Source organism: Chelon labrosus (assembly GCF_963514085.1).
Source record: "Chelon labrosus genome assembly, chromosome: 13".
NCBI lineage: Eukaryota > Metazoa > Chordata > Actinopteri > Mugiliformes > Mugilidae > Chelon > Chelon labrosus.
In genome coordinates this window covers 7,143,974-7,265,869 of record NC_140346.1, presented here as the reverse complement: position 1 = coordinate 7,265,869, position 121,896 = coordinate 7,143,974, and the positions used below count along the sequence as shown (strand labels likewise).

At 42.3% G+C, this 121,896-nt stretch overlaps 3 protein-coding genes and 1 pseudogene across 9 annotated transcripts in view; 2 read left to right on the top strand and 2 right to left on the bottom strand.

Annotated features, from left to right (window-relative positions):
* Positions 1-354: 354 nt before the first annotated feature.
* blmh (bleomycin hydrolase) lies at positions 355-21,184 on the bottom strand. The gene is made up of 12 exons (XM_084558885.1): positions 20,899-21,184; positions 18,746-18,943; positions 17,594-17,703; positions 16,756-16,897; positions 16,511-16,599; positions 16,298-16,390; positions 8,441-8,596; positions 8,187-8,345; positions 7,973-8,040; positions 6,939-7,056; positions 6,560-6,626; positions 355-655 (listed from the first exon to the last, which is right to left on the bottom strand). The coding sequence occupies exons 1-12, from the start codon at positions 20,906-20,908 to the stop codon at positions 507-509; spliced, it is 1,359 nt and encodes a 452-aa protein (XP_084415011.1). The 5' UTR covers positions 20,909-21,184; the 3' UTR covers positions 355-506.
* Positions 21,185-22,155: 971 nt separating this feature from the next.
* On the top strand, positions 22,156-25,870 carry LOC311498151 (uncharacterized protein). Its single transcript, XM_084558603.1, has 5 exons — positions 22,156-22,444; positions 24,070-24,411; positions 24,507-24,713; positions 24,825-24,853; positions 25,441-25,870. Exons 1-5 carry the CDS (start codon positions 22,399-22,401, stop codon positions 25,537-25,539), a joined length of 723 nt encoding a protein of 240 aa, XP_084414729.1. The 5' UTR covers positions 22,156-22,398; the 3' UTR covers positions 25,540-25,870.
* Positions 25,871-25,963: 93 nt separating this feature from the next.
* rap1gap2a (RAP1 GTPase activating protein 2a) lies at positions 25,964-97,617 on the bottom strand. 6 transcript variants are annotated; one of them, XM_084558596.1, is made up of 23 exons: positions 97,399-97,617; positions 94,030-94,065; positions 48,531-48,615; positions 41,824-41,859; positions 38,798-38,830; positions 38,381-38,605; positions 38,171-38,274; positions 37,067-37,145; positions 35,601-35,654; positions 34,787-34,870; positions 34,561-34,661; positions 33,907-34,036; positions 33,427-33,582; positions 33,076-33,147; positions 31,918-32,004; positions 31,650-31,790; positions 30,377-30,526; positions 29,919-30,031; positions 29,675-29,773; positions 29,404-29,524; positions 28,575-28,677; positions 28,389-28,462; positions 25,964-28,079 (listed from the first exon to the last, which is right to left on the bottom strand). In XM_084558596.1, the coding sequence occupies exons 1-23, from the start codon at positions 97,440-97,442 to the stop codon at positions 28,071-28,073; spliced, it is 2,136 nt and encodes a 711-aa protein (XP_084414722.1). In that variant the 5' UTR covers positions 97,443-97,617; the 3' UTR covers positions 25,964-28,070. The 6 variants fall into 6 exon arrangements, with proteins under 6 accessions (XP_084414722.1, XP_084414723.1, XP_084414724.1 ...); XM_084558597.1 differs by lacking the exons at positions 48,531-48,615; positions 94,030-94,065; positions 97,399-97,617 and adding exons at positions 42,286-42,511; positions 42,689-43,756; XM_084558598.1 differs by lacking the exons at positions 48,531-48,615; positions 94,030-94,065; positions 97,399-97,617 and adding exons at positions 42,471-42,511; positions 42,689-43,755.
* Positions 97,618-120,264: 22,647 nt separating this feature from the next.
* Positions 120,265-121,896, top strand: part of LOC311497780 (von Willebrand factor A domain-containing protein 5A-like) — a 9,594-nt pseudogene continuing 7,962 nt past the window's right edge. The window contains exons 1-3 of the transcript XR_014699978.1: positions 120,265-120,268; positions 120,932-121,155; positions 121,254-121,476. The product of XR_014699978.1 is annotated as a von Willebrand factor A domain-containing protein 5A-like (transcript). The remainder of the gene's footprint in view (positions 120,269-120,931; positions 121,156-121,253; positions 121,477-121,896) is intronic.

The following is a 121,896-nucleotide window of genomic DNA, read 5'->3' as shown; positions in this document are numbered from 1 at the left end:
GTTGATTGCAAAGAGAGGAAGTTATGAGAAGATTGCGTGTTACTGGAAAGCCTTAAAGTGTTATTCTAAGAAGAGTAAATGCCTCCTGTTTTGTCTGTGTACGAGATCTTGGCCTGGTGGAAGACATGCACGCAGAAGTGAAAAACATTTACTTAAGTCTAATCTAAAAATATTAAATAGCAGCGCTGAATGACTTTGCAATATTTGTGAGAATACAGTGTTCACAGCTCAGATTACAATTACACATCCTCTGCAATGCTGCCTTGCGTATGGACTTACAAAATGAGTTAACCTGTGTAAACCTCCAGTAACTATAAAATAAATAAAGACACACAAACGACACAGGCAGTCCAGTAAAAAAGAAAAAAAAATCTTTATTATTTTTCTAGAAGAACAGGCTGTTTTGGAAGGAGGTGTCAGGGTAATATTGGAGAGGTAAAAGCAGCCGAAGATTAGGGCGGAGTCAAATAGACCAGAGGCTAGGGCTAAAACCTGGATTTCTGTAGTTATGCCAGGGCTCCCATCGGGTCCCAGGCAGGAAGTACGACAGGATCCTGTTGCATCACTTCCAGGACTTCAGAGGTGAGGAACTTCTTGTCTACCACCACCTCGTACACATACTCAGAGAACCAGTCATCCGTCATGATCAGGTAGCCTACAGAGACACACAGGAAGACAACCGATCAGTTGTCGAAGACTGAAACATATTTTTCCCCATATAAATAACACTGTTGCAAATCAAATATAAACGTAATACGCACAAATTACAACGACACTTAACAATGTTAACTATATTTCTAAACTAATGCGTTTCAGGTTGTAGCCTTCATTAGTGTCACCCCCAAAAAAACATCAGTATGGTTTTTATTTTGGGTTTAAGTTGTTTCCTACACTAGCAAATGTTGCTTAAGTATATACAGACATATAGCTTGGAAGTGTAGTTGTGCCAGAAACCTCTGCTCTACTGAGATTACAGATGTTGCTTTTATTACTGAAAATACAAATTCACTAGAAGACGGGAAATCTTCTCAGACACTTATTAACCGGGGAAAAAAACAATGTTAGTAAGACACATGGAAATAAATGGAAACACTACATAGGCTATAGTACAACTGCGAAATGTACGATCTCCTACCATCTACTAAGTTTATACTGTTCCTGTACAAGTTGTGACTTAAATGTCCAAGTTTGGCAACACTGGAGCCTTGAAAGAATATGGTACTATGATAATAAGTGATCAACATCATGGTTGTGTGATCCTACCTTACCCATTCTCTCTTTAAGGATTCTTTTTTACAAGCTCAGCTGATTGAGCATGGGTGTACTATAAGAACAGTCTGCAACACTTCCTGAGGAGAAAGATTCCCCGTCTCATATTCTTCCCTAAAATGCAACCTTCCAATATTGTTCCTCTAAAATGTATTCTGGGGCGTTTGGCTGGTTTATTGCCTTTATAAATGTAATGAGCATCAGCTGAGTCTGTGTGGACAGGTCTTAATCAGGCTTGCACATCTGGACACGGCTATGTTACTCCATTATTCTTTGTAAAGCTGTTGGGTTGCACGGGGATTGGACATGAACAGCCCTTTGAGGACCAGCCACAAATTCTTTATTGGATTGAAGTCTGAGTGTTGACTCAGACACTTGTTGACTTTAAACTAGGTCTGTGTAGATTTCGCTGTATGCTTTGGGTCATTGCCTTGCTGTAAAATTAAAATGAGTCATATTGTCTGCAAGGATTTCCATCTATTTTGCTACAATCACTTTTTCCTCTACCTTGACAAGACGTCCATGGCCTACTGTTTTTGGTGTTTGGTGTCCAGCAAGCATAGTGTCTAGTCTGATGGAAAAAAGCTTCGCTCTGGTCTAATCAGACCAAAGAATCGTTTTCTTTGTGACCTTTGAGTCTCCCACATGACTTTAGGTGAACTCCAGTCAAGATTTAATATCGCTTTGCCATTCTCCCTTAAAGCTTTGACTGGTAAAGAACAATTACTGTGTACAGTCTCTCCCATCTCATCTGCTGAAGCTTTAACTCCTTCAGAGTAGTCACAGGTGTCTTGGTGGCCTCCCTCACTAGTCTCCTTCTTGCACAGTCACTCAGTTTGTGAGGACGGCTTCTCGAGGCAGACTTACACATGTGTAATGCTCCTTCCATTTCTTCATGATGGATTTAACTGAACTCCATTCACTGACTTTTTGTATCAATCACTTGACTTATACTCTTCATATAACCTTTTCTCGGAATTTGCTTGGAGTGTTCCTAAATTTGCTGTCTTCATGGTATACTGAATAACCAGTGACTGGACCTTCCAGAAACAGATGTCTCCATGCTAGAGCCACTTAAGACACATTCACTGCACTCGCGTGATTTCCATTTCACTGCTCGGACCTCTGTTGAATTAAAGGGGTAAATACTCAAATATTTTACATTGCACATTAATTAATTTACATTATTTTATAGGAACCCGTTTTCACTTTTTTGTTGTAAATTCTTGTTAAAAAGACCAAATTATATTGACGATGATTCCATTCACACTGATCAGGCATAACATTATGACCTAATATTGTGTAGGTCTAACTTGTGCCTCCAAAACAGTTGTGACTCATCAGAGAATGGACATGGACCTTCTGAGGGTGTCCTGTGGTGTCTGACAACAGAATGTTGTTAGTGGGGACCTTTGGGTCCTATGGGTTGAGGGGAGGAGCCTCTGTGGATCATCCAACAGATACTTGATCACTTTGGGATCTAGTGAATTTGGAGGCCAGGTCAACACCTTGTGCTGTTCTTCATGTTTTTTTGAGTTGTTCCCTCAGTGTTTTTGTGTGTGTGTCTGTGGCAGGCTGCATCCTGCTGGGGATGGCTGCTGTCGTCAAGGAGTGTCATTGCCATGGGGTGGGGGGCGGTCTGGTCTGGTCTCGGTGGGTGGTACACATCCAAGTAACATCCACACATATCCCAGGACCAAAAGTTTCCCAGCAGAACATTGTATTGTCACAAGATGGTCAATGTTATTTACTTCTCCTGTCAGTGGTTTTAATGTTATGCCTGAGCGGTGTATAAAAACAATAAAAGAAGAAAATATTTTTATAGGCACTGTCGTTCCTACAATAGTGGGATTTGAAGAAAAAGACCAAAGCCAGTTTATTATTTCGCAGAAGTCACAACACAAGTATTTATTTAAGAACACATTATGTCTCAAATTAAACTGATTAATGTTTCTCCTTTTTCACTAAAAGGGAGGAGTGGAAAGGAAGAACAATTCAACAGAACAGTCAAACATACACTGTTGATGCACGCAATTTCTATTAAGTTCCCTTTACCACTAAACTCTATTGTTTGAACAGGCAGAAGGGTGTTGGACCAGACGGACCTCCGCCGCTTAAGGTTCAAATTGCCTCACCCTACAGTGCAGTATGCATTCAACACTTCGCCTATCAACTGTGCACGCCCACCCTGATGAAAACTAAACAATGTCCGTCTTATTCTCTCTCTCTCTCTCTCTCTCTCTCTCTCTCTTTGAGTATGTAGTCATACAAGGCCAACATGACCAAGTCTGTGGTGGTTATGAAAGTGTACCTTGAACTTACATTGACTCGAGGAATGTTAGGATAACCGGATCTCTTTTTGGAAGAGGATGAAGCCCCATACTGAAATGATTAATTAAATGAAAAATGTCTGTCTGTGTGTGTATGTATGTGTGTGTGTGTCTTCCGCATAAATAATGACGACTGAAACCAGAGCAGCTCAAATCCAGCTCTAAGCTGACCATATGGGAAGAGAACCACATAGTACATTGAAGTTATTCTATTCAACTCTTCTTGTTCCTAGATAACACCTTTCCCTCCAGCTATTCTTTTCATACGCTCAGAGTTGAGCAAACAAGAGCATCCCTCCCACTGTAAAGCTGACTTATCAAAGACGACAGGGCAACCGCAAGAACGTGCCACAGTTCAAAACAACGTATTGGGATGGCGTGGGTACTGTGTATCTGTGTTCTTCCAAGTACGCAAATCTTAGATGGCATGTTGCCTGGTTCTCGCTGCGGTATCCCGGTGTGTGTTGATGTGAGCTTCCTGGAACCAGCGTGTTGGGTGGCATGGTGTATGTGTGTGTGTGAATGTTGGGTGTTATTTGTTTTTAGGGATAGGCTGACTGTCCTGTCTCAGACAGACGGATGCAGCGGCAGACAGAGGACTTTGAAACAGCAATCTTGTACTTCAACTGAATCAGCAATCCACAGCACGGAGCTATCACAGGCCAAGACAAATCCCAATCTTCATTAAATATTGTCAAAATAAGGGAAGTGACAAGGATTTTGACATAAAGTACCAAGTTTGGATAAAGTTTTATACATATTGGATGCGTACACAGGTCAGCAACTGGACCAAAATCCTTCTTATCAGAGATTCCAACTTAATAGGAGATGATGTTAGTTAATATCTCTTCTCATGTTTACTGAACACTATAATCACAACAACAGGAAACTGCCCTCTCTCCCTGTCAGATTTATTCAGGCCTTAAGCACATAAGTCATAACTAGAGTTAAGGAGTCAACCTCAGGCTAATGTCTGAAAATAAAACCTCAGAGTGTGTTGCCAAACATTTGTCTTAATTGGTGTAAAAATATGAATTGTGGCAAGACCGGAGCCGCAACAGCGGCTGTGCGAGTGCTTAAAGACGGTGGAAACAGAAAGTTAAACCTCACATGAGGGACTCCTTCAGGGTTAGGCAGAAAATTAAAAAGCCTAAAGGGAGACATAAAGTCTTTAGAAACCTTATAAACACAGTCAACTTTCTCTCTCTGCTCCCTACATCAGCCAATTTTGCGTCTGTCACTTTTCCAAAATCATCTGAACATCTACTTGTCCTTGTTTTTACATCTTTTGAAGTGTTTCTACCTGTACTACTTCTCCTTTTCAGCTTCATTGCTCTGCTTTCTCATGGTTGCTCTCCATTCCCGCTCTCTGCTTGTGCCTCTTTTTCCCCCCCTTCAGCTTTTGTCAAACAAACAAAGCCACCGGATTCCCAAGCGAACTCCTCTCCTCAAACTTTTGTTCTCAAAACTTTATTAATTTGGCTGCAGACAGGCTGGGGGCCCTGGCCTTCCCCCATCTGCTGGTGTTTATGGAATAAGATATGCGTGAAATACATTTGATGTGACTGAGGGGTTTTCACATGTTTTCCCAATAGTAACTAAGGTTTGCGGGTTCAAGCAAATATTGTGAGTATGTGTGTGTATATATATCCTGTACTGAATGTGTGTGTTGCCAGACAGTGCACAACTGACCTGAAATACTCTCCTATAATTTGCCATGGAATGTTGAGCTCAGAGATGGAGAGGAGCGGGTCGGAGGAAGATGAGAAACAATGATGAAAGGGAAGAGGGAATAATAACGGTAGTCTGGGTCAGTGGTGGGGAGTACCTGCTGTGTTGTCAGGGATGTTGCATAAAGGCAAACCAACCATCCTTACTTCATTTTTCCCTGATGGATAAAAATGTCTTGATAGTTTAGCCAAGACTGACTTAGGCTGTTAGATTAATTTTGTTTTTGTGGTTCAAAAAAAAACAAAACACTAAAATTAAACTGTCAGGTTCAAAAGTTCCAAGCCTTCACTGGTTTCCATTATGTTAGACAATAGAGTTTACAGCCGTCTATAAATCTCTCAAGCAGAGCTTAAGAACAAAATACACGAGACTGTATTTGACCACATGAACCATCAGCCTCTCAATGTTCAGTATGTATGACTCTGCTCTTAACGGTTCGTGTTTTTTTTAGGATTTTAATGTTTTTTTTTTTTAAAACTTCCCCTAATCCCTTATGTATAAAAATGTCCTATGCGATATATTTACCTTGCCTAGTCTGTGTTTTATCATCAGTCTTCACTAGTCTAAAAGTCAGGACAAACCAACTAAAATACAAGGCTAAATCTAATCATTCAGAGCTGTTTCTATTAGATGATACGCTTGAAGGAGCAAAATAAATCCAAGCAAATATTTCCCATCAAGTTTAATTCCGATGATGTTGCACTCATAGATTTACAGCAACCATCTTGGCATTGCTGACTTTTGAGTAAGATACCACTGTTCTTTATTATCAATGCTGCTCCATCCAATTTTATTTACCTCTGCCAAAATATAAACTGCTAAACACAATAACAATTGTTTGCAGACGGTAGAAATTAATCTTTTCAATAAACTCGATCTGTGACTTTTCTGGTCTTAAGAATGAACTCATTCAATAACTACATCTGGACCCAGAGGCACCGAGTAAAAACACAGTAAGGTCAGCTGTTCCTGTGTGTCTGCAAGTCTTTATGAAACAGGACACAGACAATTACAAGTTCATAAGGCAGCAACACAGGGCAACTTCTCTGTGTAATCTGGTCTTAATTCAATAGACACAAACAGGAAGATTTTGGTTTATCACCAGACCAAAGAAGTTTTGGAAATGCATGTCAGTAATTTTACTATTCGACTATTTTGGAGGGAATCAGCAAATAGTCACATTAAAAGGAACTTTCCTACACTTTTGCAGGAATAGTGTTGTGCGTTACCTTTGTTCCCACGGTCATCGCCCCAGGAGTTTTCTACCCTCCACTTCTCATAGCCTTCTTTTCCATCCTGAGAGACGGCGAACAAGAGACAGATGATGGGGAGATAAGAGTGAGAACCACATTTGAGAGCAAAGAAAGTATCCTCACAGCTGGGGTTACTTACAAGGGGGGAAATTGACAGCATTATGAAAAACTGCAGCGGATTAAAGAAGTGTAAACACACAGCAAGACTTTGATGCAATAAACCTTGTGAAACTCTGAATGTGTGTGTGTGTGTGTGTGTGTGTATCCCTGTTGGCCCGTTTGTATATGTGATGTACGTATGCACGAGTTTACAAAGAACCTGCATACTTGCCGTGTCATGTTTGTGTGAGCGTACCTTGTCTGTGACAGCAGTGAGGATCATAGCGTGGGTCATGAGGGAGTCGCCATATATCAGTCTCTCTGCCTTTGAAAGATTCTTCACTGAAACTCCAAACACCAGCTCATGGTTGAACCTGCATGCACACACAAGATCAGATTATCCTCCCTCATCTGGGGATAAGAAGTTTAAACTCTGTCCCCGATTTCACCTTCAGTACATTCATGCTGAGAGAAACGGCAAGGTTTGGCTAAATCCACAGGTAGCCTGTATTGTATTCCAGCAACTCTAAAATCTATTTTTGGTGGGGCAGGGGAAGAGACGTGGTGACCATAAAAAGCCAAAAGCTCTGCTTTCATAAGTCTGGGATTTTGCATGAGCTAAAAGACAGCTCACCTTTTAATTTCCATCTCAAGCATGACTAGAAATCAGGCTATGTTAAGCCTGAGCCTCATTCCAATTATAATCTACAGGCACAAAAAGAGATCTGTCTGAAAGATGAGCTTCAGCAGAGATGATACCAGACATTCGGCACCATGCTGGTTTGGTTCAATTGGAAAATTTAAGCCTGGCGCCAGCAACTCAGACGCAGATGCAGCTGCACTTGAAGGGCAAAGACAAGCCACTTTTCCTCACCTCATAAAGTCTGGGTCAGTCATGTGAAGATGTGGCACAGATGAAATTGGGATACAGAAAGAAGTTAACCAGTTCGCTGGCAAAATCGATTAAAAAAAAAAAACAAGTAAAAAAAAAACAAGTAAAAAAAAACAACATAAAAACAGGTTTGGCTTGCCATAATCATCCCCTTTATTCCTCCCTGATGCACTTCCAGTGTAGTGATGAAGAACAAAATCCATGTACTCACGCGGTCAAACAACATTTCACAAAGTTTAACTCAACCTAATACATGGCTTCAACACTCTGAGTTATAGAAAAATGTGTACATTTAACACTGTTAACAGTCTTTTTAGTTTCCTTTTTAATTCCCTGTTTTATAATCAAATCCTTTCAATTATTTGACTGCACAGCAGATATCTCTGAATTATACTCACACATTCATGTCGTTAATGCCTAGCTTGCTGTGGAAATGTTTCCCGACGTCACAACCAAACCACACAGCCTTGGAGGGGTGGAGAGAGAGAGAGAGAGAGAGAAAAAAAAAAAAAAAAGAGTAGTTGTGATTTGTCAAGTTCACACATGCAATCACGCAAAGTGCCCAGACACACACACTTGTGTCTACAGTCAAGCGGGTTTGTCCCAGCATACCTCTCCGTCTTTGATGGACTCAGCCGCAGCCTTTTTAAGCAGCTGGATGGGCTGGTTGTTGTACAGCGTGCTGCGACCTCCAACCATGTTACCCAAGAACTCGACGCTGTACAGCTTCCCATAGGGGTTCTGGGGTCGAGGGTCATTTACAAGGCAGACCTGAGGATAGGGAGTTGCATACAAGCTCAGAGAGAGTACAGCTTCACATAATGCGGTTTACAAGGTCTATCTGTTGTGTCTAAGGAGTCACTTACTTTGTCCTGAATGTTGTATAAGGGTTTGACGTGCTCCCTGTAGAACTCCTGGGGAGTCAGAGGTCCCATGCGATGGAAGTTCTTATCCTTGTCCCTGTACTCCCAACAGATGGTTTCAGGAGGACTGCCTAGACAAACACTGGCCACCCGGAACACCTGCACAACACACAGGTTCAAACATTACAAAGCTGGCTATGAGACACCATCAACCCATCAGCCAACATATTTCAGAGTGATGAACAATCCATATAATCTCTGTTTTATAAAAATCCAGCTGTGATTTAAATGTGTATATGTGAGCAAGGTCAGCATAGAGAAGGAAACCGCTGGGAGCCAAACTGAGCAGTTACATTTGAACTTTATATTTATTGTCATATGTGCACTCATATAACCCCTTCACCTCCTCATCAGTCCCTGCATACCCTCATCCATCAGTATCTGGACCTCTCTCAAGTTTCCCTACATTTTCCCCTCTATAGTGCTTCCCACCCCTCTGTCTTTTCATATCCCTCCATTTGCCCACACCCTTTTCCCCTCCACCATGTGTGTCTTCCTGCAGCGCGGAGGTTCAGACCAAGTTCCTGTGGGCTAAATCGGGTTGTTTGGACTGGGCCGTCTGTCAATCTGGCCCTTCTAACCTCTGATACAGTTATCTCTGGAATTTCCCCCTTTTGCTTTTCACCTCTTTCATCCACTGTTCTCCTTTCCAAGGACTCGGCGCGTACTTTTCCTTTCAAACGCGATTAAGAAGGCACTGAGAAATTAAGATGCAGCGCGGACAATTGTTGGTGGAAGATAAAAGAATTACGACTAGACAGTGATACATTAGTTTGACAAAAAACAGATGCACATGTACAGCGGGTCTACAGCACAGAGGGCACTACGCACACACAGTGTTGTCCTGATTGTGTCGATGAATAGTGATTCATCAGTCTCTCCAACTATGGATGTCAGAAAGGACAAATTTATACACTTTTGTGCAGAAGTTGTATTGCCTAGTTCCACTGATATTCAGAGGAATCAACCTTCTTTCTAGATGAATATAGAGTTGAAACAATGACTATGTTTGACCTGGCGTGGAGCAATGTAGCAGCCTCAGGAGCAGTTTCCCATGCTTCGTGAACACACAGTAAATACCCCATACATAAAGATGACATTCTTGCCTTCGGTTAAATAGACAGAGAGTCCAGAGTGAGTAGTGCTCGTACAGAGACAAACACACAAAAATGCATAAACTCAAGTCTGGCTTACTCAAACAATCAACCCACTTCTTCATTACAGAAATGCGTGAAGTCGCAAAAGTACAGACACACATAAATACACATATGCGCTGAGTCAACAAAGGCATCTGTTCAAACTACCTTGTTCCCAAGTCAACTACTTTGTTTAGACTGCCCTGCGGCCAAGACGACATGCCAAAGTGTCCATCCCCTCGTCTGGTCTTTGTTTGCCCAGATGCCCTCTGTACCTTTACAAGACACCTCCGCCATCCCTCGATCCACACCCCTTTCTCTTCATTCCTCCTTTCTGTCTCTTTCTTCCAATAACAACTCTTCCTGGTAACGTTAAACCTTTCCACTTTGTTCACAATGTTTCTTTTATTTGCCCTGTACGTCTCCCCTTTAATGCCAGGTCAGCAGCCTTGTGCCCACTCGTCACACCTGACATGGCAAATAAAGTAGGTGTGAGGGAAACGCTGGGCTGACAGAGAGACCTCAGTCAGAGAATAAACAGCCAGTGACATCAGAGCAGGACCAATATTGAAACACCTGCCGCCTCAGTGACAGATACACCTGACTGACAGGTAAAGAGAGAGAGAGAAAAAAGGGTGAGGACACATACAGAGAGGTGGAAACAACAGGGAGGCGGAAATATCAGTTATAATAACACCTTTGTACACTTGATATATTGTTTTCTTTGTGCTAGTTATATTTGCTAGTGTTTCAGATCCAACACATTTAATTTGCATGACTCTAGGTTTTAATCCCTAATTCAGTACTCAAAGCCTATGCCTATTTGTACTGGCACCAGGAGTTAAGACTAACACACACAGACAATTTTCATTTTCATTTTCAGAACCAGTTGTCCAGCCTGTGTGTATGTTCCAAAATGCATGAGAATTTTACTTACTCCAGTAGAAACAAACACATTTTAGATACCACCCAGCATTTTCTAAACCTGATTTATGCAGGAATGAGAGAAATAATAATTTGTTAGAGTTGTCGTTGCATTATTAATTCATTTGTCGGAGTGAAACTCCAATTCCATCCCATCTTATTTCACTGTATATTAAATTATGACTTCTACCTGATCAGTTCAGTTAATGAGTATAGTACCAATCTATTATATTTGGCACATTAGGTGTATACAGTAACTGCTGAGATTCAAAGCGAGCATCAGAATGGGAAAGAAAGGTGATTTAAGGAAGTTTGATGGTTGTGCATGCCAGACGGGCGGCTATGAGGATTTCGGAAACGGCTGTTCTACTGGGATTGTTACACACAACCACCTCTAGGGTTTTCAGAGGAAACAGAAAGTATCCTTGTTGATACAAGAGGTTCGAGAAATGCCCAGACAGATCGGAGCCAAGAGAAAGACTACACCAACTCAAATAACCACTTGTTTCAATCAATGCAGAAGACCATCTCTAAAAGCACAACATGTCTGACTTTGAAGAAGAAGCACAGCAGCCGAAGACTGAAAACAAGAAGGGGTCCAACCCGGCACTAGCAAGGTGTTGTCTAATGAACTGGTAGGTGATGTGTATACATTTTATAGTAATGAAATTGGTGTACATGTTTAATACAATTAATTTTCACCTTGAAAAAATATGTAGCTTTCAAAATAAATACCATGACAATAATACAAATGTAATATGCAGCCAAGATATTTAAGACACACAGCAATTACAGGTTGAAAATGGTTCTATCTTGCTGAATCCAAATTGAGTAAAAACATGCACCTCATGGTAAATTTATAACTATTGTCTAGAAGCTGGACTTGTGAGTGTAAGCAAATGACACCATGCAAACAGTTTGGATAAAAATGAGTGAGGTTTTGATTAAACTTCCATGTTTTGTAAACATGCAACACATGTGGCCATTGTTAAATTCTTACAATTGTGCAAAAAAATTCTAGAAATGCGAGTGGATCATTCAGAACTGCGCCGTTACAAGACTATTCCTTACAATGAGACGCACGCAGGAACCCACCCACATTGAACGTCAAATCAACAGAGCCAACAGCTTGCAGCACCGGGCCTCTGAGCCACAGCAAGAAGGTTCTCCTGTGAATTGATGGCCATCTCATAAATTAGACTTGTCTTAAGAATCACTCTCTCTGTGTTCAAAGCCAAGACCAGAACCGCACATGGTGTTACTGATTCCATGACGCAATGGAGCATGGAAAGGCTGCAGTCGTGGCGTGAGGGATACCATCTGTGTATGTTTCATGTGTGTGAGATACTGCATGTGCATGAACAGCCCCCAGTGATTGCGCACATTGTGTGCGTTTATGTTTGTGTATATGTGAGGAGTCTAATTGTCCATATAAGTGATAGAAGAGGAGCACATCCGATACAGCATGAAAGAGAACGACTGGCTTTGTAACTAATTTGCTCTTCCTCATCCAAGCAGAGTATGGATATTGTCATCCTAGCAACGTCTATAAATACAAACCGTCACGGTACACAGCTGTGGTTTGCCTACCGATACCACAGGTGCACGTTGAAGTGGGTTAAACATCCTTTGCCAAGTTTCTTAGATAAATGTTATGAGTTTGATATGAGCTTGTAAATGCACCTGACCAGTGTTAACAAAAAGAATAGATTCTTGACACGCAAAGCGATTCATTTAAATTCAGTGCACCCTGGGTACAGTAAGTGGAAGCAGAGATGTTGACCCCGGTTGCCTGTCACAGGAGTGTGTGTGGGGCTGGTGTGATGAAGACCAGGGCACAATCACAGCTGCCACGTAGGGCGGGTGGACAGCATCACTTCCACACACACCAAAGTAGGACTGACACGGCACTTTGATCCTGAGAAACACGTGTACACACGTAGATGAAAGTGCATGTGAAAATGTAGAGGAAACACTAGTTTACCAATTGTGGGAAAACCAACGTGCGTAAGCCAAGAAATATACATAAGATGTATTTCATGATCTGTGAAATCAACAGTTAATTGTAAACCCAATCTACATAAACAACTCCTAAATGTGCTCTGCTAAACAAAAAAAGCCCTGCAACACCACAATACTAATATAAACTGAAATCGGATGCAACACTTGACAGACAAGCTCTGCCTGTTCTGCGTGAGCTCTTGATGGCCAGCGCTGTTAATGGGCTGCATAGCCTCTAACGAGATGTCAGTCATCTGAAGTTAGAGAGCTAATATGCAACAGAGCAGTTGAGGCTGTTAAAGGCAGAGGAAAATCTAAATGTAGACCAGAACAGCCAGTGTACTGGTGTAAGTCAAATAAAAAAAATATGTAATTTCACAATAACTGCGGCACAAATGTGTTCTTACTTACACCGATCAGCCATAACATTATGACCATCTTCCTAATATTGTGTAGGTCTCCCTTGTGCCTCCTAAACAGTTGTGACTCATCAGAGAATGGACATGGACCTTCTGAGGGTGTCCTGTGGTTGTCTGGCAACAGAATATTGTTAGTGGGGGCCTTTGGGTCCTATGGGTTGAGGGGAGGAGCCTCTGTGGATCATCCCACAGATACTTGATCAGTTTAGGATCGAGTGAATTTGGAGGCCAGGTCAACACCTTGTGCTGTTCTTCATGTTTTTTGATTTGTTCCTGGACCGTTTTAGTGTGTGTGTCTGTGTCAGGCTGCATCCTGCTGGGGATGGCTGCAGCTGGTGTGTTGTCTTTCTGTACCAATTCAAAGTTAACTTTTGTTTTTAAGAATTGTTCATGCTTGAGATCAAGGCTCGGTTGGTGACGGTGACGTTGGTGACAGTGTATACAAGTAGTAACCTTTGGACGTGAAAAATGAAGAGTGCAGTTCCTCAAATGGCCACTTGATGAAGGCTCCAAATGCAAGTCAGTTAACAGAACTCTATGTAAAAACTTTTACAGCCTGGCAGAAAAATGGTTTTGGTTTCTATAGCTACTTTACCCATTTGTGCATCAGCAGTCTGCTTCAGCTCCAATCAAACTCTATCCTGCTCCATTTTTGAATCAGCTGGAAGTTAGGCGTGAATCCTCCACACGAATACCTGATACACTGATAATAATTTGTGCTTTTGGTGCCAAATATTTAGTAGCTGGACCTTCTGCAATGCTGTGAGTGACGGTTATTAGAATGATGCAGGTAAAATACACTCTCTACAATATCCGTTAACAATGTGGCTCTCTTTGCGCTGGCTGCTCTTTTCACATGACCAAATCCTCCATCACCACCGGCCGTGACAGAGTGGTGTTTCACAAAACAAACCACTTCCAGGTGGACAAACAAACATGCCGACAACTCTCCGCCTCCCACCACACTGTCGTGCGGTGCTGCGGGAGCAGTCTTTACTGTTGCACAACATATGTTTGTGTATGTACAATTCTGTGTGTGTGTGTGTGTGTGTGTGGTGAGAGCCGGGCATCCACTGACACAAGCGACTGTTTAAACAAGCAACCAGCACAATACAACCAAACAGCTGACAACAAAGGCTGCTTAACCAGACCCCTGTGCTGTGTGCAATTGTCTCAATGGGAGGTTGATTGACTGGCCCCTCACATACACACACAGGAAGCATGAATACAGCTTGACACCTACATGGGCAAACTGCCCAGGCTTAAAACAAACAAACAAACAAAAAAAACATTACTATTTCATTGAATGATGACAGTAACTGCACATAATGAGTTATACTTGTTATGTTGTACACAAGGTGACCATTTTGTTTACATGGTCACCTTTTCCATTAGAGCCAGTTACGCTGTAATTTTGTTTTGGATGCAAATACTGTCCAGCATCACTCATGTGACCGTTCCATAAACAAGATCTCTATCTTCCACTTCGTCACATCTAGGGTGGGGTGCAGGTGATTTGTCTTTTAAACACTTTGTATACCAGACATTATGAGTGCCTGTTTCACACCCAAATTATACAAAGTATACTCAAAGTATACTACACTGTCTGCGTTGTCAACAGCATACCATGCTGTACATGTTTCATTAGGAAACTTGAATATGTTTGGCGCCTAAAAGATGAAAAAAAAAAAAGAAACAAAATAACATTCACAAAACATAAATGTTACCATGCATCTGCAAGCAGCACATGCAGGTATTTTGCAAGTACTGTTTAAGCTAGACAGTGTCCCCCATTAATTAAACCTGTAAGCTGTGTAAACAAATGTTTGCTCCATTTTCCTTATAAACAAGATAGTTTTCTCTCAGCAACACATGTGAAAGCACTTGAGGGTCTACAGTGTTACTTATTAGCATGTCTCTGAACTGTTTATCCATTGATATAAAATGACAAGTTACACCATCTGAATTAAGGATTTCTATATATATTTTAGTGATAAAGAAAATTTATTTCATCATCCAGTCTAAATGCTTTACACGAGACACTTAAAATCAAACGAGTATTACTGTATTATTTGTTTCATCCCTTTAAATGTTAGTAATAGTTATTACCTTAACATTAAGCCTTTCACCCGTTCACCGGACATTGAATACATGCAGACTGCTTTTAGAAGGCATCATTTCTGAGTCGACATTGTTCGTCTCAGTTATGTATTATTTGACAGCTCCCTCTTCTGGTTAAAAACGGAACAATGTAACAAACTGTCAAGATTTTCAGCATGTCAACAGTACATTGTGATAATTACATCATATAACTAACGGAACAGACCACTATATATTATATTGTGTTCGCAAAACAGAGGGAGTCATTTTGGATCTCTTATTTCTTACCAACCAACCTGCTTCACAAAACTATGGACCCGCATGAATGGAAGTGGAAACCTTTACTCTATTTTACACACATCTATGTGCATTTCCATTACCACTGAAAAATCTAACCAAACTCCACCCTTCATCCAACACCCATCCGTAAATCTTTTTAGTTATTGTATTTTGGATGAGGTGCCCCGAACATTATGAAACAATTGAGCTAACAAATGAAGCTTAATTTCTATTAGCCTAGTCAAGAAGCAGACAAAAACATAGCTGCTTTTGAAAGTCAGCAAACATTGCTAGAAATGTCAATCCGTTGTCCTTTGATACCAGGGTCAATCAATGCTTCCTCTATTTGTGAATAAAGCAGTAATCGGCAAAATTCACAAACCCATAGACAGATTAAAGTTCTGGGAGAGGATTCTCTTTTGCTTTTTGAAATGGAGATATTGTCAATATTTTCATTTCATTTCAACATAGCTGAGGGATGAGTGTCAAAGACAGGGGCAACACATAAGTGTGAACACAAACAGAAACTGTGCCTGAAAGTTACAGCGTTCAGTTAACAGTGGTCAACTGTGTGTCAGCATCTCCACAACAGAGGCTTTAGCATTCACAATCACTGATCACACATTTCAGATCCAAAACCCGTTTCATTTTGGAGGTGGAGGGGTGCTAAAGTTGACAGGGCTGGAGTATTCTATCTGCCCCGGTGCTCACACTTGGTAAAGGACAATCAGCCCTGCAAAGTCTGCCGTGATAGCTGCTATACTTTTGGACTGGGAATAGTTACATTTTGTTAAAGGGACTCTATCTAGTCTACTTCCTCTGTTCAAATACGAATTATGTTCCCAAGTTCCTCAAATTGTTTGTGGTGTCCTGGGAAACTTCCTGTACTGAGATTGTCCAACATGAACAGAAAACAACTACAAGTGTACTTTCAGTCTTACCTCTTCTATCATGGTGTCCATAGCATCAGACAGTTCAGCTTTGGTAGCGTCACTGGCCACCATGTTCCTCAGTCTTAGGCAGTATTCTCTCAGCTGTAACACACCATGAGACACAAACAACAGTCAGCACCACTGCTTCACTGATTGCATGACGTCCTGATGGCTTCCCTGTGTGAGCTTTGAGTTTGAACAGAAAGAAATGGGGAAACGTACCTTATGGTTGAGGATGTCATTCATTCTGCGTGAGGCCTCTGAGCTGTGCGACTCTGGAAAGCATTTCTTTGGAATGACGCCATACTTTTCTGAAGACAGGATCACATAATATTTTGAATCCAGTACAGTTCAGCACAGTTAGATTTCCTACGTATAACATTAAACACATTAAGAACACACACGTTACACAATCACTCCTTATAATCATTGAGCTACTGTGATTATAAGTCATGACGTGAACTCACCAATGAGGTTGACCAGCATGTCCCACTGTCCTCCGTCATTGGTTGGATTGGAAAGAAGGAACTGGACCAGGCGTCCGTCCACTGGCTCCTTCCTCTGCGCTGTGTCCACACAGGCCTGGAGGAAGTAGTAGCAGCGTTCAATCTGTAGAAAAGAGAGCAAACACAACAGGGGGATGTGGTAAATAAACAGATAAGTGCAATGGAGACTTTTAGATTTGAGTAAGGCTTAGTAAGACTGCAACCTCTAAAAGCTGTGATGGACATGTTACTTGAAACCAGAAACCAAAAGTATAACATTTTTTAATTTAAAATTAATTACACAGACAAGACAAGACAATGTAGGAACACATGGGGTTATTTAAATGGTTAACATTCAGAGGAATGTAAGGTGTGTAATTTGCTCATGAACACACTGCGACCCAAACGACTTACAACTCCCCACCTCTAATGTAATGTAATGTAATAACTGACTGGCTAAGAGCAGGATATTCTTAGTGGTCGACATTTACTGTTTCCTTGTTTAGAACTAGTCCTACTCCCGGGCACAAAGGCGTATTAATGGCAGAACGACCATCTACCTAAACACGCAAGCGGACAAAGACACAAAGCGATATAAACATTTAGCGAGGTGTGACGTCAGTCCTGCAAGAGCTCTGACCACAGACACAAAAGAGGGGTTTAAGTGGACAATGACTGTATAGTAATAGAGCTGCATAATAGTGCTGCACACTAACACTGCATCAGTGCACACGTGCAGTGTCCCGCCTGCAAAACAGATAGCAAACGATAACAAAAAAAAAAAAAAAAACAGCGGTGAAGAGATGACTGCGTGTCTTACCTTGTCCCAGAAAAACAGATACGACTGACTAAACTCAAACTCCTCTATGTTGAACTTCTTCATGAAGGGAAGCCGCATGACGTTGAGGCACGAGAAGATCCAACATCTCCCTGGTGACGGAAAGAGGACAGATTCCAAAAAATATACTGATTAGTAACGACTTAATGTGTGACTGCACAAGCAACAGTAGTGCATCTTAGTGCAGACATGTATCTTTACATACTTAGCTTCACACATAAAGCTGGAGCGCACTTGTTTATTAGAGACCTTAAATGGTGGTTTAATAATCCCTATGCAGTTATGGCAACAAGGTTAACAAATGTGGATGTCCATCAAACCTCATTGTTTTCAGTTTGATGTAGGAGCTGGATGACTTTAAGTTTATTACATCGGATTCTGAGATAAATGTGCGTCAATGGCCATCAGAGGGGGAGGATAAATGCATTTGTCAGTTTCCTACCTAGAGTCTGCCTTGGAATGCCGCTAACACAGACTGTCTTCAAGATGCTTAAAGCACATCCGTCACTAGACTGTTCTGAGACATTTAATCTACTTTGAGGCTAGATTATCTTTTGTAGCCCGCACTACACCCAGCAACACATAAGTCATTCCTCCACCACCACCACCACCACTTGTCGACGTAGGGAGGCAGTGGAATCCATGTCCCAAAACAAGATTTTTGTCAAACCATGAACATGTCAGGAGTCGTCAGTGCAAGAGTTCAGTGTGAGCTACAAAAACAGCACTGGGGGAATGGAAAAGTGTAATTTTTTAACTCTAGTACAAAAATCCTAGATGACAGCCAAAGTGACAAGGGAGGTAGGTTTAAAGAGAGCAGTAATCACAAAAAAATGCTTTATGAAATGTGTATCAACTTCCATGAAAGGTATATTTCATTCTTCTAACATATTAAAAAATAAAATAAAAGGTGTTAACTGGATGTCAACAGTCACATTCTGTCTTGAAATGACACATTCCTGTCAAGACATATTTTTAGACCCATTTACTTCAAAATAACTTCACTCACCTGTGTGAAGTAATGGGCAATTATTTGTACCATACAATGTAGCTGATGGGACCAATATGCTGATGACCAGACTGTAGTATTTCAGTGTGGAAGTTATGGTTACAATCATGAGTGTAGCCGCCTACCTGAGTTTTTCTGGTTGGTGACGGGCTTGCCCTCTGTGGGGATAGAGTGCTGGAAGATGTGCACAGTATCCTGGACAGTCTGCCGGTGCAGACACACCTCCAACGGGTCGATGCAGGTTGACACATTCTGGGCCAAGAGGTAGCGTGGCTCGGCCCGCAGCCGCTTAATAAAAGCGGAAACCTTCTCCTGACTCAAACCTTTAGAAACAAGAAGGGGATGGCAAAAAGAACACGGCTGAATGGATGGAGGAATGGCAAGCACATTTAAAGTTAATCGCATAAAGGCAATAGTCGGAGAGTCAGATGTCCACGCCTAAGATCAGGAATTTCCTACTACTCCAATTCCCATGACTCATCCATCCACTTTAGGCACACACTTCCTACTTAAGATGTGACTTACGAGCACTCATGCACTCAGATGTTGCAATAATGCCTGGAAAATTCCAAATCAATAGTCATAAACCAACAGCACATTATTTATTGAATACTCCAGCTGTCTGGTGCTTCCTTTTTTCTGCCATCAATATATACATTACATTGACTCACAGCCTATCAAGGAGATTGAAACCAATTAGTATCAGCGGTCTGATAAAGAACATATAGGGAAAACAGAAAGAGTAGGAATAAACAGGGGCTAAATCGAGAATGCTTTCGTGGTACTTATAAGTGATCCGAGGGAGCTGCAGGCTGACCGGAGCTGGCTGCCATCACTCATCTGGCTCCATCCGTGAGAGGAACACACTGGAATGCTTGTCTAGCCCAACTTTGACAGAATCAACCTGGCACTGGTGTGTAGTTTGTAATTCCATCAAATAATAGTGCAGCGCAATTAAAGGTTGAGAGGAACATTGCCTATTCATGCATGCTCTGCCTGGAGTCCGACCTCTCCGTCTCACCCTCTCTCAGCTGCATTCTGTTATTTTCCATCTAGACAAAGCTGAAACGCAGCCACAGATCAGGACGGTGTCGAACTTCGTCAACTGTCATATGCTCCTATTATAAGAAATAAAGCTGTGGCAAGCCTGCGGCCGGGAATATTTTGAGAGCGGGTCTGCAATGGGGTCTCATGTCAGTGTACCGCTGTTTTCCTTATGGCGCAACAGCTGAACGTTTTGACACTAATGACTATGGAAGTGGAAATTTTAAGCCACCAGTCTGAAACTGAGTATCCGCAGTCAGCTTTAAACTGACACCAACTTATTCAAGCATGCATATCTAGTGTGTTGGGGCAAAAAGGGTCAGTTAGCTAGATAGTCGGACTGTTCAACAAGTGAATAGTGAGCGCAGACATCACAGTGGTTTTCTATCAAGAGGCCAAGCACAGGCAGCCAGGGTGACTGGCACATTTAGACATAAATCTGGCTTTACATTAGCTAAGAACTTCATGATGCTCATCATTGCTCCATGTACAGGAAGTAATGAAGTGCAACAGTGGAGGGCTGTTTGGAGTCCTCAGTCCAAATCACGTTATAACTATCTAGATCCACATTATAATTCAGAGTTTTAAAATGAAGGGACGGTCTTTGCTGTCTGGGTGAGAACAGTTAGTTAAAACAGGTCTCAGATAAAAGTGCAAAGCCGAGACCTTTGCCTCCCTACATAAAAATGAGTTATAAAACCCGAAGTAGGAAGCAATCCCGCACAACTGGTTTTGGCCGGCTCAATGCTAACTTAGACAGCACGGGTCACTGTTAAAACATGTTAAAAGAGTTACGAAACTATTTACTTTTGGGGTAGACAGTGTGCTTCTTGAACAAAACACCGCTAAAACGAACCTCTATCACTTTAAATAGTTTGACAGGTTGGCATATTTCCCAGTTCAATCTGGATGAGCTAGCTACATAGGCTAACACTCCCAGTTCCTGAAGCTGGCAAGAGATTTTGACAAACTCGTTGAGGCGTGTTAGCGTCTTATATCTTCGCCTTGGGCATCAATGCCATGCGGACAGGGTGTTGGCTTCAACTGTCAACCTGGCGGAGAAAACGACGGTAAAAGTCGCGTTAGCAGGCTGGCATGCTAACGCAGTGAATGCTAACTTAGCCCGCTATCACCCTCGGCTATCATCTTCCAGCTGCCAAATACAGACAGCGCTCCGTCCGCCGGCGACACCGCACAGCGCGACTAAAATAGTAGAGAGCTGCACTCGGCCTACCAGTGTCCATGTTCCCGAGGAGTTTGAGGAGCGTTGTCTGTTTTCCTGAAAAGTCGCCGGCTCTTTGTTTATCTCATTCACCCGAGAGTCAGTCAGTGTGATCACTGGGTGCGCTCGTTTATGGACTCCCGGTCAGTGACTGACGTGGAGCCCGCTAGGCGGGGTTTGCGAACCGTCATTCCCACCCAGCATGTGTCCCAGCAGGAGATGAGACCCCTGACAAATTGGTCAAAGACAGATTAATTGAATCAAAGCTGCACGCAAGAAAACATCAGCTAACTTTCCTTCTGTATTAATAAATACATTTATATTTTAAATTTTTAATAAAAGCACTCCACTGAGTACAAACATGATGCTACCAAAGCTGGCGGACAATGAAAATTTTTAATACCAACTGACTATGTTTTTTATTATTATTATTTATCTTAAGACTGCAAAAGGAAATAAAGTTTTGCTAAAAAACAAACAAACAAAAAAAACTCATTAATACTTATTTACGGTTTATTTTTCCAGCCTCCCAATGTAATAATGATCTCTGCTGTGTATGTGTAAATCGACTAAAACTGGGACAGTTACACTCATTTCTCAAAAAAGACTTCTCACTTTCCACCTAAGCATTTGGACACCACTGTTCTTACTTCCCCTGTTACTCCTGCAAATCAGTGTGAGTGGGGTAGCCACGGAGCACCATGAAACGAGCGCCCACAAAGTCAAAGTAGACAGATTAATTGCGTCTGGGTGTTCCGGTTTACAAAACAAAATCAAACAATGCTGTTCAAATCTAATATGACACAGTGAAAAAAATAAAAGAGGCTTTTATTTAAAAGAAAGTTAAAGATGCATATTTAATAAGTAAAACGTGTACTTGCTTGACATTTCTTTTTTAACCTCCCAATTTAACAAAGGCTTTTATTTTGAAGGTTAGCGGAAGCTTTCTGCTGAGAATCAGCTTGTTGTTTGTGGCTGAGGATGATCACAGGGTGAAAACTCGAAACCTGTGCTGTAATAGCGATGCAGCGAAGAACTTAGTTCTTTAATTAAAGATTAGTCACCAAGGCCGTTGCCTGCTTCATTTCCTTGAAATCGAGCCCTTTCCTGTTGGGAAATTTTGATCTGGACTCATGAAGTTATTGCTTTCCTGTAGCTTGGTACATCTAGTGTTTGTGATAGAGAGAGAGAGAGAGAGAGAGAGAGAGAGAGAGAGGGAGGGAGAAAGAGAGAGAGAGAAAGAGAGAGAGAGAGAGCGTTTGTGTGGAATAATGGGTCATTTCCTTCCTTTTCCTGAAACAGCGGCTACAAACTAAAGGAAAGCCTCCTCATTTATTGAGAATAAGAAAAGGAAAGTGGCAGAAAGAGCTCATGGACGAATAGTCTAGAGTTTGAACAATCCGCGACCCTCTCCAGTCAGACTTTTTTTTTTTTTTCAAGTCACAACACGAAGGCTTAACCTGGGGAAGTAAAATCAACATTTTTTACCTTTGAGATCAGACGAGATCCGTGATGTATCTCCTCATCTCCGCCAGCTGTGTCTGCATATTCTTTGCTGGTAAGTGACATGTTTTTGACTAATGCTCATAATCAAATGTTGAATTATATTCTGTTTGAGCTTGGCTGATAATACTTTACACTTTACAGTGAAGCAGCTCCATTTTAGACAGCTTGTGGTTTTCTAAAATAAATCATGCTTTGAAAGTTTGTTATTTTATTTTTGGCAGGCTCTACTCTAGCGGTTCTATTATAACACAGGCATATATGCCTGTGTATATATATGTGTATGCCTTAAGTGCATATCTGAAATGTTTTTCAAACTCTATGTGTCGTAGTATTTCTCTCCTGTTTTAATTTGATCCTTTTATTTATTTATTTATTTTTACATTTAATCTCAACTCCCACAGAGATAAAATACACTGCCTGGCCAGGTATGAGCCTCTTATTGTATAATTACTGCAAGGGTGAATATCTTTCAGCTGACAGCAAGTTATTTAACCCCAACTGATGCAATGAGTAGCTTCTCATTTCTTAAACAACCATGTCGACAGACACATCTCGTGATCGTGGAAAAGATGTTAGTCTGTTTGAGAAGGGTCAAATCATTGGCATTCATCAAGCAGAGAAAACATTTAAGGAGATTGTAGAAACTACTAAAATTGTGTTAAAAACTGTCCAACGTATTATTAAAAACTGGAAGGATAGTGGTGAACCATCGTCTTCCAGGAAGAAATGTGATCAGAAAAAAATCCTGATTGACCGTGAACGGCGATCACTTAAACTTTTGGTGAAATCAAATCCAAGAAAAACAATAGTGGAACTCAGGACTGTGTTTAATAAATCACCACTAATCAGTGAGGCTAACCAGAAAAAAGGCTTCAATTTGCTAGGGAGCATAAAGATTGGACTCTGGAGCAATGGAAGAAGGTCATGTAGTCTGATGAGTCCAGATTTACCCTGTTCCAGAGTGATGGGGGCATCAGGGTAAGAAGAGAGGCAGATGAAGTGATGCACCCATCATGCCTAGTGCCTACTGTACAAGCCTGTGGGGGCAGTGCTATGATCTGGGGTTGCTGCAGCTGGTCAGGTCTAGGTTCAGCAACATTACGTGTCCAAAGAATGAGGTCAGCTGACTACATGAATATACTGAATGACCAGGTTATTCCATCAATGGGTTTTTTCTTCCCTGATGTTCACGGGCATATTCCAAGATGACAATGTCAGGATTCATGGGGCTCAAATTGGTAAAGAGTGGTTCAGGGAGCATGAGACATCATTTTCACACATGGATTGGCCCCCACAGAGTCCAGACCTTAACCCCATTGAGAATCTTTGGGATGTGCTGGAGAAGGCTTTGTGCAGTGGTCAGACTCTCCCATCATCAATACAAGATCTTGGTGATAAATTAATGCAACACTGGATGGAAATGAATCTTGTGACATTGCAGAAGCTTATTGAAACAATGCCACAGAGAATGAGTGCTGTAATCAAAGCTAAAGGCGGTCCAACGAAATGGGTGACCTTTTTTGTTTGGTGGAGGCATTTTTTATTTTTATTTTTTTGGCCAGGCAGTGCATGTGTTATTTAATATAATTACACATATTTGAAAAACACTTTATAACGGTTATAATGACTCAAATGCAATAACCAGTCATGACTTGTTTGACTTGTTCTTTCTTTAAGGTATTTGTGCAGAAGAATGCAACAAGGGTGTTGAGGCAAGACGTGAAACGTTTCATGTCCCAGAAGGAAACAGTCTGTCTTTGTCTTGTGTGGTCGAGCACTGTGGGGCGTCTTGGGACGGCTTCTGGGTCAGGACAAATTCAACGGAAAAAGAGCTCATCCCTGTGAAAAACACTGCAAGGCACCATCTGACCAGTGTGACTGTCTCAGCAAATAAAACCCAACTAGTTTTGAAAATTCTTTCAGTCGACCGATTAGATGAAGGGGACTATCGATGTACTGTTAAGTGGGACGGAGGTGTGACTGACCAGGGTCACTGGAAGATTGTGAACGTCACCACAGGTAAATAGATTATATATGTGGTAGTTAAATGTACATGTGCAGTATCCACCTGTATTTGAGCGCATTGTTTTTGTGTATATCCTTCTTCCACACAGCTGTCCCCTCTCAGAGGAAATTCTTGCACAGAGTTTATGTCTGGATCGGTGCTTTTCTATGCCTTCCCATCATCCTGGGACTGGCTCGCTGTCTGAGTTCACAAGTTGAGCCCCGGCCACCTCCCTCTGCACAGTACATTTATGCAGTTCCACAGCCTCCCCCTCGACGCCCTGTACCACAGAAACGTAACGCTTCCTCTCTAAAAGGTACCTTGTTTCTTTCCTTGTTCCAGTATGTGGTGTTGCACTAATAAAAATGCACTGCGGCGTTGCCACAAATACACTTTTAATTGTACTGTCTCTTTCTAAATTTTACAGCTCCCCCCAAATCCGTGCAGAAGAATGAGGTGGGTGACAGCCTACTTTATATATGTACCCTCGTTCTTTTGACATTGTTAATAGTCCATTCTTAAGAGACTATCATTACTGACAGTTTTCTGCCTCAGTGCTCTTGTTTATCCTCCCAAGAGTAACTTAGTGAGCACACTGTATACACACTAAGTTGTTTTATTGTCAATATGCTTTCTATCCATTATTAATCTCCCATATACCATGCATCATCTAGTATCATGTCCTCGTGTTTATATCCTGCATGCATTCTTTGTCCAGATGCATGTATGAATTCATCTGCTTCTTTCTGCTGCTCTCTTCTCCTTCTCTCCTCACTTTCTCCTCTCGCTCTTTTTCTGTCGCTCCACCCGGTCGGCCTCAACCAGATGGGAACTTCCAATATGAATTGGGTTCTGCTCAAAGTTTCTACATGTTAAAAGATCATTTTGGCCGGCCACCATCACTTTAGCACTCGCTCAGAGAGTTTCAGGCTCTGGGTTCCACAGAGCGCCCAGAGACAATTGATGTTGGCACTATATAAAAACAATGGAATTTTGCTGAAATGCATTTAACTTGCGTTATCTTATAATTCGCAATGTTACAGGTTGTCTATGCAGACATTTCCCAAGATGCACTAAGGAAACAGGGAGCGACGAGAGAGCCTGCGGAGACCACCGTCTACTCAGATGTCAGATTTACATGACTGCAAATGAAAGCAGAGAAGAATGGTCCGCTGAGAATGAACTGATCCTTGACGTCTCATTGAAACATCAGATGCAGGAGCCAAAGACTGTGACATTCTTGAGCTCCCGACCTTCTGCGCATACTATGAAAAGTTTCTAAAGCAGAAGACGCATTTGTCCATGTCTAGGGATGACTCACTGGAAACACTGACTTTTTTCAAACACGAAACTGAGAGAAGAACCAAAAAAAATCACTTCATGACACTGCATGCACGACCATTGACCATTTAGTTTTGCGACATTAACTGCACTGTGACCAGTTTTAAAGTGAAAAAAGAGAAACAAACTTTGGCTGTGACGTCTGTATCAGTTTCCCTGATGTGTTCATGTACATAAAATAAAAGTAGAAGTGGGAGTATGGACTAAAAAACACTGACACACAAATGACACAAAATACAACATTTTATTTTAGAATAAATTCTCAATGGCACATTACATAACCAAATATACATATACAGGTTTAGACATCTTTTAAATTAATATATATATATATATATATCCTTTAATCATTTTACTTTTATTAATTAGCGTACTCTGCCGTGACAGTTTTTTTAACATGACATCAATGCAAAAGAAGTTTCAATAAATTAAGCATATTAACAGAGAAAAGGCTGCAGGGCGTTTTAGGCGATACCTGCTACGAACTAAATGACATCTGAACTTCCTGCTTGCTTCCAGAGGATTTCAGTCCTTGCCTCCATTACTCGAGGTAATCACTGCACTAACTGAGAACAGCGTGCATAATTTGAAGCATCTATACTTAGTCCCAGTTTATCAGAAAGATGAGTACAGCTTTCTTGAAAGTTAAACGATCCCCTGAATTACAGGCATTTGTGATTTGGATGAGCCAAGCCTTTAAACCTTCCCACGCTATTAAACCATCCGCAACTGAACCTACACCTTAAGATTACATAGGTATTCATCCAAAGAGCTACCGGTTTGGTTGTTTGGTCACACTGGAAACACATCTGCCTGCTTTTAAGCTGCTTCTTCATCAACTCCAGTTTGTGAAGGCCCAGGCTAATGTATAGTTGAGGATTAGAGCAGACCCACGCTCCTGTTGTGCTAGTGAGCGACTGACTTCGCAAGCTAAGCTCCTAAGAGACTTTGTAATGACAACTAACAAGGCGTGAAATACAAAGTACGAAAATAAAAAGCAATGAAGAGAAATGAGGGAGCTCGAAGTTCACATTCAGAGAGTTCTGCCAAAAGTGCTTCAAAGGTTCATTATAACCTGAAGCATCTTTTTCAAGTCATGTTTACAAGCTCACGCTGAGAAACTTCAAATCCCCAGAGAGATCCCCGTTCAAATGAACCTCCGAACATGCGGCACACACCGAGCTAGCAAGCCTCAATGGGAGGTATCAGAAGGTGAAATGTTTTCAGTAAGTGCAACGTTTATTTTCAGCAAATGTGGGAGTTGATCGGCCAACCAAAACTATGCTGTAACCAGATCCACGAGAGGCTCATCCTCTCACATGGTGAGAGACACAGAAACAGGCAGAGAGAGAGAGAGGGAGAGAGAGAAAGCACAGCAGTGGTGAAAAGGGCTTTTGAAAGATTGTAAGGCGCAGCTTTGGCTAAAATAAGCTTGTGGCAAAAAATGTGTTGGCGGTGTCTCCTGCTGTGAGCTAATTTTCACTAAACAAGCACTTGGGTTCATGGGGCTTTGAAGTCGCCCTTGCAGATACAGAAGCGCCGTCGTAGCAGGAGACGTGTCGTGTTTATAGTGCAGCCAACACAATGCAGCAGCGGGCAAGGTTACAAAAGCATCCCCCAAAATCAACAACGTCCCTTAGAAAAGCAACTACATATGCAAAGAGCAAGTTCAGCTCCTACAGACTCCCAGTGTTGTCACCTCGAAAGGCTTTGCTACTGTACATTAAGTTTCTGTGCATGTGTGTGTGTTTGTGTGTCGCTTCGTACTTTTTTTTTAGGCAAAGGAGGAACTGTTACCAGACGTACCATTCGAGGGCAAAGGTAATAAAAAAAAAAAGGAACATCCTCGTGTCTAACTATTCCTTCCAGTGGATCGCTCAACAGTCGACTACATAAAGAGTAACAGTTCAGCCATAAACACGTGTTACTGTTCTTCTAGACCCTTATGTCTCTCTCTATTAAACAAGACGCTTGAGGAAAAAGCTGAGGCGGAGTCTAGCTCAGCCTACGCTCACAGTTTTACAGCCACGGCAAGACCCTCGTGTGAGGTGAACAATTAACAGACTGCAGCAAGTGTTGGCTTATTTCTGAAGCTAAAGGTTGGTCGAAAATAACATGTCAGCTGCATCTCCTCACTGTACACTCACAGTATTGTCAGTTAGTTTATAGTGAGAGGGGACTCTGGTGCTATCCGTAACCTTGTCAGATTATCCTTGGCTTGGGAAGTGGTTCTACAGTGATTATGTGGTTGATGTGATTTGTATTTATTTTTTATTTTTTTATTTTCGCGTTGTCCCTTCGTTGTGCAAGTCTGTTCTTCCGTTCCATCAAGCTACTCGGACTGAAAGAAAGAAGAATGGACAGGGAGGCCAGTCAGAGGAGGGTGCATCTTTCAGTCTCGGCTTATTACATAACACCAGTTTGACCGTTTCAGTGACACTACAGTCATCCAGAGATAATGAGATGTCTGTAACATTGACACAGATCATCAAAAACACACCGGGGGCTGGACACTTTCTGTCAGTACTCCCAGCATGTTGTGATAGTCCTCTTTATTCAAATGTCACACGTTTCTGCACTCTCTGTCTTTAAAAAGTTGATGCTATTGTACTAGGACTAACAAGACAACGTATCATGTGTTGAAACTTACATTTGTGGATGAGTGGCTCATTTTGTCAAAACGAAACTTCAAGTTTGACCTCGGTGACGTCTTAGTCTTCCCGTCTACAGAATATAAAGGAAGGAAAAGCTCATTAGGAAACTAACTCCTCGCAAACTCTGGAACGTCACTCAAAGTGAAGGGCGCTCAAACTGGGTCAGATCTAATCGGGTTTACCTGTCGGGCTGCGGCACATGATGACAGGGGTAACGGATCCCTGGCTGTCCACGCTGAGACCAGGGCTGAAGGCAGAGGAAGAAGCTATGGATGGATGGCTGGCCTGAGGGAGAGAGATGGCAGGAAAAGTTTTATGTGGAGGAAGGGGTGGAGGAGGGAAGTAACAAAAGAGGGTCAGAGGCATAAGGAAACTGTGTTTGGCTGGAGGTGACTTAAACTTTCCTGTTAGCAAAGTGAAAGTCACTGGATTTTCGGCAGGAAACAGCTGGATGGAAAAGAGCACTAGTATGGAAAAGCCATAGTGCCATGATATACTTTTCTGTAGCATTTTTATGACATAAATCATATTTTTAGGCCTTGTAACACTGTGAAGAAAAATGTTGTTGGCTTATGACTTGAAGCAGGAGAGAATCGCTAGCCTGACCGTGTCCAGAAGTTCAAAAACTTGCTATCTACCTTTCTATCTTTGGACAAAGAATGAAATGAAATCATCTGTGTCGTTGTTTTTTTTTTTAATGGATGGAAGATGAATGGTGGGATTCGGAAAGACTTGATATCATTTCTCATTTGGGATAAAATAACACCCCCACGCACTGTGATCTGATACCGGCGACTGAGAAGACCTGCATTCATTATATTCAGTGTGCTGATATTCAGTGCTCTCCACTGGACACGGATTTGTAATTGCAGAATATTATTCAAAGCTTTGGTCCTACCCCCCCGACTGTGTTAAGATTATGTTTCTACACTTCTAATCAAGCACCCGAGCTCAGAAAAAAACAAAACGTTTTAAGTTGAACATCTTTTACAGAGTGAATTTTGTTCTCACAGTGTCCAGTTCTTCCAGAGCCTCCGTTTCTCCCGTGGTGCTGCTGAAGCTGCTGGTGCTGGATGAGGAGCGAGAGATATTCTGCCTGCCGCTGCTGCACTCCTTCAGCTTGATAAATGGCCTGGTGAGGAAAGCGCAGAAGAACAGTGGATGTAAAGAAGGTGAAAATGACATGCTTATGAATCTGTGCTGGCCTCAAAAGACCGAGTTTAATGCGATTTTGCCTTTAGAGTCGCACGCTGTTTTCCAGGAAAACCGGTTTCGGCCTCACCTCTCTTTGTTGGGGCAGATCTCGGGTGAGCTGGGGTTGGAGGACGTCTCTGACCTCACTTCCTGGGACAGAGGGCAGATCTCTGCAGACTTTTGGTCGCTGCGGAAAATGAAATGACACTGACGTTATTGACAATATGAGCGTTTAAGACTCACACTTCCTGCATGTATAGCAACACAGACAAAATGGCATCTGTGGTGGAAGTCAATCATAACACTGACCAGGTAACTTTTAAAACACCTACCTGCGTGTGTGTTTGTCTGAGGGCGTTTCTGTGCTGGAGTGGAGACGCGGGAAGAGGCCTGAGCGCCGTTTCACCGGGCTCTTCAGAGGAGATTTGGCTGACAGCACGGGAGGCTGAAGAGTCCAGATTATAGACTTAGGTTTTTCTTAGTATTTACAGTACATTAACGTTCTGTTTTAAAAGCACGCTGAATACCCATGATGAGATTAACAGCAAATCAAAATTTCAGTTTAGCAAAAACATCCAAACAGATAAAACTGGTTCCATCCTAACTGTATGGGTGTGGTTTTGTGCTAGTAACAACAACTTTTTACTGTGACCTTTAAGGTAACAAGCTGTATTATAGAACAATTATGCATTTACATAATATCAGTGTGGATGGTCAAGAAGGGCATAATGTACTGACTCATCTCTCCTTTCTTTCCATCCTGATATGACATCTCTTCTGTTTTACTCACTGTGAAGGTGCTTTTTGTGCATTCACTGGTGCTCTGCGGGAGTCCCCCACCGCTCAGGCTGGCCGGGACCCCACCTCCTACACCAGGGCTCCTGTGACGATGAGACCCCACCATGGTCTCCATGGAGTGACTCCTGACACGCATGGCTCTCTGAGGGATGGAGAAGAAAACAGAGAATGAGTAGACGAGCGAAAGTAGGAGGGAAGGGAAATGGAAAGGAGCACATGAGTAAATAAAAAGTCAGAGCGAAAGGCGGAATGAGGGAACGGAAAGTAAATTCAGGAAGAAGGGTAAAGAAGAGAGTTTTGTAAAGCTTAAAGTCAAAAAATACTTGAGGAATTAGAACCATCATAGACGTAGTGCAGAGTGTAACCACCAGAGGGCGCCGTTCTCCAAGGAAACAAGCCAAACGACTTGGAGCAGCTTGAGAATGCAATGTGTTATATATTCATATTGTTTGGTTCATTAATAATAAGAGTCAAACTAATTATTCACTTCATTTAATTACGAAACTCAGTCAACTGTATTCAAATTCAGCATTTTCATCACTTTTGTGATGCACAAGATGTAGGATGAGCTCAGATTCTTGGAAAACATAACACAAACAATATAAAACAATACAAAAATGTGTTTATTATTATGCGACAATCCTCTCTTGGGTATACAGTGATACAGAAAGGTAATACACGGCAACTGCTACGACACCAATGAGAACAGCGCCCCCTGGGACTGACTGCAGATAGTGCAAAGTAGCTGCCGACAATTCCTGCGAAGAATAGGGAGAGCCAAATTGTCACATTAGTCACACATCGTCATCTCTCACACACACAGAGAGATGGAAACACTAATGATCTCATTAACATCAATTAGCTTTCAGTAGTGGACAAAAGCGGGACAGTGAGTGATGAGAAAGGAATTAAACAGCTAATGAGAAGAAACGGAAGAAAATAAGAAAAATCTACAATAAGAAAGTGACACATATCTGAGCACTGCAGTGTTTTGCATCCATTGTGCACACACTCACATGGATCCACATACCTATACACCCACACTCACCTAACATAAGGTCACATTTTTGAGCATAGAAAATAGAAGCAGCAAACCGTGATAACAATGGTTTAGCACCTTAAGCCATCTTGCAGACCTGTGACATTTACCTGACCTACGCAGACAGAAAATTTCACTCTTTTGCGCTATAATGATGGTGATTAAATAAATGTCACAGAGCTGAAAGGAGATCTCATGATGTACTTTTGTCTAGGTTCATGTTCACCTTGAAGGACTCCAGCAGACCCCCGTGTCCCCCGTTCTCCAGCTTGTCCTCCTCTCCCACCTGGCCCAGGCCCAGCACGGCCTGACTCTGTCTGTGCAGCTCGTCGTGGAGATTATCCAGCAGAGCGGCTCGTGTTCGTCCCTAGAATCGGTTCACACACATAAAGCCCATGTGGAAAAGCACTGGCAAGGCGATAATCGACGAAACCTAACGGTGATTGAAGGCACGCTGCGGTGTGTTTGAGTGTGGACGTGTGAGCGTGTGTCACCTCGAGTTTGGCAAATTTGTCAGATTTGTAGCAGGCGTTTTCGGCATTGATCAGCTTTGTCAGCAGGAAGTCTCGGAACTCGGGGCCCTGGAGAGAGGAAGACAGTGAGAGGGAGAAAAGGAGCGGAGTTGGATGATGAGCGAGAAGGGTGGGTGGCGAGGCAGCAATGAGGAAAGGTGACCTTTATCAGCGCCATACAGATGAGCGTGTCGCAGCACACTGTGTCTGATCACGAGTACAAACCTCACTGATTTAAATTCCCTTCTGCCTCAAATTCTCTCTCTTCATCCTCATATTCAATCTTTTTCCCCCCAATGCAGTGTCACCTTTGTAAGAAAAGCCTGAAATAAGCCAGCTCACTTTGACTAATGTCCACATGAGAGATGAGGAAGTGTTGTCATGGCAACAGGTGGTAACATTTACCATAACCAAATATATATTATATAAGTCATTACACTGAAATAAATAACTACTATACATAGTAACTGACTGACAGAAAGTTTCTTAGTTGCTTTCGGACAGATATTTAGATTAAAACATCAGATTTGAACATAAGGCCATAGCCAGCAGTGAGTTAGCTTACATTAGCACGGAGAGAGAGTGAAAATAGTAGTATAATGCTAGTAAAATCCATTCAACAACACCACTAAAGCTTACCAAACACCTTATTTAATAGAAAAAAACAACAACAATTGTTCCTTTTCTTGACTGGGAGCTGTTGCCAGGCAACCAACCTGTTACCGTTGGCCAAGGAGAGCTAGTTGTTCCCCCTTTCTTGTGAGCTAAGCTAAGCTGCCCAGCTGCAGCCTGCAGACAGAGACATAGATGACTGTAGACACTAGACTGATGTCAGCCTTCTAACTCTCAACTACAAAGCTAAAATGTTTCTGAACCAAATGTTTCCCGTCTTGTGATCATGTTTTCTTAAAGGCAGCATAAACCATGTGATAGTCCAAGTTCAGTAACTGGCTGCCAACTGATGGTTTTAACTTTGTTTTAGTGCATTGTTTTTAATCTTTGTGATGCCAAGTCACCAGACATTGTGGTAAAAAAAAAAAGGGATATAAGTTTTTAAAAGTCAAGCCATCTGATTCACGAGTTCAGTCCAGACTGACTGGAGTTGCTGCTCACATTCAGAGGCTGCACTATGTGCCTTACCTTCTTGAAGACCGGTGGGTTTGGGAGAGGGGGTCCAAAACAAGGTACATCTTCCCTCGCTGTAACAGATACCTGTTGACATGAAACAAATGATATTTGCACGTTGAAAGTGTGTATACCTGATGGGAGCTCGGGTTTCACGTTGGCAGAAACTAGGTAACACATTGTTATGAGCGATGAGTGATTCATTGTTTTTTTTACACTTGAATAATTTTGTTTTCTTCCCAATAACCACTTGACTAAGCCCACTGGCAGTTGCAACAGTCTACAGCCTCTTGGACCCCCACCGACATGCTTATGGTTATTACAGGGCATGGAAAGCAAAAGTAGCATCATTTCAACATGGCATACCTTGTATGTCGTGTGCTCTGTACACGGGTTCTCAACCTGCACCAGCACGTAAGCATGCAGGAAGTTGGAGGCGATCATGTCTGGAACAAACGGTGTGGCCTCTTCCTGGAAGACTGCGGCCACGATGTCGTTTCCGACATGCCTTTTCCTTTGGAGCTGAGGAGAAAAGATTAATCGGATTTCATTTTGTGGAGTTTACTGTATGTCTTCTACTTCAAATCACTGAATGCAATAAAGCTTTATTTGTTTCTTGGGAGATTTTAGTAGCTCCACAGCAAATATCCTGCGTGTATTTGATTTAACATTTAGCCAGAGCTTACATAATAATAATTTAGATTTTATTAGAACAGTGGAAAACATTGTCAATAACCAAACCTGAGCTTCTTAATAATATTTTTGGGCTTAGACATCCTTGCTTTGCATCTAAATCCGTTGTGAAATCAATGTAGCAATAATAAAGCCGGTATTAAAGCCTGGTACCTGCTGAACGTCGCCCTCTGTGAAGGGAAGCTTAGTTGACACATGAAACATTATCTCTCTCTGTCTGAAGACGGTGTAGACGGATTCAGATCCTGTCTGTCCATGGGACACGTCCAGCCCACCACGGAACCTGTCACATCATCAAAGCACACGTGTCATGTTCTCCGTGTGGTCTCCAGCCTTCTTCACTTACAGTATAAGAATTTTTCATATTAGGTTCATCACAGATCTCGCCTGGCTACCTCAAATGGTATCCAAAAGCGTTTTTGCTGTCATGTGTCCAATTTAAAACGTCCCTGTCAGTACAAGTAACAAGTGCAACACTGTAGAAAAAGCCCGCGGCACAATAAACAGGGCATGCGGGGCTCTGATTACCTGTCCATGTGGCACTTTCTTTTCTGGGATCAGTTTCACTAAGCAGTTTATCCAGGCTACATGCTGAGTCTGAAACTGCAGGACAAATTGCTCCACGGCTGCAGTAATTAAACACTGCCACCTTCTTCTACTGCAAAACACTCATATATCCTTCTTTGTGGCCCCTTTCTTTTTCTATTTATGTTGATTTTATTGAATTCTACCTTCTTCTTTCCTTTTTATTGCTCTCCACTCTGCTCGTTTCCACCCCATTCAGTCCCATTGTCCCCCGACTCTTACCCTTTAAAATCCTGAAGTTCAATGTTGTCTCCCAAGAGACTGAGAAACTCCTTGAAAGCCGGCGTCTCCTCATTGTTCCCAAATAACTCTTCTTCCGACGTCTGAAAGGAAAACAAACACAAAAAAGGAGAAAAGACAGGGGCTGAGATGAAGAGAGATGAAGAGCGGGTGGTATATCTTAGGCAAAGAGGAGTACCCAGATAAATAAACCAATAAAACCACTCACCTGTCCAAACTTCTGGTAGATGACGCCAAATTTGAACGTGTTGTTCACCTCGTGTTCATCATAAGCCACTATCAGCTGGGATCCCTGTGCGTAAAACAAAAACAGTTTGGTGTCTTCCTACGGTTTCTACTCGAATTGTTCCACACTTCCTGCAGCAGTTAGGAAATGTGTTTTCCTCTTCTCCAATGTGTCCCCTGGGCAGGTTTATAGAGCCCTTGTTATGTAAGCCTGAGAAACTGTTGCGGGCCCCTAACGAGGGCAGCGATCCTGTTGCCGTTGCTTACATACAGGGACACAGATGGTTTTTTTTTCCTTCCCCGAGGCACAGGCTGAAAGCATGCTCCATCACACTCCTCTGCCAGGCTCACATGAGGACGAGCCGATCCTTCAAAAGTTGGGCCATTAATCTTCTCTTGAATAATGTGCTTACCATCCTCAACATTGCAGAAGTTGGAGAGGTAGGGGGCTTATGAGGGGCAAAATGTCATAAATAGTGCGCTACTTTTCTGGTTAAGAGTCAGAAAGGGTTGAAAAATGAATAAAGTTAAATGTTTTGGGGAAAATGGACGATGCTAGCAAAAATAACCGCACCCCATGCCTTATGTAAATGCCTCGGTGAAGTGCTACTAATGTTGTGGAAGATATTGTTAAATGCAGCATTTGCACTTTCAACTCTACTCTGCCCTTTTGTCTCTCGGCGTAAGCCCAAACAGTAAAAGATAAATCATGTCAACTTGAATAAACATGTTTAGAGCTGGCTGGGTGGGCTGAGGTCACCATGAGGCTGCGGTGTGGGAGCTGAGGATGCACTCACCCGAGGATACAGGACAGGGTTGAACTTCAGCCCTGTGGCATCGTCACACAGGAGCTGGAAAAATAGAGAAGGATTTTTAATATCATATGACAGGAAAGTGTACCCAAGTGTAAGACTGAAACGAGTGAAGCTAAAAGTGAAAGAGTAAACAGACAACATTAAAATAGAAATCCTAATATTTTAATAACCTGCTGCTGCAAATTCTCAATTTATCTTTTGCTTAAAGAAAGATATTGACATTTCCACTCCTGGCTGTATCATTGAATACCCCCCAAAATTGTCATGTGCAAAAGCTCACTGATGATATTTAAAGTAGGAAGCTCAAAGATGAAGCAGGTACTTTTCTTTACTAACTGCGGGAAAGTCCATCTTTGCCTCTTGAGTTTCCATAAACCAAAGCCATTCAGTCAGATGGGTTTAGAGACAGGTCTCTGGGTATATCATAACAATAATCTGAAATTGGAGTGGCAGGCTTTATTGGGTGAGTCAGACAAAGTTTGAAATATAATTTTCTTCCTTTAAAGTATGTAAATAAATAAAAGGTAGTGAATATCCCTATTTAGTTTTTTTATTCTTTCTATTACCTCAACTTTTAAATGAAAGTAATATTTTGTGGTGAAATTTAAATTAAATAAAGTCATAAAGTGCCGTTGTGAACTGATGAAAGCACAGGCACACCGAACAAGTCCCCAGCCACCAGACACTGAAGCATTTGCTACCGGGCCTCAAGGAACTATTACGATTCTTATATGATTATATGATGATTATGAAATCATAATGGCTGCAATAAAACTGAACTTGGCATGGTCTGTCAGTGCTGAACCTTCCCCTCACTATGGCCACAACAGACACAAACACACGTGAGATGATGTGCATGTGGCCACTAGCAGGCTCTTGCTTTGCCTGAGGAGCCAAGAAATTAAAAAGAAATGGATCCATGACCCGTTTGCGAATGACCTGCCTTAATTGCTCATGTTCGTGCAGGAAGATCAACTCCTTGAGCCTGCAAATGACGGCGGGCTAAAAAGCGTGTTTGTCATAATATATCTGCTGGATCAATACTCTAGATCAAAGCCGAGGCTGAATATCCTAAGAGGCACAAAAGCACAGAAAATGTTACTTCAATTTTCAACATCAGAGCTCTGGGTTTTCTGCAATGAATACAATGAAAATTGCGGAATAGAGTTGACACAGGCTTTGTGCGTTGCTGATTTGCTGTGTTGCAAGGTTTTTGTATGTTCATGTAAAATCTAAACATCAGCCATAAGGTTTGGGACCCCTGCATTAAACAGTTTTCTTCTCACTCCATTACACTCCTGCTTTCAGTTTACAGAAAGCCTGACGCCATTTATCAAATTTAGTACTTCCAGCAAACATTACTGCTGTTGTTTGTATCCATGGAGAGTGTGGAAAATTCCTGGCCAGTCCACGTTTTTAAATCTTTGTCGTATCAAGCACTATCTTACCTTGGCAATCTGAGGTACACTGGGCAGCTGGTTGATGCCTGCTAAAGAGATTCTGTCATGAACTGTTTTGGTCCTTGACCTGCAAGAACAAAGAGAGCGGTTCGTTTAGATGTTTGTTCCAACAGAGAGATCTGTTCTGATGTTTTAGGCAACGACTAGTTGATATGCAGTCCGCTGTCTGACTGAAATTACAGCAAAAAAAAAATGCAAGAAGTCCCGACAGAGAGTGGGCTGATTGATACCAAACGGGTATTATCAGTGGCAGCTGTCCAAGAAGAGACTAGCAATCACATGGCTATGGTCCTCTCTGCAATGCCCACAACGGCTAAGTAAAAACAGAGCATTATGCTATTGTTTTCTCGCCTGTTGATGAAAATGTCACCAGCTGTGATAATGTCAGTAAAGGCTGTCTGCTACAGAGCCATAAATCTGAGCTAATATGAAAAAGAACACAGAGCTGCAGCAGCGGAGTAAAGAGGAGGAAGAACTTAATCAATTCTAAGTATAGAGGTAGTATCCAGGTAGGCAGGGGCAATATCAGGACAGGCAAACAAAGCAAGTGTCATAGACTCCATGAGAAAAAAAGACAACAAACGAAACAGGGCCCCCAGATGGCTACCTTTTGTTTGGCATATTTTGCAATGACAAGCATAGACCCGTTAAAGCATTGAAGGCCCTACAGTGCACTGACAATACTCCACAACCCAGGCCCTAGGATCGCCACTGCAGGTAGGCCTGCTTTATTATTATGTTTAGTCTTGCAAGCAGAGCAACTTTATGTCATGGACATATATTCAAGGTCCCAATATCTATCTATCTATCTATCTATATATATATATATATATATATATATTTATATACCTGAAAAACAAAATTCCCATCAGCCATGACATGTGCATTTCAGTCTTTAGTCTTGTCATTGCTGATGCTGTGACAGACTAGACTACAAACAAAACAAAACTGATATGTCCCATCAGCAACAGGAGCAAGAAGAGAAAAGTCAGACAACTGGCTGACAGACTAGGAGACCAGAGTTAATCTTGAGAAAAATGTGGATAAAATACTTCAGTTTAAGATACTAACAATGTATGTGCCACATTGTACCTGAGCATGATGCGCAGGAACTCCTGTGCCTCAGCCTCCTCGTGTTTCAAAGACATGATGAGGTTGCCTATGCTGCTGCCGGTGCAGTAGTAGTTCATGTGCTCCTGGAAAGAATAAGAGCAGAAAGGAGCGTAGGAGAGGTCAATTTTAGTTCAAAGACAGTAACAGAGAAGAACTTCCACTAACTGGCACTAACCCACACACACTGACCTTGCCTAGGAAGTGTTTGCGGTAGGCACGGGCTGTGCTGTTACACTCCAGGCGGTAGGTATGCCCCCCGCCAGGGCTCATTCCCTCTCCTCCGTCCTCCTCCTCCTCACAGAAGCTCGACTCTGAGGAGGAAGGCGTTCCTGCCGGTGCCTCCACATCCTCAATCCAGTAACCCCCGAACTGGGGCAGGATTACCTGCGGGTATGGACCACCCTTCTCCAGGACCTGGGATGTGAGGGCAGAAAGAATTGACGCAGGTGGAAAAAAGCCATAAAAAAAATAAATAAATAAATTGCTGAAATACACCTTAATACACACAAGTGCCAGAGGGTATTTATGATCCCTTTAGCTTTAAATGGGAGACACACAAGGGAAAGGTGTGCTTTAAATGTGTTATGTGAGCGAGAAATGACTCACATCTTCTATCCGTGGGTAGGGGATATAGTCATCCTGTAAAATAGAGGACACACCATTAAAAAAAGACAGATTTTAATGTAAGTGAACTTAACTGACTTTGCTACAATAATAATGTATCAAGCAAAGAACAAACACAGACACAAGGGGGTAATACAACTTATAATGCCAAAGGGAGTTTTAGGAGATGATGCAACAGTCTGAAATGCACAGTCATCAGCAAACACCAGCCGCCACCCCCCCCCACCCCACCCCACCCCACCCTCTACACATACTTTATGATGTCAGAGCTGTTTTGATGCAGTACCCCCCTGTGGGCAGGAGCAGTTATGTATCTTTAGCAGTCTGCTTGTGTAGCTCCAGTGAATGACCTCTAAATACTGCTGAGGCCCGTCTCTGCACCTCCGAGAGCGCAGGGCTACGGACAGCTGGTCATTTACATTCCACAGCAGCAGGATTCAAGATGCTGGCAGGCCGGGGAGGATCAATTGACAGCTGGACTTGATTCAGTTTACAATCAATCAGATCCGAAGGCTATCGATTTGCTACGTTGAAAGGCCTGAGAAAAATCTGAAAAATGTTCACGAGGGTGTTAAGAAACCCTCATAAGCAGAAGCAGGCGAAAAGAAAAACGAGCACGAAGCAAACCAGGAGGCATGATGAAGCAACGATGAGGGACGGCATGCAGAGAAAGGAAGGCTGTATAACGACACAGACTAATGAGATCCACAGAGAAGACACGTGTGCTTCCAGCCACACCTTCCATTTTTTGGTCTCTTCAGGTTTAGGGACCTTATTAGTGTCCGTTCGCAGCATGAGGATGGAAAATCACAAAGGTCAGAAAGCAAGTAGATTTATTTATTTATATTTATGTGCATTTAAAAAAGTGTCCTGAAACATGGCGTTCTTGGTGTGAGTCCTCACTGTCCCAGTTGCCAGATGACAAATGAGTGGGTCATACATGCTAATACAATTTCCTTCACACACTCACACACACATACACACAGGTAATGCAGCAGACACTTAGTCATCCTCTCTCAGGGAGTCCAGTGTCCACACACTAAGTGTTTATTTCTTCATTTGTTTGGGACACAGCAGCACAGAGACGCAGGGAGAAGCCTTTTTCATACAGACTGGACTTAGAAGTGTGCCTGAACTCTTGTGCGCGCGTATATGCAAATGCGAAAAGCCAATTTAGTTCTCATGGAGTAAATTGGCCAATTATGTTGGAGGCCCCTGTGGAAGAGCTCGTCTACATGACTGAGCATAAGAGTGAGGAAATAAGAGCATGTGTGGGGATTCAGAGTTCTCGTATGCACCACTACCATCACTTATAATGCTGCCAATCACACCGAGAGTCAGGCAGCATTCATTAGAATAATGTACAGACACATGGACCCCAACACACACACACACACACGCACACAAGTGTTCGTACACACTTCTAAGTCTAGCCTGTAGTGGTTTGTGTCTGAGTGCTTATTGATGGAGCAGCTGTTATAGTCACGAGGGAGCCATTGTCAACAATATGAGACTGATCACAACGATGCTCTTAAGAGGCTTCAATTTTCAGTCACAGAGACCGAGATGAAGGGAGGTCAGAGGAAGGGAAAGGAGAGGGAGGTGGAACGGCGGTGAAATTAGAAGGAGAAGCCGGCGAAAGGGAGAGACCTTCATCATGACCACCCAGTAACGCGCTTTGAACACTGACTTTCAAATGTTCAGAGCTTAAGCGAGCAGGTCGATGCAAGCTGCGTTTCAGGAGAGATAGACAAGGCGCGCGGTTTCTCTTTGTGCGCAGTGCACGAGACCACGCGAGGCCCTTTGATGGCTTCCACTGGCTTTGGCTTCCACTTTCCGTCATCCACCAGTTACACTTTCACAAATAACTGCACTGATGTCCTCCATGAGTCCTCTCTCTGTTATTGCAATGAAATTCACATTTGCATTTGAAGAGTTATTTGATGCCTTTCTTCCGTGAATAAAGCTCACGCAGCCCCAGACCTTTCCATTTCCATTTCTTTAAAATAACTGACTCAAACACACTGTCTTTACAGGAGTAATCAATAAACCTGGTGATTTTTCAGCAGTGGATCGATGAACGTGTTGAGCTCTACTAAGAATTAAGTGCAGAGGAAAATGCACATGACTCTGTGAGGCGATGTGGTTCACTGAAGGTGTTTTGCAAAGATAAAATAAGACATTCCAGGCTTTGACTGCCTGGGAAATATCTGGTGGTTCAATTCATTGCTTATTTTGGTGCTGCATTTGTGTACGCTGCATAAAAATAGTTTTCTCTTAACTAATTTCTTTCAGCTGCTGGTCACACCTGCTGAAAGTCTCGACTACAAAGTCTGGTTTCTAGATCTGCCTGCTTTACACGTTTCGGCGGTCTAATCACGGACCTGCAAATCATGCATTTGTTCCCTTTTTTGTATTCTTCTGTCATCTGTTTCCCCACCCACCTCCTCTTCCTTCTTATAGTCCCATCTGTCTGACCACTTGAAGCCCATGCCCTTAGGGGCCTGTGGAGGGCACAGAATGGCGGCACACAGAGAGACTTTGTTCACAAGAAAAATAAAAATCAATGTATTCCGCACAGAGAATAAAAAAATAGTCATGCCAGGCCAGATCTCTCCAAAGATATTCTTATCTGCCCCCAGCATGCCCATTATCTTGTCTGTGAAGCACATTGAACCCAGCGGGCTGACCTGCACCAAGTGAATCATCAAAGTCAGTCTCATTCTAGCACATATAAAAAATAAAATAAAAATGATTGTGGTCACAGATATAAAGACAGGACAGACACATCTCTCAGCATGCCCATGTTCTCTTTGAAGTTTCACCCAGTCTAAGAGCCTTCTTATGGCACAAACATGCTGCATGTAGCTGCAAATATGCAATTATCACTCAGTAGTATTAGTCAAACAGCAGGAGAGGAAATGAGGAAACAGGGATGGTGAAATAAGGCAGAGACATAAGTGTAGAGAGACACTGCACTCAGAAGAAGTAACATGAGTATTTCATACCTGCATTCTTTCCAGCATATCGAAGAACTCTGCAGACTGAAACAGAAACAGAAGTAGATGAGGTCGCCTGTAAAACAGGGCGAAACACTGCTAGACTCTGAATGCCAGAGTAGCAACATCTACTGACACCAAACACAAATTTAGTCAGCGCAGCGGTTTTTTTGCCCTTTACTTGGCTCCAATTTACACCTCATACAAGTGTTTCAACACGCAACACAAAACCCAAAATGTCTGCATTTAAAGGTCTTGCACAGATAACATAGGTCCTGACAACAGCTGATCTCGCTTGGAAGCTGGAACTGTGCACGACCCTCCTCCGCACTCTAAACTTGCCTGCGTCAAGTGGGCAGGGAAGGGCACAGCCTCTCACACCCGTTTGCACACTCGCTGATAAGCAACCGCTTCCTCAGAAAGCAGCAAGCAGACACACACACACACACACACACTCGACCGCGTACTCACAAAAACACAAGCGTGCTCTTGTGCATTCACACGTCCTTCTGTGCTTCCACCTTGTCGCATGGACAAGCTGTGAGGGTGCTAATGGCCTACGTGGTCTTTGTGCTCAGATTTTGGCATCCATATAATGTGTAAACACAGTGCGTGCAGACTTTAGGCTGCAAGTATGTGAGTGCACATGCACGCACTCGCTTAGGAGCTGTCAATTCCTGGTGCAGAATCAAACTTCCTGTTAAAAAAAAAAAAAAAAAAAAAGTTGGCTAAAAGGAAGAAATTCGCTAAAGTATTCCTGGACAATAATCAACAACAGCAATGTCATGCTCCCTCTTTACATCGCTTCTACACAGTAGTTGGTCACAATTAAACCAATGGAATACATTTAAAAAAATCAACCACCATAACTTACTTCAATATCCACTGCCACACACTCAAATCACATCAAATGTGTCGGTAATGCTGCGGCTCACTCATCAGCATCATAAACTACAAGGCAACAGGATCCGGGAAATCCATTTCCTACCAATGAACTCCAGCGTTAGAACCAGGAAAGTCTGGAAAGTAGTTTAACAGCCGCTCGAATGGTTGTGTTATAGCTATAAATAACTCTAAATGACTACATTTTGACAGCACTGCTCCCAATAAATTCTAAACCTTAAAGTGGTTACCTGCACTCATGTGAAAAGCTATTAGCCGCCACTCCCAGCGCCGACACACAGCCTCAGCGCTTATCAGGGAGTTAATATTAACCAGCTGAAGGTGTTGTGAGCTAGCACACAGTGCTGTGGCTGGACCTGCACTCAACACCAGACAGCCAGACCAACAATAAAGACTGCCTCCTGTTACTTAGGTTGCCTGTATGCTCTTTCAGCCAACTGCACATGTATACAGTATGTGTTTGCCGTAGTGTAACTGGGGATCATATGAGTGCAATAAAGTGTAATGAAGGAGATTTATTCCAAAAAGTCTTCCTTTTTCCCTTGCCTGCCTCTGCAGACTGTTGACAGCTTTAAAAACACACCGTTGCAGTTCAACCTAGCAGTGTTTGGGTGGGACCTCGGAGTTCAGAGGGTTTATGATTTCTAGCTACATCTCTTGCAGCATTCAGACGAGAGCAAGGACACGAGACTCATGTCTGTCTGCCTGCTGTGCTTTCAATATAAAACAAGCCTTGAATACTTGGATATGTCACTTTTCTTTTCACGCCCTTGCTGTAGTTCTCTGTCCGTTTCATCCCCAGGTCTCATCTTGCTAATTTGTCTTCTATTCTCAGTCTGCTCGGTCATTTCACTTTTCTTTTCTGTCAAATTTCTGTCTCAGTTTTACTTGCCTCGTCTCTCTTTCGTCCAGTCCTTATCACTTTCTCTCTAGCCCAGAAACATCTACATCTCTTATCTCCCATGGCAACCTGCAGAGGCTACCACGGGCCACAGGCAGATTAAACAGGCAGTCTGACTGAATGGCTGACGGACGCGCTGGAGGCTGGAATTCATACATGCCTGTTAAGTCATGAACATGACCACAGAAACAGTGATAGGTCACAGACCGGGACGCCGATCTCTATATCTCAACATGCTGTCTTTGGTATTAAACAAATGTGACAGAATTTAAGTTTTTCAAAAACATGAATTGAGAGATTGTAGAAAGGAATTCATTGTGATCTAGCCTGCACAGCTCTCTCTCTTTCTGCTTAATGTTCTCTTCCGTTTATAGTGAGCAAAATATCCTTAAATCCACAGCACTCCTACTCTTCAAGCTGCGCTCACTTTGCTTCTGTAGTTGTTTAAGAAACAACTTCCCTGGATTAAGAAAAAAGCGAGGCGTGGAGGAAGCAGACAGCCCTGACCTCTCAGCTGTCAGACATGAAGACACAACAAAAATCTTCATGGGCTACTCATAGCACAGCTCTGTCACATACCTGGCACAATGGCTGCTACTTGCACCGACGTACAATAAGACTTTGGCTCGACTCCTGAGTTATTAAATATTGTTATAAAAATGTTATTTATGTGGGAGTAAATATGTAACTGCTGAAAGTGAGAGATGAGGAAACTATTATTGCATCTGTGTAGTTATTTTACCAGCCCTGACTTGGTTATCTGAAGTTTTGTACTGGAACTGACTTCTTGACATTCAAGGCTTTCTTGACATAAAATATTCAATAAATCAAATCAGCAGAGAGTACTGAGTAGTTGGCGGTGTCAAGTCCTTTCCTTAAGGCACATCAGCAGCGGATATAAAGAGGATTCAATTTCAAATTCTTTAACCACTGCTCCACAACTCTCTACTCAATCTTTACATTTCTAAGCTCATAACAGACTAATATTCACTGTAAAAAAAAATCATATCAGAAGCGCTGATAGTGAAGTTTGTTAATGCACCTGACAGCATTTTCAAACTTCACCATTCAATCATTCATTCATTCATTCATCTTCTGTAACCGCTTCTCCTATGAAGGGTCGCGGGGGGAGTTCACCAGAATGCCCAATTTAAACTCAAACTCAAAACTTATTTTCTCTGACTGGAATAAAACAACAACATGAGAAATAACTGAAGCGAAGTGAATCAACCTAATATACAGTAAAAGAAAGCATCGGTGCATACGCCTACTGAAACCGCGACGTCTACTGTGAGCCTTCACAACAAGCTTTTCAAACCAACCTCCTTAAGTCTTGTCACCTATCGTGATAAGATGTCCCCACATTATGATAAGAAATAGAAAACTGAAACTATAATCTATTAACTGCAAACTAAACATTTTTAAGGATATAAACTGAACTGAAACACGCAAACCAGCTCTGGAAACCAAAAATTTCAGACTAAATAAAAAAGCAATCGAAAGATAAAAAACTGCAATAACTCTGGCCTTTATGTTGTATTTACACTGTGACTATCATGCTGCAAGTTGGTTATGTGACACATGAAAATAAGATTTTCAAAAGAAATGAGATAAGATTTCAGTACGTTGACATCTAAAGCAGATAGGTGTAGAAATAATATGCACACAAACGCACAGTCAGGTGCACACGTTGATCTAAAACAGTAGCTCCAAAATAGTTTTGACTTACATAACAGCTGGTAGTTTTTGGAGTGAGTCAACGCAGACTTACCTTAACGACAGCAACTAAAGCATGTTAGGCCTTTGTGTCACTGTTTTTCTCATGCTCTTATCCGCCCCTTTTACCTTTAGAAATGGACATCCCTCCCACTTCACTTTTAATCCTATTTTGCCTTTTAACACCTGACGTTTCAACAGGAAAGTCAAGCCGGGCAAAACGCAATCATTTGTCAAAGCAAAACAGGTCATTCCAGTGTGTATGCATACATGCACGCACACCCATACACCCGCACACACGTTCAGGTTTCTTTTGCTGCCTCAGCACGAGTGTCTTTGAAGACTGTTGACTGTTGACAACGTGTAAAAAACATACAGTTTAATGCCCAGACACACACGTTGTGCGATCTGTTATCAAGGTGGAATTCCAGACAACTGAGAGGTCCTCCTTTTAACGTTTAGTCTTCAGCCCAGTCTACTGTCGTTCACTTGTGCAGCTTCACCACAGGCTGTCAGAAGTAAAAGCCATGTGTTTAAGTCAAAGTACACAACAGCTCACTAATACATCTAAAGAAAACAAATGTAGAAGTACTTAATGCGCTGTGCAATCCAGTTTAAATTAAGTGCTATATTAAATTGACTGTTGTTACTGAGGCATTAAAGTGTATTTCACTTTAATGCCCTTAATGGTTGACTGAAATTAGTTTATGAAAAGCATTGGGGAGTAAATCTCCCCAATGTATCAATGAATTTGTATAACTTAACTTAATAATAATGCATAGTGATTCATGTATTATGAATCATCACTTATTATACTTTATCATTCATAAAATAAATAAAATGTCGTTGAATAGAATGTGCGGTTCACTGCTGTTGTAATAGCGTAGAAGGACCTCCAATTGTACTTAAGCTCAGCACTTGAGTAAACAGAATTTCCACCTTGCTGATGTTTATTCACCTCTGTTATGTAACCTCTAACCTTAAAGCTTAAAGGCAGTGAGAGCACACAGTGGATTTCTTGTCTTAAATCTGTGGACATTTCTCAGTAGTTCTACCTTTTGTTCGTGAACAGCCTGGGCCTGTTTGTGTTCTCCATCCACCGCTTTCTCTTTAGACAGTAATCCTTCCACTGAATCAGAAACTTTTCTCGGATGCTTCCTGGGTTCTGTTTCATTCTTTTTTAAACGAAGAAAGAGTGAAATGAAAGGACAAATTCCTAGAACCTTGGTTACATCCGTAACCTTTGTTTTGTCTTGGGATAATCAGACATTTCTCTTTGACACACACTAGATTTTTCTACCAGAGGCTCAGATTTATTCCTAGTAGCTGTACTGTCGCTTGTTATTTCTCTTTAGCTCTGGCAGACAGTTGTTGATGGTTAATGTAAAACGCATCAGGACTGATGATCCTGTATGGGATGTAGCAATGGATTAAGGTTTACTTGACACCATTTCGGTCAGTCAGCGCTGGGTGAATGGTTGTGTTATTACACAAAAGCCATGAATCCAACGTATACTGTGATTACAGGAAATTGTTTCACAAATTTCCTAGCAGTGTGACATTGATGATGAATATCTTACCATTAAACCACTCTAGCTCACTGCAAATTTGCGGGTTGGCAGTTGATAATTACCAGAAATCAGTCACACATCAAGAGGGAAAACGATGTCTGCTGGTCTGAGTTATGTGTTATGGTCTTTATTTTCCTGTCTGACCACAGTCGTTGATTTGTCACCATTCCTCTCTGCACATCTGTTTGCGATCTCCCTCTGTGTCGTCTTCAGTAATGACAGCTTCATTCAAGGTCGCCATACTGCAAAAAGTGTCTGCCTCTTGCGGAAGCCAACCTATTTCCTGTATATCATTGTGCTAATATTCTTTCCTTTTATCATGCTGAAGGAACAAATGTTCAGCTTTGGTACAGGTGAAGTACTCTGGGAGTAATGAATGCCAGAAAACAAGAAATCATACCCAAAAATCTCATCTGCTTTCTCTAGCACAACCTTTTAAATAGAGGAATCTCTTCAGTCTGATAGATTTAAATTCTATTCACATTCAGTATGACTTTGTTCAGATATATATTATTTTTTTTTTTCCTTTGAAAACACAGTTTGATTGAACTTGGCAATTTGTGACCTGGATGCCATTAGCCCGAGACTAACTCTTCAAAATGTGCCCTGCCGGAGCTCAGCTTGATTCAATCCACTCTGCGGCATTATCCATTGGCGGCTTTATGACACAGCCTTTGACTGGCAACAACAAAACAATAAAAAAGATCTGCGAATAAAAGTTGATGAGGACAAACAAAAAAAAAAACTTAAAAACCAATTTAGGGCCTTCCACACTGACAGTTCCACATGCAAGTCAAGGCAACAAAAGCCACAGCAAGCTGTTGAAGCTACTTAGAAGCAAATAGGAGGGGAGCAGCAGCATGAGTGGAGATATGGGGAGAATTTAAAGTACAAAAAGGGTTTGCTCACTCAAATCAGTACATATTTCCATTTATTTGATGTCTTTAAGAAGACCCTCTTCAAATTCTTGAGTATTCTGAAGTAAAATATAAAGATTTAAAGCACAGCAGCAGCACAGAGCACAGTCCAGTTCCTGCGTAAGCTTTGAATTTGGGGCTCATATTCTCCCTGCCTCCGGAGGTAATTCTTTATCTAATGTCAAGCAGAGACTGAAAAAAAGGAGCACTTTAACACCTGGAGGAGCAGTCACAGCAACACGGGGATGAGCGGATTACAATTTATGCGGTGACGTCAATATCTTTGCGGGCATTACTAGAAATAAATGATGCAGAATCTTACTTGACTTGAGACTTTTCTAACAAGAATTTTGTTAGAAAAGAATTTCGCCCTGACAATGTTTAAGATTATGCTTTTAATCCATTTGTCGCAGTGCTTCTACACCGTAAACTTAGACAGATGGAAACAGTATGTTCATGTGTTTGAGTTTAACAAAAATATAGGCTGTCACAATATAAAGGAAGAAAAATGTGCCTTTGAATATAAGTGATGTGACAGTAAACTCTCGTGATGCAGTTTGTCTCTGACTTGCTTTGCTTATTAAAGGGATTTCTCATTGAGGATCACAAATAGATTTTCTAATAGGCATAAAGGTCCACAGGGAAATAGTCAGTATCTAAAGTGCGTGTACGCGACTGTTTGCGTGAAGGTGCGCGCGTGTGTCATACCTTCATGCTGGGTGGCGCAGTGCGGGGCGGCGAGGGGGGGCATTCTCCCAGGGGGACGTTGGAGATGTTTAGCAGCTCCTGTTTCCTGGAGGGAAGAAGAGGGGGGGGGAACAAGGTTAATTTACCGCTGACCAACGAAATGTTCAGATTTTTATCAAAGGTCACCTGTTCTCATTTCATGAGTGCAGCACAGTTTGATCAGGCCTCATTATTTTAACCGGAATTTGGCGGAAAGTGTCTCTTGATGCTCAAACATGAATTATGTACGATGAGGCTGGTAAAGCAGCTGGATGACTGCTAAAACATAACCTCATGCAACTACTGGCTGAACTGCACACAAATAAAAGCTAAAATTAGACTGGTGAACCCTGATTCTATTCACAATATTGCGTCTAATTTTGGATTTTGCTCAAAATATCAGCAGTATTATGACAACAAGATGGAATCCAATTTTAGCTTCACTCATCAGCAGAGCAGCAACAGGAGTTGTTTTTTTTTTTTGTCCATTTCATTTCCAGTAAATGTGTACTTTAAACCTAAAGCTACTAAACATTACAGCATTGATTTAACTTTAGCTTTAGATGAAGTTTCTTTCAGTGAGACCGTTGGAACTGTGCGATTAAGAAACAAATGGATTGAATATGCTCCGCGGTGTCCCCGTGCGTCTCAAGGTGACTCTAAAAGAGGTCATTGGGGACTGAAAGATTCATCTCCTCTTCATTCTTTTGACCGTAGCCAAAGCGCGAGTGCACATTAACGGTCCTGGATGTGAAAGGTTGAGTGGTCACTGACACAGCTGGACGATTAGCTTGAGCCCGTCCAACCTTCCTGCCTTCTATTCGGATCAAATTTTAAGTGACGACTGCAGCTGTGACGCTTTGTCATGAACACCTCTGATGCTGAATATTTAATCAAGACAGAGACAGTCTCCGCAGATGCACAACCAGTACCAAGCTTCATGAATATAAAATTGTAGTACATCAAAAAAAAGTAGTTTTTATTTTCTGAATTTATTAATGTACCGCGTTTTTCAATGCCTTGAGTAGAATCACTGAATTCCCAGTGAAAGAGACACAGCACGGTCAACACACACGTCTATTCTTTAGTATACCATTTCTAGTGAGCGGAAATATGGGACTGACCACTTCAGTATAAAACGTGCAAGGACAAGATGATGATGTTGTAATTGAGTATTTATGTGAAATTAATATGCCCCTTCTTTTCCTTTCATTCGTTGGATACATAGCTCCTATAGTTCTCCATTCTCTCAAGGATCTGTACAAATGGTTTCAAGTAGCAGGCATTGGCTACATTACAGCAAGACTACAGCAACCACTAATTTCCTCCATTCAGTACAACTGCTCTCTGGCACTAACCGTTGTCTCACAGCTCTTTTGAGGCTCAGACACCCCAAACAAGGATGGAAAATTACGGGCACACCGGAGTCTTCATTTGCTATTTCAGGGCAAGCCCGAAGCTTTTTCAACTTTATTCGTTCCGGAGTGCGAATGAAAACGACACACTGACCAGTTCTCTCCACAGCCTCAGCAGTCACACAATGCACTGCTGTGTCCTCATGTGTACGTAGTGCTGCAGCATGCTGGCTCACAGCAGCCGAGGGTGGACAATGAAAGAGCATCATACGCTGGGACAGACTGGGACAGTTGACAAGACTGAAATTTTATTTTTTTTTTTTCTTTGACGGACATTGTTCATTGTTCTGCCGCCTGCCCACCGGTGGTTTTCCCCCACCGACCTGTGAAAAGGAAAAACTTGTTCACGCCTCTGTCCCTGGGGTGGATCCCTGCTGTGTGTGTCCACAGGGCACAATGACGACCCTATTTCGGGGTCTCACACACTTACGCACACCTGTGGACAGGGATGCTGTTTGCAGAGGGATATTGTGTGAGAGAGGGGAGGGGAATGTGAGGACAAGGAGCTGTTGTCCTTGCAGCCTGGGTTGTCTGTGTGGCGATAAAACTACGAGCTACGTCACCGCGACTGACTCCCACCCAGGAAGGGAGGGAAGGAGGGAGGAAGCACAGAAACAATTTTGGGAGGATAGGTCATGGAGAAAGTGAGTCAGAGGGAAGAAGCGTGCAGAAGTGTTAGATCAGAATAAGTGGCGCTGCACTCTGTGGAAGGTGCTGTGGATAAGAGCATCATAATGTGGCACAATTTTTAGGCCTGACGTTACAACCCAGAATCCATAGGGACTATTTCCATACCCCGTGATGTATATCCAGCCACTAACATACAGTGCCAGTGCAGGGAGTAGTATGTAAGGAGGTGTGGAGGTCAGGGTCAGTGGATGGGTGCATACAGCAACAGCTTGTGCCACTTGTTTATTAACACGGCATCCGAGAGCCACGCGTATATTTTATGAAAAATTCAAAAAGGCCAGGGTCAGACTGTGAACCCAAAGCACCAAGCACGGAGACATCATGACTTAACCTCAACAGATAGACCATATTGTCATGACAGATACTCCACCACAGACTCCCCTTGTATTTTTGATCAAATTTTCTGCTTAAATTAATTTAAGCCGTTTATTGTGAACAAAGCAAAGGAGGATACAGCATCATCTTCTCCAGTTTTACTGGTAAGAGACCTTTTAGCCCAGAGAATAAAACATGAAGGGAACTCGTATCTGGTCAAAGAAACTGCACATAATTTGCCTTAGTCAATCACATTTGTTTATAGTGGATAAACTGATAAGACAAATAGCATCCAGTGACTGAGAAGTGAGGCCTACAAATGATTGCATACAGTAGATGCAGCACATGAGGATGTAAAAGAAGTATTTAAAGCAATCTATACAACTTGCCGATATATTTATAGTGTAAGTGAAAGTGCACATGTCATAAGAAATCTTGCAAAAAGATTTATTTATTCACTAGAAATCGGCTTTAGGGTTAAAAATCTTTTTCTTTCTGTCATGAAGAGTCTTTCAAATTTCTGGCAAACCATTCAGTGAATAGGTATGTTTTGTTAAATGACCTTCTGGGTTTTTGATTCATCTCTCCGAAGCTTATCTTTGTGACTCAGATGCGATGATGAAACAAGAGTGGCAAAATCTGGAGATTGTTGATTCTGTGTGAATAAGAACCCCTTAATCAAGCTTTAAGTGCATATAACCCTGAGTTCACCCTCACCATAGCGCATTTTTACATTTTAAAAACACTTGAAACATCCAAAACCAATGTCCTTGTCTGACAAAGTAAAGGCCACAAAAAAAGAAATTTACCACTGGTAATCATCCTGGACAGCTAGCTAATTCTCAAAGTAATCAAACTGTGTTTGCTTTGTGTAATGATTTGGATGAATGGTTGAATGTTAATTAAATATCTTTATCACTGCTGTTCTCTTAATGCCTTCAGTTTGGGATTTGAGGAAGTGAGCGCCAAGGTCATATTGCATTCGGTCCTCTGACTCCGTTCTGGCACAGACGACGCGGCGCAGAAATTTTCCAGCGAGCCAAAGGGCAGCGGCCTCCACACAATTACATTATTTTAATACATAGTAAACACTGGCTGGGAGGAACAAGCAGCAGCTGTGTTGGTTTGACTGGCTCTCTTTGACCAGGCGCTCTTCCAAGAACGATGTAGTGACCTCGGAAAAATTCATTCATCCACAACAATTAACGTGCTCTTTAGAGGACTTCAGAACATAGCTGTTATTGTGCAAATTAAATTGAGTGAATGAACAATCTAACTCAAGCCGCTGACACCTGGAGCTATGACTAAGTGGTGGTAAACTAACAGTGAAAAAATAGGACAGACCATGCTCCACATTTACATCAAAACTAGTACAAGATGTACCTTTCTTGTACAGCAACATGTCTATAATCCTACTTGCATTTGGCTGGTGCTAATTATAGCTGATTCAACAGTAATCACATCTGCGCAGACATCATGTTTATCTAATGATGCCGGTAATGTGTGTGGTGGTTTTTTTTTGTTTGTTTTTTTGAGAGAGAAGCTGAAAGAAAGATGGATAGAGGGAGAGGCTGCAATACATCTCTCTTATTTCATGCATTGATTACGCCCTTGAGATAAGATTTTAACAGCAGGGCATCAGGGACGGGTCAGGACAGAGAAGAAAAGAGAGTGTGAGAAAGATAGAGAAAAAAGGGGAACAACATGATGGGCCAAGCGCAGGAAGAGGAGATAAGAAGATGAAAGGTGGAAATCAGGATGATGGAGGGTGCAAAGATGATGCAAATAAAGAACAGATCTGGGAGAGGGTGAAACACCGGTCTTGGGTATGGCGCCTCTCCCAGGGCCTTATGGCCAGCTGGCCTTAATATTTGTTATGAAACTTGATGAGGAACCTGATCTTCACGCTGATTGGGCAATTACCCAACTGATGGTTTCTCTAATGGAGTTAATACAACAGTAACAGGAGGCCGAGTAAGGGAGAAAGACAAAGGTTGAAAAGAGGACCATAAGACAGCCTGACAGTGGAGGGTAGGACCCTTCAACCCTGATGTGTATTAAAGCAGACTGACAACAATGAATTATGCTGCGCAGCAGAATCCACAGCAACACCGCATATTAGACTTGACAGTCCCAGGTCTGATCAGCTCTTAAAGAGGCTGGTGTTAGAGGAGGCATGCAGTATAAACGACGCCTGTTGTATAAGCCAAAGTTAATCAAGTTGAGAGTATGAAGACATCTTGTATGACCAGAGCCTTAGATTAACAATTTAGATTTTCGAAATCTTTTGCATGAGTAAAAACTACAAATGTTGGAGCAAGTACACCCTTTTCTATGTCAGCTCTGCCGCAACTGAGAACAATCATAGTTCTTAGAAATCTCTGTAGTTCCTCAGCAACGATGCTCCTATTGGCAGCACGAATGCACAAACCCTTGATGTGTGCATGTATACTACAGCTCTCTGAGGAGCTCCCCACGAGGCAGTTACTCCCAGAGATGGGTCGGCTCTATCCTCCACAGACTCCACGAGCAGCCTACGCTGTTCCAAACTTTATACATGTGCACATGGCGCTGCAATTAAATTCCTAAAAGGCAAGCTGGCTTCTAGTCAGCCGCGTTGCGTTTCAGACAGTGACAACTGGAACATCGAGTAGGTCGAGCGCCTGAAAGAGTGGCAGCAGGTCACAGTAGCTCCGTGATTCTTACAATTTTTGTGTGTTCCTTCGATCTTTTTTTTTCTAACTTATTCTTGAATCTTATGCCAAAAAACTATCACATGTTTTTTGGCCGCTTTTGTCTTTTTAAGCTGCTTTTTTTCGTTTTTTCTGGACTTTCAGTGCTGAGCTGTAGCGCTCAGCAGATTGGCCGTCCTTTCGTATACACACGAGAGCAACTGCTAGCGCTGTCCATACCCCCTGCGCTGTTCGGAGCGAGGCCTGAGATTCCCGAGGAACTTAGGAAGAAGCGCCGGAGATGCCGTGCTGGCGCGAAAGTGAAAGAGCGGAGACGGAAATTCAAACCAGCGGTACCATCTGTCCTTATGGGGAACGTGAGGTCTCTGGTCAATAAGATGGACGAACTGTGTGCGCTTGTTAGGACCCAGAGGGAGTACGCCGTGAGCAGTATTTTGTGTTTTACGGAGACCTGGCTGCACGCGAACTTCCCGGACCACAGTGCATCTTTACCCGGCTTCAAGACTCTACGGGCGGATAGAGACACGGTCCTGAGCGGTAAGAAGAACGGCGGCGGGATTGCTGTTTTTGTGAATGAGAGATGGTGCAACCCTGCTCATTTGACTGTGAGGGAGCGTGTCTGTACGCCGGACATTGAACTTTTAGCTGTGGGAATGCGTCCATATTATTTACCGAGGGAATTCACGTCTGTCATCTTTGTGGGAGTTTACATCCCTCCCTCAGCGGACAAGGCAGCAGCGAGTGACACCATCCACGCCACTGTTGCCAGGCAACAGTCCAAACACCCGGAGGCCCTCGTTGTCATTTCTGGGGATTTTAACCACATCACCTTGGACACTGTTTTACCCACTTTCCACCAGTTTGTTCATTGTGCGACCCGAGAAAATAGAACTCTGGACCTACTGTATGCTAATTCAAAGGATGCATACAGTGCCACTGCCCTGCCCCCACTGGGACGGTCTGATCACAACTTGGTGTTGTTAACACCTGAGTATGTCCCTGCAGCGAAGAGACAGCCTGTCTCCACGAGGACAGTTAGGAGGTGGAGTGAGGAGGCTAGGGACGCTCTGCAGGACTGCTTTGATACCACCAACTGGGACGTGCTCTGCCAGCCCCATGGGAATGACATTGACAGCATGACAGACTGCATCACGGACTATATAAACTTCTGTGAGGATACAGTAATCCCTACAAGGACTGTCCGCTGTTATCCTAACAACAAGCCCTGGATCACCAGCCAGCTGAAGGATCTGCTGAACAAGAAGAAGCAGGCCTTCAGATCTGGAGATAAGGACGAGTTGAAGAGGATACAGTGGCAACTCAAGGTCCAGCTGAAGGAGTGTAAGGACGCCTACAGGAGGAAGTTGGAGGTCAAGCTCCAGCAGAACAACACCCGGGACGTGTGGAGGGGCATGAAGCTGATCACTGGCTTCAACATCAAAGCCAAACAACAGGACGGTGGCCCAGACAGAGCCAACGAGCTTAATGTCTTCTTCAATAGATTCACCACTGGACCCCCTGCTGGCCCTCCACCCCCCACCACTCCAGTCTTTACACCCCCCCAGACGGCCAATCAACAACTCACCACTGATCCCTTCCTGCCTATCACCTCTGCTCTCCCCCCTACTCCCACCCCCACTGAGAAGACCAGCCCTATGACTGTGACGCCTGGCCAGGTGAGAAGACAGCTGGAGAGAGTCAAACAAGGCAAGACAGCAGGCCCCGATCGTGTCAACCCCCGGGTCCTGAGGACTTGCGCTTCACAGCTGTCTGGCATCCTGCACTTCATCTTCAACCTGAGTCTGAAGCTGGAAAGGATACCGGTGCTGTGGAAAACATCCTGCATAGTGCCGGTGCCCAAGAAGCCCATCCCATCTGGCCTCAACGACTTCAGACCGGTTGCACTGACGTCACATGTCATGAAGGTCCTGGAGAGACTCATCCTGGCTCAGCTGAGACCCCTGGTGACCCCTGTCTTGGACCCTCTTCAGTTTGCGTATCAGCCTCATGTTGGTGTGGATGACGCTGTCATCTACCTGCTGCACCGTGCTCACTCTCACCTGGATGGTGGAAAGGGCTCTGTGAGGATCATGTTCTTTGATTTCTCCAGTGCTTTTAACACCATTCAGCCCTTTCTGATGAGTGAGAAGCTGCTCAGGATGGGTGTCAGCTCTTCCATTGTTTCCTGGATTACTGATTACTTGTCTGACAGGCCCCAGTTTGTGCGGCTGGGGGGCTCCCTGTCTGATACTGTTGTCAGTAATGTGGGGGCACCACAGGGGACTGTCCTGTCTCCATTTCTGTTCACTCTCTACACCTCTGATTTCCAGTACAGCTCTGGGTCCTGCCACCTGCAGAAGTTCTCTGATGACTCTGCAGTGGTTGGGTGTATTAGAGATGGACGGGAGGTGGAGTACAGGACACTGATCGCAGACTTTGTGGAGTGGTCCCAGACAAACCACCTACTCCTGAATGTGGACAAGACCAAGGAGCTGGTCATTGACTTCAGGAAGAAGAGGACACCAGTGGAGCCCATCTCCATCCAGGGTCTGGAGGTGGAAGTAGTGGACCATTATAAGTACCTGGGAGTCCACATGAACAGCAGACTGGACTGGAGGGACAACAGTGATGCTGTGTACAAGAAAGGACTGAGTAGACTCTACTTCCTGAGGAAGCTTAGGTCTTTTAACGTGTGCAGCAAGTTGCTGGAGATGTTCTACCAGTCTGTTGTTGCGAGTGCACTGTACTTTGCTGTGGTTTGTTGGGGGAGCAGCACCAGCAAAAAGGACATAAGTAGGATCGACAAATTGATCCGAAAGGCTGGTCATGTGATTGGCAGTAAGTTGGAGACGTTTGTCTCAGTGAGGGACAGGAGGACACTGGACAAACTGCTCTCCATCATGGACAATCCGTCACATCCACTACACCAGACAATAGAGGGGCAGCGGAGCTCATTCTCCAACAGGCTGATCCAGCTCCGCTCCCACACTGAACGCTACAGGACTACTTTCATACCATTCTCTGTCCAGCTGTACAACAACTCACCTTTCTGTGACAGATAACTCAGTGTTATTAATGTTAATGGACACCACTGCACCTTACACCTTACCCTGTATATATAATTTATATTTATATTCTTCCATTTCTTGTACATTTGTTCATATTCTAATATGATCATTTGTACATTTTGGCTTATACTATTTCTATTTTATGTTACTAGATCTTATTCTACTTATTTTTTATTTCTATTTTATTTAACTTAATCTTTTCTTTTTATCTGAGGTTCTTAAGAGTGTGTTTTTTATGACAACTAAGCTACTGTAACCAAGCAATTTCCCTTGTGGATCAATAAAGTTTATCTAAGTCTAAGTCTAAGTCTAACATGTTTGAGTCTGAGCTAATTCATTTATTTTACCGAAACCACTGCAACACAGGAAAGAGAATCTACAGAGTCTGTGGAGATGGTGTGTGGGATGCAGAACAAGGGTGATTTTTTTGCGCTTGTCTGGCCACTGAGAGACATGGACGAGGAAATGTATTTTGGACCAGTCACAGCTGTTGAGGTCTGTGCCGCCAAGAAGTGTAGTAGCATTTCTGTTTTGGTCCATATCAGACCGTGGCGTAGGGCACATAACCATGCCTTATCTACAGCCTCACTATGTTACTGGCATGGTTGTAAACTATTATCCTGTCTCCAAATGCTGTTTACTAAGTAGCACTACTGATACCGCTTGCCGTGTCAGTAAGCTTTTACAGGGAAAGGTACATTACAGTGTAATGCCTTTTAAGCTCTAGTTTAATTTACGGCCACTCTGTCTCCATGTCCTTCCTCTACTTCCCCTTATACTATCTACCATCTATCACTTTATCGTTGCTACAAAGTCAGCTTCAAATGGATGTATGAGTCAGTCAGCTGTCCAACAGGAGAGCACAGGCATCCCAGATATGCACAGATATGTGGCGAGGTCAGGAGGGCAATAATTAGGAGGCAACTGCAGCCCCAGTCACCGGCTGTTTCCTACTGTATGAGAACATCAGGCCTCGCCCTCGTTCTCTTACTGTGATATGAATAGATACAAAAGCTGACAGCAGGCAGGAGATTACTCCGTCCAGCCAGACAAACCTGAAACACTCTCATTATCAATAAGAGGAAGAGACAGACAGCTAGCGAGGGCGTGATGAGACACAGGGGGGAGCAGCATGTCCCCCAGTGAGAAGCAACACTGTCCGGTTTATAAATGAATATATAAATTTGTACAAATATAATGGACCCTTCGTCTACAGAGCTGGCACGCAGAAAAACGAGGAAGTAAATAACATTTTCATTTAGCTCTTCTGCTGATAGAGGGGGAAAAAAAGTAAATGGATTTTGTGTTTGCGCGTCTCGTATATGTGGGCTTCGCTGCAGGCGAAGGCACACTCCAGACGCCATTTTAACACGTTATACAACGACACACCGGAACACACACCTGATGACACACTTTTGTCATTATCACCATCACCACCTTTACCTGACAGACTGAATCCCACATTAATAAGCACACGAATATGCAAACACACACTCTGAGAGCGCCACAGCTTCGGAGACAGGACATTAATTTCCTGGAAGTTCACTTTGTTCATCATTTAGCTCTACTGATGGGAAATGTTTCTTATCTTTGATAGCATGCAGTCCCAAAGCCTGTATGACACCCACACGACTAGATATATTCAGCCTAATCAAGCAACTTCTTCTCAGTTTCTGTCTTTTCAGCTGTATTTTTGGTCCTGTCCTCTCCTAATTATTTCTGCAAGTAATCAAAGTGTTAGACCGAACTGACATAAGTGCAGGTCTCGCCCTCTCCAGGCACAGAAAGTCCCACCCAGAGAAATTATGACTGTGTGTCACGTCCTTCCTCCCAATGAAAACCAGGTTAATTATGCTGCGGTCATTCTGTCAGCCCCGGTGATACTCTGATAGGTGGCTGCAAGAGTTAATTGTGGTGTGTAAAATCCTTACTATATGTAAATCTGACAAATCACTGACATGACGTGACGTGGCATCACTTAAGTCACGACAAACACACACGCACCATAACACACACACTATATCGTCGATGCTGGGTTTACCAAACACAAAGGGAAAACCCTATGAGCTGGTAAAAAGTTACGTGCTGCAGCTCTCGCCTTACCTTTGAAATGCCAACGTTGTTCTCTGTCTCGCTGCACAAACGGTGCCAAGAGACCTCTGATGGACATTTACGTGTATTTACCTCCCAGCAGCAGAGAGACGCTGATAAAGGCCACAGGCTGAATAATGTTTGTTTCTTTGTTTTCGGTTGTCCTTTATCGAGTTAATTACACTTTCTTTCATTAGCCTTTCGAATGCTGCTAGTCACTGTACAGATAGGTGGCTATAATTAGCAGGTGCATTAACATGAATCAGTAAACACCTGAATGTCAGCTCGGTTTAAATAATAATATGTGGTGTAAACTCCCCACTGACAGAAATTATGTTGCGCTTTGGTTCAAAAGATGAAAATACGTTTTGTAAATGCTCCTGTCAATTACTTTCTGCTTTTATCGCGTCCGTTTGGGGCATGAACACCCCCTGGTGTCATTCTAAGATGTTTTCCGAGGAAGATGCGCCACTCTGTCTCGCACTCGCTGGACAACTTTTGTGGTTCAAAAGGGTTTGTGCCCTGCATGAATGATCCAGCATGTCTACGTCTGTGTCAGATGTCATTTCCTTATGAACACTGGGTAGTGGAACGTGTTAACTGTCGTTTAAATATATGTCAGCGTCAGTGAACTTTTCTCTCTTTGGAGTCAGCTGGTCTGAATTGAATATGGATCCCAAACCTTTGATTAAAGCGAGCAGACGTTTTTGTCCTCTGGCACAACACTGCAATGCAGTGAAAAAATATGGTTGCCCAGCATCACCACTCTCGCCGTCATATCAGTGGAGGTGCCATGAATCCTGTCTAATCCTATTCATTTCCTAGGACCTGCTTCCTCTCTATCATTACCCTATCTCAGCCCGTCTCACTGACTTCAGTCAAAGCAAAAGTTAAGCATCTGTCAGATGACATTGAATATCTCTTTTCTCAACCAGCACCACCACGTCAGACTACTTGATGACCACACCAGAGCAGAAAGGTCCTGAAGAAAAGGGGGAGATATGAAGACAGAGGGGGAGAGACACAGAATGAATGGACGTCAGACGGATTGCTGAAAGACAGAAGGCCACAGAGCGAGGTACGGAGGGAGAGAATAAATGAATCTGCAGGCTAAAAATAGCCCTCTCAATCCCCTGTGCAAAGCTGGGTAAATAGGGCTGTCTTGGGTGGGTCTCTGGGCACTTGTTAGAGACAATACCATCTCATCCATTACACCCCAAGACAAGGTTGTCTGTCACACACACACACACACACACACCGTAGAAACAGTCAGCAAATGTAATGAAACATGTGCCTGCTCTTGTGTGTGAGCCCATTCTAGCAAGAGGAAATTAGAGGAAGTTTAAAAGAGGGAGTAATTGAGTGAGGAAAAACTCCGGCAGAAGGAGGAATGGAAATTTGAGTGAGTCAGTGAATACAAGCGTTTGTGTTGAAGTGCAAGGGGAGGAGAGTTTGACAGTGAGTGGAGGGAAGAGACTACTGTGCAGGTTCTGAGGGATACATTTTGAAAAATAAAAACGCAAAAAAAATAAACTTACTTACGAAGGCAGAACTCTGAGAGGGTTCAGTTACACATGAAATAAATAAAAAAAATACCTTGTTGCATCTGCTTTTTTGTTGGAAACTTTGAATTGGCTATTTTTTTTTTCAGTTTCATTTAACCAAAATTCAGTTACAGAAGTGAAGAAAGGAGATGCTTCGTATTGTGTTTATGGGTGGGAGTGACTGTCATTTCCCTTTTCTGGACCACTGCTGAGTGAGCTGCAGTGCTGCTAACTTACTCTGCATGCCAGAGGAATGCAGGCGAGTTATTCCTGATGGTTTAGCTGTGACCAACTGCTCGTGCAATTTATTCCGTCAGTTGTTCGGTCCCAGATATTTCAGCGACCACATGGCCACTGCAGGACACTATTACGTGCGCTCCTTGAGCCAAAGCGGAAGGCGAGGCGACCGTGTCTGCTCGTTGAAAACAATTGCGTCCTGCTCTTCAACGGGAGAGGACCCTCAATTTATATCTGACCATTTACATTCCTGGTGTTCATATCGAGGACCCTCAAACAGATATATCAGGCCACTAAGTAGTGTTTGATGAGATTTACTCTCAGGGGACTACAATTGTTGAGCTACTTGTCAAATCAAATGAATCTTTGCAGTCCAAAGGGAAATATGATGTGTGGACAGGGTGTGAAATACCAAAACAAAACAAATCAGGCAACTGGGACGATCACCCAAAAACTGTAAGACTGTAACAAGTGATTTAAATGATGCAGAGAGCAAAAACAAAAGCACCGTTTTTACAACTCACATAAACTGAGGGCACATACAGTATCTGGGAATTTCTGTATCACACAGGGAGGTCAAGATGTTAGCTAATGATGTGCATAAGTATTTAAATGTCAAAGGTTTTTCTTCTTTCTAGCAGGCACTGCGACTCTTGATTCATGCATATACTCTATGTCCCCAACTGCCCCCAACTACTGTCTTTTGTCACTTTAAGAAGCCTGTTCTTGGCTGGCTGTATAAAGATTTCCATGTCAGATAACAGCAAACAGAGATAAGACTGTTTCTGCAAAGCAGTCATCAAGGCAGGAAAAACTGTTCATTTTCCTCCGGATGGAAAAGAAACTCAACTTCTCCCTTCGAGAAGCTTCATTGATTTTAAAACATTTTTTTTTTGTGTGTGTCATTAACTGTGCCCAAATATTGTTTCTCTAGCAGAGGACAGCTTTCTAAAATCAATACACGTGTCCTGCAGTTTTTGTAGCAGGATGAAGGACCTGTCACGTCATAACGCAGAGTCACCCTCCTCCACAGGCCGGCAATCTTAACCCGTCCACGTAGGCTGACTAATAACCCACTCATCAGCACATTTTGCTGTGTGTCTGTTCTCATCATTTCCTTGACAGTTGTTCTTATAAATAATATGCAGAAGGTGAGAAAGACCTTGCGGGGACGTGAAGAGGGATTTGATTTTAAAAGGACAGTGTTCATAGTCGATGTGATCTAATGATTAGAGGAACAGCTCACATGGAAAGGAACACAGTTACATTACATGCAGGTGCAGGCCTGTGCAGAGTGATGTATCTGTGAAAGAGCAGTTTTTGAATTGTTTTAAGAAGTTTATCGCTCGTTTATCCAAGGAGCCTATTTGTTGGTCGGTTTGGAGATCCAACTGAAGCCAGACTGCTGTCCATGTAAATGAATTTGGGGCTTGGAGTCAATGTGCATGCATTACCCTTTTCACTGACAATGGAACAGTTTGACATTTTGGGAAATATGCTTATTTATTTTCTTGTTAAGAGTCAGATGAAGATATTGATATTATTGTAATTTTCGAAGCGGCTGGCTGTAAGCTTATCTTAGCAAACTGAGGAAAGAACAGGAGGCCGTGCGACAAAATCTGCCCAGAGCACATCTAGAGCTCACCAGTTAACACACTATATTAATGTGTACAGAAAACAACCTTGATTTAAATTAAACTGTGTTCATGAATACGCTTTGCTGTTGGAAACATTCATGGCCAGGCAACTATAGGAGAGATTAGAAGGTCAAAATCCATCAAGTGATTAAGTGTGACACTGAGGGGACTTTTCAGTGAAACTCGTAACTTTAAGCAAAACTGAGTTCTTGCTTGAAAAAGAAAAGCCCTAAGGACCCTTTCATCTGGATGGAATGCTAATAAAGAAGCACAAAATGAAGCAAGTGCTAAGTTCACTGTGATGATCCTCGTCCAGATGTTTTTCATCATTTGAAAGAGGTATCCATTATTCACAAACATCACTGAAAGATCTGAGTTGTAGATGAAAGACCTCAAACCACCATAATCTAATAATACTGAATTCAATAGCAATTTACACTTATATTCTGCTAATGCGCAGGCGGCATTTTTCTCCTGCAAAGCCTTTTAGCAAATGGACTTTGGGGTTTTAATACTGAGTAGCTGCTTAATATCATTGGCACTGGCCACTGTAACTTATAGACTGGGTTAGCAATTCATTTTTCTGTAATTGTTTGTCCGTGAATCACTTCTATAAAGTGAATCTTTCTGCAATTTGCAAAAGAGATTCATGTTTTGTCTCAAAATTACTGTGACAACATAATGATCTACATCTACTCAAGCCACATGTGTAGACAGAGCTTTTATTGATACATAGCTAGACTGAACATAACGTCAATTGTGTTATTGATCTTAGAAGGGAGCAACACAGTGCGCGGACAGGAAGCTGCATGCTGTGATTATGGATTAGGTCTACAAAAACGCTCTGGCATCATAAGTGAATCCGTCGCTCTCACTCACACACGCACCAACTGCACCACGCCACCACAGACTGAAAGGGAAGTGTAACCATGACCGCATAGGCGCTCGTGTGAGGCCCGGCTTTAGTAACACAACTCATGCACCGCACATAGCAACGCACACGATGAGACAAACAATGCGCAGAGAGGCGCACGCACAAAACAGGTCTGCAGCTGGAGATCAATGAGCTGTGGAGGGTGTTAATGCATGGAGGGTAAAATAAACATTCATATGTAAGCAGCAGACCTCATGCTGTTCAACTTAATGGAGGGCAAATATTCAGTATGGCTCTATCAGCACGAAGATAAAGAGTGAGAGGAACACACAGAAGACAGGCAAGGAGTTAGACTGCATCCCTATACTGTCTTTCTGCATGCACTCGAGTGTTTTCACTGTACTGAAGAGAACTACGGATATAAAGGGAAAATCATATTTTCATTTTTTCATTTTTTTTCGCAGCAAAGTGAGGCAGTGAAATAACCCACTAAATCACTCCTTTCTAGCTAGTTATGCAGCTTTCCCTGTTATTATGTAGTTAGAAATGCTTGGCTCTAATAATAAAAATCACTCAGTTATTCACTTATACTTGTATTCATAGTTACAATCCCCCTGCTTTCAGGGACATGGAAATATCATCATTCAAAGGATGGCCTATAGTTGAGAGAAATCACGAGTTAAAATCTAAAATGATGCAATTACACACATAATAACCATCACTTTGAAAAAGACACCTTCAAATTTTCAGCAATTGGGATCGGATCAGCACACGACACAGCCGCAATACACAGCCTGAAAAGGCAACAGTACAACATTGCTGTGGCAGGCTGTTTCTGCTGTTCGAACATGACTGTACTTTTGTCATTTGACATGATGAGACTGTAAAACACAAACATTAAAATCATCAAATCCCTTCGGCAGGCACATGAAAAACATGCGCATGTTTGTGTATATCAATGTTCCAGTGCAGCATTGTTGCATTCGTTGATAATCACAGCCTCCAGGCATGGCTGAATTTATCCAGGGAAGGGCACCTGGGGCAGAAAAGAACTGTAGGAGTCCCACTGACCTTGTCATCATCACAGTCCCTGTTGCCATCCAGCACATATAGCCTAGAGCCCCTAAAACCAGTCACTTACTGTACGCTAGAAAACCACCTGGTCCCAGCCTCGCTGTCAATTAAATATTGTAATTTTAAACTGGGATGCAATGCTTTCACATTTAAATGAACGTCTGTTACATTCAAGCTCTTGCCAGATGAATTTACACAACTCTGGTTAAGCTTGTCGGCGGCACATGAATCTCCCTGTATTTCACAGTATTGAGAGTTTTAAATATGCAGTGTGTTTGGTGGCATTACAGCCTTGGATCATCACTAGCAATGCATTTTATGTTAACCAGCAATTACTGGTTTCCCAGAGCTGAAGAGGAGAGCAACCACTGTGACGAGTCCAGCTGCCTTTGTTTTAGCTTTGACCATGACCTGGACAACTGATATTCTTCCCAGACAGATCCCAGGGCGCATCCACGAAAAGCTTCTGATGCTCCAAATAGAAAGAACGTTAAGGTTTACTTCTTTAAAGCAGAAAGTTAAGCCTTCAAGACGAGGTAACATTACAAGGCTTCACCACAACTCAACTGTCACACAATAAACTCTGCTGCTTTTGGGGGCCCCCAGGAGGTCTGGGTCAGTCGCCCGATTTGCATGTTTGCTAATCCAGCTTCTCCTCCTGGGGTTCATTTTACAATACCTGTAACTAAATTACTCTGACAGCCACACACACACACACACACACACACAGGTCACATAAACTTATCAGCATTTGCAAAGTGAGTTACAGTCTATTTTGATACGGCCTATTTTGGTCCAGGCCATTAGAACAAAGTAGTAAAGTGCATTCACTTCTGCGACTCCGATGTTTATTCAGACTCACAAAGACACTTGCTGCACAATAAATCCTCCACCGCAACAATACTCTACAGACTAGCTCGCTCTGCAAACATCTCCTCGGGTTCCAGTTTATCTGTGCACGCATGGCTGCTAATGTTAGCTCGGCCAAACAGGTCTGCTCAGTGGGAAGAGGGTGGGGGAAGTGCTGCCAGTCACGACCCTGCCAACCTCGCATACTGTTTGTTACCAGGTGGGATATTCTCAGGGGTCTTAGTGACTGCACACTGCTAAGGTAGTATTAGCAGTAAGATGATCTGGCTACAATACAGCATGGAGGGAAAATCCCTTTGCAGGTGCATTTGTAGTTGTTAAGTATTAAGAACCCTCTTAAAGGCACAATCTTCTTCCTTTATTCATACTTTTCTGACCAGCTAATGTTCCTCAAGACTCTGATGTACAAATACAAGTTTGATTAATTTAAAATCGTGCCTTCATTTAACAGTTGCAGCCTCTGTTTATTGTCAGATAGTGAGAGAGTAAAGCATGGTGCTGCGTTGGTACTCTGGTTGCTGCTACCTACCTACGACTGTGTTCTCACGCTGGCCTTGTGGTGTAGGAACAAAAACAGCTACATTAGCAACACAGGCATCAACAAGTGCCCACTAACGCTGGTCTTTACAGCGGAAACCCTTAAGGCCTAGGCACAGAAAAACTGAAGTAGGAGTACACAACCTCCTTTTTTCCAGATTCATCTCCGTCTACTGCCTAGTTGTGTTTCTTTCATTCTCTCAGTCCCTCTTGTTGGCTCTTTAAAAGCACTCAGAACACACCTCTATTCACCTACACTCCTCAATGCCTTTTCTAACTCTTTCCCATCTGTCATTTCCAGTGACCCAGATACACACATAAGAGCGGTCAACAAGACTCACACTCTCAAACAACACAGACAAGCACATTCTAATAAAACGGACAAGTAATAAAACTGCAGATGCAAACTCACTGAACCACAAAGAGCTCAAAGTGCCCAAAGCTGCCGGAATAACAAAGACTAATAAAGTTTTCTTCATAACCCTGGGTCAACACGGCACTGCAGAGGGTCTGCTTGTCCCCAGCATTGTCTACCCGGCATGCTTCCCACAGCAAACGGCACAATGGTACAAACTTCACCCACCCTTCGCTCTCCTCTCCTCTCCTCTCCTCTCTCTCCCTCTCCCTCTCCCTCTCCTTTTCCTTGGCTTTGCGTGACTTGTGCAGGAGTCCGATCAGGATGACGGCAGCCCGAATTCCGGCTTTTTTGTTGTGGAACCGTCCTCCGGTCTGAGACATGCTGGATGTTTCTGCTGGTGCCAGGAGGGGTTCGGGTGACAGGCGGTCCAAGGTCAGGCCGGCTCCAGGGTTCCTGGGCTGCAGGACCTGCTTGGCTGTGGCTTTGCGGGGTTCCAGTGTGAGCGGTGGATGTCACAGTCACAGGTTCTGGGTGCTGTCAGGACAGACAGTCTCGGACAAAATGAAAACCAGTCTGAATTCTGGCCCTCTTGAATTAGCAGTGTCTCTCTTTAGTCAGTCCTCCTGGTATAAGTCTGGACCAGTAATCCAAAAGTAATTGGAAGTCCCTTTTGTTTGGGCAGTCTGTCAAATCTGATTAAATCTTGATCGTTCAGGCTACAATCAATAAGTGTTTGAGGAAATCCCAAAGGTCCAGAGTGGACATTTAGCTCAGGGTGAACTCCTATCTGCATTCCCTGCTCCTGCAGTGAATCTGAACATCACAGCACCATAACACATTGTAGTCCCAGACGAGAAGAGGAAGTGTTACAGCTTCACAGACATGCTCACTCTGGCACTGCATCTCTCTGTCTGCCTACCTCTGCCTTTCCACCTCTCCTTCTCTAACATGCTCTGCTTCCCCTCTCTGTGTGCCTGCTGCTGCTCTACTCCCTCCTTCCCGTCGTCTAAGCCTCGCCCTCTCGCGTCTGATAGGCCGGAGGAGACAAGGTACCGCCTCCTCCTCCTCTTCCTCCTCCTCCTCTACTGTATGCTTGCCTCTTTCTCTCCCTGCCCTTGTTTCTGCCTTGTTAATAATTTTATATTAATCTCCCTGACCTTGTTCTATCTGCGCTTGATTTTCTGATTTCATTTCAAGGCACAGGCACACACACCCACACCTGACAACCGCTCCCTGTGCACACGCACACACACACACACACACACACTGTGTGAAATCTCAATTCAAGCTGACTTATCAGCCTATTATTTGCTGTGCTCTTGCCAACGACATTAGAACTGACATGTAACCTAAAAAAATGAAAGGATTTGTAAAAAAGTAATTTTAACAATTTTTTTTTTTGCACACATGGAAATACATAATACAGAATCAAGACGGCAGTTGTTGTTTTTTTCAAATCATTCAGTCCATAATTTCCCTCGATTTTTATTAGCCCCACTAACAAGCTGTCTGTGTTCTTCAAATTTTCATTCTGCGGTGCAAGTGATCCTCTCTCACTCTAGCCAGAGACAGTCTCTTTTTCTGGTGTCACTTCAGTAAACAGAGCTCAAGCAGTCATCCACTCAGAATATATTGATCTAAAGTGTTCTGTTTCCATCTTCCACCACCTGTTCTTCTTCCTCCCAGAGCTAAGCAACCGATTGACTGTTATGGAGTGAGTGAATGGACGGATGGCAGACTGACTGCATTAATTCTAGCAGCATCACTTTGTAGTTACATTTTCTACATACGCTCATGTTTTCACTTATTTTCTTCCGTGACTAAAGCTGTTCCTGGCATAGCCCTTTGTTCATGGTGGCCCGGCTGGTTTTTCAGGAATAGTTTAGCACTCTGGGAAATATGTGTTTTCACCTTTTTGGTGAAAGATACTGCTGAGAAGTTTAGTACCACTGTTATTGCAGAATCTTACAGCATTACTTATAAATAGCACTCCACATGTGGTCTTTTTGTGTATAATGTTGTGCATAAAAACGATTTGTAACGGCACAAAATGCCCATAATGTTTACGGCAAAGACAAACCAACTGTAGAAGGTCCATTATCAAGATCAAATGATGTAACACAGCAAAACCAGAAAATGCATGGCAATAATGGGACATGACTTGGCACGTCACTCATTTTATGATACCGGGCAGGAGGGAGAGGTAGGCACGTTTAGCGTAAAATCTAAATACAGGGTGCTAGAAGCAGGAGTCTGGTTGCCTGCCGCTTTGTCAACTTGTTGTTATGCACCAATTATATATTATCCAACAACATATAATTACTCAACTAAGCTGCCGTTGTGGATTTGCAGAGGATGCATGTGCTTAATAATACAACACAGGACAATCAGAGATACTGTACATAGTAGCTGGCGTACTCATGACGCCAAGAACCTTTGTTTGGTTGAACAAACAGAAGAGTCAAAATGAAAAAAAAAAAAAAAAAAATAGTCCATGTGGCTAATTTAAAAGTCTAGGACCAAAGCATTTGTTGTGGACCCTCGCAGGAGCTCGCAGGCATGTTTTGCTACCTTTGGACCGAGCTGGGTTGGCTGCATCCCCCTTTTTCCAGCCTTCATGCTAAGCTACCTGCCATCTGGCTCCAGCCGTAATCTCAACAGTTTGCAGAATAGTCTCCAGTTCATGTAGCTCTAAAGCAAGAAATAGGCATGTAGCACACACTGAGCACACATAACCGAATTCCAAAACTATATCATCTTATGTCATTATTAGTGCAATAAAGCTGTGATTTGTTACCTTCTGTCTGTTTCATTATCCACCTTACAACCAGGTATTTTACTTTTATCCAACAAAAATAAATAAATACATTTAACGGTACAAATAGGCATGTGTTGTATAGATTGATTACGTGACAGCAAAGATAAAACTTAGACTTACAAGGACAAAGACATAAAACTACACGCAAAATGAAAGCTTGCTGCAGCAGAAAAAAACAACAACCATGATTCATGTTGCACATTTGGTGCTCCTTGTCTAGAAGGAAGTGACGATGATAATAAAAAAGGTGACTGATGCTTGCTAGACGAAAAGCGGTGTCTTAGACTCCTTGTACACAGGATAATTGGAGAAATGTAAAGAAACAAAGACATCCGAGCAGATGAGATGCTTCAGTAATTGTCCGACAGCGGCCAGGGAATAGATTAAGCTGAGGAAATAGCAGCAACAAACACAACAATTAAATGGAAGGCCCCCTTCCTCTCCTCATACACTGCTTTTCCTGTGTGTGATCAGCGCCATAGCAACCAGACAGCTGCCAGAGGATCTGCCCAAAGTACCCCCAAGGCTGTATCCCCTTGACAGCCATCTGAGAAAAGCCTCAGTACTGTAGATCTGCGGTTATTGCCTTGTCGAGAATTTGCTTCCCCAAAACTATAGTTTGAGATTTTTGACTGACACAGTCATGACTCCCTCACTTAGAGCCACCTGACGACTTTCCCAACCAGTGTGTGGAAGCAAATAAACAACTCAGAACTTGACTCGACTATCACCCCCCCACCCTCTCCCCAAGAGACAGACTGTTAAAAACACATACATGTACAGAGACATGTACATACACACTTCTTTTCACTAGGGTCCTACTGTGCGTCATCAAGGGGGAAATGAGACACCTGTATCTATTTACTTTGAAACACACAAATACAACACCATGTCCCATGTGACTTGTAAGGCAATAGCCACAAAGAGTTGGCTAAGTTGAGATTTTCATCATTTATAATGTTTTTTGTCAGCCTTAGTTAAACTGCAGCTACAAACAAACCTACATTTCATTTTCCATCGTGCTGCAACACTGCAACTATTCAGTCACAGCCCAACTTGAAACACGAAGGTGTAATGATTTTAAAATTACAAAAATTGGTCGAGCACTGTGTTTGGGAAGCGAATGACAGGATGTTACATGCTGTCACACCTCAACATATATCTGGGATGCATACACAGACACACACATTCTCGTGTGTCCCTTCTTGGTGCCAAGCAGCTTTTCCTGTCACTTCGCAGCTCCTCAAGTGTCTCGCCAACAAACAGATGCCAGTCTATCAACGTCACCACTCTTTGCAGGTCAATCTATTACAGGACACACACATGCACCAATTACATTGTCAACAATGAAATGTGCTTTATAGTAAACAAGAACACAACGTGGCAGCCTTCCAATAGATCTAGCCTTTATCCACACACACACACACACACACACAGACACACTCTTCCAAAAAAATGCTTGACCCAACTACAAACCAGTCGGAGAAAATGACCTTCACAACTGCTGCTGAGTAACTGCTCCACCCCCCTTAACACACACACACACCCAAACACACAGACGCTCTCTCCCTTCCCCCTTTCCTCTCCAATTCAATCCCCTTTTCAAACCACCGTGTTCAACAGTACCCTGGCACAAAAGCTTGTGTTGACACTTGCATGTTCATGTGTGTGCGTTCTCCCCCAGATGTCATACGGCACGTGTGCATCTCCACATTCATCTGCAGCCCATCCTAGCAAGTGGTCCATACAGAAAGAGGAGATCTCTACTGTTTATGAAAAAAAAACAAAAAAAAAAAACGCCAAAGTTCAAATGGAAATGGCAAACATGCCATAAATAGGAGATTAACTCTGAAATGTCATGTTGTTATATAAATGAAATGATGAGCCCTCAGAGTGAACAGAGAAATGCCATCACTCACCATCTCTTCACCAGGTTACGGCCCGATGTACTTAGCATGTTGAGCTTGTTTGATTCAGTTTTAACATCCCTAAAAAAAATCCCTTTCAAGTACTCCAACTCTACATTGACTTTCATGAAGCGGGGCTGCGCGTGCCGAGCGTGTGCGCACAGTAGTTAAGGCTTTTAAAGCTGCTTTGATTGCTTTCTGTCTTTGTGTTGCCAAACATCATCATAATTTACTTTATTGTTCTGTGCATGTGGCAGGTCAATTAAAAGCGCTTGCGACTGTCATGCCAGTGCGACTGTCCTTCTTTTGGTGTGGGAGGTGCTGGTGCCACTTTAGTGAGAATTGTATTTGTTGCCGTGAAATTTAACTCGGATTTTATCACTGTAATTGTTGTAGTGGAGGTTCAGCCTGCTTGCTTTCTGCACAGTTTCCACGTTCACCAGGTGCCTGCGTGGGTTTTCTCCAGGTGCTCTGGTTTCTTTCCACAATCCACAGTAATCCAGGCTAGGTACATTTGTGACACTATATTTATACTGGCCACAAGTCCACAGTGAACCCCTCTCATCCAACATCAGCTCGGATAGGCTCCAGACCCTCGGAGAGATAAGTGTCTAATGGTTGGACCTGCTCTGCATGTATTTTTTCATTTACTAACTACACCCAATTATGGGTTTGAAACCTAGTTCCCGCCAGAAGACGTCTCACATTCTTGTAATCATTTCAGAGCTCCTCTCTCCTTTGTGACAGCACCACTTCTCTTCCTGTAGCTCTTGTCTCCATCTGTCACCATGGTATCGCTCTCTCTCACTTTCTCTCTTGTCGGTGTTATTTTCCATTAACCTCTGTTTTTTTTCTTCTTCCTTCCTCGCAATTCCCTCCTTCCCCTCCGCCCTCTCTCGCTCCCTCATTCCTCTTATCAAAAGGCCTGCACGGTAAAATGTAACGATCGCGAAATTGCAATTACAAAAGCCAGCCAGGCTTTTATGAAGAAAACCGTAAAGGGATTGATGATAACTTCTCTAGAAAAAAAAAAAAAAAACGTAAATTTAGATTACCAATCTAATATTTCAGTTCTTGACGACTTTTCAAACACAAAACAAATACACACCTCTAACCTACACAGTCATTAGACTTGGAGGTAATCAAAATGTGATGATACCAGCTGAATATGCCATCACTGATAATGTTTTATTCAGATCATCAGCAGTCTGTAACTGATTACCTGCATCGATTTAGAGCCTCAACCTCTCATTCTCTATCACACATTTATTCTCATGCCTCCTTTTTTTCTCCTCCACTGTACAGTACTTTCTAATCCGTCCCACGAATCATTTGGATTTAATCTAATTTTCCCAAAGAACTATGTGGCGTGTGTATAATGTGCATATAAATATGTATGCATCATCGCACATGCGCAGGCACGTTCAAAGACAAATGTATGCACACAAACCAAGAGCATACGTCGTGCCGGGTGATTTATGAAGGTGTTTACAGTCAACATTAATCCATAAAAAAAAAAAAAAAAAAAGCACCAAGCCATTTATATAACCACAAGGTTCCTCTTTCTGTTCCACTCACACATAATTTCCCACTCATACAGTGTGTGTGTGCTGGCGGGTCAGTGATTGCCTCTTGCCTCTTGTAGTTGCTCATTCCGCTAAAATTAGCAGAGCCAGCATGGAGAGTCATATCATTACATACTGTACACTGTAGAGAGGAAACACTAACAGGGAAGAGGTGGGCTCGACTAATTGGTATTAAATCATTAGCCTGGTAATACTGTCTATTTGTTTAATGTCAACAGATCCTGTGGGATGACAAAAATCAACTGTAAACTGATTAAGCCTGTTATGTCTCATTCTGCAGTGACTTAGAGTTCCATTTTGTCAAGATCTGTTACAAACTCGCAAATTAACCCCCACCACCCCACTGCACCGGGTGACATGATCATTTCTTTACGATCGCATTATCCGCGATTTGTTCTTTGGAGCGAATGGTTGCTAAATTGGGAAAGAAAGGGATTTATATTCCCATCACAGTGTCTGGCTAGCTGTCATGAAGTGGGGCTGGTCTGCCCGTTCTGGGTGATGTCAATCTGCTTGAACACCACCTCGATTCACCTTCTAGACGCTCATATTCAGGCAGCTGACCTTCAAAGCAGATCAGGTGCTGCAAAGCAATCTGAATGGCTTCCAGGTGCCTTCCTCATACCTGTTTTACCTATTGCAATGGATCAGGAACATCTGAATGCACTGGCCATGCCTGATTTCAGTGAGAGCATAAATAAGTTACTGAATTCTAAATTATGCTGGTGGAAAGACAAGGAGCTACAGATGCTTTCAATGAACAGCTCATTTTTCTGCAGTTTGAGTAAAGTTCACTATGAACTAGAGTGCCCAGATGTTGAAGGAACAGAGTTAGCCTTTTGGTAGAAGGAAAATACCTATTTGTGACCTGTTTTAAAAATTTACAGCTGAGCAAGCAATGCTAATCCAATGTACTTTTGTCAGATTTAATCTCCCCAGGGTCTGCTAGCGGTCTGTTTCATGAGTGTGCTGTAAAAAAAATAAATAAAAAATCTGTTGTTTGTACACAGCCCGAGGAAGAAGTGGCTCAGACCAATCTATACAACACTATTCTAGCCAACCAGCAACTGGAGCCATTTGTGCTTGTGCGCACACTCGTGCGAGGGAAATCTATTAGAAGAAGAAGAGCTTCAATAGAATCTACATAGTACATAGAATAGTGCTAATGTTTTTGTCTTTTCACATCCAACACCCTTGTTTTCCAAATCAGTACATTCTCTGTAAGAACAGAGGCAGCGAAGTTGATGTTGATTCTCAGGCGTGTTGTTTTTCTTTTCAGCATTCTGTCTACTTTAGCTGTTTCTTATGTCTTAGTTTTCTGTTAATGAAATTTGAGTGTCTCTGGGTGCCACTCCTATTTGTCTGGCAGCTGTAGCCTTTCATGCAATCTACCCATTTCCTCTGCAGGCAACAGAAAGTGAATCATCAACTATGCGATAAAGGACTTTCCCAGACCTGGTTGACAGCTGTTTTTAAATGCAAAAAGCTTCATGAATCATGGCTGTACAATATCAGCGGCAGAACAGCGAAACAAACCGCAGAAGGTGGCGGATTATTACCGCCAAGATAAGTTTACCACAGCACGCCTTCCTTCTCAGGGAAGCCAACACAAGTGAGTTATTACTCAACATGCTGTGGTGAGGGGGGTAAGTGCTCTCGCACAAGTAATCTAAACATAAAATAACATGGTCACACCCACACGCAAACACAGGCAAACATGTAGCACGCTGTATATCATGTTAAGTGATGTGGGAAGCTCAATGATGAAGAGAGCACACAACTGGCAGTGATGGATGACAATTTAATTTTAAACTGGGATATAAAACCAAAGTTTGACCCTCAGTGTTTATCAGTGTGACTGTTGACATAGTAGTACAGGTAAGGTTTCCTGTACTATTTCAGTTTATTTGTCTGAGGCAGAGAGGTAATTTTGGATGACTCCTCTTAAAGACACTTATATATAGACTTAGGCAGAAGTGCTAGAGTTGGTAAATTATATTCTGTAATAATGTGATATGTTCATAGTTTGCTAATGGCAATTTGCGTCACTTTGCATTATATTGACGTTTCAGATAAGAAGCAACATAGTCATGATCTGCTTTTGTAAAATCCCCCCAAAAAAAACAAAAAAAAACATCTAACTTTTCATCAAGGATAATATTTCGCTTATGGCTGTTTTATTATTAAGAGTCCAGACGCCTGACTTTGCTCCCTTCACCACCTTTAGCTGATTCATCAAAGAAGAGGGAGACAGAGAGAGGGGTGCCTCGCCTCAGATTTCATCTCTGAAGGTTGTCTAGGTTTTTTCCCCGTGTTCTTGGAGAGCTTGCATCTGCGATACAAGTGAAAATATTACGAGACAAAAAGGGCCAACTCTGTCCATGTCATGGTCAAATGAATACAATCTGAAAAGCCGAATTAATAATACATGTAATGTGAAAAATGACAAGCCTGACACAAGTTCCCCTCTCTGCTCTCTCTCTCTCTTTCTGGGGTTCTCGTTAAAGAAGTGTTATTTCTCCTAAAACCTGGACTGTTCTTAACCAGACCCTTAGTGCTGAGGTAAACACAGTATGATTCAAGTGTTGTTCCAGTGCACACATTATGCTGTTTGGATGAAACGGTGTCACACGAGCATTGTGACCAACCGGCTGAGCCACGTGGCAGCACGATGACTGAAATACACGCACATCAACATATCACACAACCCCCTCATTACTGAAACGATTGCAATTACCGTGTCACAAACTGATTGGCATGTGAGAGCATGTGTGTGTGAGTCTTAAGTGCTGTTCTCACTGTTACCTCCTTTCATGGGCACATTATCCTAATAAGCACCAAGAGTTTGGGAACTAGCAACCATTAGCATAGAAAACTGGGTTTGACTCGCATTGTTTTCATGTTGCTGCTATTATGCTCCTCAGAGTTTAGCTTTTTTTTTTTTTTTTTTAACTCTACGTCCTAGAATTTATGATTACAGGCTGCTAATTTCACATCAAATGAACATTATCATGTTGGTCATTTGTTTCCTGCACGTTTCCTACACTGCAGCACAACATCTGCAGTTTTGTAATGGTTAAGACTAATAAAGAAAAAAATCAATACAGACCAGCATCAGCAAGTATCAGTGTCATGATCCTGACACAACACTGCAAAAAAAATGTACAGTAATAAAAGTATATAAATGTTAGTTATGCATTTGGGTGCAGTCTTAGCTTGAGAAATTTTCACTGACACATTTCAATTTTCCACTGTAAAGACATGAACAGTGCTGATCAAAATGTTTGTCATCATTGAAGTCAATATAAGGGGAGTTACTGATGCTTGAAAAACACATTTTGGATAAGTTGGAACCTCAAGGGTTGAAAAGATTAAGCTAATGCCAAAGTACCAAAAGCTGCAGTTCCTCTAATGGCCACTTGAGGCTGGCACAAGAAGCGAGTTAATCCCCAACAGACCCCCCATAGACCTCAGTGTTAAAGTGTCCAAATTGATAGCAGAAATCACCATGTTCACAGCCAGGTACAAAAAATAGTTTTGGTCTCTATAGCTACTTTCCATATTCCTCATGACAACTCTGCAGGGGGTTAATTTAAATATGATGAGTTATATTAAGGCTTAAAATGATTCATAATTAATGGTGTCACTGCTTTGAGTAACAGCTGAGCTGTCTGGGCCTCACCCGCCTTCCTCAGCTACAGTCATGCACCACCTCTTTTCCAATTTAAGCCTGGAGTTAGGAGGAGCCGGCCGCTGCCAAGATGGCGACTGCTGGAGATTCCACACAGAACCACTCTGCAGGAAACTTACATAATGAAGGACTGGTGCATCTTTACAAATAATGGAATCGGGGTTTTGATAGAAGGCCATTTTGGTATGATGGGACTTAATTACATATGTTCAGTAGCCAGACCAGTTGTATTTCAATTGTGGTACTATGTAATCAAAAGAAGACATCCTTTTGAATTCTGTTGGTTTGAACAGCACGGTGAGCAGAAGACAGCAAAACAATGCTTTGACTCTCCAGCATGTGAAACAGTGTCAAAATCTCTCAGTCCCTGGAGAGAAAATTTGGCATTCATCATCCAGGTTCTGCCTTGTCATCCTGCATTCATATTAAGGCCAAATAATGAACTGTATAAGCACTCAGTCATCATCTGTGTGTTTCTCTTTTTCTGCCCATAATTAACAGTATTTATGCCCATTTGCTCTTCTCATCAGCTTCGTCCTCTGCTCTCTGTGTCTCTAATCTTCTTCCATTCTGTTGGATCTCCTCTCTGTGTCTCTCTGGACAGTGTTAATACTCTGGCACGGTTTCAGGGCACACAGGAAGAACCTGCTAACAGCTTCAAGTGAATGACCCGCGGTCTGCTCTCTAATATAGCCATATTAAGGACTGCCATTTAACTTCTTGTCTCCCTTTGCATAATTATATCCCCTGTGATGCATGTGTTTGTCCTATTTTCAGAGCTGTAAACCCCTTCCTACCCTCTGCCTCATTCTCGTTGCACACAACAATGCAGAGAGACAGTGGAGTGCAAGCACGTTTGCGTGTGTTGGTGGCTATACATGTAGCCCACAGAGCCGGGAGCCTTGCTGAGTTGACCAAACAAGACACCATGTGTTTGTCAAGAGGCGACAGATGGAGAAGGAGGAGAAAAGAGGGAGAGTGAAGGAGGAGAGGGACAGAACGAGTAGCGTGTGATGGTCAACACACACACACACACACACACACACACACACACACACACGCACCGTTACTCACACACACAAGCCTTAACCTTAAGGAGTGACAGATAGACTATGAGATCATTAAAACTCAGCTGCTGTTTCTCACTGTACAAATCTGTCCCTCATATGCCAGAGCCTGGAACAAACTGACTCAGAGCTGAATGAGGCCAGTCAAACTTTAAAACCATAGCAACAAAACTGGAACCAAACTGGATTGCATTAAAGTGGCAGTTACTACGTGTTTCATAGACTGTTTTCAGAGGGTGTTAGGGTAAAGGTTAGGGGTTAAGGGTTAGGGTAACAGTGAGCCTTGTGTGATCAGTTCACAAGTGGACAGTGCTAAAGAGAATTGTGAGCAACCATTGAGACTGACTGTGATCCAGTCACTCCAACTACTTGCCTCTGGGCTACATTTGAGCCATAGACTGTATATAAAGATGGACAACCCCTTTCTTGAAGACGATTGAAGTTCATAGTGGGTCAACCAGCTATGTCTGACTCCCGGTTAATTCAAAAATGGGCAAAGAGCTGGACTCTGACGTAAAGGCAGACAGCTAGTAACCTGTGAGGACTCCCACCTGTGACTCAGGGTGGCCATACACTATATTCTGCATAATTTTACTTCAGTAATATGAAATTATTTGATTTAATCTGATTCACCTGCCTCACGTGGCCATTTAAGCAACTTATTTTTTTCAGTCCCAGGGGTTTCTGATTGATTTGACCACATATTTGATGTAGCGTAAATGCATCCTGGCATAACAGGTCAATACCTCATCAATGCAGGACATGAAGGTTAGCTTTGTGACCAACGCTCATAATAAAAGGACAGTAGATGTATTATGGGATAGCCTGTAGCTGTATATTAGTCCTTGAAAGACTTTTGCTAAACCAAATCTGGTGCAAGATTTAAGAAGGCAATTCAGGGAAGCCACTTGACCTTTCACTCGAAGTGACGCAAGCAATGACAAAATCTGGACCCAAGAGGTCAGATGGTAAGTGTGTATACTGACGTGCCGCAGCTGTCCTAGGTCAAAATGTGAAAAATGACATATGCATGTGTCATTATCTTAATGGACTCAGCATGCTTCTACTGCACGCGAACCCATCTGACAGAGAAGAAATTGCATTTAGTTTTTCACAATTTTTGTAACTTTCCAAAATAGACAGTTATATGTAGTGAAGGAAGGAAGTGTGTTTCCCCTTGAGGCCTTCGAGTGTGGCCAGGTGTAACAGGTATAAACTCTTTTGTTTTCAGATTTGGTTGGCTGACATGGTATCGCAGTCTGCTTATTTTCAAGCAAATATGAACCTTAAAGCATGAAAAGGTCCTTGTTGTATGTTATACTGTATAACCGCAATCTCCAACACTATGATATTTTGACTTGTCAAAGCATAACAGCAGATTTAGTACTGAAAGGGTGTAAAGAAAGAAAAAAAAAACAAATTGGTTAGAAATCTTGGTGTATAAATAAAAAAAGAGAAAGGCAAACTCAAACTAAAGCACATTCTGCCATAGTAAAGTAAAACACATCAGCCACCTGGTGTTTAAAGCAATAACTGTAAACACTTTCATCAACTGACTGTAATATTGATCGCAGCTGTCCCGTCTCAGTGGAAAAAAGAGTGCAGCAAAGGTAATTTATATCAAATTGTCGTTTTATTACTTTAATTTGAGCTCAAACGCCCAAAGTGCTGTGACTCATTAATAATGCAGAACTTAAATTGGATGTCTCTACTTCATATTATAGCAGTGACTTGGCTGTGATTCCTTCTCCGACTACACAGCGAGCATGAAGACTAGTGATATACAGACATCCAGTACTGCAGTATATGAACTTCTTGGGTCATTGCCAATAGAAACAGGGTTGCCTGCACAACATAACTTTGTCAAAGGCGACTTGTTGCCAGTAAGTTGCTCACCTGGAGCTCTGATGGCCTTGAGTGATAATGACACAGTGAACACAGTACACACGCCGAGCTGCAGTATGTCTGAGATGTAACACATACTGTGCATGTACACACAAGCAGCAATATACTTCACCGGGTATGAGACATAAGGGCGATAAACTAAAGAGGAAGTAGCCATAAACCTGTCGTTGCTTGTGTGTGCGTGCGTGTGGAGCAGGGCAAGGTAACTGAATTTCTGCGAGATTCAGAGCAGAACAAAGAAGCCAAGGAGAACAGGAACAACACGTACACATTCGTACTGTGGCACCACAGTCCAGACAGCTATTACAAACGCCTCTCTTGCCCCCCGAGCATCCAAAAGTGGTGTCTGATGGATGATCCATCAGCAGGACTATTGGTGTCTGGTCTCCAGATAGGCTGCGACAGAGAGACAGGCCAGACAGCCGGTGCACCACGCCATGGCTGGATGCTGTCAGCATGAGATGGGGCAGCAGAATTCATGCAGACAAACCTGCATTCCCGAGCAATGAAGGTGATGATACGGTGGAAAGGTAAATGTGACTGTAACGATCAGGAATGGAACAAAATCAGTGTCTGACAAAGTAAAGGATAGGTGACTGTGGTACACTTTATCAGACACAACTGGAAAAACTGAGACACAATTTTGTAACATTTGAATCAAAATGTGACTTTTACAGCCTTATCAGTCATTTTCTTTTTGGATTTTAAACTAATAATCAATGACTTTCAGGTTCCCTGGTTGCTTTCAGTTAAAATGCAATGTTATAAATAATTAATTAAGATTTGAGTCAAGTTTTCAAACGCATAAGGGCGTTTAAAAAGTGTTTATTTTCTCCAGTCTGAATGCAACAAACAAAAAAAGAATTGCACGCCAACCTGACCACGAACCCTCATCACATCACGTCATCTCTTCTTGGAAAATCACTGCTTTGACATAAGTGAATCAGTAACAGCTTTGTGGAGAAACACCAGCCTACATCTGTCGAGTCTTATAAAAATCTGAGACTGAGATAATGGAGGGAGGTTAGGGAGGGATGGAGAGCCTGTGTTTCCATTCATCCTCCTGTCTGTCCATTTTCTAGACCACTTATCCTTTTCAGGGTCGCGGGGGCTGGAGCCAGTCCCAGCATGCGCGGGAGGGGAGAGGCAGAGTGCACCCTGCTCTGGTCGCAGCCTGACAAAGGGCTTAGAGGATGTCTTTTCCATATTATTAGAAACTGTCAGCACCACATGCCAGTTGTAGATTACAACCGGTTTGAACAGGACCAAATGCATGACTCTGGTTTCTAGCTCTTCATCTGAAAAAACTGTTTAGGTTTTCCTGCATTGACGAGAAGGATTTTATAATATGTTTAAATCAATAGCTTGGGAGAATATTCTTCATCCTTCACATGGATGAGACATACTATAGAATACAAAGTGAGGAATTGAGACTGAGGAAAGAAATCAGAGAGAGAGACAGAGAGAGCAAGGCCAGAGAGACATAAGTGATGCAAGGAAACGATGAATAGGAGATATATCCATTCCTTTTGTGAGTGCTGATTACAGTGTCAAATCACACACAGTCCACTGTTAATGACCAATCACAGTGGCCTTGACTAGCTCTCCGCTCGCCGCTGTCATTTTACTGCGACAGAAATGTCATCAGACAATTATTTTCACTCGGGGCCGTTGGCGGCATGATTGTTTATCTCTCCTTGTGATGTGTCTGTAAATTGGCTTCGGGTGATGTTTTGTCTTTCCGTTTCTCACTTGCACACAGACAAAGCATGCATACTCATGTTTCTGTCACTAATCACCGAAATGACTGCGAATGGATTTCTGAGTATCTGGTATGAAAACACAAGCAGACAAATGAGGCTTTACTCTCCAACTGTTCAAAATCATTTTGGCAACGCGCCATCGCATGGCACAATAGAAAAGCTGCACCTCTTTCTTTTAGTGCGGTCTTGTGCTTTCCGTCCAGCTCTTTTGTTGAGATGCGTTTTCAGTGTTTCTCCCACTCTTTCATCCCCTTTTCTCTGTTCTCTGCTTCCTCTGGGACCATAATGTCACGTGTAACATCAGAGAGGTAAATCAATTTCCTGCCTTCTCAGTTTGCTTGGTTGACTAAGACGCTGGATGACAGCTGGCCGCCCTACAGTTGCACAAAGACACACACATGCTGGTGAAAATACACACCTTGGGAGTTAGCAATAGATGGGCCATGAAGATGAAGACAAAGACCAGAAGATAAAAATCGGGACTGATACACTATATCTGTCTGTAACGTTGCATCTGGACGTTTACTGTCCTGGATTCTAATATCACCAAATACTGACCACCTGCCAGGCTTAGCAACCGTAACTATAGACACATGTAACGGTGGTGAGGCATTTGAAGACTCTGGAGGATGGGTTCCTTTCTAAGCCTTTTTAAAACCCAATACACAAGATCAATGTGCAAGGAATGTATTAATGATGTGCTTTTGCCATGTTCTGGAAACACAATCACGACCTACAATAAGCAAGTGAACGTGTATCCAAGGCAAAGGTACACACCGTGGTAGCTGTGGGGCGCTACGTTGGACTAAACAAACGTCACTAGTCTCATTCACGATCGGCATTTATCCTAAAATATATTTTTGTTGCAGTGTTTGACTCTAAAACTGTCAACAGGTATGTTAGTTCAGCAGTCAAAAGGGGATACGTTAACAAAATAACAGCCTCAATCCACTCTCACAAACACATTTACAGTTTTCTATAGACTAGAGCAGCCTCAAATCTGGACTTAGATCAGTCGACGGCTTAATGATTTACAAAATGAGAAGTCTACTTTATGCCTAAGCCACTGGCCACCATTACTGGCCACATGACTGCAGTTTCAGTTAGCCCCTTTATGAAGATGCTACAAAATGTATGTTTTGTGTGTGTGTGTTTCCCCCTTTTTGGTTGAAACTGAATCCAGTATTTGCAGCAAAGAGCTAAGCAAATAGATCAATAGATCAGCCATGATTCATGATTAATGTCAAACAGCATGTTAATCATAATAATCATAAAGCCAACTGACATGGAGGTTGGAGGTGACAAGACTGTAACATCTACTTACACATCATGTCTCACGTGTCATGTATAATGTCAATAACTCCAGTTGTGCACTAAAATTGTCTCATTCTCTCCAGTTGTTTCAACTTAGAGGTGATGGTCATGTGATGTTTTGCATTCGGAAACTAATTTTTTCAGATTATTCTCACATCCCAAGAATGCAGAATAAGATGTAGTGTTTCCACGGTGACAAGATTGTGGCGAGAGCAATGAGTGATTCAAAACTACGTTTTGTTTTTCTGAATTCTTCCAGTAAAATCTCCCTGTAACAGTTAAATATTCACATGAGTTTTGTTTCTGATGAGATCAGCCATGCTTTTTTAATTGACAAATTAATTTGTGTTTCAGATAGCGGCCTACATTTTGATGATGAAATTAAGTTTGCATATCTTTATGACCAGCCTCTAATCTTCCTTTCAGTCTTGATGTTTACTTTCTATGTATTTTATTTAGATTTTTTAATATTTTTTTATCTTCTGCATTACTCATTGTTTTGGTCTATCAGCATGTAACCAAATAATTTCAAAATCTAGAAAGATAAAAAAAAAGTCAGCTTTTCAGGAAGTCACAGGGTCAAGAGCTGAAATCATGAAACCACTGTTTCAAACGGACCAAAACATTCAAGTGATAGGTCTGCACAGTTACTGAAAATAGCATGTGTACCGTAGCTACCATGTGAGAAAGGAGAGCTGGACGGTGAGTGGTGTTCTCATATGTTCCATCCACTTGTTTTTAATTTTTGCTATCGGTCATTTCACACAAGCAGCCGTTGCTTTTTTGCGAAATGGTGCACACCGCGCAATACATTTAGATTTTCATCTATCTGAGCATGTGATTTGATTTTGTGGTGACTGGATGTGAATTGCTGAGATCTGTCAACACAAGCCGTTACCGTATTAGCTACTGGGGACAATGTGCGGGCCAAACGGGCAAGGACAATCTGAGGTCGTATCTGCAGGTTGCTCGTATGGAGATGAATTATTCCTCTAAAAGAAAATTGGGTTTGAGCTCAGCTCTGCCAGAGCGAGACAGGACGCTGTTCCCTGCCTCTGATATCTGCACAAAATGGACGCACTGAGAGGGAAAGTGTGTGTGTATGCATGTTTGTGTGTACATTCATATAAAACCCAGAGATAAGCAGTAGCTAAATGCTATATTAATATAGTCCACTTATGGCCAAGAATCAGAGTAATGTGATTCTGTCAGAAAAGACACAACAGCACTGACACAAAGAGACATTCTGATGGTGAGAGAAAAATATACGGGATATAGATAGAAAGCTCTATAACGCTTTCTGAATCACATTTTGAACCATCTGTCAACAGCTTTCATGTGGAAGCCTGAGAATGACCTCACAGGGTCACACTCACTCACTGTCGCACTTTCATCCACAGAGGTCAGGCTTTACAAGAGTGAGGGAAGCAAAGCCTCTTTTACAGCCTCCTGCTCCCACGTCTTGCCCTCTGTCATTTTTTTCTTCTATTCTCTGCACGCGGCTCAGAGGCCGTCCCTTCATCCTCTTCCATCCCTCAGATCCTTTTTATTTTATTTTTCACTACCATCTTGACCGTCTTCTCCCTTTTTAGACGTTAAGAGCGACTGTGCTGTGCGGGGCGGACAGCATCGCCAGGTAGGAAGGCGGGAAGGTCAGACCTGCTCCTCTGCTTTCTGTTTGTTCAATTTCAGCATAGGACCTGACCCCCCTGCCCTGTTATTTATTGTCTCCTTGCTCTCCGCTCACTCTCACCCTTGATCCGCCTTTCACTCCTCCAGGCCACGCTACAGCATCGCTCTCCTTTCCTTCAGATGCTCCGGAGATGTGCTGTAATTTGCCGCTAGCTTATGTCAAGTGTTTGTGTATAAATCAGCAACAGAAGCAGGCGCAGAGCATATCTGAACAAATCCTCCCAAGCTGGTTTCCAACGGTAACGTTGCCGGGCTGAGTTAGTTTTGGCATGGTAGACAACAATGAGATTTAAAAAATATGTTACTGTGTATTTTTACTGCTTTCCCTAAAAGTTTAAATATATTTTTCCTAAATAAAATGCTATTTCTGTTACCATCCACTATTTAGAAGATGGTGGGTAACAGAAGGTAGGGATTTGAATTATTCATTCATTCATCTTCTGTAACCACTTGTCCTGTCAAGGGTCGTGGGGGGGCTGGAGCCTATCCCAGCTGTCATTGGGAAAGAGGCGAGGTACACCCTGGACAGGTCGCCAGTCTATCGGCTAACACAGAGACAGACAACCATTCACACTCACATTCACACCTACGGCCAATTTAGAATCACCAATGAACCAAAGGTGGCCAAAATGTATGTGTGTGTGTGTTTTAATTTCTTGGGTACTTAACTATGAAGAAAAAGCCTGGGAACTATTTTTGGCAGCAGATTAATACACATTTAGAGCTCTAGAGAGTATTTGGGGCAGCAGGATGATATTTATCACACGGAGCCAGATTAAACTGCAGTGTGTCTGTGTTTATTGTAACCTCGTGCAACATCATATTACGTTGATGCTTTTAAATATACATTAACAAAAGGCCCACGAGTTTAACCCTGTCTAGTGATAAACAATGAACCTTTTTGAATATCAGCCCTAGCACAGATATGTTGTACACATCTATCAGATGGGTATCAAGCAGCACTGATGTAACTGTAAGGTCACCTCTGGACGTTCACAGAATCAGTCTCTGTATATCTTTAGTCGGCAGCCACGGAGAGATTCTCAGAACAAGAACAGGTACATGCTCTGACCCTCTCACCTCCCTTTCCGTCTCACCTCCTACGTCCCACGTGGACATGACTGTTCATGTGGGTGGGTGGGCGTGCGCGCTATTGGCCCGTTCTCGACAGCTCGCCGCTCGGGGACCTTCTAAATAGGTGAGGGTCCGTTTTATGAGCCCTTAACAGCCGGCACTCAGTCCAGATGGTGCGCTTATCAGCTACTCTCCGTGTGAGTGTGTGTGCAGCATCAGGGAAAGAGGCAAGAAGTAAATATTTGTCAAAAGCAAAGAGGCAGCTTGTTGTCTGGGGGACTTAGTAGTAGAGTAACAAGAAACAGGACTGTTGCTTTAATAAGCAGAGCACACACAGTGACACTGGTGGCAGTACATTTTAGAGACAGAGAGGGAAGAGACGTGTTTCTGTTTGTTTGGTTTTATGTGGTTAGCCTCCAGGTTAATTTGTGTCAGTTATTTCAAGAAATTATAAAAATAAAAGAATAAAAACATTGCATACATTAAGAAAAGTTGGTTTACTTTACTTTCTGTGCATATGGTAGAGAAATTGAAATTAGCTTCTCTAAGATCAGTTGCAGTACTTCTATGTGTTGCTGTGTTTAAAACAGCTATAATAAAGAAATATTTATTAAAATTAAATCAATTAACTATATGTATGTGCAACAGGTTGCTTTTAGTGAAAAACAATGAGATAATGTCACATGACCGGAACTTTTTAGCTTCTTTCAGCTCGTTGTTTTGACTTTATGCTGCATCGTAACGGTTTGTGTTCACTTTCTCTACTTTTTTAAATTTATTTTAAGATGAAATATGCTGCACTTCTCTGCGAGATGTCCAACCAAATGCGACCCAGAACTAACCAGGCGTTCCTGTTGATGGTGACCAGACCAGCACAACAAAATGAATACTGATTGTGCTAATTCATCTTCTGTAACCGCTTATTCCTGTTAAGGGTCGCGGGGTCGTGGAGCCTACCCAGCTGTCATCGGGTGAGAGACGGGGTACACCCTGGACAGGTTGCCAGTCTATCACAGGGCTAACACAGAGAGACAGACAACCATTCACACCTACGGCCAATTTAGACTCACCAATTACCTAACAAGCATGTCTGTGGATGGTGGGAGGAAGCCGGAGTACCCGGAGAGAACCCACGCTGACACAGGGAGAACATGCAGACTCCGCACACAAAGGCCCAGTTGGCCCATGGATTCGAACCTGGGACCTTCTTGCTGTGAGGCATCAGTGCTAACCACCTCGCCACTGTTCCCCCCGAATACTGATTGTGATTACCATTATCTCCATCTATTAAATCCGTGGCAATTGCTTTCTAATTCACCATGGGACCACAAAACAACAACATATGGGCTCAGTGATTGCCTCCAGTGTCTCAGAGTCCTGTCCATTGATGCCAGGTTTGTGACTAATTTGTGAAATGCATTCTAATGCAACAGTAAATCCTCTAAATTTTCTTCATCACTGTTCTAATGTTGATTTTATTTTGAGGTTTGGAGGTTGTAGTTTGCGGTGCCGTTAAACAGGATTAAATTAAACACTACAGTGTTTCTCTTATTTAGCCTGGCCCACTGACTGGAAATGAAAAAACAGCTCTCCTTAGTTATTTTAAACCAAAGCGGAACACGCTAACATTCATGAAGATGATGCTAAGATAAGCACAAGATAAACACATCCAGCTTCCATCTCTTTACTGTATACAAAATGTTGTCACGTGACTTTGGGTGATACAGTGGGCAAGCTGGATCATCATCTTGTTCATTTATGTTTTTTATTCTTATGACAGAGAGAGAATAACGTTTTTTTCGATTTTTCTGTATACTGTGAACATATATGGAAATCTTGAATCTCAACAACGTGCAGCTCCGACTGCTCTCATACACCTTAATAATTACATCTGACATAACCTTATTTTGAGCACAAGCTCCTTGTGGAAGCCATCAACTGTTGCATGATCATCCTTTAATAAGGTCGTCTCTGTTTTCCACAGGCCTCCTGGCATCTTGGTATATCCTTGTAGTAAAAGCATGCAGATGCATGAACTGATTAAAGCTCCCCTTCAGATGGACACTACAGAAGTCTGGGTTATTACACAGACCACAAAGTGTCCTACATAGGCGTCATGTTACTTGTCACGCCGCCCCTAACACACTATGGTCGCTATAGGCAACCACTAGAATTGAAAGGCTGATTTTCTTTCCCCTTGTTATGTTTTGATCCAGTGGCAATGAAGTCTGGCCACATGGCGAAACAACCAGGCTCATCACCATGGTAATGAACCATACTGGACCATCCCTTAGGTGATCATCAGTTCTTGCTGCCATGGCAACAGCCATAGCTCCCTATAGGCTGCTGTATACAGTATGGCTGAAAAAACACTGGGATCTTGTCTTGCATTGTAACCCTACAGATGTCACGTACTGCATTGTATTGCATCTCAACAATCAGTGTAAAACAGCTTATAGTTGCTCTTCAAGTACGGTGTAAAGGGATAAGCTTGCATATTTTCTGTTGTTTTAACTAAATTATGTAAAGTGAAAATTTTCTATGATAAATGCCAGTCATGTTGTGCTGCTTCCAGTATCAGCTTCAACAAGTAGACATGTTAACAGGTGGGACAGCCTTGGTACTGTAGCAAGGGTTATAATAGAGAAATTGCTCCCTCTAGTGATTATATGTCGTCAATTCAGCTGCTTTCATTGCAGTGCACCGATTTCCGCCCCCTCTGTAAAACACATGCAGTCAGCTCCCTCTCGTGGTTACAGCAGATATGTGAACTTACATTTCGTGTAAGATTTATGACCAGAAACCAAACCAGCCCAGAACAGAACAGAACAGAAATATTAAATGTGTGCAAAGGCGACATTATTTATTCACCGCGGCAAGACTTCACTGGAATGTGAGGTGTGAGAGGAGAGGAAGTGCATCTTCCTCCCCTGAGCTCTTAAGGATGGGTGGAGTTCAACCACTTCCCACAAAACATCTCTGCAACCTTGCGGTTTTGGTTTCTGAGCCGCTTTCTCACACCCTCTAAAAGTCAGAGGGAAACCAACGCATGGGTAAGGCTAAGGTTGTATTGTACACAGAACTGAACTGAAACGGTGCTTCAAGGATGAGTCAGTCTCAGATCTTTGTGTGTGTGTGCGCGCGTGTGGTTACATGTTGACCTCCCCGGTTCCCAAATTAACCTCAGCTTAGAGTCATGTACACCCAGGAAAGTTGTTTATTAGATAAAAGCTGATTGAACTTCTGCCCTCCATTACTGCACCTCTCCGTTTTCTCTGCCAGTGACTGCAGGTTATATTAGGTTAGGTAACAGACTGTATCTGTGTACATACACTGCATCAACAAGCATTTCCAATAAGCAAAACACAATAAAGCTGACAGCTCATTACGGCTGCATACAGCCTCCGTGTGACTAATTATTGCTTCTTCTCCTTGTGCCGCAGAGCAGAGCCTTGAGGTTTAATAAGCCATCACCCAAAGTAAATATGACACCAGCAGACATTCGGTCTCAGTGTTTGTTCGGCGGCCACAACTCACCATCGTTCCCTGCAATATAGAAGGTGCACCAGGAGATAGTGTAAATGCCAGGCTCCAGAAATAGCAGCAGCCCATTTGCTCTTTTCCATGATGCTGGCAGGCAGATAACATTTACACCTGGCCCCAAAAAACTAGGCTGGACTACGATAAGGGGAGGGGACTTCTTTTTGAGAAGAAGGCGCCTCCTCTTATCATACTCTGTTAATAGGGCCTCTTTTATGTTTTCCCCGGGGCCTTTCTTAGTCTCTGCCACTCATCCTTCCTCTCAGTCCACACAACCAGCCGGCTCATAATGTTATTTAGCCCTTAAATGTGTCATTTTTAAAATAGGATTTTTAGATAAAGCGGCAAAATGGCGAACTAAGAGCCAAATGCAGATTGGTTGATCTTGAGCGCCACAGGTGGACAGAGGATGAACATCACAGCCATGTAAGAGGCGCACGTGAGTGGACGACACACTGAGAGGTTAGGTTCTGTTTGAAATGAGCAGAGAATGGCGGAGACGAGGAGAAGGGAATAAAAGACAGAGGAGGACGGACATAATAATACATGACAAGTATCAGTGTCTAATTAGCATCAGCTGGCTGCAGACTCTCGCATGTTAACAACAGGACAGAGGAGCCAAGCGGACAGCTGGCCAGATTGAAAACCCAGCGGGGAAAACAATCCGCGACTGACCCCGAGAAATAAAATACCCCAGCAATTTGTTTTGGCTCATTACACCGCGGAAACCGTCTCGTGTTCTGAAAATAAATAACGTGATGCAGAAGGACACCGAAAACAAACGGCTCTTAAATAAGAGCTTGGGGCTAGACTTCGACACAGGGATGTAATTTGCCTTCCTTATAGACACAGCCTTGTCAACTCTTTCGACTGATGCTGCTGTAGTCTGGGGCTCCACCTCACAGAGAGCAAAGCAATCATCTGATCTGTATCATGACTGAGGCATCAAATATCCTGAAGCAACACTGTGTTATTACATTCGGCTCCATGAGCTTATGAGCCATACACTTACTAAGTTTCCCTATTAAATTAAGCTAAGCTCATTTCTTCTCCTCTCAATTTAGATATAATAACAACAAGAGAGTGATACTCTGCTTCTGGTCAACATAAGTATCTCCATTGAATACTTACATATAGATTTAGCCACCCAATCCATCAGCACATATCTAGCACAGTAACTCAACTCTATTCTCATAAGCAGGACTCGATAATCCAGTTTACATAAGAACTCACATAAGTGGGACGCATTGCTTTCCCAATCAATACATTAAACAAATTACACATTTTACGTATTAAACATGCAAAAGGTGTGAAATTAAATCTTCCATGCAGTGTAATCAAAACCCAACAAAGTTCAAAGAGGCAGCAGTCTACAGCGCACAACTTCTTTTCATGCATCCACAATTTAGCAAGTTAATTACAGTCTTCATAATATGTCAGGCACATGTAGGAAGCATGGACTGACATCAGATGTTTAAAAATCTAGTGATAAAAATCCAGACACACGCCTAGAAGACAGTATTTACTCACCACAGTTTGCGCGGCATCGTCACACAGTATTAAGAAGCCGATCAGGTGCAACCTTGCCCCCTCTCGTCCTCTCTCTCCTCTATTGTCCCTGTCCTTCCACTTGTAATATTCACTCACCCTCACCACCACTTCAAGACAAAACACACGCATGTGTTTGCTCTCACACACACACACACACACGCACTCAGGCCACATAGACAAACAGGGTTTATTATGCAGTTATTAATGAGGTGCTGTGCGTACGGGTGAAGGTGGAGAGATCCCTTTGTAGTGACCGTGGGCAGAGGAGGAGGAGGAGGAGGAGAGGCAGAGGGACGCCGGGGGTTAATGACAGAGGAGAGGGTAGGCAGGAGGAGAAGGAGGGAGGATATGGCTGGACCAAAAGAGGAGTAAAAAGCACACCGTGAACCAGGACACAAAGAAAAGGGAGAGGAGAACAAAATGAAACCCTCACACCTGCTGCCCCTCAGTTGCAAAACTTTGAAGTGAGCCATCCACCTGGCGTTTTTGTTCCTTCGGCTTTCCACTGCCCCTTTTCTCACCTTTGCTTTTTTCCCTCCCCCGTCCTCTTCTCTTATGTGCTCTATTTTCCTGTGAGTTCCTCCTTGTGCATTTTTCATTATAGGAGCTTAGCAGACTAACTACAATGTACTAAGTCAGTAGAATAACCTGGAAGTCATACATCTGGAACATGACCAGCTGTGAGTTTACTAGGAACAATAACCTGACACACCTATATACATTGTGGGGCTAAATGATGAAGAAAATTACAAAAATTACGTTATAAATTACATAGTTATCTATATGTAGTTATATACTACTAATGCCTTGTGAATCATTAGCATATGATTAATTATTATCCCAAGGATAAGGAACTGGCACCCATGCATCCATGCATCCGCCCCATCACTTATAGCATCAAATAAACCTCTCATCCCTGTCCCTCTCTGCCTTCGCTCCACTGTCTTTGTCTCTGCACTGTTTTCTTACATCTAACAACAGGATCAAACATACAGACATGCACATACTCACAGGTCGGTGCTGTTCAGCTCAAGCAGGAGTCACGACTCACTCATTCATATTCAGAGCCACTCCAGGGCAGACGTTCTAATGACACCTGGCCAGCCAGGAATCGAGAGACATGCTCCACGTGTGTATCTGTTTGCGTGCATCAGCGACAGATGAGTCCTAATTTACATGCTAGACAGTAACCCCCGTTTGTGTGTGTGTGTGTGTGTGTGTGTGCGCGATATACTGCCGACTACAAATCTGCACTGCTCAGGGTTTTATCGCTGCAGAATCCCAGACCTGCATTTTCATAGCGTCTCTCGTTCTAAATTATTAAAGAGTCTGACTTTTCTTTGACTTTTACCAATAGAGGAGGCAGCAGCCAAGGTAAGCACTCTATTAGATCACACCCTGGAAATACATCTGAAAATTTTAAGTAAAATAATATCTTATATTACTTTATATGTCTTAAGTGCCTGGTAAATAGTACTGCATGATTGGAAAAATAAGCATTCCAATAAGACTATGTTGACCTGTCTCCTATGCAAACCATGTTTCTAGACTAGTTCTTGATTAATTTGACAGCATATGTCTTACAAATACTCACGATACCAACAAATACAAAAGACTCAATGCAAGTAGCATAACGACAACATAAATGTTTCCACAGGACCCCCAAAAATGATGATGACCTGGCTGAACCCATAAAGCTTTATGAGTTTTGATGTCTGTGTGTGTATATATAATATTATAGAAATAACATAAGATAAGATTCTTAACTGTCATTGTACAATACTGTACATACAATGAATTTCAGGCCAATTTAGAATCACCAATGAACCTAAGGAGCATGTCTTTGGACGGTGGGAGGAAGCTGGAGCACCCGGAGAGAACCCACGCAGACACAGGGAGAACATGCGAACTCCACACAAAAAGGCCCAGTCAGACGTAAGAAACTGGACTGAAATCTAAGTTGTGTTTTTTATTTTAAAATCCTAATCACATGATTCCTAATAAGGGCCATATATGTATATATTATTATTAGCTTGTAAATACAATTACACTGATGAGGTACACAGCAGATTTGCAGACGGACAGCATTAATAATATAATAACAAAGGATTTCAAATGTTTGGGGTCCCATGGAAACATTCCTGTTGTCATGTGCCCTGCTTGCAAAGCGTTTCTTTATTTGCTGCATATTTCCAGTGTTTTTCCGTATTCAGTAGTTTTCCACAGTATTTGCAGCGCATGCGTTGTCGGATTGCTGAGGAAGTTTTCTTAATTTGTTTGTGTTTTATCTGTTTGCAGTGCATTGAGTTCTATCCGCTCTCTGCCACTGATGTGTCAGATATTTAGAAAAATCCCAAATCTCAGATGAAACATGTGGAGTTAAATCTTGTCAATGAACTCATTTTGCAAATCTAAAGAGACCCTGTGTATCAAATTTGATCGGTACTAAAGCAAACCATAAACGGAGTCAACAGTTGAGCAATCCCACCTATGAAGATATAGGTGGGATGATTAAACGGAAATACAATAAAAAGAAAAACAAGAAGTAAGAAAATAACCAGACTAAAACGAGCCAGATACATAGAGGCGTGTGCCGGTCCTTTGTTTATGTGAGTATGTGCTTAAAGAAAGTGGAGTTTGGGGTGTAGACACAGATAGAGTTAATATAAATACACACATGCACACAGAAGCTTCTTCACCTCTTATCACCACGGCAACCTCCTTCAGCAAGGTTTGCCAGTGGTTTGTTTAAACAAAGAGGCGCTCCTCACACAAAATATTCTCCAAGAACTTCACATGAAGGAGAACTGCACAACTGCGAAAGTGTTATTAGTCCTCCGCCCCAAACCAGAATAAATTACACCCAATAAATGATACGAAGGAAGTGGTCAGACAGCGAGGGTGACAGTTCACTGTTGGAAGAAACAGTCTGTATAATAACAGAGAAATCAATGTATTTTAAATTGCTCAGTGCCAATTGGGAATTAAACCCATTTTGTGAGATTGCCATGCAATTCCACTAAGCTGAATTAGACTATATAACTCTCTGTGGGGTAATTTAACCCATTCTCACAATGTCGGAGCAGTGGGCTGTCACAGTACGACACCCGCCGAGACTAAACTAGAACATCCAGGACGGAAACACAGAACGCCCTGAGTCGAAGAGCTTCTTGCTGTGATGATGGCAGCCAGTGAATCACCACGCTTTCAAGTTCTCGCAGTAAATGTTTTTGCAGACTTTCTGAAATGATGCTAGAACAGCTTATCAAAGCGGAAAATAGGCTGCACAGAAAGTCCAGACAGGTTTAGGTTTAGGTTTGGAAAATAGGGTGGACGCAACACAGTCCCTGAATTCTTCAGCCAAACAAAAGATGATGTGTGAATAGTATTAGCTCATGTTTATGTAACCTGGAAATCCACACAATTTAGAGAATAATGTAAAGATTTTAAATTTAAAAATGTGAATCTTACTGTAACAAAAGTAGTATTTTCACCTCTTACCACAAGCTACAGTACATAAAACTCCACACAGAGCCAACAGACATCACTAGTCACAGGACAAGGGAAGGCTGAATGTAGCTTGAGAGAAAAACCTGGGGCACAGAATTCCCACGACCATTTGTCCATTAACAATCGTGTTACTATGAGCCTATGCCAGCACAGAGGATTTAGACAAATCAGGGGATTCATGTGGAAATTGCTGCTTTGTGGTGGTTGCTCCTCCAACAGCGCAGCCACAGCCGTTACACACAACTGAACACCTTCACTGCACCTCACATTACTACCCTTATAACTGCCAACAAGTACAAGTTGGAAGTATTAAGGCATTAAAACAGCTGAATAATTAAATAAACCGAAGTCTTTTATAATTTGAGCTGAAGACGTGCTTTGAGTGAGATATGAGTAGGCGGTATTCATTGATTTCTAGATGTCTTCGTTTTTGTGCTGCTCCAGTAAAATATCCAGCGGATTGATTGTTGCGGTTTGGTCTGAATCAATCAGTGTGATGGAAAACAAGCAGAGAAAGGAGCTCAAAGCTGTGGCGATGTGGTCAAAGCAGCATGCATACTGGGTAAACAAAGATTAGATTACTAACTGGATATTGAGATAATCCCTCAATTTTTACAAGAAAATGAGTTTCACGAAAGCAGGATTAGATGACCAACTTACCGGGCTTTCAGTGCAGACAAAGTGGACTTGTCGATCCTGGAGGAGAAGCAGGTGAAAAGGCAGAGAGAGAGATAAAGAGAGAGAGGGGGAAATGTTATCGATCAAGCCTCTGGTACACATATCACAAAGCAGCAATTAAATTCTCCTCTGTACGCGCTCTTATTTAACATAAACTGCAGACATCAGGAAACACTGGGGGACAAGGAGATCAAGTGGGCGAGGAGTGACATTTATGGCCACAGCTTCCCCGGGGAGAGGGGTGATGTGTGTGGATTAAGATGTGGCTAATTTTCCTCCTCACATACAGCACAAACTCGCATTAATTACAAACACTGGGGCACTAATGCTCTAATTTTCATAGCCCGAAGCTGAGCTCATGTACAGGTCAGATCGGTGTCGGTGTAATTGTCACTGGCAGACTGCAGAGCGTGCCCTGTGACAGACGACTCCGTTTAACAAGCCGGCTTCTATGCAAGCTGCTCAGACCGGTTACAAGAGGTCTCGGTGTTCATTCATGCTTCACTACGTACTGTGCACACAATAAACATGGGATATCGGAGCATTTAATATTCAGGACTTTTTCAGTTCAGTTGCTGTTTACCGCCAACAATTACATATGCGAGGCTGATGAGGCTTATGTAAGACACAATCTATGTGTTAAAGGGTTGAATTTAAGGTTTATTCGTACATTTTGTGCACAGTGAGTGTGCATAGCCAGTGGTTGCTTTACACCACGCAATTCTAAGGAGGATGCTTTGACGTTAATTCTTTAATCTCATTCATTTGGACACTGAAACATGCAGAACAGCGTCAGATCAATTTCATGGAGATATACAATGCTCACAGTGTGCATTTACACTGTGGACAAACACATTATTTTCGACCGCATCAGGATCCAATGGGAACACTTTCAATATAATTTGAATGTTTTCCAGGTGTTTATGTTAAAAACAGTGCGGCATAGAAACAGCAGCAGCGTCACAGAAGCAAATACTGAGCAGAGATAAACTAGATATTCAAATGTCTGGGCAATAAGTTTAAATTTAGCAACGGGTGGTGAAATTGCTAATGCAGCAACAACTGCCACTGCAGTTTACGACAGCCTTCGCGATGTGCTTAGGCGCACTCTTCAAATGTTCCTCGGCCAACGGAAATGGTGCAAAACAAACAACACATTTTCACAGCTTGTACGTCATATGTTGCTGCTCTGCCGCGTTGACACTTAGTATCTGATCTTGCACCGCAACAAATTAGCTCGCCTTTTTTGAAGTATAATGGAGCTGCAGCCTGTGCTCTCACAGGATTTATCTCTAAGCAGCTGAAAATATACACCACCCACACTATGACCCACCCACATTAAGATGTGTGTGAATCATCACACACATCTTACTATAATTTTACACGTTTTAGAGATGAAGGAAATACTATCATTTACTGTGTGTACATGTGTAAGCTTACTGCAGTGCGTCTTTTTTGAAGGGAATATGTTTGTACGATGGCCGGGACTGTTTGAGAAAAACTGTATTTTTCAACTGGCTTTTCTCTTCGGCCTCTGTCTGCTTTCGGTTTTCAATTCATTCGTGTTTCTATTAGTAGGTGTTCAAACTGCTCGTCATCTGAGTCAGGCATCCCAGCATCCGTATCTGTAGATGTGAGAACCAAAAACATGCATGTGCAGATTTGTGACAGGCTGATAATTAGAGCAAAGCTTAATGCCTTGCACCTCACAATCTGAGACTGTTCACATTTTTTTTTTGTGTACGGCGGTGGGGCCAGAGTCTGCGTCTTATCTCAGATTATATCCAAATGATGTGTCAGCGTTCGAGAGAACTGTATTTTGATATCTTTAGCTTGTAACTGACAATACAAAAAAACTCCAGAGGACACCCCGATGTCAGGATTTGTTATCAAACCCAACTGGTAGCAAGTGAAGAAGAGATGTGTCCTGTCGCACTGTGTCCAATGTGACTAATCTTACCAGCAAACAAAATGTAATCTGTTAAATTCTGTATGTTCTCAACAGCAATACACTAGAGAAACCTACATGCTGTTAAATTTAGATTTAAATATAGCTTTAAATCATTGTTAAAGAAAGAAAAGACCAAAAGCACCCAAAATAAGACCAGTGCTTTAAATGCAACTTATATTGTTATTAAGAATTCTACACCATATCGTATCGTATCATACAATAGCCTAGCATAGCATAGCATAGCATAGCATGGCATTCAATATGAAATCACAATAAATTAAATAATGATAGGGCATTTTCACAAGTAGAGAGTTGGTGCCATTATGAATTCATTAACAGGCAGATGAATTATTTTGATCCCCCTGTTTAAGTTGCTCTAACCCTGTGGAGGATAAATGTTTTCATCTCCAGTCAGTAACACAACTTTCAGACACACTGATGAGCTGAGCTGATATTCTGTCATTTTCCTGTCACACTTCCATAAAGCTGGAGGACTAAGGAGGTACAGGCCAATACATCTTAACTGTCAGTCCTTTGCACAGATAAAGGACCACTTGATTCTACCGTTCCCATCGAAACAACAGAGTTCTAATTTCTCTCCGACACAACCTTGAATTTGTAAAGCCATCAGAGTCTCTGTGAAATTATTCCCCTTTAAGAAAAAATCTGTTGAACCAGTTTTTCTTCCAATTGCTCTGCTTTGTTTGAGGTTGTTGTACACAATAGTTACATATAATGTTCTGTTCCTTAACTCTGTCTGTTACTGGTCCTTTCAGCCTGTCTGGCAGGATACGCTGCCTCAGCCCAGCTGGGAAGGTTAAGTGCTCTGAAGCGGTGCTTCAGTGTCAGAACGGCTACCAGCGAGGGAGCCGACACAAAAACACTCCATCCAAGTGTGTCAGCGCATTCACTGCTAAAAGGGCTCCCTGGCAGCTTCCTCAGCACTGCATCATGGGAACTCTTCTCGGCCAATAGAGCTGGAGAACATGACCGGTAAGAGCTGTGTCTACTGTCCCTTACCAGGACAACAACAACAGACAGCAGGCAGAGACAAAGCAGCCTGTTGATTGTAATGAACAAATGGGGACAGCACAGAGTGAAACTGTGCATTCCTACACAAGTACACACACAATACTCACAGAGGACAAAGTGTTAGAGGTGTGACACAGAGGAGCACCCTCCACCCATCCTTCCTTTTCATGACAAAATGTGTACTTGTCTGCACCACCCACACCCACAACGGTAGCACAAGATAACACACATTTTAACATGTTATGGAGCGCAATATGCATTGTTCACCATAGAAGTATAATCATAATGTGCACAAACCTGAGCATGCATAGACATATAATGCAAACTATCATACAGAAATATTAGCATCCAATAAAAATGAAACATACCATCCAAATCCACCAAATGACACACTTCTCCTCCTCCTCAGCATTTTGTCAGTCTGAACTTCTCAGCAGTCTTTCTCGCTCTCAGCCGCTCTCCTTTGGGAAATACACGCTCTGCTGTCAGTCTCTTTCTCCCACTCTCTATATATACTCTGTATACTTGCACTTTGCCTGTCTCCAGCTGACCCTCCCTGCCTCTCTGGTCTTGTCTCTATTTGCCTTCTTTTCTCTCTCTCTCTCTCCCTCTCTTTCTTTCTTGTCTTCTTTCCCACCTGCCTCTCCAGAGCTGTCGTTTTCCACTTTGCCACTTGACCAGTCAACCACTTTCCTGAAACGCTGCTCACTCTTTCTTTTCACAGGCTCCTAAACACACACAATCTGACACACTGACACATACAGGTATACACAATTCGTCAAGGGGAGGAGCAATGTGAGGAGCAATGTGAGGAGGGGCCACAATCTTCCCTCTGACTCTCTGTGTTTGTTTCCCACACACGCGCACACAATGAGCTATAGATACAGTAGAGTTAGGGCTTTTACCGTGGTCTGACCACATGTCGTTCACCAGGAAATGTGGTTATTTCCTGCACTGTGTGTCCCTGGTGAGTACGCTGATACAGTGGTCACTTGTAGTTCACACTCATACATGTAAAAATGCCTTAAAGAGCGAAGCAAAATACTAAAATACACCTCAAATGTGCATTATACATGAGGTCAGATACAGAAAAATAACTGTTAGGATCCTATATTACTTCTTCTATTCCTGTATTAGCACTTCAATTCTATTTGTGACTTATTAAAAGTACACTCTGTGTAGGATGGAAAATATGCCAGTTGCTCAATAGATAAATCAGACAGGATTAATGTTGTTACACTGTTCTCTGTATTATACTCTATTAAAGGGGAAAGGAGGAGCTGAACAGCTGTGCAGCCAGACTGCAGTATATACATAGAAACTTTGCGGCCAAAGGGAGTGTCCTTCCTGACGCCCTTCCTCATCACTCCAGTTTTGACAGGTCGCACTTTCAGAGTTAACTTTTCACACAGTTAACATACCGCAGTGAAAGAGCAAATTGCTTCAAGAAAGCTTAGCTTCAAGCAACCTCATGAGTCATATTATTCTACACACACACACACACCCACACACACACACACACACACACAAACACACACACTGGCGCATGGACTAAAAAAATAAAAAAAAATAAAGTTTTATGTATTTATTATTATTTATAGATTTATGGATTGAATTATAGGTGGAAAGCTATTTCCAGTATTTTACTGGTGGTCTGTCTAGTGTGCACCTTTCCTCTTGCTCAGCGTGAGCTGGGACAGGCCAGTCAACCCTCTACAAGATAAGTGGATACAGATAATGGATGGATGGACTGCTCGAATTTACTGTTTTTTGACAGAGGTGTGACATTCTGTCAATTTCTGAACCTGGCAGCTTGCAAAGGTTGTTGTATTTTTTCTAACCTTTTGCAACATGCTGGTAAATTTGTATTCCACTTGCGAAGCAGGAGCTGCTCAGTGAGGATAATGAGCTGCTCAACAGAGGAGGAAATCACATTGCATTATCTATGTTTAACAGGTAACGTCCACAGATTCACTGAGCAAATTCTCAAGTAATTTGTCTAAAGTTGCTGCTATTCCTTAGATTTATTAATAGAAGTTAGGAGCTCTGCGTAAGCTTGGATCTGCGTCACAGGTCCAGAATTGCAAAGGCAGTGAAAAGTTGCCACAGCAGCCGTGATATACAGCAAATCTAAATCACAGATGGGGCTATGAAAGAGTCAGCAAAGTCAATCCCAAAGCTGGTGAACCGCCTGTGTGGCTATATTTGGCATCTGCCTACACAGATATGGCACCAATCAACACCACCTGCAGAACAGTGACGTATCCCGGCAGAAGTGAAATACAACATTCATGTCTCCTTTGGGGCAATAATTTTTAAGTAATAAGGAAACATCAAAGAGTTTATTTTATTTTAATTGATCTCATGACAACAGTGGCACTGAAAGCTACATACCTCTCAGACAAAGGCAGCACCCACTCACCTAGATTCATATAGGCAAGGTGGCTTTACTAAATTGCAAGATGTTTCTTGGTTTCAATTTAACCGCTGCACCAGAACCCTTATGTCTTGACTGTCTTCATTTACAGCCACTTTAAAGCAGTCGGAGCAATAAATTGAGTTAGCACTTCTAAAGCCTGTTGAATATGATTATGGTCAAAATGAATTAAATTCTCAGTTATCAATGGACCTTGTGGCTGATGAGAGGATGTCTGGATGTGCTATTTGTGCACATCTCTGCCATGGTGAGAATGAGCTGATTAAAAGCAATAAAACTCTGTGCTGGCATAATGTGGCGTGTCTGTGTGTGTGTGCTCTGCTCGCACAGCATTACTAATTATCAGAATTAGAGATGAAAGAGAATGGAATATGATAAAGATATTAAAGAATAGGAACAGTGTTCGAGAAACTGCACTCCAGTAAAAAAATAAAAATAAATAAATAAATAAAAAATCAACCATTTGTAGACTGGATGGTGACATTTTTGAATGTTGCCTTCACTCTCCCTCTAGTGGTTTGTGAACCTCAACAAACAATTCAGTCAGGCTGGTAAAAGAAACCAGACAGTAAGAAGAAAAGAAAGTAGACCCTGTCAGAATGCTGTACATCTCCAACACTGTGTGGAGCATCTTACACTTTTGAAGTCTTTAAACTCTTCTTGATTTTATTTTTCTCAGTTGGGAAGCAAAAGTCATACATGTACTTACATTAAACACCCTTATCCTGTATAGTCCAGGGTTATGGATGAATAATGTGTTTGTGAACACTTTAGATCAGAGTGGAAATAGACAGTGATGCCACACTGGTGACCTGTTATTGGCCACAGCAGGCATCTGTTTCAGCAAGGAAGGCGTACTGTAGGCTCTTGCTTAAGGCACCTCAGACGTGAAGATTGAAGCCGTGACCTCTTGGTCCCAAAGATGCTTCTCTAACCATCAGTTCACACCTCCATGCTTACCATGCTTGCCAGTTCCACCTAACAGTACACAGATGCTGAACCAGCAGATAATAAAGTCAGGCATCGTCACAAGAACCGGCGGATGCCAAAAACAAGCAACAAGAAGAACATGCTGATCCCCAGTTAATCTTACAGGTCACACGGTTTCCATTTTAATCAACAATCTGGAAAAAAATATTCACGCCTGACTGCAGCGATCACTTGTAACAAATTCCTCAACATTTGTGCACAATCCTTTTTCTCCCTGCACTTAAATTCCATAATGCCAGCGACGATTTCTACAGCTGTATATATCATTTCTATGGCTAAAATGTGGCATCATGAGCTAAAGGGTTGCTGCATGTTTTCAGTGACAGCAGCTCTTTGGCTCTGGCTTTGATATCACAGGATCATGTTGTCCTTGTTTAGTGTTGTGTGACTTCGTGATGTCAGCTCACATTCTTTTACTTCCTCTAATTCTCCTATTTATAAAGCCTCTTCCTGAGCCAGCTTTCTATTCTTTTGCGCAGTGACACTGTGAAATGAGAATATTTGTCCCGTCCTCATGTCTCCTCGCTGCTTCATGTGAAGCAAACTGACTTTGTCTTAAAATGTGAAACTCTCATCACACCACCAACGCGTTTTCTGTAACCACCGATGTCGATAAGTGGGTCAGATGACATCACCCCACAGTGACAAGCTGGGTGGTGTCTCCAAGTTACTGCAGAGTCTTTTGACTCACAAGATAATTTTAACGGTCGAGCAGCTTGTTAGGACTGAAATAGTGGAGGTGGATGGCAAGTTAATACGAGAGTTCTTCATCATTTTATAATAAGAATGAGGAAAATGTTGGTATTTCCAGCAACCTTTCAATCTTTTCATTATGCCTTTGTGTCGTCAAAGGCTCCCACCCAGTTGGTGGCTTTTATATGGCAAAAGTGGGCCAAGCAGCGGTGTTCTCACAACAACTTACAGCCGATATCACCACTTGAACTCCAAGCTTTGTGTACACGACTTCCCACAACATAACCACGAGCTCATGTCTTCCGTTTGAAGGTAGCATTAAGGTAGCACGTAATTACAAAACCTCCGCGGGAATGCAAGTTCTGTAATGGCAACTGTGTCATCTGCAATTTCAGAGTCGCCCTTAATCAGATGTCACAACACAGGTAACAACCTTCTGCCTAACACCCTTCTGTTGGCGTGTTGATGCTGATTAAACAACTGAGCAGCTACGGCGCTTTAAGGGAAGGAATAAGAGCCCGTGCGTGTGTTTTTACACTTTCAAAGGTGTGCGTGTGGAGGTGTGAGAGAGACGTGAGAGATGCAGAGAGTGGAAAAAAATTTTGCAAAAGCAAATTCTAGTGGTGACTAAACATATGAAAAAAGGCGCACCGATATTACATTTGTTTTCACGGTCGCTCAGGAGACGCAATTTTCAACGCTTTAAAGTTCACTGAGGCCTGACGTAGTAGGGTTTTTATTGCATTATCTCTTTAAATTCTGTTGTTTTATTCACCACTTGCAAACTCCTCTATAACAGCACCCCTTTAAATCCTCATTAATCCTTTAAATTGACACAGATTAAAAGGTTCTGTTCATTCAAGTCATAAATAAAACAAAACACATAATTGACATTCACTGAGGATTTGTGAGAATATGTCACAACTTGAAAAATTCTACATTATGTTTACCCAGTTATTCGCAATTATTCTGTGCAATTGTTCCAGTGTTTCTTTAAGATTTTTTTATTTTTTTTTTAGACTTAGACTTACTGTCTATGTGTCTCTGAATATTGTCCATCCAATGACTAAGCGCTGCCATTTTGACGTGATTTGAATATAGTGGCGGCTGCTGGTCTTTAAAATAGGGGAAGCCCAGTTTTGTGAAATTGGCCAATTATTACATCATTAAATTTAACAGGGTTACTAATTAATTCTCCTTATATTGTATAGGCCTATGTTTATAGTTATTATTAGTTAATTACAGTGCATGAAAATGCACTCTACTGTTATCAGAAGTGTTCTTCGTATTATTATTATCATTCTTCTAACCAAAATTCATTTAATTAATTCAGCTTGAATCGTTTAATGTAGAAACTTCATTCAACTTTTAAGCTATAAACTTTTAAACTACAATGGGTGCAGCTAGCTAGCTGGCTGGCTAGTTTATCCCCTACAATTGCAAGTAAACAAACTTTTTAAAACTGAAATGAAAACAAGTATCAAACTCAATAACGCTATATATTCACAATTTTATTTTGACATATGGAAATAGTGCGATATATCCAATCCAATCCAATCCAATTTTATTTGTTAAGCACTTTAAAAACAACCACAGCTGACCAAAGTGCTGTACAGAGAAATAAAATAATAAAATAATAAGTACTGTGTCGCTTCAAAAGGACACTGATAAGTAAAAGACAAAACCGCTCAAAAGACATAGAAGATTAAGAAAAATAAATAAATAAAAATAACAGTCATACAATCCAAACAATAAGTAAAATAGAGTCCAATGTCTTGCTACGTGTCAAAAGCCAAGGAGAAAAGGTGGGTTTTAACAAGGGATTTAAAAACAGACAGAGAGGAGGCCTGTCTGATGTGCTGGGGCAGATCATTCCATAAATTTGGAGCTGCAACAGCAAAAGCACGGTCACCTCTGAGCTTCCGCTTAGTTTTAGGCTGTCTCAGGAGCAGCTGATCAGCTGACCTGAGACAGCGAGTAGGTGTGTAAGGGTGCAGAAGCTCAGAGAGGTACGGTGGGGCAAGACCATTCAGGGACTTAAAAGCGAATAAAAGAATTTTAAAATGAATCCTAAAATGTATGGGCAGCCAGTGGAGTGAGGCTAAAATGGGGGTAATGTGCTCGTGCTTGCATGTGCCGGTTAAAAGACGTGCAGCAGCATTTTGGACCATCTGGAGACGGGCGATGGAGGAAGCATTTACCCCCACATAAAGGGCGTTGCAGTAATCCAGCCGAGTGGTGACAAAGGCGTGGATTACAACTTCAAACTGTTGCCTTGAGAGAATCGGCTTTATTTTAGCAAGCTGCCTCAAATGATAAAAACTAGATTTGACGACTGCCCTGATCTGGCTGTCAAACTTGAGCTCTGCATCCACTTTAACCCCTAGGTTAGTGATGACTGGTTTGGTATACTGGGCCAAAGAGCCCAGATCAGGGGGGGGTGTTCCAGTGGTGCCGCCAAAAACCATCACTTCAGTCTTCTTTTCATTAAAATTTAAAAAGTTTAAAGCCATCCAGGCCTTAATGTCTTCAAGACACTTAACTAGAGTGGCGATTGAGTACGCATCCTTCTTTTTAAGGGGGACATAGATTTGACCGTCATCTGCGTAGCAGTGGTAGTGGATCCCATGCTTCCTAAGTATGGAACCAAGTGGGAGCAAATACAAGGAGAACAAAAGTGGGCCTAGGACCGAGCCCTGCGGAACCCCACATGAGAGAGGAGCAGAGGAGGACACAGAGTTGCCAAGGCTGACACAAAAAGTTCGGTCCGTCAAGTACGACCTAATCCATTCCAATGCTAGGTGTGTCTGATATATCGCAACAGATAATGAGCAGTAGCTTAGTATTAACCCTTTGGTATTACTGTAACTTCACTCGCCAAATATCCGCATGGGACTGACCTAAAATCCTTCGATGCAGAAGTGTAGTCTTAAAGCGCTGTCAATCACGACGAGTTCCAGCCACGTTAACAGTTCATCCAATCATCATACAGAAGCTCAGCGTCCTGGTACATCCCACTGCCCATTCACTCCCTGAGACGCCCGGCTTCCCTGGAAGTGATGATTTTGGAGCGTTTGTCCAATAAATGTCTAGCTTTTTTGCCCTGAGACCGGCCCATTCTGAAGCCCCATTGAAAGTCCATTGAAGCCGAGCCTCAATGGGTTTTTAAACGGACCGTCCCATTACAGCAATATGAGAAAAAAAATCACGATAGACGAACGGCTAAAACTTAACGATTGTGTTATTATAAGAAGTAGCCATGAAGTCGATCCTGTTCTAGCACATTTTAGTTTGAGTAGTAATGTAAATTCGTAGTATTTGACGAAATTGCCAGTGATATTTTAGGGGAGGCTGAGCTTCCCCTGTAGTCTTAGAGCAATCGCCTCTGTTTGAATATGGCTGCATTTATCTTTTTTTTTTTTACTGCAGACACTGCATTGCAATCTGAAAGTGTTCTAGTAGGGATTGTACGATATTTTTTCATCATAACCTGTAACCTGTTTATTTTTTTTTTCAGTCACTGCAGCAGCCCATCCCTGCAATAGGAAAAAAGTTCTTCCTATTTTTCTTTGAAAAGCTCTTGGTTTTTGTGTCATTCTGGAGTTTTTTTTCTTGTGGTTTTTGAGCTTTTGTGATCGTTTGGCTCCTCCCTCATGTTCCTCATCTGTGTCTTGTCCACTCTCCTCTCTTGTTTGTAGTTTGCTTGTTCAAACCGGTACGTAGTACTCTGTATGGCCTGACAACGTCAAGGCATGTTCCTAATGAGATGATGGATGGTGTCCTGTCTCCTCCCAAACCTGGACCAGGGCTGAGCTCCTGGACAGTCTGAGGTGTAACCTGGTGGCATCAGATAGACCGAATATAATCTCCCAGAGGTGTTCTATTGGATTTAGGCAAGCGTAGTGCCCAGCTAATGGCATCAGTTCCTTCATCCTCCAGGTATTGCAGGCATACTCTTGCCACATGAGGTTGGGCATTGTGGTGCACCAAGAGGAACCCAGGGCCCACTGCACCATCATTATGTCTGACAATGGGTCCAAGGATTTAATCCTGACACCTAATGGCAGTCAGGCCATTAGGTGTCAGCCTCTAGAGGTTGTCTAGCCTCTAGAGGTCTGTGCGTCCCTCAGTGGATATGCCTTCCCATAACATCACTGAACGGGTCATGTTGAACAATGTTACAAACAGTGTAACATTCTCCTCGGCTTCTCCAGACCTTTTCACGTCTGTGCTCAGGGTGAGCCTGCTCTCATCAATGAAAAGCACAGGGTGCCAGCGGCAGACCTACCAATTCTGGCCTTAGAAAATGCCAATCAGGCTCCATGGTGCCAGGCCCTCCAGCCACCCTCATGAAGTCAGAGGTGTGGCTGTTCCTCTTTGCACAAAGGAGCAGATACCGGTCCTGCTGATGGGCCCTGTCCAGCTCTCCTAGAGTAACTGCCTGTCTTCTGAAATCTCCTCAATGCTCTTGAGTCTGTGCTGGGAGACGCAGCAAACCTTCTGGCAATGGCACGTGTTGATGTGCAATCCTGGAGGAGTTGGACTGCCTGAGCAACCTACCTGAGCTACCAGTAGTGACACTGACCCTAACCAAATGCAAAACTAGTAAAAATCTACATCAGAAAAGATGAGGAGAAAGAGAATGTCTGTGGCCACCTGTAACCATTCCTGTTTTGGGGGTCGGCTCATTGTTGCCCTCTAGTGCACCTGTTGTTAATTTCAGCAAAAAGGCTGAAACTGAAACTAAACCTCCCTCTGCTACTTAACAGACCAGATAAATATGTCAGATGTTTGACTTGATGCTATACTCTGATTAAAATGCGTTCCTTAAATATTTTTGAGCAGTGTATACAGTGGTCAGCCATAACATTATGACCACCTTCCTAATATTGTGTAGGTCTCCCTTGTGCCTCCAAAACAGTTGTGACTAATCAGAGAATGGACATGGGCCTTCTGAGGGTGTCCTGTGGTGTCTGGTAACAGAATGCTGTTAGTGGGGGCCTTTGGGTCCTATGGGTTGAGGGGAGGGGCCTCTGTCGAGCATGCCACAGATTATCAGTTTGGGATCTAGGGAATTTAGAGGCCAGGTCAACACCTTGTGCTGTTCTTTATGTTTTTTGAGTTTAACCGTTTTTGTGTGTGTGTGTGCCCGTGTCAGGCTGCATCCTGTTGGGGATGGCTGCTGCCATCAAGGAGTGTCATTGCTATGGGGTGGGGGTGCCTGGTCTGGTCCAGGTGGGTGGTACATGTCTAAGTAACATCCTGATGACTGAAAGGTAGGTCCAAAAGTTTCCCAGTAGAACACTGAATTGTCACAAGATGGTCAGTGTTAGTTACTTCTCCTGTCACTGGGTTTTAAAGTTGTGGCTGATCGGTGTAACTGAGTAATGCCCGCAAGACATTTAGGAATTCATCTCTAGTTATACCCCAGAGTTGTTTATTGGGGTTGTTTATTGGGGTTGATTGGCGTCAACCCAAATTCCACTGCTCAGTATTCTGGATTGGCTGTACTTAAAATGAAATGAAATGAATGAATCAAATTGTGAGGAGTCTGTTTATTTTCCATCAATACTGAAGTAGTTGTCTTTAGATCCAGCGCTGCTGAACTGGAAAAGCACAACCATCTAGCGGTTACTGGTGGTATTGCTACTTGAGTTGAACATCAAAAATTAAACATTCAGCGCAATGTGACAATGTGTCCTAAAGCTGCATGGATGCGTCCCCTTAGACATCATAGCAACATTGTCCAACATTACCCTCTCTGACAAATCTGTCCTGAGCTGCCACTGATTCATAGTTGCCATGATATTTTATCTGTAAAGACACTGTTTTAATGTGATTATATTTTTCTCATCATGCTTGGAGTACAACTAGAATTTTTTTTCTACCACATTCAACCCCAGTGTTAGACTGACTGTCTATGTGATTCTGAATATTGTCCATCCAATGACTAAGTGCTGCCATTTTATGGTGATTCAAATATGGCTGCATTTTTTAATTTTTTTTTTTTTTCCCACAGACAGTGCATTGCAATCTGTGAAGTGTTCTCATCATGCTTTGAGTACAACTAGAGTGTGGACACAAGTTTCTGAACCAGACAGTTTATATCTTTCATATCGCATGCAGCCAACATAACCGGAATGCAGGTAAAAGTGTGTTGTGGTGCATGAATCCTCAGGAAACAAAGTGTTGTACTGTTCTGAAGTTTGTTCATGTTTTATGCAAATGACATACCCTGCAAAATGAGCAGGCATTTGTGAAATGGATGCAATGTGGCCTCACTTATATATTTATATCTTGGAAAGAGATTTCCATTAATTCACTTTCTTCCCAACATTTTCATCAATCTAATTTTGTTTTTCATTTTAGCCAGTCATCTCTTCTTCAATAACTTTCTTCCTGTCAACCAGAGGCAGTGGGACTTCTCAAGAGACAGGATGTTTCCATCTTTATTACTTTTGTTCCTTCCACGCCGCCTCTCCCTGCTTCCATCTCTCTCCTCACCATGTAATAAGGTATTTAGTCATTAGATGGATTCCCAGAGGGGTGATGTACGCTCAGACAGATGTGAGAGGCCTTTCTCTTTTTCTTCATCTATCTCTCTCTCCCTCCACACGTCCTTCTCTTCTGTGTCTCTAATAGCTTATTTAGTCATATGAGGTTTTCCAGGAGGGTTGCTGATTTGGAGACGAAGCTGCTGGTTTAATGGCTCCTCATCCACATCCATCACCATCAGCTATAACAAGCACAAGGATACGCGTAGAGTCCACACAGAACAGAGAACTAAACCTGACTATTGAGCAAATTTCCAAAAGCATTTTTTTTAATGCTGCTTGCACACATCAAGCACAGCTGTTCTGTTGACTCAAAAGTTGGTCTCCATGCGTTTGGCAGACGTCTGTATAAAGTTAGAGTCAGTTTTAAATCAGTTTAGATGACAATTTCAAGATAAATGATTTGCAGTTCATAGAAACGGATGCTATTTGAGCTAATCACACAATTAAGTCGCGAAGAGTAATTAAGCATTCATGACCAGACTTCTGTTTACTTGCTTGATAACGCAACACAATCTTGTCCATCTGCTGCTCTGAACGTGACAGAACAGAAATAATCCATTAGATATACACCCTCAGAGGAAAATGTACACAAAATACAAAAAGACACCTCCAACGTGAACTCTGCAGTTCTCTGTATATGCTGTGTTTTTTTTTCTCTGACAAGATCTCTTGCGTCATGTCATTATTCATAACTCATCAGGTCTTTCCATTTTCAAAACATGAATGTAAGCAATTACAAATATGAGATAATCAACTAACATTTAACCTATGAAGAAAATGTTGTTTGTTATGACTATAAAATAATAAGGCCATCAGCATATAGGTTGGTTCCCTATAAGCCTCTCTTTTACCATACAAGTCTGCCACAGGCTAAGGAATCCTCTGAGATAATAAAAGATTTACGCAATGAAGGTGTGTAACCGAAAGAGGACACTTTTTTTCCTGGTAGCAAGGAGTAGCTTCTCATAAAAGGGTGTAAATGGCTGGCGGCAGAGCAACAACAGTGCAACCATGGCAAGAGAAAAAGGAGACACCACCAAATACACCGATGACGACGACACATACACGCCATAAATGCCGCAGCATGCCACTAGAATGCCCCGGCATGCCATTAGCCACTATATGATCTCTGCGCTACAGAAAAAAAAAAGCCCGGTTGTCAGAGAAGGCAAAGGAAAAGAGGGTGGTAGGTACTCTCGTTCATCTAGAGATGACTTGAGGGAGTTCAAACCTGATATTCATTTGGCATTACGCTAAATTAGAAAAAAGAAAAAGCCTACTTATTAAGACATCCATCCATGTTTCAAGGGGGGATCAAGGGATTCTGTCTCCCATATTCAATCACAGTGTTTGGCTAGCTGTTAGTGACTGTCACTGTTGTGGACATTTTGATCTCATGTCTCTGAACGTCCCAGTAATGTTTGAGTACTGCAATTCACCCAGATCATTTCACTCTCACATTAAGCCATTATTTTTAATTGCAGGCACTAAAATGTACTTTTAAAGGTTAAGCTTTTAATTTTGTTGTGCTGCTGTGCAATGACATTAAGTAAATTCGGATCTGATTCTGATTCTGATGTGACAATTTCACGTTATCTCCCAGTAATTAACCCATTGAATGGGGTACCTCAGCCATCATTACAACCCCCTGAAAGATTTGGCAGGTTCCGCATCTGGATCACATTGGATCTGCTTACTCTACGCTGCTACCCCTGCTACTGTTACTTGTTCACGTGAAGAAATACTCTAACTATATACCATATTATATTCCAACGATTTTATTTGACCTCCTCAGTGAGCTTGATTCTTCTCTCACTGTGGAGTTGGTCATTTAGTGCCCTGTGTCACTGATGAGCTGCTAAGAAAAACTAAACTGATGCATTGTTTGCTGCAGTGGAACAAACAGTAATACTATTTGGAAATGGAAGCGGTGGAAATTTGAAAGAGTGATTGAGAGTCATTCGAGGCTTGCAACAGTAGGATGTGAATCTCACTTAAATCACATTGTATTGTTGAGAATTTTAATCTGTACCAATGCATTATAAATCATAAACAAGGAAGGAACGAGGAACATGCTCTTTATTTGTGTAGCTAAAAATTACTAGAAGCTACAGCTGTGAAATAAATGTAATAAGAAATAAGAGTAACGGCCTATTAAATGCCAATAGAATAGTGCAGAATAGTCAGTGGAAATGTAAATAGGAATCTTTAAGTTGTGTCTACATTACATGCACGGAGGTCCGTTCTGACGGTGAGACTAATAACTGAGGTGTGCACTTTACTTTCAAATCAAATTAATTGAGGAACAGATAAATTACCCTGTTCATTAGATGATGAAGCAATCACCCCCCGTATATGTGCCAGTGGGAGCTGTTAATCTTCCTTGGCAAAGGGTACAACTATACATGCAGTAGATGTACTTTATTCTCTATAGATAGATAGTTTTTCTCCTTTTTATTTCTTCTTCTTCCTTGCATCTTCCAGTTCCTCATTCTTCACAATCCTCAATCCATCACTGTTCACTAAACCTTCCTCTTCCTTGCAATCTATTTTTATTTTTATCCCCCTATATTTCTTGTCTCTGTTGGTGGATTTTAGTGAAAGTGACAGCGAGCCCACCCATGCGCCCACTTTTCCAGATCACAAACACACACACCCAAACAGTGTGTATACACACTCACATAGAAATGAAAGTACATATCCACGAAGACAATAACAACCATACTCCTGCAAGGGCTCATGCACACAGACATGCTCTCACACATGGTGACACGTGTGCACATTCATGTACTCAAATTAACAAGCTATGACATGTGTGCGCACATACACACACACACTGCACCTTCTCCACCCACGGCTTCCACCATGCCTTCATCCCCTCTCTCCCCCGTTGTTCACTCATCCAGCCGACATTGATCAGAGAAAAACATCCATTTAATTCACATACTTCCCCTTCACTGCAGCTCTGGGGGGCTATGAACAGCGGCACAAAGATCCCGCAAAACAACGAGAAACAGACACAGGGGCAACTGCAATCAGGTGTACTCTGAGAACATGGTAATTTCCTCACAGCATTTCATTTTCCACTTAACGGAAGCACATAAAATGCAAACTCAGAGTGCGGACGTTTATCGTCTCTGTATCAAAGTTAGCATTGATCTCGTTGCCAAAGCAGGCGAGAGAATAAAAAAAATGGATTTAATCTCATTTTCACTGATTCTAAATTAGAGCCGAATCAAGAGGGAAAATATCAAGATGACCTAAAGAGGTGGAACGTAACAAAGATTTGGAAATGTACATTATTTGTTCATCAAAAAACTGAAGCTGAGAGAGGGAAAGTGAGAAGTGACGACAGACTGAGGGATTAATGAAAGGTAGATAATGACGAGAAGTGGGAGGAGGGGACAAGAAGAAAGGAGCTCTGTGCTCATAAGATGGTACATGTAGTCTTTGAGAGCTAATTGACTTTTCATCTCTCAAGTGGAGTACTCAGTGCGCAATGGGGTCAAACGAGATGAGATAGAGAACAAGGGCAGAAACGGGAAAAAAAAATAAAAATCCAAGGGAGTAAGAAGCGTAACAGAGACAAATTAAATGCTATAATAATTCACAGTAAGATAAAAGAAAGTAACACATTTCTGTCTGTGAATGTCCTTCTGAAACAATGCAAAGTATGCACAGACAACACTGCATTTGCATATCTGTAATGTGCTCGTATATATTTAAGTAACGGGGACGAAATTGCTTTTCAGCTGGGACAGAATTCGCTCCACCTGTGAAGTACAGATTAGCCGACATCTACTCTGAACTGGAATCTGCAGTAGACAGCACACAGAGCAGCCGACGGGACCGGTCGTCCGCTTGAGACTGCAGAAGTGCGATGTGTCAAGCCTTTGTGCCGGGACCACTGCGCCAAGACTCTCTCTTTGCCTTTCTGGTCGATGCAACAAATTAGACGCCTCAAAGTCAGAAATCACAGATTACATTCATACTTGGAGGATTCCAGCTGAAGGACAGCTCATCTCGTGGGCAAAAACGGCCCAAATAAATGTATTGCTTGTCTCTGTGTGCAAGCAGAACATTCTCTGCTCAGTGCGACTGCCTCCCTGAAATTACATTAACGCAGATCTAATGTGTTTTGGGGAAAGATAATGACAGCCTGAGGAAGCAATATGTTCATTAACAGAATATTTTATGTCAAAAATAGTTTCACAAACTTGTTTCAGAGAAGAGTTTTTTCTTAAAGTGAGCTCTGTAACCTCTGCAGAGGCAAGGCCACTAAATGACCTCGAGTGGCAACTGACAGCAAACAGCGTACTGCAGTCAGAACATCGGCTGTATCAAGTGTTTAGTTTGTTAACTAACACCAGCTAAGATAAGCTCCTGCTCATACTGAACCACACAAGCAGGAGACCTTTAATTTGTAGGTGGAAGCAATGTATTCCGTGTCATTTCAAAAGCTGCACATTCAAATGTGATGCAAACTTCAACAAAACCTGGTAAACTAAGCCAAATTAGTTCACGTTTCCATTCTGTTATGCAAATGTCAGGGGTTGGTTTGTCAACATAAACAGCTGATGGCGCTAATTTTACAGTCAGGCGCCAGTAAATCTCAAATTGGATATATAGAATATTTCCAGTTAAATTTTATGCATTCATTCAAGGAACAATAGTCTCCATGTTTCTTGGTCGCTGATATTTTAAATTTTTCGCGACACGTTTTGCCTACTTTCTTCAGCCAAGCATGACTGTTTCTGCTTAATTATTATCGTGGTCAATAGAAAAACCATCTCATCTGCAGGAATAGCTGAAATATGTCACAGTTTGTCAGATGCTAGCAGATTTTTTAACCTTTTTTAAATGCGAAAAGCTAAATGAAAACCCTCAGCTCTCAGTAGACCTCTTAAAAGATATAAAATCTTTGATGCACACACGATTCCTCCTGAGGATGAAAAGACTCATGATTCAAATGACATCTCCCTGCGTTTCCCCCTTTGGCGCTGCATACAGTAGGGATCCCGTTTCCTTAGGGGACCATTTGCTAACATATATTACACACACACGCACCCTGTACTGCACACTGACACGAACGAGTTCCCACTGGCACAGAGCTAGAGAATTCATGCATGCGTGAAGACATTTACCCGTTGGCTCACGCACAGTTCAGGACACAAGCATCTCACGCATTATTCAAATACACGTATTTTTCTTCTCCAAACAGCGATCAAAGAAACGTTCTAGTTTTCGTGTCTGTGAAGCGTATTGTTTCTTCTTCACCTTGAAAATCCTCAAGTGGCGTGTAGCATTTTACACTGAGCAATCTCTTATCCACCCACTCACATGAGCATAAACCTAACTTCATGCCCCCGACTCACCCACCCACTCACCCACCCCCCAAAAAATAAACACAACACAGTGTCACAAAGCATCAGAGAATGTAGCACCGTAATAAGACATTGCAGCACTGTTGCAGCATTTCAGTGAACACAACTTGTGTGCCATCAGGATTCCAGTGGCTCTATCCCAGCATCCACACACACACACACACACGCACGCACACAGGCTCTTATGGACACGTACAACCACTCTACTCAAATAAACACAGACAGCAATATTTTGTTCAAGTTTGAGAAAATGAATAGCACATGAAGAATGCAGGAAACAGACATCCAGTTCACTGAACTGTGTGCTACTGCAGATTACAAGTGTCAGATCTAAACTGCAATTATCACAAGCCCTCCGCTCCAGCTGGAGAGTTCACACAAAAAGCACACGCACACAGTCTTTCCATCAGTCGTTTGGCTCCCAGTTAGCTGTTGTCACCAGCCAACGCTACCAGCAACATCTCTGCTATGTTTCTGCTCCAGAGTAAAAAGAGCGCGAAAGCCTTACCTCGGCTCCCCTGCAGATCCCTTACAAGCAGGTGTGAACATCTCGGAGTCAGTGTATGGTGCAACATTAGCAGTGGAGCAGCTCCCAGAGCAGGAGAGGTTTAATGTGTGTGCGTGAGAGAGAAAGAGAGAAAGGGAAAGAGAGAGAGCGTAAAGGGAGAGGGAGTGCATATAGGGGGAGGGTACAGCGATAAAGCGTGGGGAAGGGCAGAATTATGAGATGAGAGACAGTGAGAAAATGTGTGTGTAAGAATGTGAGATAGTGTTTCCATGGAGAGGGCTACGCCTAAACTCCTTTAAGACCAGGAAAAGAAAAAAGATAAGCAGTGATAGATAATGGATGGATCAATGTTCTGCTCATCCCTATGGCTCATCAAAATGTTTGAGAATGACTCAGTTTGAAATACCCCTCATATATTATATAGGGAGTAGGTGGATTAAAAGGAGGAGCCGCAGTGAGCTGTTAGATGAAGAGCTGCAGGCGACAGGCTGCACACACTTCTTAGTGAGGTAAAAGACTCCTTTCACCCTGCCCTGCTGTTCACAGATTCTTATCATGTGCAGCATAACATGATGTTTAAAAAAGATGCTCTTAGGTGTCAACTACGGCAATAAATGACAGGTCATTTTTCTGTCAGGTGGCAGTTGGCACCTGCCCCACCTCCATAACGGTAGTGTAATCTGTCCTCTGTTGGTTTTGTTTAAAGAAGATAAAAAGAAGAAGTTGTCCTTATAGTTATAATATATACTACAGTATAGTTAGTATAGATAGTAAATCAGTGAGGGTCTTCATGCAGAATTGAGTTCAAACGCAAGTCTGTTGTTGTTGTTAGGTCTCTCAGGTACCCGGTGAAGAATGATGGGCCACTTAATATGCTACTATTTGCATAGGAATGTAGCCACAAACGCCCAGCTCATAAAACTGTAAATGCGTGGGTTTTCATAAACGTTCGCCAACATGAGGATCTGTCACCATCGAGGATAGAAAGTGGCTTGACGTTTTTTTTTTCTCTTCTTCTCTTGGAAAACTAAATTCATGTTAGTGTTGTAAGAAGTAAGCGTCACACACAAAAGTCAAAGACAGTCAAGATTGTCAAGAAGTCAGTCAAGAATAACCCCCACTAGGGCCCTCATTCTACCCTATGACATATTTTGTGAGTGTGAAACAGGGAAAAAAACACATGGGTGTCTATGCTTTTTTGATTGGGCTAAAAAACCCTGTAAAAAAGAGACAGAGAGACAACAGTACAACAAAAAACTAAATAATATTATGCCATATTTATCATTAGATAATAAAATAGACCTGAAAACATTCTATTCAGTTTGACCTGGAATCAGTTTTGAGTGGATATGCAGTTACTGTGTTTTTCCCTTGGAAATTGTCACAGTGAATAAAACCTTCCTCTCACCTCACAGTAGCGTGCTAAAAGGGTTTACAGAAAAAGGTCAGAGATTTTGATATGTGACACTCATTTTAACTCACAGAGACACAATCACCGACACACACGTACACAATGACCAACAAACGCCAAGGGATCATGGGTGTCAGTTATTCAATAAAGTACATCCCCCACTGAAGTACAAAGGCTATCAAATCAATCACACACACACACCCAACCACACACATGCACGCACAGCATGGCATGTGATTGATGTGCAGCTCTGAGGCCACGGTGTTCCAGTGCCGGTCCTAAAACAGAAAAAAAGAAACATCAGCCCCTCTAAACTATTTCTTATTGATCTGGTCTTCAGCCTGCAGCTCTAACTACACACATGGACACACAGCAGTCCTATAGAGACAGGAAAGGAGGGGGGCTGAAGGAAAGATAGCAGGTTTAATTAAATGTTCCTCCCCTAATGGATAGACTGAAGCAGACACAAGTGAGACCACAGGTGCATGCTCGTGCACCCCATCCGCAACCACACACATATGGACGCACCCGCAGAACAGAGCATCTTCCTTTCACTTGTTGTGTTTGTTTTGAGGATGTGTCTTCTATTACTCTAATCTCCAGGCAGTTTAATGCTCAGGGATCCTTTGTCAGTTCTAATTGGTCCTGCTGGTCGGGAGTTGCCTTGGAAACCAGTTTAGAAAGTGTTGGTTGGAGGTCTGCCAAAGGGTCTGATAAGATTAGCTCTAATGACCGACTGTAACCAACACTGTACCATCTATTCAAACAGAGAGCAGCCAGCACTAAAAGCAGTGAAAGACTTTATAACTATTTATTAATTTCAATTGGGAATGCGCAGAACTTAATTGCAGCTTTGTTGAACAGAGCACACAAGATGATGCACAAAACTTTTCTGAATACAGGTGACACACTTTATGTTAAGGGGCAACTGACATCCAAAACCATCAATTACTTGTACAGAGGAGAATTTCTATGATGTAACCTGAATAATACGTGGCTGACATTGGTTTGTGACGGAGGGTATGGCTGCAGCATGCTGTCTGCCATAGAAACAAGTCCTCCCATAGGCCTAAATCTGTCTCTGTGAGCTTTGCTAACAAGCAACGAGTCTGAGTCTTTGTCGTGTGTGTGTGTGTGTGTGTGTGGGTGTGTGTGTTGGGGGGGGGGGGGGTCCAATTATATCCAAAGGATTTCTGTTGTCTTCTTCCCAAATAAACCTCTCAACCTTTTTCATTCAGACATAATGTTTCCTTGACTTGGTGCCACATACAAAGACATAACATATATAGTGTGTAATTTACTCATCAGATGCAGCATAGACTTATATAATGGTGACTAACAGCTGATGCATATGCTGTAAATACACCCAACTGTGAACAATGAATAGCAGACCCTACTACTTCATAACCCCTAAGTGTGTGTGTTTACAAATGCTTCCTCTTTATGTGCTCTTACGCTTTATTCAGATTTGTTCCTCAATTAAGATCTTCCCTGACTATTTGCATGGGTTGCTGTGGTGACGATACACGTATCAGTAACTACGTGGCGGGGCTGGTGATTCAGAAGGTCGGCCCAACGTGTCAGCAGACAGTTTGTTTCTGCATCCACTGACTGATGTTCCCCATGTCATCCTCACTAGCACCCTGCTACTGAGCAGGGATTCTACTCAGCACTTTGAGCGTACTGGATTTTACATCGTCGGATCTGGGCTGACAGTGTGAACAGTGTCACAGTCTCCACACCCAAGCCTTTTAACCCTGACGGCACCACTATGACATATTCAGTATCGTCTTCTATGACATGATGAGACACATACTCTACTTTATTACGCTGTTTTCATCTTGCATCTTTTTTATATACTTGTCTTATTTTATGCTCCGTAAAACAAGTGTATAGCAGCAGTCAGAATGTATGACTCTTTCTAGGGTGCAGAGACCTGGTTAGCTTCATATACAGCTATGCTGCCCATGAGAGCTCACTCTCCCATACCTTAACAAAACCACTGTGGCCTCATAGTTCCCTTCTCGTTAAAAGGAAATACATTATGACAAATATACTTCGAAAAACATCCATAACATTTATTTTTGTCTAGGTGGTACCCACCTTTGAGTTTAATATCAGTTAAGTCAATCAATTAAGTAAATTAGTCTACATCGTCGGCGCATGCGCACGTTGGACCTTATTTGAGTCCAGTTCAGTGTCTTGTCTTAACAGCACTCACAGTTCCTGGGATGCAGAGTGTTGTTAGATATGATTTGGCAAAACCCTCCTTCAGCAGTGTCCCATCACTGTGGTGAAGAAGCACGTCCTCGGGCTCCGTCCACATTCATGAGCATCCAGTAGGTTCTCAGCAGCTTGGTGCAACAAGTGTTTCCCAAGTCTCTCACAGTGCTAGCACGAGGAGCTAGCTAGCAACAGTTCGCAGTGTGGTCACGGTTTAGCATCAATTAAGTAGAATTCAAGACGGAAAAATGCTCCCACTGCGCGTCCACCACCTGGAAACCAGGTAGGTTAGATTGAACATCATTAACTGGCCAATCAAACAGACTGACACCCGTTCATACCATTTACAAGACTATGGTGCGTTCAGGAACCATATTGAACATAGGATATTCAATATACTTAATGAACCTTCCCAAATACTAGTAGTCTTATATGTAATTTCCGCATTTTGCACTTTACAAATTCATGTCGCATGCCAGATTAGATCCTTAGTTTTGGCCCGCGGGCCATATATTTGACACTCCTGCTTTAGAACATTATTTTCATGTCGGTCATCAGACTTTCCTGTGTATATGTCTATGTGTGCCTTCTTGGTGGAATCCAAGAATTACTTTTCAGCCTGAACATAAATAAATGTTTCAACAATGTTCTCTGAATGAGCTTGGTTTTACATATTTTTTTTCTCTAAACAAGACTGTTACAAAGCTATACTGTATGTATGTGCATGTTCTATTCTTTTGAATAATGTGTTGTCACTGCACTTGAGTGAAAGCGATTTAATGGCTCCATGCAGTCTGAACCTTAATGAATCCTCTTCTAGATCTTCAGTGTGACATCTCAACACATTAACCCTAGCCCTGGGTCATGTAGATGGCAGGAACATGTGTCAAAGCAGCACAGTACTATGGTTTACTGTGTAAAATGAGAATATGTTAAAAGGTCATAGAGACACAAAACAGTACTTTGGTCAAATACATGAAAAAAAGGGGAAGAGTGAAAGAGATAATAAAGAAATGTTGGAAAATGATGATAGTATAATAATTAAATGCAAGGTTCAGACACATTCTGTTATAAACTTGACCGAAACTACATTTCAGAATTTATACAACATAAATCTATGCTCTGCCACTGCACAGAAGTGAACTCTAAACACACATTCAATTGATCTAAATCTGCATTCAGCTATCTTGTATGGTGGACCGCTTGAACCCGGTATGTATTCAGATGCTTGTGTTTTAAGAATAAGTATACAAACAAACTTATCTGCAATTAATGATGTGAGATTGTCACTGAACTGACACTGAGGAAATTTGCCAAGTGTGTTGTGGAGTTGTGTAAAACTAGTTCAAAATGGTGCATTCACAAACACAATTAATAAATGGACTTGGCCATTGTAGAATACTCAGTTTCTGTAACTTCAAAAACTCCTCGTGTAGATACTGAAGTGTATTTTGCGTCACTGTCCATCTGTACTACGACACTTCATCCAGTTAACTTTTCTTTTTGTCTGAATCTGAGCAGACAGTAAATTCCCACGCACTTCTGCTTCTGTCTTCTGTCGCATCATCAATAAACATTGATTGAGTGCCATTAGAAGTCATTTGTGTCTGTGCATCACACTGTGTTTATACGTAAAATGCTGGACACTTCAGATCTTGAGCAGTTCCAAGCCTTCTCCAGACTTGTTTCTCTCTGTCATTCTGGTCATTCTGGCTTTATATATATATATATATATATATATATATATATATATATATATATATATTGGTAAGAATTTCTATTCTTGAGGTTATTAAAAGGTTTGGACCTTGTTGTGAATCTTGTGTTTGGTCCCATGAAGTATTTTCTTTACTGTTAACAGATTGGGTTGATTCAAGCCAATGGTATTCATCCTTGAAGTAAAAATAGATCAATAAATAAATAAAAATCAAATTATTAAATTAAAAGGCTATGAAAAAAGGTGTCATCTCTCAGGAATAAAAATATTTTATGAAAGTAAACAACATTCATCCAAAGACATGTTCATTAGGTTAATTGGTGATTCCAAATTGGCCGTAGGTGTGAGTGTGAGTGTGAATTTTTGTCTGTCTCTCTGTGTTAGCCCTGTGATGGACTGGTGACCTGTCCAGGGTGTACCCCGCCTCTCGCCAGATGACAGCTGGGATAGGCTCCAGCAGACCACGCAACAGGAATAAGCGGGTCCAGAAGATGAATGAATGTATAGGGAAATATGATTGTCTTCCTTTTCTGTTAACTGGGGAGCAATAACACTAGTGGCCACTAGATGGCAACAAAACACAGGAAAAAAAACAAGGCTTGAGAGGCCCAACAGGCTGTATCCAATACAAACATATGGTTTCTTAATTAACTGCCTAACTTTTTCCTTTCCAAGCGTTGTAAGGTGATTTGATGTCCTGTCCTGCCCACCTTGTGTCCCTTCTTTAAGGAAATTGAGCATACCCAAGCTTACGTCAGTGCTTTGTGTGCTGCTGCTGCACAAGTTGTTGGAGCAGAGACCTGTAGGGAAGCTGTCATCACTTGTCCTCAGACAAGCCCATTTTTATTGAAATGGGAGTTCACACAGTGTGCACCATGTCTGTGTCCGGTCTGTCAATGACCCCCGTATTTGATTTATTTCTTAAGTTACTGACAATGATCGAAGCTGAGGTCTCCCAAAGTTTTTCCACCAGCAGTAGGTTATATACATCTCTCTGTGCTGAAAGTGTTGGTCTATTTTTTTAAAGGCAGCACGGATTTGGCTCACCCTGCTGGTGATCAGATGATCATTGCACAAAATTAAAACCGGATGCAGTATCATACTCTGTGTATGTGAATAACATCTTGTAGAATAAGCAGCTTAGGGTCACTTTCATGCTTCTGGAACCTTTTCTAAGCAAAAACTACTGACTTCTCCGCTGTGTTCTTCAATAACAGGGCTTAAGTATTCAAAATAAGAAAGGAATAAAGAGTAACACTCTGGATCAGTAAAAAACAAACAAGTAAGAAATGAAAAAAGTACAGTACTAAAAGTATGAGTAAGTACCAGTAAGTATCAACTCCAGAATAAGTTAAAAAATAAATAGTGTAATATACTTGCAAGCTCCAACAGTGATGTAATTGTAATTAACTTTTATTGCACAGTGAAAATATGCACACAGAAACAGTGATTTGAGTTGTGGTGCGTCTATAGTGTTTTTATTTTTAATGTGGTAATTGCATCCTTTCACATCAGAGTTCATTTATTTATCAAATTGTAAAGCTGCATCTGATACCATTTTCTTTCTATCATAAGCATGAAGATTAGGAACCAGAGGCCCTCATTCATTAGCTATACCCCAATTAAGTTACACTAAATAACTAAGATCAAATTGATCTTTTACATCTGTCATTTAATAACCCATTCATGGTTTATTTACAATTGACAGCAATACATTACTAATGATTTGCAAGTTGGAAGTCACAGTAACTGTCCCTTACATGTATTGATACAACAGAAAGTCCTCACATGTCCTTGCTGTACAGGTACAATGATGAACTGCTGTGGTCTGCTAACTTCCCAGTAGGAATCAGGTACAAAGTCTTACTACTTTACTCTAAAACCTCTGTTGTGTTTATTAGTCAGTTAACAGGTAGCCTTATTTGTGGCTAAAGTGTAACAATCAGTGTAATCCATCGTTGTTTAAATGTCTGTATCTAAGTTCTCTGTGTTTCTGTGTCAGTTCCTCTGAAGAGCATTGAGGTGGAGCTGGAGGTGAGGGATCATGTGGCTACAGTGGTCTCCACTCTCAACTACGAGAACAAGGAGGACAAACCACTAGAGGCTGTTTTTGTCTTTCCTCTGCCTGGAAATGCTGCTGTCTGTCATTTCAGTGCTAAGATTGGACAGACACAGATTGTAGCTGAGGTGAAGGAGAAACAGAAGGTGAGCTGGACAGAAAGATTTACTCTGTGTAAAGGAGCTGAATAAGAAACAGTAAACACAGTGAATGTTCCTGACATGTGTCTCCTGTACTCATACAGGCTCGTGAGGATTATGATGATGCACTGAGCTCTGGTCAGCAGGCCTTCCTGTTGGAGGAGAGCGATCAGAGTCCAGATATCTTCTCTCTCAGTGTGGACAGTCTTCCTCCAGGAGAGAGCGCCTCCATCAGGTTGGAGTACGTCACTGAGCTGGCTGTGCAGGCTGATGATGGGCTGAGGTTCTGTCTGCCTGCTGTGCTCAACCCTCGCTACCAACCTCAAGGTAGGACAAGCAGCTGTTCCATTGTCCACACCTGTACAAACAATTTATTGCAGCAATCCTTTTCTGTTTTCTCGCTTCCCAAAAGTGACTTTTCATTGATGATTTTCACAGCGTGGCTGAAGTCATAGAGCTGTTCACAGAAACACATCATTCTTCATGTATTTTCTTGTGTAGAAACTGCTATTGACCATTAACATTAAAATCAATTAATGATGAAGAGAAATCCTGAGAGGAAAAATGAAAAGGAGATAGAAACGACGTAAAACTGCACATTAACATTTACATACAAATGTTTCCTGCAACAACAGAGAAGCTGGTGCCAAAGACCTTATGTGTGTAATGTGCATCCCATCTGAAGCCACCAGCTTCACATAACCTCTCAGCCCAAACAAAAACCATGTGACTCCCAGTTGTCTCTCA

Bases quoted from the DNA above. Each gene is read 5' to 3' on its own strand.
- blmh (XM_084558885.1), bottom strand. The intron at 16,391-16,510 runs GTACGTTTCCCC...GGTGTGTTACAG, and splicing joins ATGACATCCTCAACCATAAG to CTGAGAGAATACTGCCTAAG. The intron at 8,346-8,440 runs GTAAGTGACTCC...CCCTATCCTCAG, and splicing joins TATACAACATTCAGGACAAA to GTCTGCCTTGTAAATGACCC.
- LOC311498151 (XM_084558603.1), top strand. From the start codon at position 22,399: ATGTATCTCCTCATCTCCGCCAGCTGTGTCTGCATATTCTTTGCTG. The intron at 24,412-24,506 runs GTAAATAGATTA...TCTTCCACACAG, and splicing joins GATTGTGAACGTCACCACAG to CTGTCCCCTCTCAGAGGAAA. The intron at 24,854-25,440 runs GTGGGTGACAGC...GCAATGTTACAG, and splicing joins AATCCGTGCAGAAGAATGAG to GTTGTCTATGCAGACATTTC.
- rap1gap2a (XM_084558596.1), bottom strand. From the start codon at position 97,442: ATGCTGAGGAGGAGGAGAAGTGTGTCATTTGGTGGATTTGGATG. The intron at 48,616-94,029 runs GTAAGTTGGTCA...TCTTCCCTCCAG, and splicing joins TTGTCTGCACTGAAAGCCCG to GAAACAGGAGCTGCTAAACA. The intron at 37,146-38,170 runs GTACAATGTGGC...TTGTTCTTGCAG, and splicing joins TTCCTGCGCATCATGCTCAG to GTCAAGGACCAAAACAGTTC.